Here is a 117,728-nt window from a genome sequence, read left to right as displayed (position 1 = left end):
TCCTGGCTAGGAAACCCAGGACAAGGAAATAAAGATATGTTGTCTCCGTTGTTGGTTATTTCGGTGGAATATGCTCGCTCTTCCTTAGTGTTTGACAAATAGCCGAGTTCTAAAGGCGCCTTGGGCCGTGATTATAATTATACTTGTATGCTTATATCTAAAATACATACTTTACGCTATCCCATGGAAGTACGATCATATCATTCTAAACACTACCACCTCCCCGCCCCCCGTTTCCTTTTAAACGAGGACGATAATATTGATTGCTTTCCTTTTTTGTGAGTGGTGCCCATCACGTTTTATTGCCCTCCCTCCGCCTCAATATATTTTTAGCTGTGCACAGCCTCGTGATAACACTAGCCCTTTTATCAGCAGCAGATTGGAAACACTTGTGTGTTGATGGCTATGTTTCCATTGCTGCGTTTTTCGAGAGAGCTGTCTAACGCCATTCTACGTACGCTGCTGTTTCAGTGTGTGAAACCGTTGCCTTCCCTTCCATGCCACTACATGCCTCCTGCCTAACACCGATGCTTTTCCACTCGTATTTGCCTACCTTTCATTCTTCCTGGGGTTTGAATAGCATGTGACCGCGTGCCATGCATCCCGAAGAAAGCGGGCTCATACGACGTCATCGCTGACGCTCACGTATCGCCGGTTTCTTCACTGAGCCGTGAACTTCGGTGGCGGTAAAGAATGGGCGGACGCGTGATTTGACCGACAATGGTCGGTTTCACGAGTTTCCCGACCGCTCATTATGCGCGACGGCGGCCACCAAGCGCGATAAGGCTCCCAGCCGGCGCTGCCGTAGTCGCTTTCCCTTTACTCTACCGGCGCCAGGGCGTCTAGTCGCGTGCAGAACTACTGACGGTTCGGTACAGGCAACCGGAAATACAAAAAACAGGCAAATCACAACAAGGAACAAAGAAACGTGCCCCACCGCCGGGCCACAAGGCGGCAGTGGTTCGGGAAAAAATGAACACGGTAAATAATTCGGCGACGCAGTACACAAGATAACTGCTATCTTACCCACTGACTCAGAGAAACCGGTTAAGGCTGAATGCCTTGCCTGTCATCCTCTCTGGAGAGCTGGAAATGAAGAAGACCATGTCAGTGTGCCAGGGTATCTTCCATACACGCGGTGAGCGGTTTTCAAAGGCGGCATCGTTAGCAAGCACTAAGCAGGGGCCATTGACCGCAGCGTATGCACGGGCGGAAGAACGTTAATTGCTTGATAGCCATTCCTTAGCCGTATCTTCTTCAGCCCGAGCGTGCAAAGCGTCCGCGACATATACACTGGATCAGTGGGTACTGTATATGTAATCTCGCTCGAGGGTCGTTAGTGGCGAAATATTTAAACAACTTATCGACTTCTTCTTGCCGCGTTGCAGTGAGCTCTTCCAAAGTCACAATCATCAAGAGCACTGGAGCTTGAGTTTAGCATGCACGATGCACAACGGGCAGCAGCTCAGCGCTGAGCTGCCAGGCTTCCTGGCACGAGCATTGCCTCTGCCGCGCCCCTTGAGCTTGAAGTGACAAGACGCGTTTAGCCCCGCAACTTTGTTTACTACAGCAGCAACCAACCTGACGGGTCTGACACCGGCTGATACACTTACTTCTTTGTTTTAAATATTTGCTGGAGTGCAGGCAAGCAAAGCACAAAATCGATTGTGAAAAGGCAAGAATCATCGAAAAAGAGAAACTGACAACATCACGGCTTCATCTCGAGTCCCTGGTGATACAGACGACGGCTCACACGCTTAATCGTAACGAGGGCAATCTTAACCCGATTTACGCGCGATCCTGCCGGCGATTACTATAGCTTTTAAAGACGAACCCTCTTGGTGTGATTCCATTGTGAACAAGGACCCCGTTCTGGGCGCCGAAACGTCATTACAATTTTTCATTTTACTGCTCGGCGTCTCTTTGTTTTGAAATGTATCCCCCCGGCCAGACGGGATTCCATCACACTCTCGACTTCATCAACCTTCGCCAGGCTCATGGCCAAGGAATCATCACCAAGATTCGTCAGTATGTTGGCCTCAACTGCCGTATTGCTTCATTCAAGGCTCACCTGAATTTTACTCTAACATGCAAAGCCCGCGCCTTGGTTCCCCGCTCCTTGCGTCTCAACAGACCGGTGTCGACGCCTTTTGGGCTCAGTGTGGTTGGCAAATCGGAACGTCTGCTCCTGCAAGCAAGAATCTTGGACTGCAAGGGAAAAGGCCGCGCACTGGAGAACGAAGCGTTTTTTGCTCGTTGTCGTCTAGAACACCAATGTCCTAATGAGTTGTGGGAATCTGGCTTTCCGCCGTCGCCTTTGCGCGGCTGTGCCGGCCTACCGCGTCGTTTCTCCTCTTTCCCTTGCTCCCGCCTCAGGCGGTGGAGAGGCGGCTGGGTGACTAATCACTGTCATTTAGCCACAGCTCCGCCCCGGCTCCCCAAGGGCCTTTGCCATTGGCGCCTTTTGGCGGGAATCCAGGACCCGTTTTGGCGGCCGCGCATCCCGCGACCGTCCGAGCGGGGCCCAGAGAGAGAGAGATCCCTCCGAGACAGCGTAAGGTGCGTACGCTACTGTTTGTCCGTGCCGGCTTTGCCGCTCGGACCAGTGCTTACTCGAGCTCGCCCGCACGTGTCCTCTGACCTGCAGCGGCTCGAGCCTGTCACTCGGGGTCCAGCGACCTCAGACAGGCGTACCTTGCGTTGATTGCCCACTCTCTCTCGCAACCGGCCCAACGGTCGACACGAGAGAGAGATCACAGCACTGCCGCGGGGACATTCTCCTGCAGCGGCGTGCTAGCGGTGCGCATTACTCGAGTCGCTTCGTGCGCGCAGCGGAGCCTTGCTCCTCGCGCGCCCCCGGGACGGGGTGACGATTGAGTGTGTGTGTACTGCTGAAGGACGACGTGAATAAACGTCTCCTTTGTGAGATTGGAGGCCTATTTCTTTGCGGCGAATCGCTCTCCTCCCAGCGGAGGCTGAGTGCACTGCATCGGTGTCCCAGTGTGTGTGTGGTGACGGCTGATCGGGGCCCTTGGCTCGCGCGAAGCTCGAACCCGCGGTGGGTGGTGGCCTGTGTCCACGTAGAAACCCACAGAGTTCACCAGCATTCAGTTGCACGCAAATCAGAAGATGGAACGTCAACGCCAGAGAGGTGAGCGTGCTCATGACAATAAGTTAAGCAGGCTCCTATCCGAGCACCAGACAGGGCAGACGATGGTTTCAAAACCCGCTGTGCATAACCTTTCATCGTATAAGCCCAACCGAGGTGAAGAGGCTGTTCTGAATTTGGGGTTGAATTTCAACCTAGGAGCTGCACCGAATAGGAAGAAGTTGGTATGCGCTGTGGAAAATGCGGTCAGCCAAGTTGAAATCACTCGCCGCGAAGAGGCCCGCACACGGGTGGTGGGCGTTCTCAACGCCATTCATCGCGGGCCTTCCCGTTCTGCTTTTTCTCGTGAGGAACATTCCGCTATGAAGAGCCCCCGTGACAACAAAGATATTGTAATTTTGCCAGCAGACAAAGGCAACGCGACAGTTCTTTTGGACAAGTCTGACTATGACCGCAAGATGCTGTCTCTCCTGTAGGACGGTGACACGTATGTCCGCCTCAAGAAGTACCCTACTACAGTGAACTAGATCTAGTTCACTATAGACCCTACACTCAAGTTGGAGAGGGAACTACAGAAACTTCTCGCCGATGTATTTCAGTTCGTCCCGCCGAGCCAAAAACCGCTCTACTACAAGCTCCTATGCCATAATGGTTCCGCGCCAGCATTTTATGGCTTGCCAAAGATACACAAACCAGGAGTTCCAATGCGACCTATCGTGCATTTTACCCGCTCCCCTCTGCACAGCCTCTTCAAATTCTTGCACCGTGTTCCTTCCCCGCTTGTTGGCCATGGGACTTGTCCCGTTCGCAACTCATACGACTTTGTTGAGAAGACCCGCAACACCCTGATCGAAGACAGTGAAGTGATGGTGTCTTCCGACGTGGAGTCCCTGTTCACGAGTGTACCGACTGACTTGGCTGTCGACGTATGCACCGCTGCGCTCAATAGCGATGCCTCTCTACCGGAAAGATCACCAATAGAAGCACGGGACCTGCGCCGGCTCCTTGCTTTCTGCCTGAGCAATACCTACTTTGTTTTTAGGGGAAACTACTGCAAGCAAGTCCATGGGACCCCCATGGGTGCTTCTGTTTCGGTGACGGCCGCTAACCTCACCATGGAGTCATTGGAGCGACGGGCTTTAACCTCCTTTAACCCTGCCCCCAAGATCTTCTTCCGTTACATCGACGACTGCTTTTGCATTCTGCATAAGGAAGCGGTGAGCCAGTTTCTGACACACCTGAACAGCCAGGAAGACGCCATTCAGTTCACGTTGGAAGAAGAGGTGGACGGCAGTCTACCTTTTCTGGACGTCCTCGTCTCAAGGAAAGGCCAGAAGTTGTCGCTCAGCGTATATAGAAAGGCTACACACACAGGCCGCTACCAACATTTCAGTTCCGTCCATCCTGTCAACCCAAAAAGAGCCGTTGTGAGCAGTTTAATGCAGCGAGCCAAGAAGATATGCACTTTTTTTTTATTTTGTCGTTGATGAACGCAAAGCATATGTTCGTTGACGCGGGTTTCAATAAAATCAGCTGTTAGTTGGCGCTCTGTGGTGTTATTCTACGTTTTGTCCTTCTCCGCCGCGCCGAAGCATTTCTTGAAATATGCACTAGCACCACTGACGCCGCTGCGGACGCGTCAAGGGTACGAAAAGTTCTCACTAGCTGTGGTTACCCAAGCCATTTCATCAGGTCAACAGAACGACAGCTATCACGACCTCGTCAACCGGACGCCACTCTTCCGCCCAAAAAACGTGCGGCTATTCCTTATGTGCCGAAAACAAGTGAATGCCTCGCCCGTGTATTACGAGAGTATGACGTGCAAGTTGCCTATGTTCCCGCCAAGAAAATGCGACAACTGATGAATGTCAAAGACCAGTTACCAAAAGAAAAGCTCCCAGGAGTTGTCTACGCCATTCCTTGCGCAGATTGCAACGGTGTTTACATTGGCGAAACTGGAAGTTACAAGACGCGCTTACAGCAACATGCTCGTGATGTGCAGAAAGGAGATACCCGCAATAACGCCTTGGCAGAGCACGCGGTGACGAAAAAGCACAAAATCGATTGGGAAAAGGCAAGAATCATCGAAAAAGAGAAACTGACAACATCACGGCTTCATCTCGAGTCCCTGGTGATATAGACGACGGCTCACACGCTTAATCGTAACGAGGCCAATCTTAACCCGATTTACGCGCGACCCTTAAGGCGATTACTATAGCTTTTAAAGGCGAACCCTCTTGGTGTGATTCCATTGTGAGCAAGGCCCCCGTTCTGGGCGCCGAAACGTCTTTACAATTTTTTCATTTTACTGGTCGGCGTATCTTTGTTTTGAAATGTATCCCCCCGGCCAGACGGGATTCCGTTACACTCTCGACTTCAAGCATTTCCTTCCTTCATAACCTCCTCTTTAGTTTTCGCACTAACATGTGGAGGCCTGCCAAATCTATCCTGAAAGTACTAAGGTGCAAGCCAAAAAGAAGTGCGAAGATTTTGTGAAAGATACCAAGGGTTGTATCTTTACTCGATACGTTGCGTTCCTTCATTCAAAGCTCGTAGCTAAGAGCGAAACATCTGAAGACACACCTCCGTGAAGCCATAGGACCAGCAGTGAGAGTGCTGATGAATATGCCTTTCTCGGGAAGCTCTATGGCGATAATTATTCGTGGCGCACTCTGAAATAGTTGCACGTGACGCATACCAGCTGCTCAGTCATGTGTTTTGACGTGATATAACTCAATGTGGGTCTTGATTCCTCTGCTGCACTCTTTGACACTCATCATTTTTGTTCTCGAGTGCCGGAGCGCAGCTTTTCAAACTTTCATCATGAATAAAGTACACCTAAAAGTTTCAAATCCGCTTATTTAACACGAATGCTCGTCTATTCTACCCGCTTGGTTATTTCAGCCGGAAGTTATTTCTGCTCTAGGCATCAGGACCAAGCTTGAACGTTGCCCGCTGCAAAGTGAATGGACATCGAATAATTTTACACGCAGGTCCATACAAGTCTGCACACGCTGCAAAAAGTGCTCTTGAATCCCTAGAGACACTGCTTAAATGGAGTAAACACTTGAAAGTGTTCCTTTTCCGACATCGCGTAACTACGACGCACCAACGGCGCCGTTGATAGCAAGGGTACAATGCAGCTGGCTTACACAACGCTCAGAAGTGTTGTTGGTACAAGGTCATCAAGGAGGGCAACCTGCGTGGAAATACCGGATACTTTCTACATCTTTATCTCCATTTTTTTCTTATATTGGCCTAATTCATAACTTCGCGATCACCCGCAAAGAGGAATATCCGTATCAGCATCACAACGAGACGAGATACAACTAGAGCGCACCTAGAGAAGCCTCGCTGTTTCCTAAAGGAGAAACGAGCCTAGTATCATTTGGCCAAAATGCGGTCAATGACATTTTCAATTTTTTTCTTTAAACACCACTCAAAGCGGAGCTCGTAAATTCTTTATGTAACAACGATGATCGCGAACAATTCTTAAAAACGGGCCCTTAGTGATAAAATTGCGGAACTTGGCAGGTATGCACGTGTGCAGGAAAGAGAAGGGTGAGACTTTGTATACTATAACATACGCTTGAACGAGTACTGAAGTTTTTCTTGCCTTTTTTTGCGCGTCCAGCTGCTATACACATATCTGAAATTTCCGGCGTCAATAAGCATAAATGCCTCGCACAAATACACCCTGTTATACAGTGGTTAGGCTTTCAGCTGCTGAGCTCGAGGTTGCCGGACCGAACGCAGGCCACCGCACACGTGTTTCGATTACGAATTTACATGCAAAAACTTCCGTGCGCTGCGCGCTCTCAGTCAAGCGAAAGAACCTAAGGGGAGCAAAATTAATCCAGAGACCCCCACTGCGGAGTCGGTATGGGCGATGGCGCAGCTTCGGGACGTCAATCGCCACATGCCAATAAAAATGCACAAGAATAATACGATTGGTCTTCATCGAAAGCAGTGTTATTATGTACAACGGCACGAGCCGATTGAATTTTTCGCGGAAAAACAAACGCAGTTAAAATGTGCCGAAAGTGCGCTGTCACACTTTTATTCTTGTCCCCTTGTGTAGCACGCGCATACTGAAGTCCGTAGATAAGCGTGTCAGTGTTATTAGAAAGCCCGGCTAGGAGTTTAAGCACCTACCAGCCAAACGCGGAAAGCTGCAGGCCGATCCGTCCTCTCGTCGTACTATCGGGTTGCAAACCAGATTCCCTCCTCGCCGCGAAAAAGGTCCCATACTGACTGCGTCGTCTGCTAATAGATGGCGACACCATCACTCCGTTGGTGCCATTAGTAGAGGCCGGATTTTTAGGCAAAACTAAACCACATTTTAGGCGCCTAATAGGCGATTAAAATTGGATTTTAGGCACCTAACAGATAAAAATAGGCGCTATAAGCTTCATCAAAAGTGCACTTCCCATATTCGAACATCCGCGCGCAATATCTGCCGCAAAGTAAGAAAGCAGCCGAAATGATTTGGGACCTTAACCGAGGTGCGAACCTTAGCCCTTTTTTTGATGTTGTTCCTAAACTTTTCATACAATATATATGCGTCAGCGGAGCAAAAGGGATGGTTTGGAAGCCTTTTAAAACGCGTTGGCACACTTGGAAACAAACAATTCTCATGTCGTGTACAACAATAGAAACAATCAACGCCTTTAATTTAGAAACTGATGCAAATATTGTGAATTCCAAGCATCTCAAATGTGTGTTGAGAGCACGGTGTAAGAATGTGGTTCACAGTCACTGCTCATACAGGAATTAACCTTATTTATTGCAGGCATACACGGTGCTTCAACTTAATAGATATGTCTCCATTTGTGTAAACAGTGTTTTATAGTTAGTGGCTTCAAGTGTCTGGAGCCACGCGGCCTTCAAATGGTGCTTGCCATTAGAAGGGTACGGAAACCATAAACGAGAGCAGCATGTTGCAGTCAGCCATTTAATGTGCGTTCGCGCGCAGTAATTTTGGATGTAAGTTAATAAAGATACTTTAAAAACAACGTATGTCTGAGCGTGTAGTGTTAACATTTTCTCAAGTATTCAGACCCGTCCGCGGCCACATTTGTGTTCATTCCATTCATGTTTGCGGATTTGCTGCAGTGGACTTTTGTGTAGGTTCATGTGCGCATAAAAAGCATCGAAATGCACCACCCGAAATGTTCAACGAAGCTTTTATTTTCAATGAAAAGTGGAAGACTCCTTTCCCTCGAAAACAAAACTAAAGTAAAATGTACAGTTACCTTACAAGTCAAAAACATTACGTCTCCGGTATTTACTGTCTACTGTTACGACCGCCAGTCCCTTCTTGTGGTTGAGGTCGGTTAATTTCTTCGTTACGTCTGCAAGCAAAGCCCTCGCAAAATTGCCACTGATGAGATTCACTGTGTACAGTTTGTGGCTGTGGCATATAATGCTTAGGCAATCTAGGAGAGAAGACCGCAAAAAAATGAGAACTGCAGCCTCTAGGTTAGCAGACGCGTTTCTTCTAAGCAAAACATTACCAGCACATTCCAGGTATAGTCATTCGCCATAAGCAGATGAGCAACTGCGTAGTTGATACGTAGCGAAAACCTGCTCTTGAGACGAGGGATGTGAAGTTTCGCTTGCGACCACTGTCGCTGACCAATTTACGCATTTTTTATCGGCCACTACACGAGCAGTCAAGCCAACCATGTACAGAAAGGGGAAAACTAGCGGAAAGGACGCGTTCACAAGCAGGAGAAGTACACAGGACAACGCTGGACAACAGGACAACGCTCCAGCGTTGTCCTGTGTACTTTTTCTGTTTGTGAAGGCGTCCTTTCCGCTGGTTTTTCACTTACCATGCACCGCCTGGCCCAACGAGCTACGCTTCTTCAATGTGCAGGAAGCTGCTGTCACCACTTGTGAGCTGCAGCACACCTGAAAAGAACAGTCGTCTCTATGGGGAATGCAGAAAGGTACGGAACACACAGCCACTTTGGCGCGGCGCCAGCAGTAAGGAATCCAAGCAAGGCACGAGCGTTAAAGAACGAAAAATTCGTGCAAAAGCGTCCCATCAAATTTGCAAGACACAGGTTGTCAAAAACGCAACGTAAGTGCCCGCGATAGACCAGCGACACATCTGAAACGTGACTCATGCGCGACTGGCCACGGGCACTACCTGCCGAGACGACGCGCTGGCGTCTCTTAAAGCATGTCTTGGTAATCGACGCGCGAAGCGGCAGCGTATAGAACACTCTCGGCGTCTATCACTATGCAAATCGTTATCACTGCTCTGGCCGTAAAACGGAAACGCGCTCCAGACCGGCCGTGATTGGACGAAGGAAACGTGCACGCTGAGTGCCCAAGTGAGCGGCCGCCGCTCAGTTCGATGGGCTGCCAACTGATAAAAAAAATAAAAAAACAGAGGCTACCTTGAAATACGCCACTTCATAGCTTTCCCTTCCTTTATTTTCCGCCCCGCCGCAGTGGCTCAGCGGTTACGGCGCTCGGCTGCTGACCCGAAAGACGCGGGTTTGATCCCGGCTGCGGCGGCTCAATTTCGATGGAGGCGAAGTCTTAGTGGCCCTTGTGCTGTGCGATGTCAGTGCACGTTAAAGAACCTCAGGTGGCCGAGATTTCCGGAGCCCTTCACTACGCTATCCCTCATGGCCTTAGTTGCTTTGGGACGTTAAACCCCCATAAACCTTGCTTTATTTTTTCTGTCTATGCTACCGATGGCCTGCCAGCCACTTATCGCAGATCACGGCGCGCCCTTTGGAAAAATGTGTTGACGCAGTTTCGAGACTGAATTGAGAGCTGCGAAGGCTGCTGATTTCGAGATGATGAGCGCGCACGCTTAGTTCACTCAGGACGGGCTTGGCGGCGCAACACTACAGCAGCTCAAGAGCGCAATCACGTTTTTTTTTTTTCATATTTCGCAGACTTTCTCACATACTGTACGAAAAGATCCACTTAGGAGTTACGTCGCTACAAAAAAAAAGGATCGGTTATTTCGTAACCCCCTCTACAACTTCACGAAGGTCACGTGAGCCTACAGCGAATAATAAAATTTTTGCATAATTTTCTAAGCTGATTAACTTATTAAGCGGGGTTCAAATATACTCTCAGGAGCGCCACACGACGGAAAACAATATGTCGTTGGTTTCACCCAGCTCCGATGCACCACTCTTTTTATTGCGAAAACAGTACTGCTCGCAGTTTGAGCCCTTCAGCGTCGTCCCGGCGGTGTAACCACGTTTGACCTTTAGCATGACCTCCGCTGTGACGTCACGCCAGACGGAGAGAGACAGAGCCCCAACTCGTCTCGTCGCGGTCGTCCCAGCGTAACCACTGTGCGCCGAGCAGCAGCTGCCGTGAGGAGGCGCTCGCTGTGATGACGTCACGCCAGACGGAGGTATATAGGGCTCCGACCCGGCTCGTCGCAGTCGTCCAGTAGGAGTGTATCTGTTCTCGCTTCGGCGAGCGCGGCTTCGGCCGCTTATCTGTTTTTCGAGCAGCGTCCGCTCCGGCGGACGCAGTTGTTGCTGCGACGCGCGTCTTTTCTTTCCTGTTTCTCTTTCCTCTGATCTTTTAACTCTCCTCTGTCTGCACGATGGCAGCGGTGGTGGCTCGGCTGGAGCCAGTAGCAGGCCCGTGCAATTTCTTTTTTCATCCTTCTCTCAGTCACAACAACAACAACAACAACAACAGTCGTCCCAAGCTGGATGTAGAATGGTGGCGAAGGCTGGACCCAAGAACGGTTTAGCGCGACTGCAGCACAGCCACTTTGGGCGGCCGAAACACTTGTATAATGAAATTCAAAGGCACAGATAAAAATGCTATAAAACAAGAAAAAGAAATGAATATTTTAATGCCACGTTTTGTAAAATAGGTGAACTATTTCAGCAAAACATTACGCCAAATTTTGTAATTTTTTGCAACGCTCTTGTTGCGCCCTCTGTTGATGAGTGTGCGGCGCATTTGCAGCGCAACTTTACAGGCCTTGTTTCGGTACCGGGCCACCATAGAGCTAATCCCTTGGTCGTCCCGGCGCAACCACGCTGTGCGTTTCAGCCAGGCCCTGTCGTCCGACATGCACAAGGCAAGGCTGCAACGATTCGCTCAAGCTAGGAAACGACGGCGGGCTGAAGAAACGGATGAAGTTGCTTTCGCAATTTCCGGGCTTAACCAAGCTGAGCCTCTGCAAATTTTTTAAATCCTCGGTTCAAGTGCCGGGAAACACTATGTATACGTATATGTGTACAATATGGGTGTATGCCGATAAGGTCACTAATCGGGGCCCCATTACAATTTTTGTTTTCGATTAAATTTTTGTACATAACAGGCAAATTCCCTTGGGTCGTCGACACTAGGGAATAGTGCTTAGTTTTGCAAGAAACGGTGCAATTTTTTTTTCGAAAAATATTGTGTGTCACACATGGTGGAAAACGTCGCTTTTGCGGTTTCGCAAAATCGTTAGTTTGGATCCCGCAGAAAGTAAATTAAAATTTTGTGGGATCGGATTATTTTTTCAACCATTGTATGCAAACTTTTCTGTTGGAAGCGATGAAAAAGTATTTTTTGGCTCCTATAATTTCGCAGCAAAAAAATCCCAAACATTGTTAAAAAGTGACTTCATTCCAATAACGACAGTTTTTAGGACAATAATGGGCCAAGAGGAATAAGAACCAGAGGCTGAAAACGTTTCTCATCATTAGTCTGTCCTTTTTAATATCGTCGGACAATATCTGTACTTCTAAAACATGCAGACGATTTCTAATGAGGCGTCGAATTCGTCTAGAATTGAAAAAAAATTTGAAAAAAGGTAAACTTCGACGGTGGTTTAAAAAAGAACAACCACTCTTATTCTCTTGAAAATTTGCATTAAAGACTTAGTACCTGGTAATTATAGATCAAGAAAAAAATGCTGTGTTATATTGTTTTAAACTATAAAATTGAAAGCCCAACACAAACAATATTTCGTTCAGTTACTAAAAAAAATTAACCTGGTCTTATTCAATTAATTAACAGAAAAAAAAGCATTCCCTGTGCTCCCGGGTTTCTGTGACTGTTGGCTTCCGTCATTCATGGATATTGTTTGTTAACCCCTTAGGGTCAAATAAATAAAAAAAAATTATGTTTCAAAATTGCCAAATTTTTTGTGACGTGAAATTCTTCAATAACGTGTTTAACACGCGAAAATATTGACAGAAACAATTTACGGCAGATAATAATCTTTTATTGGACATTACCTGCCCCCTCGCGTAGTACTCCGTGCCTAACGCCTTTTTGGTGCATTCAGAATTAAAAATATTAATTCCTGAAATTCCAGAGAGTAATAGGTGATTTAGAATTGCCGTACTAAAGATGCACCATTGCTTCTTAGATGTCTTCAAACTAGATGAGACCACTTTCCGTGTTGTAGCGTTCAAAGCATGGCACTGCGCAGAGGGCCTTCTGGCAATGCCTCCACCAGATCCTCGTTTCCTTGCGGATGTTTTTGCCATTTGCGTCTCGCTTCATGTAGCACACTACACAGCGGAGTGTCGGTTCTTCTCTGTTGGCGGGATGTGCGACGGAAAGTGGCGCTCACGAAACCGCTTCATAATCAGGGGACGTACTGGCCGCCCTTTCTTCTTGGTAGTGTTACGCTTCGCCTTCGTCGGGTGGGAAAACCTGCGCGGCTGCAGCGGAATGCCGATGAGTAACTAAAGGCACGCGGGGTCAACTCTCTGATTAGCCAAGGAAGCGGCGACAGTACTCCACCCCGAAAGTAGCCAGCGCAGCTCTGCAGTGCACTCTTATCTGGGTCTAGTCATCAAGTTTGACAGCGGCATCCGCCTTCCAAGAAGAAGTTGACAGCGAGCGTTTTTCGTACCCCGCGTAGACTTGCACGTAGCCTGGGCCATGCCTGGGCCCTGCACGTGCGACCACATGAAAAGCTTGAGTAGATGGCATCTTTCTCTCTCTCTCTCTCTCTCTCTCTCTCTCTCTCTCTCTCAACACTTGACGGGGGCGTGTTCCCTAAGGAAAGAGTGTGGATGGGTGCCACAGTAAACTTTTCAGGACACGCCTTCCTCGGCAGGCCCGGTCCCCATCTAGGAAGCTCAGGGAAAGAAAGCCATATAAAACTCGGCCCCGAGTACGGCCCAGGAGCTCGTCATCGAGACTCTTTTACCGGGACACACTTTCATTTGCTGTTTATACATAATGTAATTGTTGCGTCGTGGACAGACGTCAAGCGTGTGCCCCGATCGAAGAACCACAAGAGTCGGGTGCTGGCATCAAAAGAACGTTTATTGCTATCGAAGCGCATCTTTCATAGCAGCGAAAGGAAAGAGACGGCAGGAGAACGGAAGGAGGGGTATGGATAAACGCGCACTCATGTTGCGTGATGACGACGCGCGACTAGGTTCGGCCAGCTCGGTCGAGAAATGATAAGCACCTGATAACAGTAATTTACTTCTATAAAGTTCTCCTTGTCTTTCTCGCATCCTCGTCTCCGACCTCCCTCATCCCCTCTCCGGCCCGACCATGCTATCTGAGTCGCAACAGTACCGTTGTTACTTGCGTACTTGCTGATGTTCTCCTCAACAAGTTGCAACCGGTACTCCAGATGAGATGCTCTGCCTCCTGCTTTATGATAGAGGACGAATGAATTGTAGGTCGCCTCATCCAATAAATGTTGGAAGATCTTCTTGTATGAAATCTTCTTTCGCTTCCGTGGCACTGAATAGCTGGCCAGCATGTGATCTGCCCTGTTGACTCCTCCTATTGCATGCTTGTAATCCATGATAACTTCTGGTTTCATGGTTTGGCTGCCCATTTTGTCAGTGAATGGCACCATTTCAGCGCTGTGAGCAGTGGATAAAGCCGTTACCAACTTTTTATCAATCCACTGTATAGCCAGACACTTGCCCCGTTGAAAGGCATGCATCTCGCCTTTCTTGAGCTTTACCCTCGCGAAACCAGGAGGAAGGTCTTTGCGAGTCACGCGTGTTGTGCCATAGATATCGGTATATCTCATCAGCAAGAAGTCAACCAATTCTGAAGATGTGTAGAAGTTGTCGGTAGTGATGCAACAGGCCTTGTCTAGAAGGGGCTCCGCAAGCTTCAGTACAACTTTCGTCGCCATTCTGAAGGTTTCTGTCCCTACTGACGTGCTGTCAAGGTTGGTGCATTTCTATATTTATATTACTGAGTTTCAAATATAGCCGCTTTCACACTCACACAACAAGAATGACTTGATGCTAAACCTTGCTCTCTTTAGGGGTATATACTGATTTCAGCTGAGTCGTCCTTTCAACAGCAACAAGCTCTCATATACACTTACATCACGCTCAGGCACGTACAGCACGCGGTATTTCTTCAGAAGCTCCTGACACACTGGCCAAATTTTTCGGAGATGAGATTGAGGGTGTCCTTCCAAGTTCCCAATGGTTGCGTTGTCAACGAAGTGCAACATTCTCATGATGAGTTGAAACTGATTTCTAGGCATTTCCTCACCGAAGACAGGAGTCTCAATCAGCCGGTTTCTTTACCAGTACATCCTTTCATCTGGTTTCAGTATACAATGCCCTGCAGCAACAAGAGGCTAAGAAAAACACGCAATTCTTCTCGCGTAGCTGGAAACCATTTCCGGAAGCGAGAGCGCTTGCACAGCTTACTCGAATTCAACAGCTGAGAGGCGTACAGGTTTGTCTCCACAACAATAACATCAAGCAGCTCATCATCAAAGTAAGCCTCAAAGAGCTCGAATGGTCGAGGCGGATAACCTACTGCGAGCTCCAGTCCTTGAGAACCCTTAAATTCAAACCGCGGAGGTCTAAGTGGGATGTTGTCCACGTCTATCCTGCACCATTCACGGGAGCTGGCCATCGTGTCATAACTGCTGTCTTCCACTTCACACTCGCTGTTGGCAAGAACGTCATCACTATCTTCTTCACTTGAAGAATAAAAATCAACGACATCCTCATCACTTGCGCTATCATCCGACGAAGAATGATCTCTCGCACCAGAGGCCCGCTTGGATAATGCCATGTTTGTAAAAAACGCGGGAAGCGCGACGCAGGCCTTCCGCCGGAGCGGAATGAGTCCAAAAAAGAGGGCGTCAAACCTTGGTCGCGCTTTCCGAGGGACAGGGCAGAACGGAGGGCGTGGAAAGTGGGTAGATTGTTTAAACGAGTCAATTACCTCTTGTTTTCCTGAGGCTTGGTCATGAAGCGTAAAAATTCACTACCATCAGTGGTAACTCGCCAACAAGTTATTCAAATCGTTACTTTGCTGGTATTTCACGTGGTTGCTGCTCTTTGGTTTAGTATGGTATGGAATATGAGCTTTAAAGCCTGCACGTGGGCTATGACAGACTGTAGCGGACGACGGCCGATAAATTTTGGCCGCCAGGGGTTCTGTAACGTGCACTGACGTAGCGCAACACACGGGCGCATTTAGCGCCTCGCCTGCGTTGTCGGGATTCGATCCCACGACTTTGGTCTGCACACCCCATAGCCATTAAGCCACCGCGGTGGGTGCTTCAGTTTAGCAGAGGCCACTCAGCCCAGCTGCATCGAATCGGAGCCAGAAAGGAGACGTTTTTGATTAACGCTGTTTGTTAATTTAGTCCAATGTATCAGCAAGACAAGTGGCCGCTGATATTCTCTGAACTGATTACAAGTTTCTGCGCCTGAACGTCCAAGTTTAAAATGAGCCTTCTACCATCTGCTGTCGTTCACTTGTGCTGCACAAAACCTACTGCAGCCAACAGATCAGGGCACTTACTAAGGATAACGCTTTCGTGACTGTCTGCTGGCTTGAAATCCACTGCTCTTAATTGAGCCAGCTGGTGGATCGTTTCCGTGACCTTGACTAGCACTTTCAGACGAGGGTAAATGAGAAGGCAGGCAGGGCAGTCGCTAGACTTGCAAATGATCATTTACTATAGTATATGAGGCCAAAGTAGATATACTTTTTTTTGCCTCACTGGTGCCACGTGATGAGTATGAAACAAAAAAAGAGTTCATTCGTAACAAGTACGAAATCGATACCACCAGAGTAAAGCGGGTAAAAGCCGCTAAAGTAAATGAGGCAACATCGCGATATAGACGATCGCTCAAAGATACAAATTATGGCGAGAGAACGGCGACAGCAACTTGAACCATAAAAGTCTTGATCCCTCACTGCGATTAAAGTATCTGTGCCAAAAAACCACGCATAAAAAACTAAACATGTAAAAGATCCAAAAAACAAACGAAGGCTCATTCAGCGATGCCTGCCCACTTACAAAGGCAAAAACGTGGCACATGAAAACCGTAGGTTAAAACTGATCAGCTACAAACAAAACCACCGTTAAAAAGTGGCCACATGGGCGAAAGATGCACAAGACGCGATTACGTGGAGCTACAAGCAAGGGAAATGGCTTTCGGAAAATACATGCGCTCGTCTGAAAGTGCATGGAGCGCAAAGACGGTTATAAACGAAAAATATAACGAGGAAAAAAATAGGGGAAATACGTCTAAAACTGGTCAACCGGCCTGGCGAAATAATGATCAGCCAGAAAGAGCAAAATGAGTAAATGAACCTAAAAAGAAGCAGTAATTCCCGAAACCTGTGCGACCTGCCGCAAAAAATCTGCCCTCAAACCCTGGCGCTAGCTATGCTCTGCTTCAGACAGGGACCTGCTCTATTTGTTAGTGTGACCGTAGTACTCCTCACGCACTCTTCTCCTGTACCTTTATTCAAAAAGGCCTGGAGGAATTTCCTGCCACCTCTTGTAGATGCCCTACCTAGTGCTGCCTCTGCCGGTTGAGATCGGAGAGCTCTCGCAAGGCCATTGTGCTGTTGTGTGCACTTTGAAAATTGCTTAGTTCAGTGTCCCATTTGCAGCAACAACAAATTATTGTCACCCAAATCTTAATAGGTTATTTCCGTTCACTGCGGTTTTTATAGATATCGCTAAGAAAAAACCGCAATGCAAAAAAATATAGTTCAGAAAAAAAAGGACGTCCAGATAGTTTGGGTGGAGCACAAAAGTTGGATTCTTTGCAAATGCCTTGGTCTGTTTGCTTCACTCAAGCTAAAACTTACGTCACACGTTTACAGCCTACTTGTGATCGTCCGATATGTAAAAAACTGCATTAAGACCGAGCTGATACCTGTCTGGCTTGTTCAGTTTTGAAATTATCACCCCGCTCGTCACGAACAGATCCAAGCGATACAAGGGAAACATCAAGAACCTAACTGATTTATGCTCGTGTAGTGAACCTGAATACGCGTTAAAAGTTTCCGGAGGAGCATTAAGCAGCGCAGCATTAAGAAATGTAGCAGCAAACGCAGCCTACGAAAAAAAAAAAAAATTCGGGGGCACTTTGTCTAAAGTGCGTAGAGGCGAAAGCTTTTTCCGCACCACTTTGTCTGCCTCTGTGGCGCTGGTGACGTCACCACTGGATGACGTAACACATTATTAATGACTAATTACTAATCAATGGCTGATTACTGACGAATGACTAAATAGTAATTAACTGCTAATTAATTAGCCTAAACTTCGCCTTTAGGAGTGGAACGCGACAGCATGTTGTAGCGCTGCCAGGGAGTCCACGGAACGCCACCACCCGTTCGGCGCGATGTCTTGCCCTTTGAACGCAACGCTTTTTGAGGAAAGGAAATGGCGCAGTAATTCTGTCATCTCGGTGGACACCTGAACCGCACCGTACAGGAAGGTAGGAAGTGGGAGTGAATGAAGAAAGAGAAAGAGAGGACGAAATGAAGAAAATGAGAATTGTATTTGAGGAAAGGAAATTGCGCAGTAACTGTCTCGCAGATCTCGGTGGACACCCATCAAAAGCGTGACACCTCTGCTGACAGCCTTCTGTCGACAACGATGAGGCATTAAATGTTTTCGCTTTAATATGGGCAAGAACACTGTAGCAAGTGTCGGGGAGCGATGGCGAACGCTTTTTATTTCTTGCGGGCCAGATCCATCCAAAATGCGTGGTGAACACGCGAGCACTCACGGAAATAACACGCACACATGACTTTAGCCTGACAGAATCACAAGACCAAAAAAAAGCACGTTCTTACGGGCCCGTTCGGGAACTTGCTTATGTCCTTTTTCCATTCGTCAGAAAGAGTTCGGGATACCAGAGTGACGACATTATTCGGTTTTAGGAGAGTCGCGCTGCTAGGTAGGAAAGACGTTTATTGCTCTAGAAAGGTCTTGTACTAGTAGCAGACGAGAAAGAAGAGGTCCATCTTCCTTCTCACAGGGTCGGTGCCCCTATTCCAGGGCTCCGCTGAGCTTCGCTGCTCGTTGGGCGTGGTGGATCAGACCTTGTTGGCAACCCAGATCGCCGCTGGAGAGCCGGCTGTCCCACTATGTGACGACTCCATGTACCTTGGAAAGCAGTCTTTGTAATAAATAGCAGTATAAAGGCTCGGCCTACTGGGTACAGAAGCATAGCGCTTGTGCACTGTTCTCTCCTATCTCCCCGTGTGCTTGTTGCGCTATGAATGTTAGCACTCGTAATACAGCTCATACAGCTTTCCTCGTGAAAAGATACTGCGCCAAATTCTGACTCTGCTCCACTTAATTTGCCCTAAGCAAGTTATAGCTACAGCCATCGTATTGACACCCATGCATCCTTCAAATCTCAGCCGAAAAATTAAATCTTTGCTGTCCTATGAAAAGCATTGTATTTAGGGAAAGCTTCGATGTTCGTCTCTGCGTGGGTACAGTGTATGCAGCACGTATACCATCCCGTGTATACGTATACGTGCGCATGTCCGCGCGCGCGCGCGCGCGCGTGTGTGTATGTGTGCGCGCGCGCGTGCTGCGTGACTCGTTCCGTCCCCTAGTGCGACCACAGTGCCAAGCTTCAGTATTCTAGATGAATACGACAAGCTGTACAGATATATTGGCTAACAGAGGCCATAAGGGCGCATGGTAGCATAGAACAGCGTCTCTTTTTTTGCTTCGTGCAGAGTGCCAAAAAGTAGAAACTGCCCCTTCCAATTTGTTATGCATGCTTTTTTCTGTTTTATTGTTTGCTTCAAATGCTTGGTAGCTAGCCGATAGCGCACAAGCGCAAATGTATCCTTTCTCAGTTACTGGGACACCGCGGCTTTGTAGTTAGCAGTAGAACCGTCACCATGAATTGGAGGCCAGGGTAATAGCATCGCCCGTTGCTAGAATTGTCACGCAACAATGAGCCCAACTTGCAGCCACGACGGTATGCATTTTCGTACACTGGGTCTCTTCAAGTTTTAGCATTTCAAATCAGAGCCAATTCTGACACAGCACAGGGCAGGTGTACGTTTGAATAGATGCCATCGAACGCAACTGAAAGCTCCATAGCTTTTACGGGGAATTTAGTCTCAGGATTCTACACAGGTAGAAAAACACTAGGGGGCGGGGACAAAACCGGCGTGCGGTCGCACACGTGTGCCCTTCGGGCGCCTCGTGCGCAAAGCTCAGTGCAGGCAAGGTTCACTGACTGCCCTTCGCGCGTGTACGTCGAGGAAAATTGCCATCTGGAAAATTGAGTTCAGGCCAATCAAGCGCGCCACGATATAAACCGTCGATACGAGACGCGATAGCGATTTGAAAGCGTGGCGGGGATTCCTGCACTGAGGAGCACACACGTGGGACGCGGTCCCCACTTGCGACAGCGAGGTGAAATCGTACTGCGTACACTGTGCAACTTGATCTCTATACCGTTCAAGAGCTACAACAGAGTTTCTTGGGATGTGCTTCTTCCTGGTTGGCTGTGGTTTATTAATAAATTTTGCGATCTTTTTTTTTTTTTGACACACAGAAATTTTCCCCTCGCGATTATTTTAATAGGTCGCCTCACAGGCCTTGGCGCTCTATTAAGCTTAATTAGGGCGTTGCAGGAGTACAGAGGAGTGTGCACTAAGGTAAGCTATCCTACACTGAGAAATGGTAAGAAACAAAGAGCAGTATGCCACTGATTTAAGCAATCAAGGAATGGTACTGCCTATAGACAGTGCGGGCTACTCCTTCGACGAATATCAGGAGCAAGCGGACGACAGAGCGCTGTCAAGCGTACTTAATTTCATGAAGGAGCAGGGCTCTCAGCTTTCAGTCCTTGGAACATCTGTTCTGTCATCGATTCGAATGAAGACTTCCCTGTTTTACCTGAGCGCAGAACCAATTTTTGCCAGATATTTAGATGTCTTCTAAGCAGGCTTACGAGATCTTTATGATCTCGGGATTTGAAGTCCCAAAGTGGTCTGGTTTGGTTTTAGGGGTTTTAACATCCCAAATCGACTTAAGCTATGAGGGACGCCGTAGTGGAGGGCTCCGGAAATTTCGAGCCCCTGGAGTTCTTTAACGAGTGCCGTTAAGGCACTGTACACGGGCCTCTAGAATTAAGCCGTCAACGAAATGAGACCGCGATGGAACCCACGTCTTTCGGGTCAGCAGCACCATAACCACTGAGCCACTGCGGTGGCTGTGGCTTGAGAGCTGTGTGGAACGCATTAGGAACTGAAACCTTTATAACCCTTTATATATTTCCACCTTTGCACACCTCAGTATCCTTTACACACTTTAGTAGCTTTGAACCCCTGCATACACCTTAGTAGTTTCTCCTATTTGAACAGATGATAACTCACACCTCGTTGCGTTTTGCTCGCATAAACTTTTGAGAGTCTGTGGCGAAATTATCGTAATCTCACAACTGCTTGCCACAAGGCTGCAAAAATTATAAAAGGCAGAAAAGGGCCTTCGAGGCATTATTTTTATCAGGTTGGTATACGTCATACATCCAAGGCACTGTCCTTTCTTTTGCACTAACGAAAAAAAAAACAGCGCAGCCAGAACCAAAAATTAGAGAATTTCACACCACTACTCGGTTTACTGGGTTTACTGGGTTTAGAGGGCCGGGTCCGGGTTGCTATAGGAAGAGACTGTCTGGCCTTGGCCAATAATAACAGCCCGTGCAGTGCTCTTACTCAAGCCGTCTGGTCACCGCTGTTAAATTCATGCGGGAGGAGATGCATGAGGCATACTATACATTTTTGAAAGATATTTATGGAACGTAGTCAAGGGTTCGACGGCATACCGTCTGGTCAGGAATCATGGCTTGATGAGATTCACTGGTCACTGACCTCTGACCTCTGACCTCTGGTCACTGGCTCATTGTGAACAAGGGAGCCGTAGCGCTCCCGAAACGTCATTATTGTTTTTGTTTGACCATGGTCAGTGACCAGTGAATCTCATCATATTTATGGAACCTTTAACGCTCAAAACACAGTTGATAGACCAAATAACTATTGACTGCCTAATGAATTTTTTAATCACATGGCCTGAATGAACTGTTTCCGTCCAAAACAAAAAAAAAAGGGAGTGCGCGCCCAGCGGCCGTCAGTCATTGATCTCTGCAGCTACGCTGCTGGGCTCGCCGACGCTGTCGTCCGACATGAAGGTCTCGTGGAGTCGCGTGGACGAGGGCCGCTTACGGCGCAGCGGCGACAGCGGCGCGATGGTGATCTGGATCTCGGGGCGCGCCTTGGCCAGGTTCTGGCGTAGCATCGAGTGGCTCATCTTGTCTGCAGGCGCGTCGTCCACGTGTGTCAGCACGTCCCCGGGGAACAGGTTCTGGCCCACTGTCTGCACACGCACGTCCTTGGCGCGCTGCGAAACCACAAGCGCGCATCAGCTCGGCTGCAAGCGCTTGATTGAGGGCCAGCCTACTACATAGTAGCGCCATGTCACAGCATTGCTGCCCATTCGTACCAAAACTAGGAGGTAGGCAGCACGTGTGATCCTGTCACGTGCGCCTGCGTCACACCTGGATGGTCACATGGTCGGCTCACTCTGGCAGCCTGGGAGGCCGAGGTCGTCATGCGCTTGAGATAGCCATCTACTAAGATGCATTCTACAGTTTAACTTCGTTGTAATGAAGTCGAATGGGCCCGAAGATTTCTTCGTTGTATCCGTTGCTTCGTTATATCCATAGATAACCTTGGCCGCGCCTGCCGCATGTCAACAAGGAACCTGTCACCATGTAGACCACGGACAACATAGTTCATGTTTTGTCTGCAGCTGACCTGTGTTGAGAGTCTTCAACACGCGCACGAGTGCCCCCAACAAGACCGAATATACCGGCAGATTTTTTTTAACATTTATAGATTTTAAGTAAAAACAGAGATGCGTCGGTGCGGTCAGTACAGCTGGATTGTAAAGCAAGGTGGCAATTAGTACGTCATGGATCCGAACTGAAAGACGAATAATTAACTAGTTAACAAGGTCAGCAGGCTCTATTGTTAAACTGAAAGCCGTCAACATCGGAGGCGATTCCAGTCTAACGTTCTGAATCGGCATTGTGGTATGAAATATCGAGCGTCAAAAATCCTCTTTTGTAAACTCGTTGAGCTGGTGTTCCCATTCCCACATTGGTCATTTATAAAATGGCGTGGCTTGCATTTCTGTTGCAGCACACACAGGCGCAGTTTTTGTATTTTGTAATTAAAAGAAGAAAACATCATTTCGTCAATGATTCCACGCGAAGTGACACCATTTTGTCAATGTGAAGTGCGGAAAAGCAAACTCAGCAAGCTTACGTATTTTCGGCACTCGATATTTCGAACCGAAATGCCCATTCAGAAAATTAATAAACTGAGCTCATCTTCCACGTTGACGGCTTTCAATTTAGCAACATAACCTTGTGCCCTTGAAACCAAAAATTGAAAACCTCGTTACTTAATTTCAGTTAGTTATCGTCTTTAGTTAGGCTCTGTCCCGTGCATAATGTCTGCCTTGCTGTACGATCCAACTTCACAGACCGCACTGACGTATCTCTCACTGTTTTAGAAAATTCTGTAACCGCTAAAAAAAATTCATCCGGCATAGCCACGATAACATACGCGAGTTTTCTTTTTTTGATGGTGCTATAGGAAACGAGCCTTAAAAAAGCTTGTTTAGCCCCGGTTTCGAGGCGCTGAAGCCGTTACGGACCGCGGTGAAAAAAAGGCACAGAGCGATGATTCCGTCGCGAGTGCCCTTTTGGTTTGCTTCTCCGTGTGACGTATCAGCACGTTGGAAATAACATTTCACCACGCAACAGCAGTGTTTAGTGGAAAATGAGTACGCCAGACTGAAGGCCGCCAGGTAAAGATTTGATTTTTTTTTTTTTGCGCAAGAACATTGGCGGCCAAACCTTGCCAAGGCACAAGGTATTCTCGCCCACTAAAGGCTGGGTTAAACGCCAATTTCCCAAGCAATTCACCCTGAATAAGTCGAGAACCAGGCCAGGCTAAGCCAGACCAGAACCAGGCTTCTACCCGTTGTATCACCGGTGGGTACCCGGCGGCACTGGGGATCGAACCCTGCACCTCCCGTACGTGAAGCGGATGCTAAAACCACTAGGCCACCACTGCGGTGCCAGATAACCATTTGATAAGGCCCCCTCACTTGCTTTCAAGGCAAATCTCAAGCATCATGTTCCTTCCAAACCGTGGGTGGCGGCATTGGAGTCTGCTTTCGTTGCCGAAAACAGCAGATAACGTGCACTGAGCTACGTTGAAGTCCTTCGCTATTTGACACTTCGTACCCGACGCAACGTCTTTGATCATGGCCACGTTCTGACCACGTTCTGCTTGACGAGCGAATAGTTTTGCATGTGTTTTCTGATATGTTCGGCAGAGCCGGTTAAGCGCGTTCAATTTCTACGGAGCTATTGCGCACTGTTCTTAAATCGATATATCTGTACTCATCCCGAGAAGGGCAGACAAGTTCACTTTCGTTTATTATTGCGTAAGTAATATTACGTCAGGTCTCAGTCTCTTAGCGTGGCCACGGGGGTAGGCACGTTTGACCTTTAGAGTGACCGCAAATTGGCCCCCCACTTCCAAGCCGTCGGGTGGTCGTGGCGGTAGGCACGCCGCGCTGCAGCTGCCGTCGCTACCTAGTGGAGGCGCTGTTGCGCTGCTCTCTTGCCAGATGTGAGGAAGAGGGGGAAGAATGGGTATAAAGCGCGTTCGCTCGCTTGCTGGATTCATTCGACAGGCTACCCGGTAAACAGAAAGAGAAGCTACGCCTACTTGCAGCAGCCAGAAAGCAACAGCGGGCCCAAGAGACCCATGAAGAGCGTGAACAGCGGCTTGCTAAACGACGAGCTCAGGATGCTGCTAGACGGGCGCGCTGTGCGCTGTGCTTACGCAACCTACCGGGTTTAACCAAAGCTAAACCTCAGCTAATTTTTTATAACCACGTCGTAGGAAAATTTTGCGTCGGAAGAATTGGATATGACATCCATGGTCTTCTAGGGGAGCTTATTTCGTTACAAACCGTTCCGTTATATTTGAAGCCTGTTACCTCTTAACGTACACCACGTATGCTCTGATTCTGGGAGCCCTGATTTAAAGGCAAGATGTGCAAGTAATCACCAAACAAACTGCTTCAGCGGTGGTTGGCTGGCGCAGGCTGGATGCTTTACGTCATGCTCTCCCTAGTTCTCTTTTTTATTGTTTCGTATATAATATTTCGCGATCCTTGAACAGTTTTAGGCTCACCAACTTTGAAAAGTTTTCTTAGTCTACCTAGATATCTAAAGATATTCTCATAGTCCGCACAAGGAAAGCATCCTTATTATCAGTTTTAGAAAATAAACTCGTGTTTTGGGTATGGGAAAATATATTCAAAATACCGTTTAGCTTTATACCGTTAGATCTTTATTCCAACGCAAACATACGTCTCAATGAAGAGAGTATTTTAAATGAGGAAAGACCTTTCAGATAATAAACTCTACCATGAAGCAAATGAAAGCGGCGCCCCGGGGGACGAGTTTGGCAATTCATTTTGCTTCCATAATGTCCCACATACAATACGCCGGAGCCGGCGGCTGGCACTGCTCGTTCAGCACTCAGTCATGACGGCACGAGTAGCAACCACCAGTGCCGGAAAGAGCAAGAATAAACCGAGAAAACAGTAGCCGCAAAATAGAGCCTTAAGATTTCAACGCTATGGGAGATGGCACTGGAGACCTGAGCATATCAGTGGACTGAGGACGGCTTATTCTTTGTGGGGACTGGAAAGGAAGATATAAAAAACGAGTCGTGTGCTTTATCGCCTTTCATCCTACTGCGGAGCCAAACAGAGCTGTTGATTACAAAACCAAGCTATTGAGAAATAAGAGCTAAGTGCATTAGAAGAGGCATCTTCCTGGTTGAGAGCGATTCTTTTATGAACGTTGATCGAAAAAAATTAACGCTCAAAACAAAGCAAAAACGGGGAACCATACAAAATGAAGTTCCCAGCAGTATGGACGGTTGGCGCATATGGTTTCCGTTTTGGCTATGGTCACGTGATTTCATTTTCTTCGTTAGCGCTTTGATAGTGCACGTTTCGGTCCAATGCGATTGTTGAGACAAAATGTGCACCGCTGCCCAGAGCTAAACAATGTTTAGGCTGACGGATTGAAATTTCGAGTGCATTGTATTGCAGGCTTCCATATCAATATTTGCTACCGACGGTGATATTTTGAAGCTGTCGTTTTCCTTATAAATTCCTCTGCCGTTTTGTCCTCGATTAGCTTCACCTGTCACCCCCGAGCCAGTGACTGACTTTCTAGCTACCAGCTCTGACGTAAAAGGCGGCCGCTAGCACTAGCAAAATAATGCGAAAAGAAAAATCTCTCTCTCTCCCTCTGGCATGTCCCGCAGATATTTCAACAATGCAATGCCGAATCAACGAAAGCGTGGGAGGAGGTATTTTGTCACCAATGGTCTCTGCATTTCATTAATGTAAAAAAAAATTCATATCTATTACAAAAAAAAAAAAAACAGAATTATAGCTTGATTGAAATTAGGGAATTAAGTTGATTTCAGAGCGTCTAAGAGCAGGAAACCTGCACAAACATAATGAAGCACATACAATAAATCAATGTCCCAATCCAAAACTGTTCCACCAACAGCTTCTACTGCAACAGTAGGACCTCAAACTTTGACCTGTATAGCCGTTAAAATTAGTTTTTGCAGTGTGCTATCCCCTGGCAGGCTTCCTGCTTCTCGGGAAGCTGGCACCTTCGACCTTGCTTCCATAAATATGTAGGAAAATGCCTCTACCGTTATAATGCGAGGCATTTATTTGTACCTAGGACCACAGGGGTTAAATGCTCAGTATACAGGGCCTGTGAGGCCTGTGATTAACCTACGCTAGTTAAGTACTGACAGCACACCTTCAACACTCCTCAACAGATCCACATGGATAACATTCTTTTATATCGAGGCTGCAATGTACATCAGAAAATTTTAATGGCACAGGTTTTTCTTGTGTCTAAAAAAAAGGCCCCACGTCTCCTATTTCTAATCAACAAAGGCATTCCTGAAGCGCGAAAATTGCAAAAAGCTCACCATTTTAGCATTCGCACATATAACGTGTCGCAAATGGCTACGCAGTATAAAAGAAGAAAGAGAACATAAAGAAAAAAAAACTCCGCGTCTGCTCTAGTCTTGAAGCCCGTGTCGTTAGTCTTCCCCTCAGGAAGCAGTGACTTTTTTTCTCTCTTGCTTATAGCCATCAAGCTTCGGAGTTGTTGCTAACCGATGCGAAATGGCTATATGGAAACTCCCCTTGCCAAGCGCATCTAAATTGCCCCTTATAAGAAAAATTAACATAAACCCAGTCGTGCCTTCTTCAGAAATTAACAAGCACGTGGAATGGCTCAGGAGCCACTTTGAAATGGAATACGTGCACCATTTCGCGTCTCTCACTCTCGGCAACATAGCGGCGCCGACGCCCATGTTGACTCCTATTAACTGGCACTCTTTGAGGCATCCTTTAAGGAATGCCTCGACAAGACGCATTGACGTCGGCACTGACGTCAACGACAATGCCACTGGCGTCTTTCTCAGAACAGCCCTCATAACCTGCTACTGGATCTAGGCGAGCTCGTGAAGGCATCTCGCGTTTTGTACGACTCGAACTGCAAACGAGCTGAGCCCCCGCAAATCACGCAGTTTTGCATTAACGAAGGATTCGGACAGGCATTTACAGATGCTTGAAAATATAACGCTCTAAGGGCGACTTTTAAAGAATGGAATCTCGGGTGGAGAGTCACCTTTCGATTCACTTTGTAAGGAGCATCGCCAAAATGCGACGCTGACTTTCAGTGTGCATAACTTGCCTAGGCGAAGCCTAATTGCTGCAATTTGCTAGCCGCACGCGTTTCATCTGTCGGCCATATTATGCTTTGGAGCCGCATCTCGGCAATATCGGCTTGCCACATCGCACCCGCACGAAAATCGCTCGAAAGTGCGCAGCAGCTCTTCTGTCTTCTCACTCTCTCCGTTTTCACTGCTTCCCTACCACTCCCTGTGCCGTGCCCCTGGAATACTTGGACCGCTCCATTTTCCGACCTACAAGGGCGTAATGTTTCTCCCGCGTTATTTTTCAACGTTTAGGGAATTCCGGAGCGCATACGGATTAACCCAGCCACACTGGTCGTGGTAGAGGACACGTATTCTCTCGCTTCTGGAAACGAAAAATAAATCGACTGGGACTTTGGTGGCTTCAGAACACTCTTCACATTCACAAGAAGATGACTGAGCAATACTGCATTTTCTGCCTCTGATAAGAGGCCGGTCATCGTCTCGATACAATCCGACAGGGAAAGCCTGTTCTTAATAATAGCTACCAGAAAATTTCAGGGGGCACTTTGACAGTCTAAAGTGCGTAGAGGCGAAAGCGTTTTCCGCACCATTTTCGCTGCTTCTGTGGCACTGGTGGCCTCACATATAATTGAGTACTAATTACTAAGTGATGACAAATCACTAGTTATTGATTACTGATTAATTCCTGAATACTAATTAACTGCTAATTAATGACGCTTAAGCTTCGCCTTTAGGAGTGGAACGCGGCAGCGTGTTGTAGCGCTGCCAGGGAGTGCACGGAACGCCACCACCCGTTCGGAGCGATGCCTTGCCCTTTGAACGCAATGCTTTTTGAGGAAAGGAAATGGGGCAGTAATTCTCTGTCATCTCGGTGGACACCTGAACCGCACCGTAGAGGAAGGGAGGAAGTGGGAGTGAAAGAAGACAAAGGGGGCCCGTAATGAAGGAAATGAAAATTGTATTTGAGGAAAGGCAATTACGCAGTAACTGTCTCACATATCTCGGTGAACACTCGTCAAAATTCAGGGGGCACTTTTTTTACCTAAAGTGGGGTCACTGATGTGTGGTTAAGATGTTAAGCTTCGCCTCTAAGAGTGTAACGCGACAGCATCTTGCAACGCGGCCAGGGAGTCCATAGAACGCCATTGCCCATTAGGTTCTACGCCTCACTCATCGGTAAATTGGTTTTTGAGGAAAGGAAATGTATCTGTCTCTCATATCTCGGTGGACACCTAAACCTCTCCGGAAGGGAAGGGAGGAGGATGGGAGTGAGCGAAGACACCGTATTCACTAGACGCGCCTTTGTTCATTCGAAACCATCGAGCTGGCATGGCGGAGTGGATAGCATGCTCGTCTCGCACGCCGAAGACCGGGGTTCGATTCCCGAGCTCGACCAATTTCCTACTCCATTTTATTTATTTGTATGGCCTGACTAGAAAAGTTAATTAGGCTAATTGGGTAATTAAGCAATTAACTAATCTCAGTCCCACTTACTTGGAGCATCACTATACGATCCCTTCAATTGGTTGCATGGTTACTAGGCAAAGTACAATTGGCCCCGTTTGAAATTCGCGCACTGTGACGTCACGGCCGTTTCGACCAATTGAAAAGCGTGACATTTTCTGTCGACAACTGCTGCTTACAACGATGAGGCATTAAAGGCTTTCGCCTTAAAATTTCAGGTTACTCCTCAATCGCCTTAACCCACCAGCCTGGTCCGGCTGTCCGAAACGACTGAATTATGCTTCTACTCGTAACTGGTATTTCTAAACCAAAAATGGAAAAATTTATTGCTTGCTCAAACTTTCAGTTACGCAGAAGTTAAACTGGTGCATCATTTTTTCATCGCGCAATTTTTTTTTTCCAGACCTCGAAATGTATAACCATAACTACCCATACTTTCTCAAGTTTGTAGGACAGTCTATTGAGACTGGTCTCACTCGGACCGCAGTGTATCTTGTTATTTGCGAGCAGCTGCCGCGACGCACAGTGGTTTCTTATGGCTTCTCCCTTCAGTAGACCAGTCACGGGACGCAGTAATGGCACAATCAAGGCCGCAAGAGGCCTTCACACCAAACTGAATCTTTGAGATAAAAATTTGTCATAAAGATAATTATTTGAGTATTTTGGGCTAAATGAAGGCGATTCCAATAAAGGAAGAAGAGTTGATGATTTTAGTTCATATAGGCCTTTTAACAAAAATTCAGGGGCCACTTTGACGATCTAAAGTGTGCGAGGCGAAAGCCTTTCCAAGCAGCTTCGGCCGCAGGGCTCTTGGCACACACCAGGCAGCTATGGGGCGACTTGGATTCGCTAGTTAGTCATGACTCATGACTAACTAGTTATGATTGGTTAATGATTAACAACTAATGACTAATTAATTTGACTAGTTAGTCATGACTAATTAATCTATGACTAACTAGTCATGATTGGTTAGTGACTAATTATACATGACTGGTTAATGACCAACTACTCATGACTAACCAGTCATGGTTAGTCATGACTGACCAGTCATGAATGGTTAACAACTAGCTAGTCGTGACCTGCGACTAGCTATGACTGCGACTAGTTATGACTTTCACTTCAGATATAACGGACGGACGGACGGACGGACAGAGTCATGGCCGCGAGTATGAGCCATTAAAGGCTTTCGCCTCAAAAATGCGCCACGTTCCACCCCGAGGTGCCCTACAAGCCGACCAACGGCCTTCAGGATCGCTTGCTAGCTCTTTTGCTGGCCGTGCAACTTATGCGCATGGTGCAAGGATAAGTGACTTCCAACTCTTTGAAAGGCATTTAACAAGTCGACGCAGGTTTCTGTCTCTTGTGTAAAGCATACTGCAGAAGAGATAGAGGGCTGCTGTTTTATTTTTTTTTATCTATATAGAGGTATGAGAGCCAATTCCTACAGGTGTGAGAGCCATATGGGAGCGCTTAGCACCGCTCAGCGTTCGGCACATTCTCATGCAGCGCAACCATTGATTCACACGTCAATGTTGCAGCCGGCACAAGGCACAGGAGTAGTTGTTTTACGCGGCGCAGTGTAGTAGCAGTGGTTTTACTACAAAAAAAAATGTAAAGATGGAAGGGATCAGTGCTGGCCACGGCAGCTGCTATCTGTTATCTTTTTCTTTCTACTAGCTATGTGCTCAATTTCATACAAAGCGAACTGGTAGCTTTTTCTGAGAGTAGGCTGCACCTAGCAGTGAATTCTTTGTTTCGGGTGAATTTCGCATCCTTCTCGCAAATAAGCCGTTTTTTTAAGTCGGATAGCGAACGCAGTCAATAGTATTTCGCAACACAGTGAGCGCGGGGTAGCACGTCGTGTGCCATTTTAGCGCCGACCTATTTTGCCACCAGTATTAACATTAACTTTTTCCCTAAATTCAAGCGTAATGTGCACCTTCGAAATAAAAATTATTTCACGATCCATCGGGTGTTTACTGGATAAGTCGCGGAATTTCGATGTCTCGATATTTTCAAGAATTGTGAAATTTTGTGCAACATTTTGGACATCTCTGCAAAAGATCATTCTCCAGTATTTTGCGTTCGAAAACTAATAAATTGTTTTTAGTAAGGGCTCTGTACAATGTATAGGAGGAGAAATATTTCGTTTCAAACGAAACAAAAAAAATGACGTGTGAAAGGGTTAAGCGTACGGTGCAGCGTTTCTCCAATTATCAGCAGAGATTCAAGGATTCGGATTTATGAAGCTTTTATGTCTAATGTTTGTGCTGTCTCTTCAAACGGTGACGTAACCGACTATTCAAGCAGCGAAAATGCGCAGGCTTCTCACAGCATTGTGTTGTGCGGAGAAGCTCCATGATGACGTCATGTTCAGTGAGATTTCAGATTTCTTCTGCCTTCACCCGCGCATTGCTGTCCTCGCCGAATGCCGCCAAGCATCGATCCGCGCACTTTGCCGTCGGTGCCGTTTTGTTTTCTTCTCTCTACCAGGTATTTCTGAGTTGGGAATGGCCCCATCGCGGTGGCTCTGTGGTTACGGCGCTCGGCTGCTGACCCGAAAGACGCGGGTTCGATCCCGGCCGCGGCGGCCAAATTTCGGTGGAGGCGAAATGCTAGAGGCTCGTGTGCTGTGCGATGTCAGTGCACGTTAAAGAACCCCAGGTGGTCGAAATTTCCGGAGCCCTTCACTACGGCGCCTCTCATAGCCTAAGTTGATTTGGGACGTTAAACCCTAACAGACAAACAGACTGAGTTGGGAATGTACCGCCAACCATGATGACGTCAACATGCGCTTCCCTACCCAAAGGTGTGCCATGCAAAGAAGCCTGAACGCCGTCGTACTTCGCGTGCCTCCCCTGCAAATTTCACAAATTCAATTCCCTACAGCTTGTCGAATTCTAAGGTCGCCGCAGTTGCTCCTGAGCTGTGGGCAGCAGAAATAAATGGTACAGGGGAGAAGATAGGGAGGCAAAATGTAGAAAGTGGAAATAATATATACAAGGCAGAGTCACATACATAGTTGCATTAACGCGCGTAATTTACCTAATGCATTATAGCGCTGCCTATGGCACCACAAGCCCTAAATCTTCGCGAGGTGTCACACTTGACCTGAACACCAGCGTGACCAAGAAAACGAATGTTATAAAACTGCCCTCTGGTCAAACTAATAGCTTGCTCCTCATACTTTTGCCTCCAGGTGGCATGCGTAAATCACAATGCATCGTTTAATATCCTACCATTTTCAGCCCACATCCCAATGCTGAATTTTCTCCGCATGCGAGACTGATTTTTTGTTTGGTTTGGTTTGGTTTATTGGGATTTAATGTCCCAAAGCAACTCAGGCTATGAGGGACGCCGTAGTGAAGGGCTCCGGAAATTTCGGCCACCTGGTCGCACAGTACACGGGCCTCTAGAATTTCGCCTTCATCGAAATTCAGCCGCCGCAGCCGGGATCGAACCCGCGTCTTTCGGGTCAGCAGCCGAGCGCCGTAACCACTGAGCCACCGCGGCGGGGCTGATTTTTTGTGACGCATACTTCCATGCGAACCACGACGCTCAGAAGATGCGCCTCCTTAGCTGACAGAGGCAAGGATAACTCCGAGGCCGTATTCTGTAAGTATTCTTTCCCTGTTCGGCTCTCTTGCGTCTGCGCCATTGGCCAGCCCGCCTTTACTGCCAGAGCCGACGAACGATATTGCTTAATAATTATCAACCCTAACATCGCCGCAAAAGGATTAATCGAGGAGTGCATTGTTAGAAGATATGGCGCCCGGTTTGGTTTGGGCTGCAGGCGACATTCTACACGAGGGAAGGCTGACAAGGGCTCACACAGGATGGGCAATGCCCCGTAAGCATCGAGGGTTCAGTCCAGGCTGCGACTGTCTGGATATCTCTACGTACCTGTATGATGTGTACTCGGCTGAACGCCTTCTGGCTCTGGTCCCAGGTTTTTGCCTCGAAGGTGGTAAAACCATACCAGGCCCCTTTGCGGCATCCGGCTCGCACCAGAGACAATGTCAGCGTCAGGCGACCACAGGACTGAAGGATGTTGTTCATGTCCTGCCTGCAAATGAAATTGCGTCGCCTGTGCAGTCTTGTCTTTCGCGAACGGAGGTTTAAGGCACGTTATTCATCTTTTCTGTAGGTGTCGTCTGCAGAAAAGTTATCAGACCACCACACTTGAAGCCGCAATGGGCGGAGGACCGCACGGTGCCGCAGGGGACTGGTGTAATTTGTTTTTTTTGTATTTTTGGGGACAAGATGGTATTTCACTATTTCCCCGAGATTATGCGGACAACTGACGCAAATCTTCCACCAGTCAACGCCTCCTGGATTTTCCAGGCCCACTAAGATCATTCGCTTTCCAATGGGAGCAACGCGGACGCCTCGTTCAACGGTTACCCGCCATGTGGCGTTCTTGGCGGAGCCTCGCATTACGTCACTCCAAGAGATGAGCCGGCAACCCATTTTCTGTAGCCTCGGTGATGTGGCCCAATCCGGCGAGGCATCATACGACCAACCCGAGCCCGGATCAGGCAGCGATCATGCTAGCGAGCGGAAAAGGGTAGGAGACAGGCACCAGAAACAGCTTGATTCACCATTTTCCGCTGATGCCAGAGGGCTTTGTAAAATGCAAGAAGCTTTGCGTCAACATGCGCGTGCGTTCTCGCTCTGATGATGACGTCATGATGACGTCAGTCGTTTTGAAACTTTTGAGATTGCACACTGAACCTTTAATAACCAAAAAGAAAAATTATTATTGCTACATTATGTGAGCCAATGCAAAAATGTTGAAATATTGAGTTCATAAATTTGCTGAGGCTGCCGCAGTTTGAGAAAGCGGTATGCAGATAATTTGCGATGCAACGTATGCAGTCCATTTTGAACAACTAGACTGATTTATACAAAGTCAACTCGTAGAGCTATATTCCCAATGAAAATGACACAACGGGCTTTTTTTAAACAGAGGGGCAGATTCCGTTTATAGCAATGACAATGTATTTGGACATTGTTGTACAGTCGCTTGCATCCTTTTGGCACTCTGATGTTTTGGACGTGTTTGTTCTCACCCATTTCACGCATTCTCTTTCAGTGTAACGAAACACCAAACTCGGTGTCTCCATGGCTTTTGTCACCGCTCTCCTTGTTCTCACTGCCATTGCTGCCTACATAAAATGACTATACTCGGCGACAGCCTTCATTGGCAAAGAAGAGAAGGTACAGGGGCGGAGCGTACCTAACTCTCATTCCACCGAATATTTCGGCCGCATCACGGTACGCGCATCGCCACTTGTCACGTTGAGCTCTTCGCGGTAGCTTCAATATGCCGCTAGTGTAGCTGTCGCCATCTATGGGCGCTTCTTGTAACCGAACATGTCTAGCGAATTCTCTGTAATCGAGAGTGTTTTCCTTGAAACATTCAAATTCGTCAATTATATTAAGAATATGCTTTAATTAACGTGTATAACAATACGCCCTGTTTTCTGAAAAAAAAAAAGCTTCTTACTGCAAGCGGTATCTATACTATATACATTCATCTGCGTAGGAACAGAAGGCGTGTCTAAACTCCGTAGCTTCCGCTCCATTGGGAGAGAGTTGTCGAGTATAATCCCGTTCTGAAACGGACGTGCAATACTGTTCCTCATATTTGCTTCTACTCGCTCAGCAGATCAGGGTCGAATACGGGAAGCAAAAATTCAGGGGGCACTATGACTGTCTAAAGTGCGTAGAGGCGAAAGCGTTTTCCGCACCACTTTCGCTGCTTCTGTGGCACTGGTGGCGTCACATATAATCGAGTACTAATTACTAAGTGATGACAAATTACTAATTAATGCTTAATTACTGATTAATGCCTGAAAACTAGTACACTGCTAATTAATGACGCTGAAGTTTTGCCTTTAAGAGTGGAACGCGAGAACGTGTTGTAGCGCTGCCAGGGAGTCCACGGAACGCCACCACCCGTTCGGCGCGATGCCTTGCCCTTTGAACGCAACGCTTTTTGAGGAAAGGAAATGGCGCAGTAATTCTCTGTCATCTCGTTGGACACCTGAATCGCACCGTAGAGGAAGGGAGGAAGTGGGAGTGAAAGAAGACAAAGAGGGCCCGTAATGAAGAAAATGAAAATTGTATTTGAGGAAAGGAAATTACGCAGTAACTGTCTCGCATATCTCGATGGACAGCCGTCAAAATTCAGGGGAGCACTTTTTTGACCTAAAGTGTGGTCACTGATGTGTGGTTAAGATGTTAAGCTTCGCCTCTGAGTGTGGAACGCGACAGTGTCTTGCAACGCTGCCAGGGAGTCCATGGAACGCCGTCGCCCATTCGGTTCTACGCCTCGCTCGTCGGTAAATTGGTTTTTGAGGAAAGGAAATGTATCTGTCTCTCATACCTCGGTGGACACCTGAACCTCGCCAGAAAGAAAGGGAGGAGGATGGGAGTGAGCGAAGACACCGTATTCACTAGACGCGCCTTTGTTCATTCCAAACCATCGCGCTGGAATGGCGGAGTGGATAGCACGCTCGTCTCGCACGCCGAAGACCGGGGTTCGATTCCCGAGCTCGGCCAATTTCCTACTCGGTTTTATTTATTTATATGGCCTGACTAGAAAAGTTAATTAGGCTAATTAGGTAATTAAGCTATTAACTAAGCTCAGTCCTACTTGGAGTATCACTATACCATCCCTTCAATTGGTTGCATGGCTAGTAGCCAAAGTACAATTGGCCCCGTTTGAAATTCGCGCACTGTGACGTCACGACTGTTTCGACCAACTGAAAAGCGTGACATTTCTGTCGACAACTACAACGATGCGACATTAAAGGCTTTCGCCTTAAAACGGTTCTCGAAGCACAAATTTGGACAACGATGTGCGAGGGTGGGTAGCCGCTACGTCCGCTGACCAACGTTTCGACAAGATGACTTCTTCGTCCGGGCAACTGCGATCATCAAGGCAGAGATTATAGAGGCCCTTGACTCCCAGAGGGAGAAGGTGGGATGAAGGTGAGGGAAAGAGAACGGTACGGTGAAGAGAAAACCTAGAAATCTATCGCATAGTTCCTGCCGCAGATGAGAGACATTCATTAGCCAGCGCACTGAGGCTTCCCACTCCCTGCCATTGCTCAGGTTTGTCTGGTGCGTATTGCTGTCAGCCTATTTTTTGAAGAAATTCGCGTCCTTAGCGTACTGAACTCGGGAACACTTTGTGGTGCTCATTACGAAAATTCCCCAGTGCGGTGAGCTTAAACATACTTTCCTAAACAGAGACTAAATGACGCAGATGCCCATAGCTACGCATTCGCGGCAAGCCAGATATCAGCAAGTGTATCACTAAAAACAGGCCTCTCAGGTGTATCGTAACGGCATTAGCAATCTTTAAAGGCCCATCGAATGCAAGCAAACTTCCACGTCCTTTCATTCCGGAAACCCCTCCCACGTAATGAGCCATGTGGATACCGGTAATAGCGGTTAGGAGACGTATATGCGCGCCACTTTTCCCTTCCCCATGCTTCCTTACACGGGTTTCGCAGATTTTATTTAGCAGTCACTGGCCACTGGACTCCAGAATTTGTGTCTGCGTCCTACGCTAAATTGAGTACACGGCATACATTTGGTGTATCAGAAACTCGCAACACTTGGCGGCGAAAGGTTTGGAAAAAATTACACATGGAATCAAACGTTGGCCAAAATTAAGTTTTTTAATGCCGAGTCGTGCAGCGGATGCGGCAGGTAGGCAGCTTGTAATGTAGTCTGTAGAGGGACAGCAGTGGTATCCGCTCATTTATAGATCCCCAAAGCACCTTCGCGTCCACAGCCACAAGAGTGATCGCGAAACACATTTATTTGTGCGCGTAGTCACATGGCGAGCTGCTTTCGAGCATGCACCCGCACAGCCGAAGCGCAAGCTCGAGTACTGAGACTTGGCTAAAAAAGCCCTCTTAAAAGCGCCTTAACTCAAAACTCTCAACAGCATCATGCGAGCAACTTGTTCACCTGTATTTATCTTTTGGAAAGAATGCAGTTTACGTTTTGCGTGAATGGTCGGCTGGTGGCAGCGGACCAGCATCTGTGGCTTGGCCCTGTACTTTGCACCTTCACGTTCCTGCGATACTTGGCATAAATTAGGTTGGGCATGTGACCTGCATGCAAATGCGCTGTCTGAGAGAAACAGCATGCCTGTGATTGCAAACGTAGCTTGCTGGCGATGTGCGGCATCCGCGCGGGTGGCGCTATTACTTGCAAGCTGTACTACTCGCAGGTAAGTTGTAACTTACCTGCGAGTCGTAACTTACAGGCGTCGTGCCTGCAGTGGCTCACCTGGTGTTCATGATCCTGTACGGGCTCGACGATAGCACAGTGAGCACGAGCTGGTCCCCTGAGGAGTTCATGATCTTCCGAACGATGTTGAGAGGAAGTCCGGCGAGTTTGGTACCGTTGACCGCGACCACTACATCCCCAATCAGAATCTGGGACCTTTGGGCAGGACTGCCTCGCTTCACACTCTGCAAAATCATCGATGGCTTCGTCACCACATGAGGCAAACAACTCCTCGCGTCCGCCTCATGTAGAATTAAAAATCCTCAGCGGCTTCCATCGAAATCTGCCTCCGACCGAGCAGATTTCTTCTCGGCGCCCTGCTCTAAGACCACTATGCGCGGTAGTTGCAAATAGAAACCTGGAAGGAAATGCTGCATTAATATTTCAAGAGGTAGTGCGCTTATATTGAGGCTAGAACAGATCGCCTTAGGACTATAGGCAGTACAGAAGTACGAGCAGGGAGATGAAATTTGTGTAGCATGCGGCTGCAGTGCAGAAAACCTTGAACCTGTTCTGGTAGACAGCAAATCTATACGCCCAGGTATCAGAAGACTTGGTGAGCCTTCCAGAAGCGTTGGGTGTTAGGAATAGTGAAAGCAAAATTAGCACATCAACCGAAGAGACGAAGAAGAAATGATCAGAGTGCGCGCGGCGTAAAAGCAGAGTGGAAAAAGTTGCACGAACCGCCATGGAAATAATAGTAACATAGATCAGAACTTAGAAAATAGCTTCGAATGGGGAAGAAAAACCGAACAGGATTCAAGTAAGAAAGAGAGAGAGGGGGGGGGGGTGAAAAACAATACAAAGACACTTTAATTAGGCAAGGTGACACTCGCCCCATTGCCTCGATTAAGCGATGCTGGCCATAGCATACATATGAATATACATATACACAGCTTGGTCCAATATATTGTGCCATTTACGCTCAAATAAATTTCGTTTTGTCCGTGTGCTCTTATTGCGTCAGCCTCTTTTAAGCTAACTTGTGGACGGCATCAGGTCCGCACACGCTGAAACTCTCAGAAACGGCGGATGCACGAGCTTTATACATCACCTCCGCATTTCGGGTTCCGCTCTCACCTCTACAATGTAGTAATTGGCCCCTCCTTCACCCGTCACGGCTTCCAAGTTGACTCCGAAGCTCCAGAATCTCCCGAAACTTTTCTTCCGGAATAAGATCAGGTCGAGCTTCTCGGTCGCTCTCCGGTTTCGGCTGAACGTGTCCGCTGGGAGATAATTTTTTTGCGCTTTCATGGAGCTAAAGACGACCTCGTAACTAAAAACTCTTGCGCTCAACTTGTGCTACAATAAAATGTTGAGCAGTTGGGTGAAAGACAGAAGAGATGCACATAGGAAAAAGAGCGCATATTTTGTGCACCACCGTTAAGCTTCCGCTTAGTCTCACAGGTGAATTGCGAGGTTCGACTAATTTGCCGCAGCGATGAATGCCTTCTGGAGTAAACCAGAACACAAGGACGGCACGGAACATTCACCAAAGATAGCGCTATATTGCAAGGACTCGCAGTCAGCAAAATAACTCTACCCCATCTCCCCCTCGGGATATGAGTCACGAAAAATCCTGTCTTCTGAGGCGAGCACAGACCTATTCCCTTTATCCTCCATCACAATCTACTACTCCCACAGCCCATGAATCCCGTGCAAATACACTCAGCGAAGCACACACAGCCCTTCATTCTACCGTTTTACCTTCCTCAATGAGTGGCTCGCTCTCCAAATCCAACACAAACTCGTGTACAGCATGTCTCTAGCGCTCTGGGCTAGCGTGGTAGACGGTCACTGTACTGAAAAGCTCCAGACTGACGGATAATGTGCAATAAAATTTGTTCTCTCTCTTTACAGCAAAAAGGCTTTGAAAACTCCACACGAATACACGAAGCGCACGGCTGATTCGAGATTAACTTTCACATCTTGGCTTTCGTATTATTTGCTACACTGTCACTAGTCGGTGACAGTGCCCACCAATCAGGAACTAGTGATGCACCTAAGGCTGTAGACTAAGAGTCCGGCTCGTTGCTGCTCAAATGTACTTGTATACCTTTATTACTTATCGTCTTCCAGTGTAGCCATGGGTCTGAGACACAGCGCACGAATCAGTTACGATAGCCGCCTTGGCTCTCCTCTAGATAGCTATAGTGGCTTCACTGCGCACTAGGATTAGATATTGGCTCAAAAGAAGAACGAACAGTTCCGTGATTTGCCCCTGTGTTGGCTCAGACGTAGGGCACTAAGCCACAGCACTGCCTTCAGGCTACTTTATGGTGAGCATACGAACCGAGAATTGTTTGAAGGCGATGCGCATCGTTTCTACTCGGAAAAAGGGAGTTTTGCGCGATGGTGATTAACTGATGGCGATAACCTGTGAACCTATACCTGCCGTGCTTTTGATTATATTAATTTGCATCATCACACATTCAATGCTAATAACAATGTACAGTGCAATAATATTAATGTTATGCATTATATTTTTTATGTGAATATGAAAGCGTCACCGAGTAGCATATGCTCACTTTTCGAAAAGCCGGTAAATCCGTAGTTCGACTCCGCGTCGGTCGTCTTCTGGTAGTCTATTTCCGACGATGACATGTTGGATTCTCCCATGAAGGACTCGTTCACAGACACAGGATCATCGCTCTCTTTCACCTGAAATTGCGCAGAGCGTTTTCTTGCACGTGAGGTTCTTACTGTGCATCCAACTACATTGCATGGCCTTTAGCGCTTATAGAAGAAGACACGGGGCAAAAATAAAACACAAACATGGGACCGACGCTAGCGTCGGTTTCGTGTGTATGTGCGCTAGAAAATGCGGTCTAGAGTGACCAGTTTCAACTACAGCCCGAATTTCCGCCTTCATCTCTGAAACCAAAGCTTGCGGCAAAAATTCAACTGTTGAGCTCAAGCGGCCCTGTTTCGCTTCTGCGGCAAAATGGTCGGTTAATCTCCCACATTATTTCTTTGTGGTCACAAACGAGCCTCTTGAAATCGCAGACTTCTTAACGGCGCGAAGGCGGTATGCCGTACGCTACGTTTTAAAAAAAGTGAGCTAATTCAGGTATGCCGCCTGACTAGCGCTACCGTACGGTACGGCTTCGTAACTGTGCGTGCGCATAGGACTCTGAGGCTTCCGCGTGCATTTAGACGTGGGCCAGAGGCTGTGACGGCCATTGTGCTAGGCGGAGACTTCCGAGCAGCGAAATTACCTGACAATGGACCGCTGCGACGCTCTACACTCACCATACAGGCGAGTTTCCTGTATCCCGACGAAGCGTATGTGAAAAGCGGCCGATGTAGCGCGCTGTCCATGTCTGTGAGCTCCTCGATCTTGATCAACTTCCTCTTCTTGGTCGAAGTCGTCGCTCCGGGAGCTGCGATTTTCCGAACAGTAAGCAGTAGGCTTTTATTTTTCGTATTTGCATCGTAATCTAGAGAGCTTATCGCTTCATCGCTTTCTCGCGCTTGATGTCAACTCTGCGGCAATGTCTTGAGCTAAAGCCATCGAACATGGCCGAGGCGACGCACTGGTGCGAATTAATAAGCACTCTTGCCACTGCATTTATATATGAGCCGCTTGAATAAAACAACAAGTAGTCACGAGTGGCCTCATGCCAGGTATTTCAGTTTCTCGCTGCTACTATTAGAGCGGCGTTCTCAAAGGCTCTACACGCGTCACACATTTCGACGTCATGTTAAAAGAAAAGCATGCCGGGGGTACCCTACGTACAGAGGTTCAACGTGCTGTGTTCAACCGCGTTGGTGCTGAGGTCTGAGGGCGGCGATATCTGCATCAGCTCGTAAATGGCAGGAACGCTGCAAAGGCTGTTGGTTGTACGGAGCCGGTTCCAGTCGAAGTCGTCGAAGAAGGAATGCGACTGCGTTCAAAGAGCGGGTTGCTTTAACAGCGGTCCAGTAATAAGCCAACAGCTAGCAAAAACGCTGCGTGGAGCGTATAATGGTAATGCTCAAAGTACTACAGCATATCTAAAAGAGCCCCGCTCAGTGCCGGTGCCTGAGTCTTGGAGCGACCGGCAGCAGTCGCAACGCACCTTGATGTCGCGGTACTGCTTGGAGCCGAGCCGTTCGACGGGGTTCTTCTTGAGCAACAAGTAGACCATGTCCTTGGCGGTGGTGGTCGCCGAATGCGGGTGTTCGCTCACCTTCGGCCATTTGAGCGGTGACGCGATGATGCGGTCTCGAAGCAGCTTTTTGGTCTTGCCTCGGAATGGAACACGGCCCGTCATCAGCTTGTAGAACACCACACCCGTGGACCACCAGTCGCACGCGCGGCCTGCGCTTAGAATCATGTTCCCTGAGGCACTGTTGGTGCTCAGCTCTCAACTGTGGAGCGCATATGCGAGTGAGGCACGACCTTTTGACGCCTGCTGAGAGAGATGGCCTCATTCGTGTTTTGGCGCCGCATATGGAGGGCTATTTTTTTAACGTGTGCAGATTTTTATTTTAAACTCTGTTGTGGTCTGTTCAGGTAGACTATACAGCAAGGCTGACATTGAACGTGATAGAGCTCAATAGTTAGATGATTAACTTAAATTAACTAATCAACATCTTCATTTTTTGTTTTCGCAGGCAAGGTTCTATCGTCGCGAAATTGAAGGCTGCGAATATGAATGGTTAGCCCTGCTTTGAAATTTTCTTAATCGGCATTGTGGTTCCAAGCATCGAACTTCAAGAATGCGCCTTTGAGAGCTCGTCGAGTTCGCTTAACCGAAATGCATATCAATAAAATAGCGTCGCTCGCATTTCTAATGCAATAAATACGGACGCCGTTTATGTAGTCGATGATGTACGAGTACCTAGTTACCTTTTCTCGACGACACCATGCGTAGCGACGCCATTTTATAAATATGCAATACGAGAAAGCCAACTAAATGAGCTTTCAAAAGCGTATTTTTGAAGTTTGACGATAAAAAAAAGTGAAACTGGGCTAACCTTCGACGTTGACGGCCTTCAATTTCACAATATGACCTTGTCCCCTAAAAACTAGAATAGAATTTTGTTTAGTTAGTTTTATTTAGTTATTCGTATAAAATTGAGTTCTGTTGCGTACACAATGTTCGCCTTGGTGTACATTTCACCTGCACAGACCGCATCAACGCATCTCAAGCAGTTTTTAAAATAAAAATATGTGAACAATAAAGAAACCCAGCCGGTATATTTTGAGGCTCCAGCTTTCCATGGTTTCGTGATTGTATATCATTTAGATCATTAAACATGGTCTTGTTAAAGCCTGTCTGCAGATCTTTCTCCCTCCGTCCACACTCATTATTTACTGTGAATCCAGGCCAGCGTCAAATTAACAACGCCTTGTAGAAAGGAAGTTTTGCGATGCGTGCTCCGGGCAGTATTATTGCACTCTACTATAGCACATGCCGTTCGATTGCTCCTCGTCGAACCTCTTACAATGCACGATTTGATTTAAGCGCATAAATTGCACACGTTACTAGGCATCATGGTTCACAGCTAAACCAAAAATGTCAGCTTCATCTCACCGTACGGTCTTCGCTTGAGTATTTCGGGAGCCATATAAGGAATGGTTCCGGCGGATTCTCCATCCCTGAATTCGAACGGGGTCCGCCGGAAGTAGCCCCGCATGACACGTTTCGTAACTGCAGAGATAGCAATAAACGTGTCAGAGCTGGCTACGAAAGTAAGTAAGGAAAAGAAATACTTCGCGTCTCGGCAATGCAGTACTCACAGTGTCCAAGGCAAACTTTATTGGTGTCGAAATCTATGAGTTTTACTCTTCCTCCAGGAATCATGAGCATGCTGGAAGAGATGCGAGGAATGAGCCTATTGAGAACGCAGTGAGCTGCGCGTGCAACTCACTTGGACACTTTGATGTCCCGGTGCAGGAAGCCCTTGAGATGAAGGTGCTCCACGGCTAGGACAAGCTGGGCCATGATGACGCGCACCTGGTCTATGGGCAGGAACACGGCGCGCTCAACCACGCGCATCAGGTCCACGCCGCACACGTACTCCATCACTGTCACGTACGCGTCCTGCGCACCAGTACCCGCTCAGTGCCCCCACCTGCGTGGCTCAAGTCGCTCAAGGATACGCCCGAAATAGGCAACGCAAGATTACTGTCAGCATTTTATGAAACATTACAGGCAAGCCCGTTATGCTCAGTGGCACTGGTAAGGACAAATTTAAGTTGTTTTTTTTGTCCTCCCATCATTGTATTTGTCAGCATGAGTACAACCCTAATGTGCCGTTAGGCGGCATTATCTCTTTTTTTTTTTTTTGACCAACCCAACGAATGCTATTAGAACCAGAAGGAGACTGGCTGTATGGAAAGCTTCGTTCCAAGACTATACGCACTCGAACTGAGACTTTCTTCATCGACAATAGGGAAAACAAAGATCCGAAGACTTCTTCCGACTACATTAATTCAATTCGCGTAAAACCTGAGACCAGAGAAAGCGATGTTTCTTTTTGTCATGCCTCGACTTCTAGGCCACTTTTACTTAACAGGTTCCTGATCCTGAGCCACTGTATCTGCTCAGAGCTGCCCTTCCTATAGCTATAATGACACTGGTTGAATTAGCCCCATTGGCCGCTATACGGGGGCCATGCAAGTCGTCGAAAAACCGCGAGCAAATGAAGCCTGCGCTCGCAGTAGAGTTTGCATACCTTTGTGGCGAAGCAGACGTAATACTTGACAAGAAAAGGGCTTCGCACGACAGACGCAACCACCTTGTCAATGCATGCTTGCTTGGGTCGGTTGAATCTGTCCGATGCAATCAGCTTCACCGTGCAGATCAAGTTGGCCGGCTTATATCGTGCCTTGTAGACGGCTCTGGTTTACGAAAAGACAGAGTTCCCAAAGTCAGAATTGATGGTCGATATTCCATGTCCACACCAGCGATGATTTTTAACATTTCTGGAAATTCTACAGAAAACTTATTCTATAACTTGAGCTTGGCGCATGATGGCCTTAGCCGCCTATGTGCCATAAAACCCAACACAACACAACACATCACATGTCAAAGTCGGACTTTTGCCATTAATTTTTACAACCTTAGCGAAAGCTTCACGGGCTTTGTAAAAATCAAGCTTATCAAATGCAGTACTTGGTTTTACGACCTCCATCTTCCCGGTATCTGGGGGGGGGGGGGTTCTGCAAAGTCATCAACTTGTTTTGGCTGAAGTGGGTGACGGAACTACTTCAGTTCCCGTGTTTATTTCTGCTTGACCGCTGTTTACTCACCCGAAACCACCAGCCCCGAGAAGCTTCACCGCCTCGATGTCTCGAGTCCTCGGTATATATTCGGTGAACGGCGGCTGGTCATCAATTCGCATCTGTCGTAAATCAAAAAGAAGGCACAGATGAAAGTTGATTGAAACAGGCCGCCCAAAATCAAATGCCTCACTACGTCGGCCAACCAACTAAAGGCCCAGCCATCGAGAAATTGCTATGCGCGCATGCTTTGGGGGAGACTCATTATTGTGCAGGTTGCATTAGCAGCGCTGCACATTCAATTTCAAGATTTGTCAACTGGCATCTCATAAACAGCAGATACGCTATCGCTTTTGGGTTGTTGACGGCAGCAAACATACCTTCCGTAAATACTGCAGCGCTATGAAATGCTGATGTCCCTAGACAACAGGTACCACAAAACAAACCGCGGTCACCCTCGAGGCCTAGAAGCGGTGACAGACATTGAAATGAGCACTCTAATCTAGGATGTTCGAATATCTGTGAGCAAGTGTGCTTAGGGCAACACGCTAGAGGCAGCGAGAAGTTCAGCTTCTTGGTGCCACCCGTGACCCATAAACATTCGCACCGGGCGAGCAGCGCAATTTTAGCATGAGGCTACCACAGCTATCCACAACGTTTTCTGCAGCAGAGGTGCTTTACTTCTATAATGCAGCAGTGAATGTCCATTGAGCGAGACGTATCCGAAACGAAACTGTCAATATATCTAGCGAAATATATCTGGAGGTTCTGCTTTCCTTGTACTGCCCTGCTGGTAAACTGCTGTCTTTTGCATGCACGTGGGAAATTAGTCACGAGCCGCCTTCAAACAACGAGGCATTTACGAGCTGCACTGGCGCACTCATTCTACAGCTGGGCACAGTTCTGTCCGCAGAATCGGCTGAATAGCATCTGTTTGACGCATCCAGACTTCTGATTCATTCAAACAAGGTTGTATGCTGGCTGCAGCTTAATATATGCAGTATACAGACTGCACTCTGCCCTACGAGCACAGATGGAGGTTTTTCAAATACAACGTTATTGTGCACTATAAGGTTTAAATGACAGGCGTACTGTGCCTCTGTCTTTTCTAATTGCCGTTTACCTTCAAATTACTTTTTTTCCTTTTTTGCTCTTGTTCATTTATTTAGATTGGTTTAAGCTAGTGACGGCTATGTTGGGACAAGCATTCCCTCACATTTAATTTCTCTTTTCTTTTGGCTCCTGCAGAATTACAGAGACAGAAAATAAAGGAAACGAAGTCATTGTGACACTGCTGAATAAGGGAATCTGTGCTTTGTCAGCATAAAAGAGGTACACGGTACCTTCAGTTCCTTGAGTGCAGACTGTACTGAGCCCATAATAATAATCTCTCAAAAGAATGGGCCAATTTGCTGTTACATTTACGTCATGTATGCACGCGGCAGGAATTCAAAAGTTTAATGTTGCTTACACCCAAAGCTGGAGCAATGCGATGCAGCCGGCGCTAGGAGTATGTCTACAAGGTAATGATGATCACTTTTTATGGCGCAAGGGCGTTAGCGGAAAAAGAGCGCCATGGTACAAAATATTTCCGTCCACAGTAAATTTTAACGATGGTTCTTTCCCTTTCTACAGAGGGGGGCTCGGTTCTTTCTAGTCATGGTGATTCGGCAGTGATGAAGCTGCATTTCACATTCAACAGCCTCAGCGATATATAAACAGGAAAAAATTTAAGCCTCGTATTACCTCAGGGCTTCACAGTGGAGACTTAAGGTCTTTGCGCAGACCTCTAGCAGAAAAATGCAAGAATTAAAATAAAAAAGAAAGCACCTTTAAACCATACGAAGTAGCTACTTGAGGCTTGCACATTTAGAACTACAAATTTAGATGTAGGTCATCGCAAAGTTGTCTATTTTAGTTACTTCGAAATATAGAGAGTTTCGCGTGCAATACACGCCACGACCCAGCGTTCGCGTGCGCAGTAAGTGGTGCACAGACCTTGTCGGTGCGCGTCACAACGGCGTCGCCAACGGCCATCCAGTCGGTGACGGGCACCTCGGAGATCTTTTCGAGGGAAGTGGCCAGCTCGCCGACGATAATGGTGAGCTTGCGGATGACCAGGCCGAGGCTGCGTGCCGTGATGGGCGCCCGCTTCAGGCAGAGGCTGTGCAGCCCCATCAGGTTCTCGACCATGTCGCGGATGTCCTGGTACGTGATGAACTGCCGGTGCAGCTTCTGCAGGCAGTCCTGCGCGGCCAGCACCGACTGCTCCTGGCAGAAGTGCGACAGCGGGTCGCGCAGCAGCGACACCTTGTTCTCGCGCTTGATGAAGAACTCCAGCAGCACCGTGGTCACTTTGGGGATCTGCGCCAGCGCAGAAAAACGCTTGCACCGTTCGCCGCACAGGAAAGCACAACCGGCGAGCTGCCCGCAGAATCGCTTTCTGGCAATACTGCTGAACAGGGGACAAACTTCAGAAACATTCAGGCGGAAGATGCCAAATGTCGGCCCGATGGTCCAACTCAAAACGTGGTGAAAGATGACCCAAAAACTTAAGCTATCTTTAAGCTTTGCAGAAAGGTATAGCTGACACCTCGGTCAAGTTTAGAAACTTGACTGAGGTGTCGATAGACATCTATGGGGCAAGCCGTTGTTGCTTCAGTGAAGTAAAATCGCTCTCACCCGAGGAAACAAGGTAACCAAAACCTTCACCGCCGAACACTTCTTCTGCCGCATCATCTCTGCAAAAGAAAATGCAACAAGCTGCCGTTAATTGCCGCGCGTGTAAAGAGCGTTCGCCACCCTTACAACCTTGCAGGCGCAGTAACGGTAAAGCGAAAACGTTCTCTCACGTACCACCTGAGTTCCCAGGCCAAGATATTAGCGGCTGTAGTGAAGTCGCATGCGTGTTTAGGCGAAACTGCTCCGTGAACCAGCTCGTGGGAGCTGAAATGCTCCTCGACTTCTTAATACAGCAGCAGCAAACTCACTGGGTTCACGGGAGCCTTAGCTTGGGAACTTCTTTAGCAGGTGGTACAGAGAGCTCAGACGCGACGCGACCATCTGCTGAACTCTAAAAACTGGCCGCAGGTTATGCCGGTGTTTCGACTTAGAGGTCCGTAACTCGTAGGATTAAAGAACTATGGATGAGGTAACGTGCGTATCGGTTTCCACTCGGTTTCCGGCGTACCTTTTCGCTTCTGAGGAGACAGCGCCGTCCCCTCGGAGCTCGCGCTGCTGGCCTCGTCCTCCTCCGAGCTGCTCGAGCTCGACGTCTGCGGCGAGGACCTGCTCACCGAGCTCGCGCTGCCCGTGTTGGTGGACGCCATCGTCGACGTGCCTCCGCGATGCCGCGTAGACGTCGTCACGTGCATCGTTGTCGCGCCGTCTGCATCGCAAGAACGGTGCTCGGCGTCGCTCATATCGTATGCCATGTGCCACCTGAATTCTCGAGCCGTACGCGCGGAGCTGAACCGGCGCACATATAAGCGTGTTTCATGGCGAGTGAATACTTACCGCCACGGTTTGAAAGCCTTTCGGAGGTCCCTGCAGAAAGAGAATTTTTTTATGTTGGTGCTCAGCGTTATGCTTTCAGAAATCCGCCCCTTTGTTCTCGCACTGTGATGTGAGAACCTAATCTTCATCGTTAAACCGAGACAACGGTCGCTATTGCACTTCAAATGAAACACGTCTTCTAGGAGGCGTAACCAGCTTCAGATGTTTTAAAGCGACAGTTGGGGCTGTGCAGCAAGCTCATCGCGCTGAGCTGACGTCAGTGAAACAAACATGGCACCTCCGGTGCCTCGGCACCTACCTCCGAATTTGTCCGAGATCGGCATCGTGGTGTCAAGGGTGGTGCGGCTTGCCTCAGAGGCTGCGGTTAGCCAGGCGTCCTGCCAGCAGTCGAGATGAACGACGCCCGCAGCACAGGTCTCGTGGGAAGCTTGAGCAGAACATCAGCTGGTGCGCTACCAGCGCGCGCCTCGAGCGTCGCGCGCTCCGTGCAGCGCGGCTGATGATGACAACTGACGCCCCAAGCGGAGTTGCGGCGAACTAACGCTCTTATGTCGTCTGGTTTAGTTGTGCATCAAAACAAGTGTTATTGATCTTTTTTTTATGCTAATAGTGCCGACTTTTTTTAATACTGAATGTTAACCTAAAAACATGTACAGCAATTAGAAGCACGCAAACAGAAAAACCTCCAAAGGAATTCGCGCGCAGACCGTCGACGTTCACGCGACGTTTTCAGAAGTAAAGGAAGTGCGTAGTACTTGCTGCCGCTAGCAGGCGGGCGTTCTTGCCTCACTGTCGCTCTTTCCGCCTAAGTACTTCATCATATACAAATGACCCAAAAAAAGCGACCACACAAAAACACTCCTTCGCCTACCTAGCAGTTTTATATTATTCATGTTCAAAACTCCGAATAAAATTGACGCAAGGTCTTTGTATCGTAGTATGTTTTGGAGGTCATTTATCAAGGGGTAATTTTTTTTTAACGTTTACAAATTTTATTTTGAATGCAGGGAGATGTACAGTCTTTGTCAAAAGTTACCAGGCTGCACGTTTTTCTTCTCAGTTGTATATTAAAGCTATTATGCCAGCCCTCAAGCTCTAAATTTCTGTATGGTAAGAAAAATTCCTCTTCCCACCTTCTAAGAACTTTTTGATCATAAGGGAAGCCGTGAGGGCGCTACTATACGAGTGAGAATAAAACCACGCAGCCTGGTTACTTTTGACAAAGACTACATCGGCGCGGTCAGTGCATATGGATTGTAGTCAGGTGGAAATTGTGTACGTTACAGTGCTCAACTAAAAGACTATTAATTAACTAATTGTTTCATTTTAGGCCACAAGAGTGTACTCAGAAAGCGAGCACAGTTTTTTTATTTTTTATCTTCATTATGATTCGAAATATGAAAATACTTCTTTGAAAGCTCGTTAACTTGGCTTTCCCGTGCTGAAATTTAAGAAATGGTGCCCCACTAATTTCTAATGCAGAGAATAGAGACGCAGTTTAGGTATTTTAGGATGTAGACGTGATTTAGGCGATAACGCCACGCACAACGAAGCCAATTGATCAATGTACAGTCAGGCTGGAACGAAACGCGAACCACGCCGCACACTTTCAGCTGCAGTATACAACTAGTGTGATTAATGTATCAGGGTGAAGGGTCTACCGAAGTATATATTCATGAACCGGTTGTAAAGAAACACCTCTCTTCAAAGTAGAAAGTACTGCACACGCGCGCTCGCGTTTCATTCCGGCCTGACTTAAAAAGCGGGAAAGCAAACTCAACAAGGTTTGAAAAGCGTGTGTTTGGCTCTCGATAGCTTCAACCAAGACGCCGATTCAGAAAATTTAAAAAACAGGGCTCACCATCGATGTTGATGGCCTTCAATTTCGCAATATAATGTTGTGCCTTGAAGCCAGAAATTAGAAAGTTTATTAGTTAATTCTGGTCAATTAATCGTCTTTTAGTTCAGCTCTATCACGTACACCTTGCTGTGCAGTGCACTGGCACAAACTGCACTGACGTGTCACTCTTGGTTTTTAAAATAAAAATCTTTTAAGATTAAAAAATAAAAAAAATCGCAAAGAAGAAAGAAAAGGATCGTGGTGAAAAAAGTAACCGTTTATGTTCTCGTATAGAGAGTGTATCTACAGGCAAGCAGCAAAAAAAAAAAAAAGAAACCTCTCAGAACATCCAAAATGCCCGCTTACTGCAGTCGCTAAAAAGTTCTTTATCTCACTTTGCATCCCCTTGTCCGCATAACTTATGTTCAGAGATGCATTTTACGTACCTCTAAACACATGATTTTAAGAAATCTTTAAAGGTTTCTAAGATGATTCTGGTGTAGGCTAGTAGGTTCATACTTTCTACGAAACAGATTAACACAGTGCAACGGAACGAGGCGCCCGTCCTGTGTTTCCTGTTTCTTTTATCTTGTCCTCGTTCCGTTGCGCTGTGTTAATCTGTTTCGTAGAGTGTAAAGGTTCATTTTCATCCCCCTGTATAGTGCTATTTCGTGGTCCGACTTGCCAAAGCACGGAGCTGAACCTAGGACTCTTTCCTTCTAGCGAAGTATCAGAAGTGATAAAAAGAAATAAGATAACAGAGAACATTTTCTTGCTCCTTGCGCCGTCCTCCGTTCCGAAGCGCCCTCTACATTTCCAGTGCATTAAAAAAAATTATGGAATAACCAAACTGTCATCTGAACGATACTAACGGGACTTAAGCTTTAACCGGTTCTTCTACAAGAAAAAAAAAGTAGCGATGCAATCCGTGCTGCGCCTAGACTACCCCAGTGCAGGAATGCATGCATTCTAACCCACGTTTCGTTGCCATAAAGAAAGAACGGTTTTGAGAAAATGTGCTTTTATTTATGCGTGTGTTTTGTGCAGCCGCCCAGGATGACGAGTAACGGAATGCAATAGCTGAAGTGAGACACGTAATTAACGTAATTAATGCTTGTCTTCTGCTGTAAAAGATCTCTCCTGGCGCTTCCAATCGCGCTGCTGGTCACCTTCCATGGTCAAAGATCCCGCCTGTCGCTTCCGAAGACGATTGCATTCACGGCGATCGGCGGTGGCACTTCTTGAAGGTTCCACGATGTCGACGCCATTGTGTCAGGCCAGAGCAACACACATGGCGAGTCCAATATTCAGAAGCATCTTATTATGGTAGGTCCATGTGACTGCTATAGCAATATTGAACAAAAGCAGTCGAGAAAGCATTTTCAAATGCGCCGCGCATTCCTCCTCCCCCCCTCATGGCAGCTTCAATGTAAAACATTCGTTCTTTCGATAGGCACCACATGGCGCCACCGGTATCAGGTATGCGAAAGCTGAGTGAACCACCAAGTACCGTTCGGTAGTACGAGCCACGTCCCAGTAAGCAGAAGCAGCAGAAATGCTAGCTTCTGCTTACAGGCAAGCTTCAGGCCGTTACGTCATAAAGATACGGCAGCGCTGGCGTCGGAAGTTCGCTGTGTATGCAAAAGGTGGGATCGTCCGCATTCGTTGTGCAGCGCTTGCGTGACTTTGAATGAAATTCTCGACATGCCCGCCAAATTGTGGTACGGTTGGTTCAGCCATAAGGCATAAGAAGGGAAGCGGCATAAGTTTCTACATGTTTATTACGGTCAGATAGAGGCGAAAGCGATGGGCAGCTGCCGTGGAGCGGGACAAGTTCGGTGATGGATCGGCTTCGCGGCAAACATTGCATTTATGAATCGAAATATAATTAGTTATTTCGCGCCTCTTAATAGGCATAGTTGCTCTTTGGTTGTGTGACGAGCAATGCAAGAACCAACACCGCAACTCGCTCACCTTCTGTCGAGCGCGTGTGATCGAAACTAGAAAACATCGGGGCTGTTTTCAGATGCCAATCACCCGGATTACGTGCCGAGCATCTCTTCGCACAAGAAAGACAATACAGCTGCTGCCAGTCGCCTTCAGCTTTCACATCGATGCGCTAAGCACGACGTTTGAAGCTTTACATGACTGGTAGTAGTACGTACTATGCGCACATTTTTTTTACTATTTTCACTTTCACGAGCTTAAACAAGTGCGTTTGTTCACCACCTGTCCTAGAATGCGGTTAAACTTCGCTAAAATCGCAAGAATGTCTCGCAGTATTACTTCCCAGATTATCTAAATTTTCTCAGTGCAGATTAATCAGAACCTGGCGAACACAGCAAATATCACACCAAAAGCCACCCTGATCAAGCAGAAAGCGTGCACTTGAATGCAAATTTTAAAATAAGACGTAGAATTACTTGATATACTGAACTTAATTTGGCTTGAAGTTCGAGGAAAACGCCTCTGTGTGCGCTTGTACAGTTCTCCCAAAGCCAGGAGTGCAAAAATATAACATTCGTGCGGACATTCTCGTGGAGCGAGGCCTCGGCTCCTCCCGCAAATATATGTTTCATCAAATAGTATAAAGCATTTAGGTTCGCTGCACACTAGACAAAGTTCCAAAGAACAGAGAGATCGATTTGCCTTATTCAAAGTAACTGTGTCCAGTCATTTTTCGCGTTCGCAGGAGTGAAGTTGCTGGGTGTAAGCAGGAAACGCATTACAACGTTCGTCATTTGAAACATTAGTGGGACGCACAATCCACATTATGAGGTGACGATGCGTTAGCAATACGGCCCCTTTGATTCTTTATGCTTTCTTCTGATCTCCGGTTGGCTATCCTTTCTGGTTAACATCCCTGCCTTTCCCACCTACCTACCTACCTACCTACCTACCTACCTACCTACCTACCTACCTGCCTGCCTGCCTGCCTGCCTGCCCGCCTGCCTACCTGCCTACCTACCTGCCTACCTGCCTGCCTACCTGTCTACCTACCTACCTACCTACCTACCTACCTACCTACCTACCTACCTACCTACCTACCTACCTACCTACCTACCTACCTACCTACCTACCTACCTACCTACCTACCTACCTACCTACCTACCTATCTATCTATCTATCTATCTATCTATCTATCTATCTATCTATCTATCTATCTATCTATCTATCTATCTATCTATCTATCTATCTATCTATCTATCTATCTATCTATCTATCTATCTATCTATCTATCTATCCATCCATCTATCTATCTATCTATCTATCTATCTATCTATCTATCTATCTATCTATCTATCTATCTATCTATCTATCTATCTATCTATCTATCTATCTATCTATCTATCTATCTATCTCCTGATCTCGTTTTGCATCTGGTATGCATCGTAGTATCCTAGATCCACGCTTCCACAAAGTAGCGAAAAGCTAGACCACTAGTGAAGTCACTTTCGAACCGCTCCGGACGCCTCCCCGACGGAAACTAGCGCAGGTGCTATCCATGGATTTGTGGCACCCTCTGTGCGCAGTTTCACGAACTAGTTCTTGCGGTGTGAGCATCGGTGTTAGCTTGCGAGCAAAGCGTGAGGTTCTGGCAGTTAAGCACAGGCGAAGGCATGGAGGAAGGGCTGCTGTGATGGCTGAGTAATCTGAAGCAGCAACCAGCCAAGCTTATCTGTTCCCGCCGTCGCTGGTTCGAATCCCGCTCGCAGCTGCAATTAGGGGAGGTTTTAGCGCGCGTTAACAGCCCCGTGTTGCAGAAAAATCAGTGTCAGCATTGACTGACGGCGTGGCCAAAAACTTGGAACCACGGTGCTAAGAACTAACCGACCGGTTCGTGACGTCACAACCACATGACCTCTTCCGGGTGATTCAAACACCTCCAAGCAATCACACTCTTTCCTGTATATATAGGTATATGCTGCCCCGTCAACGCCCGGAACCGGCACGGTGAAAGTCATATATTGTTGCTAGTGTGCTTGGTTCGGTCGCAAACGCCCTTAAGTATATCCAAAGTAAAGTAATTGCAGGGAAATGTAATTTGGGCTGAGTTCGGTTGGATTCACGAACCTATCCCCCTTTGATTGCGAGACCGGCACGCTACATGGTCTGTTCTGAAAGTATGTAAGGGATCGTTAGAGTACGCGGGGTCATCGGAACGCGGCTGGGGGCGCTCAAAGCGAAGCGTCTCCGATTTGGAACGCGGCCGCTCGCGAACGCGCCAAGAAGTACGGGTGTCCACCCCGCCCCGCGGTACCGATTCGCGCACGTGCTGGCACGAATGTCTATTTGTGTTTGTTTTTATTTTGTGGTGGAGAGAGTGCTCTACCTTACGGAAGCTAGAGGGCTGGCCATGCCCTGGATGAAGCAATGATGTTAAGGCCGCAACATGATTGGAAGCCACGGAATGTGGGCCGGGCCTTTAGGGCTTTAAAACTGGGCCCCAGAGCCGGAAGCAGGGTTCTGCGCTAAGGTGAGATGCTATGCATCTTCGGCTACGCCGAGTAGGGGCCTTCCCTAGTATTAGCCAGTTCCACCTTTTTGTTGTTGTGTATCTCTTTGCCGTCTCGAGTGCCTAAACTTGTATATGCAATGTAAATAGCTGTACATAAACTTCAAGTATTCGCCTTACCCCTGCGTGTTAACTCATCGTGAGACCGTCTCTGACGGGGCACCCCTGGTGCGAATATCAAGCTTCAGTCTTCGAGTTAAACCAACCGTCTCTGGCGGGGCACCCCTGGTGCAAGGAAGACAGGGAACCTGTGAAATTTACTAAGTAGTAGGACTGATTTTTTTAAACAAAATGTATTCAAGTGAATTGTACAACCGATTACAATTTCTCAAGGTAGCACTCTTCCGCACCTACACGCTGCTGCTAATGAGTTTTACAGTTTTCGTACGCCTCCAGGAACGCCTGGACCGGAATGCTGTTTAGCTCCCTCGTCACGGCCTGTTGAACTACCTCTACCGATCTATGATGTTTCCCCTTGAGCGTCGATTTTATTCTCGGGAATAGAAAAAAGGCTGCCGGGGCCAAGTCGAGACTGTAGTGGGGCTGAGGCAGCGTTGCCGCCTTGTGCTGGGCAAAAAATCGAGTCTTCATTCACACGATGAAGAAGATCCTACCGGTTCGCCGTTTCCTCCTCTGACAACACTCCCGGCACCAACTTCGCGCACGCTTTCCTCATTGATAAGCTTTCTGTCATGATCTCAAAAACTTGGGTTTGAGGAATGCTGAAGTCATCAGCAATCATTCTGATACTCATTATACCATCACTGTTAAGTAAATGTTTCACTCACTACACATTTTCGTTGGTCTTGCTGGTCGAAGGGCGTCTGGAGCGGTCGTCTTCCTCCACTCTATCCTTATCTTCTCGGAACAGCTTGTGCCACTCATAAAACACCTGATCTACCCATGGAAGCGCCACCGTAGGCCTCCTTAATCATGTTGTGAGTCTCTTTGCCCGTTTTACCGAGATTTACTCAAAATTTTATCGCGTATCGCTGACCCAGTAAACGCTCGATGATTCTGCGTGACGAGACGTTTAGACAGGGGTTCACAGTAAAAGCGACCTCCTCTCATCAACGGCTGAGAGCCGACTGCCGATTTTCCCCAGCATTCCCAATATCCCCCTTCAACGATCCTGCACGCTCATACCACCTCTCGTCCGCCCGTTCGCCCAGGAAAAAACTAGTCCTACTACTTTCAGAACAGACCCTGTACATACGAGGTCTGTTAGAAAAGTATCCGACTTTATTTTTTGTTGCTAACACCTGATGAATATGAAACAAGCGCGCTTGCATCAGGTGACCTTGAAACTTCGTGCGCATTTACGAATTTTTTCCCGCCTGCCGATAGGGTCAGTCGCTGGGACACAGCATTTGAGTGAGGCAGTGCGCAGTGCTCTCGTTGGTTTTTTTATTGCAAGGAAAATGGCGGAGCGACAGGAGCAGCGCAATTGCATCAAATTTTGCCAGAAACTGGGCGACAGCTCAGTGGAAACCATTCGGAATATTCAGATGGTTTTCGGTGACGATGCTATGAGCAGCACACAGATTAAGCAGAGGTACAATTGATTTAAAGATGGGCGCACATCGGTGGAGAGCGAGCCACGCTCCGATCGGCCATCAACATGCCGAAATGGCCAGGTTATTGCCGAAGTGAACGCTATGGTGATGCGGGACCGTCGCGTGTCTACCAGAGAAATCGAGGAAGAGGTGGACATGAGCAATTTTTTCGCACGTTCAATTATTACCGAAGATTTGGCTATGGAGAGAGTTGCGGCGAAATTCGTGCCGAAGCTGCTCACGGTGGAGCAAAATCAGCTTCGTGTTAAAGTCTCACAGGACATCCTGGATTCCACAAACAGTGACCCTGACTTCATCAACATCATAATCACTAGTGACGAGTCTTCGGTGTGCGGGTGCGACCCGGAAACCAAATCCCAGTCGTCACAGTGGAAGCACTGCACGTCACCAAGACCAAAAAATGCCCGCCAAGTGCGCAGCAATGTGAAAGTGATGCTGACTGCTTTCTTTGACTCCCTCTGTGTGGCACACCACGAGTACGCACACCACAGGGTCAAACAATGACCAAAGAGTACTACAGGGACGTCCTCCGTTGCCTACGTGATGCTGTGCGGCGCAAGAAACCGGAGTGGAGGTCAACAAGAAAGTGGCGCATCCATCACGACAATGCTGCTGCACATTCCTCGCATTTGATTCTGACTTTTTTGGCGAAAAACCGGACTCCTGTAGTTCAACAGGCTCCTTACTCTCCTGATATGGCCCCCTGCAACTTCTGGCTGTTTCCCAAAATAAAGAGCCCATTGAAAGTGGCGCGATTTCAGACAAGAGAGGACATTATGGCTGCAACGACAGCTGTGCTAAACTCCATTCCGAAAGGGGCCTTTTCGGAATACTTCCCACAACGGCAGCACCGCTGGGAGAAGTGTGTGGAGTCCCAAGTAGACTACTTTGAAGGTGACTAGGTTTGCAAGGCTCCAGTTATGCAAGTTTTTTTTCTTCGGCCAAAGGTCGGATACTTTTCTAACAGACCTCGTATAGGCCACAAACGACCGTCGGTTCAAGCGGCATGGAGGTAAACCTGGTGAATGCGTTGTGGTCTTTAACTTGCTCTGGTATCTAAAGGCTAAAGAACACGTACTGATACGTGCATAGGTAATATGAATATGGATATTAGTGATTTGGTAATTCAACCAGATTAATTCGATTTCGAGGATGGGTTATTGTACTTGAGCGGTTTGATGCGTGTTTACGTGTGATGTATCGATGTGTAAGGTATGATTCGGGCATCACTAATCGAGGAAACAGGGGGAGGTATAAACACGGCGCGATGTCGCTAAGTGTGCCGCCACGTGTAATGCGACACTACTTCGACTTTAGGTCTTCTCTGTCCTGCAAAAATCAGCCATCCGTCGTGGACGCCGCCAAGGGGCGCTGCGATCCCGTTCGTCTGCAGAGAAAGCAGGGCGTCCTCCCTTTCCCGCGGCTGCAGATAGCGGCTGCTGATTAGCGGTGGCGGTCCGATGAAGCTATCGCGTTCTGCGCGTAAAGGTGAAGTTTAAGCGTCCTCCAAGTTTCTTTATCAATTTACTTAAACAAGATCACAACACTGTAAACCCAGCCCCCCACACACCCGTATACCCCCACATACGAACGACACCATACTTTCTTCAGGATGGGGCTTCAGTGCTATCGCATTAAAAGCTGTTTCGCATCATGCTGGCGTCGTCCTACTTCTTGTTTTTGCACTCCCAGTCGGGGATGATGTATCGGCCCACAAGCTGAGAACTGCAGACAACTAGTTGCTCCCTATATCTCGCACTTTCTCGGTTTCATTTAATCAGCCAACGAAATCGCCCGCCATAGGCGCGGTGTTACTTGCTGCCAAATATGAGCGGAGATGGAAGCCGATGAAGTGCTCTGCGTGGTAATTCCGTCTGGCGGGCAGGTTTAAAAACTGGAGAACTGCAATGCAGGCATCAGCAAAATTTGTCTAACCATATGCGTCTAACCACTGCAGCGCCATCGTTGTCTTTAAACATGACGCTTGTCTTCAAGCAACAGCCCCTTTCAGAGTTGCTATTAAAGGGTCCCACGTGTGGCCTTGTACAGTTTCTAGTTTCCATTATTCGAGCGCCATGCTTGAACATATCCACCCAAAGGAAACTGTATACTCAGTGCACTTCTCGTGATAACAGAAGAGCCCCCACGGCTACTTCAGCCGGAAGATCGGCGCCACTGAGTGTCGAACCGTACAAAAGAAGAAACTGTAGAGACATGTTGACGGTTGTTACAGCAGAGCAGGTTCTTTCTGTTTCAGAAAAATTAGCGCAAGTTGTGCAACTGGCATTTATTACCTATTCCTACTCCTGCAATGTCAAAGAAGACGGAGCCGCAAAACGGATGGTATGTGAGGTAAAGCAGGATGCAAATGTAAACGTAATTACAAATCCAACTGAACGTCGCGCAGGGACTAGCGCCCTCGTTCTTAGTTACTGACGTTACCTATCAAGATAGGGCGCTAGTATTGCAGCTTGAACCGCTTGAGCGGCGCGGATGCGCCGATGTGGAACTATACAGACACGGCTGCTCTGGACACGCCGCCGTGCTCTGTCCAGTCGTGGTACCGGGCACGCATAGAAAAAGCTTCTAAAGCACGGCTGTAAAAGCTCTTATACCTCCAGAGCCACGTATTAGAGACGCTAGCGCCAATTCAACCTTCAGTTACGTTCACAGCGGGCGGGAACAGAATAATGGCGTATTAATCTCCATGACAATCATGATGACACTGGTACGAAATCGGGCGCTCTACGGGAGGAGGGCTAATGTATCGCTGTCCGCCTGCTCTGCGCGCGGCCGCGCACCGCGCTTTACTTGGGTTTTCGTGCACCCTTTCTTTGCTCTTGTGTCATATTAAAATTAGCCCCGCTGCGGCTCAACAACGGCAACCGCAGGGCTGGGTCATGTAGGAAGAACAGAGAACATATTCTGAATTTGTTTATTGACACAATCTTCTCGTTAGTTTCTGTCTAAAAGAGATGTTCCTTCTCAAAATACACTATATCTATATGCTAGAGCACTCCGTACAATACAGATAATGTGCGTCGCCGCACTGTAGGTGTTGTTTGTCTCAAACGGCGCAGCTAACAATTTCAGTACATCCTTTAGTACATAATTCACGCAATATATGTACGATCATTCCGTGCTTACTGAGTTCACTCAATACAGAATGATCATTCCGGTTATACTGAGTTCACGCAATACAGAAGGATCATTCCGCAAACAGCGAGTGCACGAAATTTAATGCATGCACGATGTACATTACAATCGTACGCATTTGCAAAAATATTGTTCAGTGTTTATACAAACAATTGAAAACAAACCACTATCAGGCAGTGGCCTCCACTGTGGCCTTCATCAAATGCGACGCCAACAGAATTCAGTTAACATACAGATGCATAATTGGTTCCCACGATGTGACAGCTCTTCTGGGAACCAAACCCCATGACTGCTTCGCCAACACCAGTGACTAAATAGCAGTTCATGATCCACAGCGCCGAAACGAGCGGTGGCTCCCGAGAAAGCGTGCTCAGGCAGCGAGCGGTTCCCGTCGTATCCGTGTGGGTCTCGCAGCGCTCCTCGCAATTTCAAAGGTCACGAGCACAAAACCAAACACCACCTTAGCTGCCGCTGCACCGACATCGCTAACAGATGAAGGAACACTATGCCAAAGTGACCGGCGCCGCAAAGCATGCGACAGCACCTGAGATAACGCGACTGACTGAGTTAACGAAAAACGCTAAGGATGCGAAGCGGTTACAAGGGCTGCGCGGGGTAGAAGTTCGAAAGGGATAGAGGGAGAAATAGAAAAGGAGAATTTTCTCCTTTCAAAACCATCTAGTGGTTCGATATTGTAATTTTGTTATTTATTACAGACGCTAGCGCCAATTCCTCCCCCCCCCCCCCCCCCGGTCTAAGGCGCGGGTGGCGCAAGCACCACCGTATGAGAGCTTGTTGGTGAATCGGGTTCAGGTTTAAGTTCTCTGAGCGCACGGACGCCCAACACACACAGTTTGCGCTTTAAAACAGTTAATGCTACGCACAGCTAAACGCACATAACAGCCAGCGCCGTAAAAAGTCCCCTAACGAAACTCACGAATGAAGACATGCCGAAGAGTGCTAATAGTCCAGCACATCGTTAGAAGGTGCTCGACAAACATTTCAATAGTTTCAATAAAAACTTTATTCATGCGTCAACACGCAACGAAGCGCTTCTCTCGCATGTCATTGCAATTCTCGACTCCGTGAGTTCCAGCTTTGTGTAGGTCACCGCAGGGACCACACATTACCGCGTTAAGGGCCGACGCGTTTGCGTCGACACGGGCGTGGGTAAAAGTTCGACTCACAAGAAGGTGCACAAACATGGAGGCATATTGTTACATTCCGAACACAGGCGCCAGCGCGAACGTGGAAGCCCCTGGCAGCAGTCCCTCGCGGCCTGCATTTCCCCGTGATTTCTGTTCCTCGGCGCATCCAACGACGGTTAAGCGTCCGCCTCTCTGTTCGTGCTGAGCATAAAGAGTATAGACAAGGGTACATTGTGTGAAACGACGTGGCACAATAATAGAAAGAGACAAATAAATGTGATTCGCTCTGGGCGCGTTAGGTACAAGCACTGCTATTGATTTCTTCAGCTTGCACGCAGAACTTGCATTGTGATTGCCGAGTGGTTGGTAGCATGTAAACCTCGCACCCATATAGATATGTGCGCCCTATGCTGAAGCCTCAATATATTCATTTTTCGCTTTGTTGAAACATTTCCAAGAAAGCATAATGGAGTAATGAAAAAATAGAGGCGTCTTTTCAAAAAGTTTGGGGTTATTGCGGTGCCGGATTCGCAAATGTATAGTGGGTGAATAAGCGTTACTGTAGCGCGGCACTGCGCAAGAAGGCACGTTTTCTCTGGGGTCGGCACCGGCTGCTGCATGCTCATGTGTCATAACGATGCTCTGGAAGCAAGCACCACTGTGACCGCTAGGCTGGCAAGGTGAAAAACAATAATGAAATGGGTGAGGCGCTCAATTTTGCCGTTCCTCACTGCGTGCTGCTCCACCGGGAGCCCTTAACATCCGTGGCCATAGAGTAACGCGTGAACTCTGCTTAAGAAGCGGCTTCTCGGGCACTGTACAACGTTCTTACTTTTTTTTTTTCATTTTCGAAGGAATAACGGAACGCTGCATTAGCGTAGCTGCGGAACACTAAAGGCTCTCTCCTTGTGGAGATGACCGTTAAGTGATGGTAACAAACAGTGCAATGGGTGAGAAGAATGTACAGATGACGCGCGGGTGCAAGTTAGTCACTCTGTCTTGCCGTCGTTGACGAAGGCGTCCGAAGAGGGCGTCTCAACGTTGGTGTCTGTCATGACAGTCTCATGGAGGCGTGTGTACGAAGGCCGCCGCTTGCGCAGAGGGGAGATGGCCGCAATGGTCACCTTCACCTCTGCCTTGGATTTCGCCAGCGTCGTCTTCATCATCGTTTGCGTGAGCGACTCCACGGGGATGTCGTCCAGATGCGTGACGATGTCCCCCGGGTAGATGGTCTTGCCCGTCGTGCTCACGTTCAGGTTGCCAACTTTCTGCGCAGCGCAGAGAAGCGTCAAAAACAGAGAGTACCAAATATATCGCTGGTGGTCACAACACCCGACGCACGCGTTTTGAAATGACAGCGTTGCGGGAAAGAATGTAGAGTTTCTGCACACTCTAAACACGAATACGCCTGTGTGGGAGTAGAAAGGGGAGTAAGCTGTCCTCTGGCGCATCTCCCTTTCATGAAAGGGAGTGCGCTAGAGGACAGCTTACTCCCCTTTTTATTCCTTTCTGGTTAGAATGATGCGTAGGGAGTGTTCAGGGTTGGACACAAGGTCCGGTGGTCTGTGACAAAGCTTGACATTGGGCTGGTTGGTTCATCACATCGGAGTAAAATAGCCCTTGGGAAGAGGGCATTAACAAAGAAACGGGACGAAACGGTGCTGCAGCGTTTCCTCCTATCTCTTTCTTTGTCCCGTCCCAGTGATGTCCTTGTAATCAAAGATATGCGTGCCCAGGGCTCAGTGTTCTCAGAATTAATAAGCGGTAAAACAGTTGCCTTGAAAAATGCTATACTCTTTATCCAACAGCAAGTTCTTTTGCACTCGTAAGCGGCCAGCCACTTGGCAAACCATGGCCAGAGTCGTCGAGTGTTCCCCCTTTTTCTTTATTATCTGCGCGTCCTTTAGCCTACAGGCTGTTCCCAACCTTACGAATAATGATTACGGTACTTTTGGCAGCCCATAGGTGGCGTTCTGAGCAGCGGCCGCTACCATAAGAACTGGGTAGCTTTGTCATCACCTCATATTCATTTTTGACCATGGTCAAATACCGGGAGTGTGAAATTACTCGAAGCAGCTTTTTCTTTTGAAATAAAAGATACAACGGGGTGGTTTGTACAAGTGGATTGAACAGGAAGGTCGAGATTGGTTAAGCGATAACGTGCAAAAATTTGACCATTAGTTACTAAAATTAACTAATCAAAGTTCTATTTTTTCCTTTTGGGCAAAGATTTATATTGTAAATTTGAAGGACGTAGACATTTTAAGTAAGGCCACATTTTAAAATTTCCATTTCGCCAAAGTTCCAGATATCGAACGTGAAAAAGATCGAATGTCTTTAAGTTGGCTTTCTCGTGTTACACGTTCACCAAACGGAGTATCTGCATGTGGTGCCGTCATGAAAACAGCGCTAACATTTTCGACGCCATAAAACACACGAACTCCGTAAGTATTTTCTTTATTAATTATTCGGGTGACGCCGTTTGAAAGCAGCGTCAACAGGACTAAAAACTGAAGAAAGAGCACACGACACAAGTACTTCACGATGCTTTTTGTTTTGTTAATTATGAACCTGTACCAACGCGTCAAACTCGCGGGCCATCTTCAGGCTATTCGACCACTGGGCAAGCCAATCTAGCGAGTTTTCAAGCGTGTGCTTTTCACGCTCGATATTTCGAACCACAATGCCCATTCTGAGATTTCAGCAGCTCGGGTAGCGTTCGATGTTGACAGCCTTCAATTTCGCAATGTAGTTTTGCAACCTAAAGGTATGAATTAAAAAGGTGATTAGTCAATCTTAGTTTATTAATCACCTTTTTCTTTTATTGCACCCTGTCATATAAACAACGCCTGCCTTCGGTACTGTGCAGACCCCATCGGCGTACCGTTCGTGGCTTTTAAAAGAAAGAACCCTATCGAATAATTTGAAACACGGTATACATAATACCCCATCGGAGGAGGACTCATAGGCAATCTCACATTTGTCATTATGGAACACGCTTCGGTAGTAGGCATGCTGTTCTGGCATGTTTTCTTTACAGGAGAAGGGGGCTGCATTTTTCTTCTCTACCCTTTTTGTTTTTGTGTGGGTACAGATAATTTTTCCCTTACGCAGGCAAGCCGAAACAGGATGTCTGTATGATTGTGGCGATATATCGAAGCGGAACACATCTCTTGTGGCAGTAGGCCGGGTACTGCTGTTTAATGCCTCCCATAAGAGTGAAAACTTCGCCAAGCACATTTCTAACAGTCTTTCTATCAAACAGCGTACACAGAAAATGATGGAAGTATACGCAAGCTCATCTGCAAGCAATTTTCTGGCCGACAGAAGCTTCTTGCTATATGGTCTCAAGACTGGCTCATCGTACCAGTGAAAAAGATCGGACAAACGCCTCAAGCGGAAAAGTTGTCAGCAAACTTCTGCTTCTTGTTCCCTAAAGCGGCCCTTGTCCCATTTAGAATCACTTTGATTCCGAACACAGTGACCACAAACGTGAATCTTAGAAACTTAAACTTAAACTCAACATTCCAAGTGCCTGCAGAAGTAACAAAATATTCACACAAGCAAATTAGAAAAGTCCTTGAAGAATGCCTACACTGGTCAGGTTTTCGACTAACATTGGGCGAAAAATATCGGCGCTTACATCTTCCATGTGTTATGACAGCGAAGATTTAAAGGCTCTTAGTACCTAAGCCCACAAATGAACAAAAAAACCTCTTAGAAGGGACGTGTAACACATGAAAAGTTTGCAGAAGAATAAGGTGCCGAAATGAATTTTACGACGTAAAATAATTAAAATGCTTGGTTTAGATAACTGAACGCCATAAAAAAACGAATCTATGAAACAGGTAGAGAAAAAAAAAAGACATATGTTGCGCAAAGAGGTCCCAGTTATGAAGTGGCTTTCTTGAATTTCTGAGGTTGAAACGTGGTTGCGGTTGTGGTAGAAAATACGCTTGTCGCAAACAAAGTTTCAGTTCACGAAAGCCGGCTACGCATGTAGATTAGCTGCTCGTGCTTGCTACCACTCAATAAAGCCTTTCCTTTGCACCAAAATCATTTGCGCACGTTACATGATTACGTAGCGAGACGCACGTGTTACCTGGACAATGTGGTACCTGGTGTGGCTCTTCTGCTGCTCGTTGTATGTCTTCACCTCCATCGTCTTGAAGCCGTACCCGTTGCCGCCTCCCGTGCATCCCCCGCGTACCGCTCGAAGCACGATTGTGTCACGGCGACACGAACTGAGGATGGCCTGTATGTCTCTCCTGCGGAAAGCGCGAAGCGCCATGGCAGCAACGATTAGCTTAAACGTGCTTCCTACTTTGTCTTTCGGGATTGTTTTTCTTCAGATATAATTGCCCTCCCGAGGTTAGGTGACCATTCGTGACATGACAAATTTTTTAAACAAGTTCTCACAGAAACTTCCTTTATCTAATACCGCTCAAACATCCACCCGAAAGCGGTTTATGCGGCCCAGGTGGCCAAAAGAAGGCTGGTTCGAGGTCGTTGAGCCACAACTGCAATCTCACAGATTAGTTTTCAGACTAGGACTAGCGTCTTGTCGATCGTGTCATGAGCTGTTCGGTGGCCGCAAGGGCTCGCAGAAATTTTATCTCAGTGGTCCCAGTGCAAGGCGAATGTCGCTCGACGAAGACGATGATGAAGACAACAAAGACGGTGTCATAGCGGAAGGTATGTTGTAAATGTTGGACATATTTTAGCGCCGTAACAGCTTGTCCATACATGTCGAGGCACCGCAGGCGCATGAAGGTGGCTAACTAACGCAGGGCCAGGGCTGGTATAATTCTCTTCGAATAGGTGCATGCTGATGGGGACAGAACACATTTCCGAAACACAGTGTGGAGCCAGACATGAGATGCAGGATGAGGAGGCTTCTTATAATTCATCATCGAATATAAAGGCACTGAAAAAGATAGAAAGTTTTGCCGACCAGGGAATACTATAAGGGTCGGTATAACAGCAAAACGAAAAAACGCCCAGTAGTATACGCTTGGCCAACTCTAGGGAGCCTACATGTTGCGCCGCGGCGCAACATGTAGCCTCCCTTGCAAACTCCAGCTAGCATACACCCCCCCCCCCCTTTTTTTTCTGTTGATATCTTTGATACCAAGTGACACTCAATGGATGCACAAGAGATGACTCCACGTACTGCCCATCAACGAATTGTGCGCAAAATTTATTACACATTACTTTCTGCACGGCAGTCGTATTAAACGTTCCCATACGAAACCCCGCACCTCCTACTCCTTCCCATCTCCTGCCGCAGTAGCGAAAGCAGCAGATAAACGGGTGGCCACAATTTCGGGGCTTCGTCAGGGTTCAATGCAAAGGATTTCGGTTGAGCATGTAGTGGATTGATACAGCAGAGCTTAGTTTGAATATCCTCCTAAGACCAGTCCATGGGAAATGTGTTCGATATATTGGACAACGGAATCACTGGCGTGACAGCCATGCAAAAAAATTTTATCATCATCATCATCACCACATCACCCACGCCTGGCCGTTTATCCGCCACATGCCCGAACTACGACCCATCTCAACTCCAAGACAGCCATCGACTGGAACGATCTTCCCGCAGACGTCATCCTTCACTCTAACCCCAGCCACCTCATATTTGCCATAGAACGACTTTTCTGTTAATTCATGTCTAACCCACCCCTCATGTAAAACACCACCCCATGGGGCCTATGAGGTATTGAAAAAAAAACAAATAAAATTATGGCAATACCCACTGCAAGACAAAGGCATCTCCCATTTCTATCCAATCAACCCAGTCCTGTGCCACCTATGCCCATCTTATCCTCGCAAACCTCTTAATCTCATCCGCCCACCTAACTTCTTGCCACCCCCTGCTGCACCTGCCTTCTCTTAGAATTCAATCCGTTACCCTTAAGGACCAGCGGTTATCTTGGCTTCGCATTACATGCCCTGACCAAGCCATTTCTTCTTCCTGATTAACTCGCGTTTGTTCCCTGACCCATACTGCTCTCTTCCTGTCTCGAAACGTTCAACCTGTCATTTTCCCTCCCAGAGCCCGATGCGTTGTACTGAGTTTAAGCTGAACCATTTTCGTTAGCCTACCCGGGAGACAATTTCTCCGTTGTGATTCACTGCATGTATGCAAGGAGTATTCAGAGCGTTGAGAGAGGAGTTAGGTTGAAAAATAATTGGGAATACCTCAACACCCTTCGATTAGCAGACTATTGTGTTAATCCTCTCAAGCCTAAAAATTAATCTGAGTGCGACTAAAGCTATTTTCAACAGCTGGGTTTTGGAACCATTAGCGACAGGTAGTAATGTGTGCGGATTAATTGAGTACTATTGCGCTGATCAAGGTTGAAAGAGATGTTAGAAGACGAATAAGAGGAAGGTGGAGAACATTTGGCTCTCAGTGTCAAAACAGATTTCACAAGCAGGTGCGTTATGTCACAGCCTTCTCGACACACTCTAGAAAGCGTAGTGCTCCGGCCGACGGCCACGTCGGCGCGCACCATGGTGTACTCTCGACAAGCAGTTCTGATTGCATCGCCACATTCTGCTTCGCTGCATATCTCCTAAGTTTGCGAGACAGGGGGCGATTGGCACCGTGGGCTGTGAGAACGACACCGAGCTGAATTCCCCAGATTTTGCGTTCTCGGGGAAAGAAGGCAACTTCCAAAACGTGCGCGTAGAAGTTGGTCAAAAAGGCAGCTGGCGAAATTGTATTCACCACATTTAGCCATCTTGTACGATGTACTGTGCGATGTCAGTGCAAGTTAAAGAACCCCAGGTGGTCGAAACTTCCGGAGCCCCTCACCCCGGAGCCCCTCATAGCCTGAGCCGCTTTGGGACGTTAAACCCACATAAATCAAACCAATTTACGTTCGAAAAGATTTCATTGGGCATTGAAGAACGCATTGACATTGACGCATTAGTACGCAGTTTCACTCCAAAATAAAACAAGCCTTTCCATGCGTGGTATTATTAGAACCATCAACTATCAACGAGGCTCATTTTCGAAAACAACAGATTTGCATTAGACAATGCATACCGGCGGGGCTCAGAGGCCTGTTATTGGCACAAAAATATCGCACACTTGGGACGACCAGATTTACTTCCAAGAGCAAGATGTTTGCACTGGATAGTGCACAGCACCCGTACTTAGAGACCTCTTATTAGCACAAAAAAATAGCACTCTCGAAAGTCTCTTACAAGCTTCCACGGTAGTGAAATGCTTTCGATTTATTGAAAATTTCGTTGTCTTGCTTGACACCAATGTTTCAGACATTGAAGTAAGGTTGATCAAAAAATTGGCGACGATTACGTCACTTCCTAATGCAAAATTTGATCGCAGTTCATCAGCTGTTTCAGCTTTTCGATAAATTGAGGCAAAGAATTCGAGCAAAACATGTATGTACAATTACAGACAACTTGTTATTTTTCACACATATTCCTTCTTCAAGAAACACTCCACTAACAGTTCTTGATTGTCATGAAGGAAGCTTTGTGGTAGGAGAAATAGATGGATATATGCTCGACTTGCTGCACCAATGCCTGGTCCTCAAAGACGAGGTCAGCGCAAGCATTTCGCGAGGTTGTCACAGCTGTGGGATCCGTTACGAGCGAGAGGAGCTGGATGTTTTTCCGCAAAAGAGGTAAGAAATTTCCGCTTGTCTTTATATCTACATTCAAGTTCCCACTTCGGCGGCGCGAACGGCAAGGTCTTCTCGGCGGCGGCGCTTAGCCTGTGCCTGAGCGACGCGCACTCCTGGATCATCTCGACGGCGGCGACGGGAAGCTTCTGCTTCAGCGGCACGCACCTCTGGATTCTCGCGGCGACGGCGCTGGGCCTCTGCTCTGGCAGCTCGTTTAGCGGCAGCGGCAGAAGGACTCCCACCGGTTGCCTCGCTCATGGCTCACAAAGAACTTGCAGAGAGTAAACTATTTATATAGGCAGGCGGTTCACAGTGACAAACGGCGGCGGCTACGCGTTTCGTCTCGGGCGGTTGTCAGCTAACTTCGCGCACTTGTTGCGTGCGTTCCCAGACACCCTTGGAGCGCGTGGGGGTAGCGGTCTCGGACACAAAGGAGATGCCCTGGACTCAGCGTGGCAAGCTCAGCGGAGACCAGCTACCAAGTGACAAGAGGTTTTTGGTCGTTTGTTGCCCAGCTTTCGCCGGTCGCAAGCCAGAGAATGGGTCGTAGCCGAAGGTTCACAAAACAAAGTTTATACAGCACTGAGACGATACAGAGGATTTCACAGTCACTAGTACAAGCACATACAAAGTGATTAATAAAACCATGCAACCGTGCAAAGTTACACTTGAGAGAGATTACAATACAAAAGATTTATTGCACTTAAAGTGCACTACCACAAGAGAGAGAGAGGCAAACAAACAAAACACAATTTGTTCACTGAATCTTAAACGGCGGCTCGGGCGGTCAACGCCCTTCTTATACAGGCTCGCTCCGCGTCTGTCTGTTCTTCGCGCCAAGGCAGGCGTGCAGATACACACAGTGTCTGCTGTGCAGTCTCCTTCTCGTTCTCGCGCTGGGTGCGACTCCTCATTGGTCAAAGGCCGGGCGTGGCTTCGAGGAGCATCTGGAACGTTCTGTCGTGGCGCCGCCGCCGTCGCGCGAGTGAAGAGGTGGAGGGCATCTCTTAGAGTACGCAAGGCTATGCCCTCTCTGTCAACATCGCGCAGAAACGACTCGCACAGTCTAGAACAATCGACGGCAATATCCCGCGCGCCGCGTCGGCGAGCGGTGGGAGAGGGGGCAGCCACACACACACAAGGCTAGTCGCTCTCCAGGGGTTCGTTCTCCCCCGTTTTACGGCGCGTGCCGGCGAGAACCGTCCGCGCGGCGCTGGTTTTTTTTTTTTGTTTCTTTCTAAGGAGGAGAGGAGGTTGAGTTTTTACCCTCTCCTGGTTACGACGGACAATGGCGACGGCGACGCCGCGAAACGCAGAAACGGGCGCCTAAGAGCTGCGCTCTAAAGGGTAGCTGGCGAAGCTATATTCACTACGTTTAGCCATCTTGTACGATGTACTGTGCGATGTCAGTGCATAATAAAGGACCCCAGGTGGTCGAAATTTCCGGGGACGTTCACTGCGGCTCCCCCATAGCCTGAGAGACTTTGGGACGTTAAACACCTATAAACCTAATTCTAAGCATGACAGTTTCAGCAATCAAACCGAACGCCATAAGCTAACAGCTGCCTGTCGCTGCAGATGAATCAATTTTCGGACATTGGAAGTCGCTAAAGAAAGGCTCAGAAATATAAGAATCGAATTGGCCGCACCTGAGAAGACAAAATGACCAGATAGCTGTTATACCGTACGTTCACAACCTCCCGCACAGAGATATAAAGTTAGGCAATTGAGTCCACATTAATGTCATTTTTGTTCAACTACCGAACGGCTAAGCAAGGCCTGCAGAAACGTAAATATCACCAATGTGGCCCCGTATGAGTAAACGAAAAAAATCAAGGCAGGGTTTAACCACGGTTATGCCCAAAGGTCGAGTGATAGCATTTTGGCAATGGCCCGGGCCAAGTTTGGAGGCCGATGTGGTGTCGCGCATGATCAATAAGGGTGGACGTCGATTTTGTTTCAAATCGGCCGAGGTCCACCTGTCAGTTAGTCAAAGTCAATGTGTTGCCATGCTGTGTTTCTCAAGGTTAAACCAAGCTCAAATCATGCACGGCATAGTGAGCGACGTTTGCGTTCAGTAGAGCTACCGCTCTAAAAGCCAGAGAACCGATTTGTGGCGTGTGAACGAGGCGTTCACTACCATTCCACCATTACACAATCTGGGGTAAGCAGTACTCTGGCCAGGCCCCCAGGAACGTGAGTGTCTAAAATAATATTACTGCATTGAGAACAAGGTAGTGAAGAGACATATTGGTCTCCTATAAAGGCATTATGATTGCAAGGTGTACATCACGGAAAGCAAGGTGATACAAAATGAATAACAGTAAGATAACGCGCGAAATCGTATAAGCAGCTGAAAGTGTGTGGTTAAAAGTCATGTCCATCATCTGCCTTCCTTTGGCACAGTATACAGAACAATTAGTCTTTGCGACATGATTGTGACGTCATAGTTGCTGCTATCAGCTTTTTTGATTCCTGTTGTGATTCGTTGTCTCTTTTTTTCTGCTTGTTGTTTGGAGCCCGGTGCATTTATTCCTGCAATTCAAGTGCTACACATTTAGTCGCAAGTCAGCGGTCGTTGGTGTGCTTCTTTCTTGCGTCCCGTACCCGCTCGCCCTCATCATCACGAAGTAGAAGACGATTACTATGATTAATGCAATTCTTACGTCCAGAGAATTTGCATCATTTTATTTCAAACATAAGGCCCGGCCACTACTTTTTTCTCCAGCATGATCAAGAAATGAAGTTCCCATTAATAAGGTCAGCAGCAAGAAAGTACCAGGTTTATTTAAAGAAACATGCACAACTTTTGTCAAAAGTATAAAGCCCACGAGGATTGTTTCTAGGGTCATGCACTGCGGCTCCTTTTGCATCGCCAGAATTCAAAATCTTTAGAACGCCAGAGGAACTGCCACTTTCACCCCTCCAGCTAAATCCCCTCTCGGTCAACAGCGTCCCTCTACATATACCTGAGAAGGAAATAATCCCGTGGGCCACATACCTTTCACAAAGGCTGTACACGTATCACCCGGTGAGGGCTCGAAACAAATACTTTTTTTCCTTGTGAGTCCAACAGCTGTATTATATACTCTCGACATCTAGAAGCAAAAAGTACGCACAGTATATGCGTAACGAGCAAATGAATTTGACGGGTTAGTAATGGCCTACTCAAAAGAATGCCTGTGGCATGTCGATGTACTCACCATTCCAGATCTTATCCTACTCAAGTAATCTTGGCTAAACTGCTGCATTCTGCTTCTAAGAAAATAATTTTTCCCACAAGGCAGTAAAGCATACTTGCAGTGAAATGAAATATCTGAATACAGAAACTGTGAAAGCGGACCTCGAGAAAAACCTGAGATGAGTGCACTACCATGCTAATAAAAGAGAACAAAGACAGACAAATATACATATTCTTGACAGCACAAAAACAGATCAGAATAAAAGGGAGTCAGTTCATCGTGTCTTCGAGAAAACATACTTCCCTGTATAAAGTCTGACTGATATCTCATTGATAGATTCTGTTGCTTTCTTCTCGATAAAGTGCGTTGCTATAAGTTCTCGTCCTTTTTTGTTATGTAGCTTGCGCAGTAACTTAACTTGTTTTATTAGAGGCTTGGATTTGTATCTCGGGCAATGCGTCGGTAAGTAACGTTGCTAATGGCAACAATATGTATATTTTCTGTTCCTCGAATAGACCTCAAAGAAAAATTTGCCTGTGTCCTCTCGTGTGAACGTTGCATTGCGCAACCCATCTTTCTATTGTTCAAGTTCGTGATGCGGAGCCATCCAGTACGGCTGAACTTTTATTCCACACTGCTTCAGTACGTGAAAAACCTCTATTCAGAATAAAGTTCTCGCCGCGCCTCTGCTGAGGTGTACATTGCTCTAATCTTTTTTTTTTTTCTGACCTGTGCATGCGTGAACATGTTCCTAAGAGTTCAATAATAGCAGCTCTCAGCTCATTGTTGGGACAACGTTCCACGCAACAATACACCAGTTTTCCTCAAACTTCGTGCCGTCACGAAACCCCCGACCCATTCGGAAACTAGTCAGAAAGACGAACCATTCGCTGCGGCATCAGGCGAATACGCATTCATATTAAGCAGGCAAACCCAAAGAATCGAAACATACCAAACATGAAAGTGGTGTGTATTGTTTCGCGAGTTGAAGGCTACATGTCTGGTGGTTTCTGGCAACAGAAAATGGAATTTTATTGCTGGATGGCTTGAGTCCTGGTATCCGTATCTTTTTCAAAGTGCCATTGCATTCGACTGAGCCAAAGCTCAGACTTTTGCGCTTTCAATTTGCTGTGCATTAACGCTGGAAACGCAGTTTCATACGGCAAAGCTGTTGCCAATAGTAGCGATGACTTGCGCCACCACTCGAACACACCGGATACATTTCAATGCATTTGTCCCCAGATATCGGGAAGAGACCACCAAGAAGCACTTGCAGGAAAGCGCCATCGGGGTGCTCTCTTTCAAGGGCAGGAGGTCTACGCACAACATTTATCTTTCGAATAGTTTCATTTCTAAGCGCATAGAGTAAAAATGCGGCCAAAAAGGACAAAGGAAGTGTATTTTTGCTTTCGTTCGACTTTTTGATATCAGTAATCACAAGACACCCATTTTAAAGGGAAGCTAATACAGTGCGCAACTCACTGGACGCCCTCAAGCAAACCTAGGCATCTGCATATTCATTGTGCCATGTCTCACAAAGTATAAGAACGTGGTCGCGGCCGGCTGATTGCAGGGATTTCATTTCAACCAACACCGAAAGAGGGCGAACTGTAGTCTGAGTAGGCAGCTCTCCCTGAACTGTTCGTATACCTTCCCGTTCAGATGTCTGAGTAGGCAGCTCTCCCTGAACTGTTCGTATACCTTCCCGTTTAGATGTTTCAAATACATATTCAGTCTACATTGTCTAATTGACTATTTCGTGGCTTCTTTAAACTTTCGGCCAGCGGTTACACGTAAAGACCTATTGGAAGCGCTGAGCAGTTTGTTGCTGCCTCAGACATGGAACTTAAGTACCTTCTCACATCAAAGGACTCATCTCTCAGGCCTGACTTAACTTATCTCCTTCACCTGCACATTAAGATATGTAACCTCCCTATTCCTTTAGCTGAACGTGGGCCTCCCGGTGATGCCTCAAAGAGCGTGCAGTCAAGTTACCGCGATATGCCTTATCAACATCAAAAGCGTAAGAGCGTGTGCGTCCGAGACTGCGCGCTCACCGTGTGTTGAGGATGCGGAAGGCGCTCGAAGAGAGCACCGTGATGATGACCTGGTCGCCGGAGGTGTTGAGGAGCTTCTTGACCTGGGGCAGGGGCATCTTGCTGATTGACGTCCCGTTCACGGCCACCACCACGTCGCCCTGGAGCAGCTGCGACCGCTGGGCGGGACTGCCGCGCTTCACACTCTGCGCTTGCACGGAGAAGGACGCGCCCACAGTCTCAATCCCGGCGCCGCGTTACCCTCTTGCCAAATCTACGAGTCTTGTGGTAAATTTCACGCAGCGCAAAAAAAAAAAAACGCGAACAGAAGTCTTGCCTTCACGGCATATACTGTCCAAGATTACGAGCGTACTGCATGCGCAGCCGCTGCACACAAAATCTGTTATATACAAATGGCCCGTAGCTGTTTCTAGCGAAGCAGACATTTGGGCTAGTTGGTGTGAATTCATGGTGGAAAAAACAGCGCAAACTGTTCTGTTCTTTCTAATAAACCTTAGTTGCGAGTCAGCGCTTGTAGTGTCTCCCCTCTTTTCTGTGTTTCCTGTCTTAGTTTGCGCCGTTTTTTCCACCTGTTTCTAGCGCTCTATCGATGATTGGCGAGGTTGTCGAGGGGAGCTTGACGCTGGTGTGAATATGCTTTAAAGTTGTCGCAGGTAGCCTGCTTTTCAGAAGAGTTTAACTTGCGCGAAAGCGCCATTCGTGTCGGGAAAACTTGTCCAGACCAATATGACTGTTTATGACTTGTTTTGTTCGTCTGGGTGCCGCCGACATTTTCTTCGCTCCTGTTGCCTACAGCTACCAACATCGGGATACGGTTTCTGTGAGCTTAACGTTTTGGGGAAGACCACGCTCGCTCCTGTCGAACGTGTTGCTATTTTTGAGCTATTTTGCGTTCTCTTATCAGCTATCCGACAAGCCTGTGCTTTCGAAGCCAGTATTCTGAAATTTTCAAAAAAAATCTTGGGTCAAGTTTGACATGTCAGGTGTAGTTTGCACTTGATCCTAAAGCACTTGAAGGTAAACAATGATGGCGCAGCAGTGTGCGATTTGTGTACAGCCTTGTTTTGGCTATACCTGTTGCGCCAAGTAGCAGCCAAACGTCCATGGCGATAACTTTGGCAGCGCCGTTCTCCTTAGCTCTATGACTTATTCAGATGAGGCAGATACAACAATGGCAAACATTTCCCATCTACCCCATTGCCGTCAACAAGAAGCTGTCACTCGCCGTTCTCTTTAGATGACGTCAAAGAGAGAGAGAGATTGTACGCTTTGCGTTCTTGGCCCCAAAATTCCGCTCATCACTGAGCAGTTCTTACCTCGACCATGTAGTAGAACTTGTCCCCTTCGCCTTTTACTCTCTCCAGGTTAACACCAAAGCTCCAGAACTTCCCAAGGCTCCTTCTCCTAAACAGAATGACGTCGAGCTTCTCGGATGACCGCGCCGTTTGTGTTTCACTCATCCCTGACCAGTAACAAGAAATAGGGCCAAATATGAGTACTTAGGAAAGGTTACAATTACAAATACATGTCTTTAAAGGCATTTAATGGGATGATGAAGAGCAGAGTTATATTGAGGAGGTCTCCCTGTGGGCCACTGTGCACACGACTGCGGCACAGGCGACGTTCAGGCGCCCGCAAGTTATTTCCAAGTCACCAGGATACAATCAGAGACACCGCAAGTGTTTAGCGGCCGCCAGCACCGGGCTTCCAAAACAGACGACTGCATGATGCGGGACACTGGACAACATAGTTCAAGGAACAGGCAGCAACTTCCCCCCCCTGGCCTTCTTTTGAGGCGATCTACACAAAGAACGCTGATTTCGCAGTTCCTGGAACCAAATCGACGGCTAAGTGAGGCGGTGAGATGAGGGGATGGATTTAGCATTGTCTGAACTCTCAACTGCTTGGACGGGCACATTTAGAAGGTCTCGACAGCCGCATTTTCAAAATCACACTAAGAACATCTCACGATGTAGTTAATGAGATTGAGAACATTAAATAAAAAAGAAAACAAAGAACATGTCTAAAGAAACAGGGAACGGCGACCAAAGTTTGTTGTCGGTGTTCCGTGTTTCTTTTGACACGGACCTACTACCCTACCAGAAGAGTTGTCGTTAAACCTTAAATTTCGAAAACAAAGGACTAGGGGAGGTTGACATGAGTATTACTCCGCTTAGAGCACAATATGGTCGATTTTGGGGTGAATGCGAGCAGAGGCCTTGAAAGAGGGGGTAAGAGCGGAAACACAACGACGTGTAAAAAAGACGGAGGTGCTTTAGACACACGGACGGACGCTGGACTTTCAATTGCGCTTTACTGAAACATACATTGCCGCACAAAACACCCGACGCATGCGCAACTTCAACTTCTACTATGACCCGTGAATTGATGCCAGCTTGATCACGCTTATATCTAGGCATATTTCATTGTTCGTTAAAAACAAGGACGTATCCTTCAATTTTCCTTCCGATTGTTGATGTGGAAAGCTTCTAAGATTTCCCGCCAATATCTGGTTCTTCCCCTCCCCAATATCGATCGAACACCGGCGCGGTTTGTTTTATTTTTTGTTTTTTTGCACTCTTTGCAGCTGCGGCAGTGAACTGCGAGTATCCTTCCTCTAGGTGCGATATGGATTCTTATGCTCACAGAGACGCCCGTTCACGCGCCACGTGCGTCTTCCCAGAACTTATTGAAACATAACACAGCACACCCACAGCGTAGGGTTGCAGCGGACGATATGCTTTGTCTTGCATCCCATGGATCTAGACATCCGTTGTTTCAATCTTGCTTTACATGCGATGGCAAATTTAACTCCGCCTTCGCAGAGCAGACAATAACAAGTCGCTGCAATATCTACAAGCTACTTTCATAATGCCATAAGGCACCTTGACAATATATAAGATGCCAGCCGGCTGTTCAGTGAATTTTGGCGCCTATCTGTCACGTGGAAGAGTTCCTGACACGTGGCCAAGTTAGTAATACGTGGTAGAGTCGATGCTGGTACGTGGAAGATTCTGGTTTCTAATTTCTAGAATGTGACAGAGTGGAAGAGCGCTTCATTAACTCGGAGTAACGTAATGATTAGTCAAAATGTCGTTTTGTTCACTGGTGATACAAGCTCCAGCAAACACATGCCAGCTGAAACCTGAGTTTTAATTAGAACCAAAAAGTGCAGCTTAAGATCCACCGATAAGTCAAAAGTGGAGTTCGCTCCTTGGGACGCTCCTTAAACGCCATCACAATGTCGACTACATCCATGGGAAAGGACAAAATCAAATAATAACTGTCATAACCAAATTGGTAGCCCTCTCATTTAAGGTGGAGATGAGCAGTAGCTAGTAAAATATCGCTCAGCATAGGCGCTACCCGAGAGACAATGCTGACACCAGATCTTTTTAAATGAAGGCCATCAGGTCATCCTGCTAAGTTCGAAGACGACTAAAAAGGTGGCTGTGGCTAAACTCAGTTGAGCCAGGATAAACACAGCGAAAGCTCTGTTAAACATGGTTAGACACGGTTTAGCTTTGGTGCATCTTTATTGTTTCAAGACTTAAGCGAGAGCAAATTGTTTCAGCGACAGCAAATCGCGTGATGTATCATGGCCCACAAGTGCAAGAGCGAGCGTCCAGAGCAGCGGTCGGCGCAGCGGCGGACGTGACTGCCAAGCGCAAGAGCGAATCACAATTGGAAAGGAGCAGCGGCCGAACAGCAGCCAGCGCAGCGGCGGACGTGACTGCCAAGCGCGCAGCTGCGGCGACGAAGGCGAAGATGAAGATGATGATCGAGGCACCTGCCACGCACGATGTGGCAAATGCGGCGCGCCTCCCGTTAGAGGTGCAATCTAAGAGTCAGATGACCTTCAGGCTCAGCATGGGAGGTGTAGAGCTTTTCGCTCAAAAAGAAAGGAATTCTTCGAGGGGATAAAGCGATAACGTTAATGGCTGCCTTCAGCAGCTTCTCTTGACACACAGTTCCTTGTTCACATTCACATATTTATCACAACACAGTATGCACGTCCTTTTCCTTGAACTCTTCCACACCACATTCTACGCACATAATGTTCTTTCTACGAGGTCGGTTAGAAAAGTATCCGACTTTATTTTTTTTTTTGTTTTGCGAACACCTGATGGATATGAAACAAGAGCGCTTGAATCAGCCGACCTTGAACCTTCGTGCGCATGTACGAATTTTTTCCCGCCTCCCGATAGCGTCAGTCGCTGGGATGTAGCGTTTGAGTGAGGTAGTGCGCTATGCTCTCGTCGGTTTTTTATTGCAAGGAAAATGGCGGAGTGACATGAGCGGCGCTACTGCATCAAATTTTGCCAGAAACTGGGCGACAGCCTAATGGAAACCGTTCGGAATATTCAGACGGCTTTCGGTGACGATGCTATGAGCAGCACTGAGATTAAGCAGTGGTACAACTGGTTTAAAGACGGCCGCACATAGGTGGAGAGCGAGCCACGCTCCGGTAGGCCATCAACATGACGAAATGACCAGGTCATTGCCGAAGTGAACGCTGTGGTGATGGGAGACCGTCGTGTGACTATCCGAGAAATTGCGGAAGAGGTGGACATCAGCAATTTTTCTGCACATTCCATTGTCACCGAAGATTTGGCCATGGAGAGAGTTAGGGCGAAATTCGTGCCGAAGCTGCTCACGGTGGAGCAAAAGCAGCTTCGGGTTGAAGTCTCACAGGACATGCTGGATTCCACAAACAGTGATCCCGACTTCATCGACACCATAATCACTGGTGACGAGTCTTGGGTGTACGGGTACGACCCGGAAATCAAATCCCAGTCGTCACAGTGGAAGCATTCCACGTCACCAAGACCAAAGAAGGCCCGCCAAGTGCGCAGCAATCTCAAAGTGATGCTGACTGCTTTCTTTGACTCCCTCTGTGTGGCACACCACGAGTACGCACCCCACAGGATCAAAGAATGACCAAAGAGTACTACAGGGATGTCCTCCGTCGCCTACGTGGTGTTGTGCGGCGCAAGAAACCGGAGTGGAGGTCAACAAGAAAGTGGCGCATCCATCACGACAATGCTGCTGCACATTCCTCGCACTCGATTCTGATTTTTTGGCGAAAAACCAGACTCCTGTAGTTCAACAGACTCCTTACTCTGCTAATATGCCCCCTGCGACTTCTGGCTGTTTTCAAAAAGCAAGAGGCCATTGAAAGGAGCGCGATTTCAGACAAGAGAGGACATTATGGCTGCAACGACGGCTGAGCTAAACTCCATTCAGAAAGGGGCCTTTTCGGAATACTTCCAACAATGGCATCACCGCTGGGAGAAGTGTGCGGAGTGCCAAGGAGACTCCTTTGAAGGTTATTAGGTTTGTAACGCTCCAGCTATGCCAGTTTTTTTTCTTCGGCCAAAGGTCGGATACTTTTCTAGCAGACCTCGTATATACACACATGCATTGATCAGTACTCACTGCACTACATACACAGTCACGTGGCCACAAACGGGTGTTCCACGCGGACGCAGGTTCCGCATGGGGAAAACTTTATACTGCCCGCGCCACCTGCTGGGGCAGCGGTGTACACCAGATCGTGGGAGTTTTCGTGTGGCCGCCGCATGTCTGGCGCCACTGTCACTTCGAGCAAAGAGGATATAAGACGCAAAAATGAACTTTTCTACTCGCTTAATTATTATTCACGTAATTAGAATCTTTCTAATTACATACTCATTAGCATAGACTCGTAGGATAAAACTTTACGTAAAAGACCACACCACATACATATAAAAACCCCGCTTCCTCAGCCGTACAAGCCTGCCTACGTGACGTAGTCATTTCCGAAGGCGCACGATAAGGCCGAGTTCCGTATTGTCTTCAGTAATGTGGTAAAGGTTAAAGCAAATCTTCAACCTCTCCATTAACCGTTCTGCAGACGGCTGATCGGAAAGGCAAGAGCACGTGCTGAGATATCTTGTTGCATCCAAGGGTCTCTGACGGTGAGGCATTAATTAGATGCTGTTACAGGAATCTAGAAACATATTTGAGGTATCGCTTTCCAAAATGATCCCTCTAAACAGCAGATCTTTTTTATGAATTTTTACTGAAAAGCAACATCAATGCAGACATCCCAACAAATTCTTTAGCAGCACTAGAAAGCCATTTGGCGGCGTAGCTATCGAAGAACTTCCTGGCTTGCTCTTTTGTCCTTGAGCTTTCAATGGAGTCGTTTGCAAAGTCTTTGTTCACAGCCGCAGAAGTATTCACGAAGGACACGCCTTTCAGGGTTCCTTTAAGCAAAAACGAAGCGAAACATCTTGCCAGACTATAACTTTTCCACAAGTGTTTCTGATAAACATGAATACTGCAAAAAAAAATAGCTGTTTTTTTCTCTGACCATCACAATAAACAAATAAATACTACAACTCACCAGACATTGCCCCTGCTCCAATCATACTGTCGCCAACCGAAACTTTTCTGTAATCGATTTCTGACGATTCTACGCCTGACGTGTTCATAAAGTTGTCATCCAGTTCGATGCTCTTTTTCGCCTTTAACTGCAAGATAAAGAAAAAACACGTGCGAAGTGCTTGAAGCCCTTATATATGCACATGAAGCCGTTATAAGGAAGATCATGCCCCAGTAAGCAAGCCTTATAAAAACTTCGTAGCGCATGGCAACAGCCCGATGTCAAATAAGCCGTACTATTAAAATTAGAATCTAGTGAAACACTGAATCTTTCACTCTTTATCCACGCTTTGTGATTGTGACAACCGCGCAGTTCCAAATGTCGAAAAACAAATGATATAAATACCTTGAATACTGCCGTCTAACACCCCTGTCAACACTGCATTCATAAAAAACCTTCCACCAAAGGCACCTCTTGTCACCAAAGGAGCAAAAGCTCAAAGGAGCAGCGGCACAGCTACACGTTGCAGCCCAAAGATGAAACAGTCGTTGAGGCTTAGCGCCCGTTGCTGTGCCTGAGGGGGCTGAATTGTGAGTTTTAAAATTAAGGAGGGGTATTCTATTCATTCGTCGAGCTAAGACAATTTTTTTATTCTTGTTGCTTCTTTAAAACAACTGCAACAGCTGCTGTCATGAGAAGCAGCAGGATTTGTGTATTGCCTTGGCCACCAGGGGCACTCTCTGTTGCTGCAAGACTTTTGCTGTCTTCAAATCTAAGCATAAAATATAAGCACTCATCCAAAAAGCAAAACCATCAAAACATTTCGCATATTTATAACATGTTTTCGAACATCGTTAGCTGCATAGATTTTTTTCTTTGTTTTTACTTTTTGACGCTGGACGGCACTGCGGTCGCAGGTTCTCGAAGGCTGCGCCTTGGGCTCAATACTCTCAGACAGGCGCCTTCGCCTCCAAGGCATGGAGGAAGGAAAACTAAGGAGAGGCCCTTCGTATTCCCAATGCATTGACGAAAATGTGGCGGAAGTGACGTCAAAATTTAGGCTTAAAAAGTCGGGCCACTAGCAACGTTGTCGTTGTTGCTAAGAAAACTCGGGCCACTAGCAACGGCGTACGGCGTCGTTAGCGTCGTTGTTGCTAGGGGCCCGAGTGTTTCTCGGTGGCGATGGACGGGCTTTCGGCACGGTGTGTGCGGCCTTGCGTGTTAAAGTCTACATGCCTGCCGTCGTGACGTTACGCATGCATCTAAGATTGCGTTTAAATGCAGCAAATAACCGCTCATTTGATATTTTGTTCATCAAACTTGGTGTCGTTACGCGGAGCGATCGATGCATTGAAATGAATCTCGCGAAAAGGTGGCACTCCGGAACCGCGCTTCGACACGCAAAGAAGCGTTGATTGTTTTGATCAGCGAACTTTCGCACCTCACCAAACAGCACAGAAACATGAAGCCGCTCTCGGCGATGCTGAGCTGCGTTTCGAAGGCCACACGGCGGGTGTACGGTAGCCCGAGGAGGATGGTGAGCTGAGCTATAACCGGCGCGCAACGTCGTCTTTCTTCGCCTGGCGTCGGAAAAAGTTCACCGCACCTGTGCTCCGGTCTGTGTCTAGGTGCGTGTTTGCTGGGAGGGAGGTGTAGGAGTGTAGCGGCGAGCGGCGCGGTTTTTTTTATACCTTTCTTTTACGAAGCGCTTGCGAGCCGCGCGCGAACCCCGCCCCGTAGCTCGGTGGAGAAAGAAGATAGTGAGGAGAGCCGAGCCAACTTCCGGTTGCGGGGCGGCTTCACAAAAAGTGACGTCAGGGCCTCTCCTTAGTTCTTTCCTTCCTCCATGCCTCCAAGGCCATTAGAGGCAAAGCCGCAACATTTATGCTGTGCAGCTTCTCACTCCTTACCCCTTTGAACATAAGGACCTGACCCTCAAAGGGTTTTGCGGTGCCCGTGTGGCAGCGGTATGAAACATGCCATTCATGACCAGAGCAAAGACCTCCTCAGTAGGCTCCGTTTGTAGACCATGGCTGCAGTGCCATCGCAGCAGTGAACGCCCCCCCCCCCCCCCCCCCCCCCTCCGTTCACTATCGTGCGGTGCAAAATAGTCCCGAAGACCATATTTCTGAAGGCCACCGAGTACACGTGGCTACTAAAAGCGGCGCTTCCAGCTCCTTTCTAGACTCTGTTAGAACTAAAAGCGTTAGAACTAAACGGTGCCTGTAGTTTTTTTTCTCTCTCCAAAACTGAAGCGCTCAAAACGACGACACGGGAAGACAGCGCTGGTCCTTGTTATCATGCGCGTCATAGTATGAACGTTTATCAACTCGCCGAACTTTGTACCTCACTTTCTAAATGTTCTTATCTGCAACGGATGCGTAAAATGTTGTGTCAGGTGCCCTTCTTGCAAAGATGAGTGCGCGCTCCCCACTAAGGAAGTCTTTCTTTTTTTTTCTCATTTCATAAAAGTATGACAGCGCTTTAGTTTTTTAAAAATGGAGGACGCTTATGCTCCGCCTTTAAGAGTAGAACGCGCCAGGGTTGTCGGGTCCCGTTCGCATCACCTGTTCAGTTACCTAATTCCTAATTAGTATACTCATCATTACTTATGTATGCATCAGTACATGTCTCTAAGGAGCTGTAGCTAATGAGTTTTCGTGGCCTAAGGGTAGCGTGCCCATCGCACTGTCGCTTTGGGTTCGATTCCCACCCGAACTCAACCTAATTTTCTTTTCATGTAAACTTTGTTAATTATTTGCTTCCATCGCGATTTTTCGCTCGCGGCCAGCTACACCGACAAATCGGCATTCGTGCGACACGTGACCTTTTACGCTATCGCGTTAAAAACATTCATTGATGTTCAATTTGAATAGCAGTGTGATGTGATCCAACCGTGCAGAGCAACCGGGACAAGGCAGAGATGGAAGGGGCACCACGAGTGCTGGCTACCTTGAGCCACGCACGTCACCAAGTGCCAACAAGCCCAGCCCGCTTTGACTTGACCGCGACAGCAGTGCCGTGCGTACGCGAACAGAGGTGAAAGCACCTGGAAGGCATGCCTAGTGAATTCAGCCTGTAGTGAAACTGACCGTGAGGACGAGCTTTTTGAAGCTGGATGTGGCGTACGTGTAGAGTGGCTTCTGCAGGTCGGGTTCCATGTCGATCATGTCTTCGATCTTTTGTAGCTTCCGCTTTTTTGTGTTTGTTGTGGCACCGGCAGCTGCACATGCGCCCATAATGCAGGGGTTAGTTTGTTCTCACCAGTCGGTGAGAAGTGAAGCAGCGTATGCCCAATAGAATCAAGTTTTGAATGCTAAGTCAAGCCTTGTAACAGATTTGGAGTCGAATGTTTCCACCAGCATTGCGAAGTATACAGGGTCAAGTTAACTCCTTCTATATCATCAAATACTCCAACTCCGCCTGTATTTGTTGCATTAAGAAGTGAGAGAGACGCCCTTTTTATAAATTTGCGATGTGGGAAAGCAACTCACTGAGCTTACAATTGCCTATTTTTGGCGCTAGATATATCGAAACGCATTGCCTTTTAAGAACTTTTAAAAACACATCTCACCTTCGATGTGAGATGTTACCGCACTGAAGTATCTCTCAAAATTTTTTAAATAAAAAAACTATCAAGGTCTTAAAAAATCTACATGTGTATTGTTGCGAATTATGTTCCACTACTTACCTCTTTGATCAACTCTAAATTACACCAACAAAAGCTACTTTGCGCGCAACATGGTATGGCATATCAATACAGAAAGTGGACTGCGAAGAACTGAGAACATCAACGCTAGTGATACGCTTAAGGATGTCGACACACACAATTGGACACCATTTGCGTTGTTGCCTTTAAGTACAGCACTAACGTCCAAGCTTACAGCTATTCGCAGCACGCCTTCCTCGTCGATGTGCTCTAATCGCTAAAGCCGTAGTGGCGATTTTCACGAACTCGACGCCACTTTGCGGCGGCGCCGCGGAACAGTCCAAGAAAGATCGGCGCGCTCGGAACTGCGGTGTTTGCTCCGTTGCCTGTGTTGTTCAGCGGTCCAAACAGAAGTTGTTGCCTGAGTTTAGGTGCAAAAATATATCTCGGCAGCGCTGTTAAACGAATTTTTGCACGCTAACGAGAAGAAGAGCCTCTAAGTGTCATTCCGTGAGTTTTATAGTGCCAGCAATAACGAGAGAGCATGGGAACCGGAAGTTTCCACGATGCAGTAGAACGCTTGGAGGTACAGAACAGTGCATTTGTTGTCAGGCACGTATCCTGTATTTCTAAAACATGATTTGCCTGTACTACACGGGCGTATGTTAATACGAGCAACCGTTTTGTTAGGAAACGTCAATGAGCTCACTGATTAACAGACACGTCAAGCGCGAAATGTTTCATGCATGACTATCTTTATCCTGCAGGCCTTATTATAGCATGCGTTGCATGTACGGTGACATGACGCTTAGTTATCCAAGGAGATGGGGAAGAGCCTGATATTATGATTAAATTCGCATTATATTTAATTTTCATTCTTTTTGCACTTCGATTGCCTCATACCTTCGCTGCCGCTGGAATAAGACAAATGGGATGGGAAAGAATTTTGTTGCAGCAGCGTTACATTCTTTGCATACATTCCAACCGCTATTTTCTTGCGAACAAACTGAGAGCAGAAGCTGTAGGAGAAAGCTCTTTGGGGCTAGTTGGTCCATTTCAACCATGACCCGTGTTGACGTTTTGGTTTCTGTGTCCTGTTCAGTGCGATTCCCGCCGTCCTGCACCTTTTATTGATCGCACAGGGCGAGGTTAATTGATCCTAGTAGCAGTTCACGAAAACGGCGACCTCAGTGGTAGACATGATTAAAAATCTATACTCGCATTCAAAGTAGCGCACGGGTCATACAAATCACGAAAAAAGGGCAAAACGGCAGAGATTTATTAGTTCGAACTCAAGGGACAGCTCCTGGCAAACTCTCCAAGATTTTTTTCTGAAAAGCTGCATGACAAATTGGCCATCGCTTGGTCTCGCTCACCTTTAGTGCTTGGTAATTGCAAAAAAAAAAAAAAAAGATGCGCTTCTACTTTTGTCATTCATCCGTTGTACAAAAGCATTCATCTTCTATGTCATTTATTTTAAATTTTCTGCAAAGTGCGCGTCCACCGTCAACCACTCCACTTTCACACCGGCCGTTTTGTAACGCCACAAAGCCACATATTCCTTGTTTCACGTTTGCACCTTCACACGCTCTAGAAAAGACTGTCTGGCTCACACGAGGTTGTCACCATCCACAAACAAAAGCTAGTTTAGCGTTTGAAGGAAGTCAACAGCCACCGAAACCAAGGAAAGCACAGGGGAATGTGCGTGTTTTTTCTAAGAGTGACAGTTCTACTTCACGACCATACCTGGAAAAACCGATTCACCGTGAAAGCCTCGGCCTCGACCTTGAATAAATAAATGAAATAAACATTGCCGCGACTGGGATTTGAACCCACGCTCTAAAGCACTATGCTATCGCCGCAGCCTATCACGGCTCGTATTTAACTGCAACACACTCTCGCTCGGTGCATTGCAGAAGGGCGATTTCAACTTCCATCTCCGGCGCGAACAGATCAGATCAGCGCAACCTCGATCAGTGCCTAATTTGAATATAATATCGTCGCCAGACGTGCCGACGACCCAGCATAGCAAAGCCACGAGCCGGCTAATCAGACTAAACACATGCTTCCGCACGTCTACTTGGTTTAACTACGTAAAACCATACCGTTTTTTTTTATTTGTGGTGTTGATCAATCAGAAATAAGTAGTCTTGTATTTTTTTTACCTGAACGATAATTGATTAGAAAGCGGAAGAGAAAACCACATGCCACCAGTGGGGTCCGAACTCACGACATCCGAAAGTCGCGTACTAAGCTATGGCGCCGGTTGTCCAACCTTCTACTACCGAGTATATTCCTGTTGCGTGTAACCTAATCTTGAGAGCTTTCACCAGCGCCGTTTTCGTCCATAGCAGCAGATGTAGAACATCCTTTAATACCGCAAGTGCTGTATGTCCAACACTGCTAGAAAAAAATTTCGAACATTGGAAAATTTTACGGTATTGTTACGGAAATATTGAAGGTAATGGTCCATTATTCCGATGCGTAGCGAAATCTTTCTTTTAAAGTTTTCCCATCGCTCGCATGGAACAGTTAAGGCTGCTATAGAAAAAACAAAGGAGAACGCTTTTGACGATTGCAAAAACGTTAATTGCAAAACAAAATGCAAGCCTGTTGACGGTAGATCTGCAGATAAATTGATTGTAATAGTGCAACCTTACAATATATGAAAAAAATGCGTGCATAAACTTTTTCCCATTCAGAAATGTTTTTGTCCAGAATTGCTGGGTATGGGAGTGTGTGCGGCAGCGCTATGAGAACTCTATGATATCAAGACTGCCAGAACCGAGGCCCTCATTGAGCTTCGCTTTCACCGTTCGACCAAGTTCCGCGTTGTATTTGCAGTGTTATAGGACGTTCTACGCCCACAGCTATGGAAGGAAATGGCGCTGGTGAACGCTCTCGAGGTTAGGTTACACGCAACAGGAATATACTCGGAAGTAGAAGGGTGGACAGCCGCTGCCATAGCTCAGTCGTTAGAGCCCATACGAGACATTCGGATGTCGTGGGTTCGGATCCCACTGGTGGCATGTGGTTGTTTTCTCTTGCTCTTCGTAATCAATTGTCTTTCACGCAAAAATTACTACACAACTGATTTCTCATTGATCAGCACTACAAATAAAAAAACACACACATTCACCTATGTTTTCCTTTATTTCAATAACTTGGCATAATTCAAATGCATGTCATACCGAGCCCCTTGCCTGCCAGCTTAACGTGAAACTTTATAACAATCACGATTCTTCCCAGGCTGAACCGTGAAGCAGTCCTCCGTAACGCCGCTATGCTAGATCAACTGAGGTTCCCTCTAGGCCGTTAAAATCGCCAATACGGCTGGGTGAATCTTCTGATGCAGTCCTCCTAATTTGTGTCATGCTGAGAAAAAGCGTATTTGCTCCTTTTTGAGGCCTGTAAATCCCGACGTCGTGTTCGTAGTTTTTGAGCGAAAAAAGCACGTAGTGGCCTGACGTCTATGGTCCGCGTTCTGGAGCGCCCCTGGACTGAAGCAACAATTAAAGAAAATGACATGCCCCTACGCTGCATACGTTGTGTGATGAATGCGGCTGTATAAAATCCTTTTACCTCTGAAAAATAATTTTGAGAGGTAATAAAACAGTTTTTGGAGGAAACAGACGAATAACTCAGTGCACTGTTAGATACGCAGTATAATCGCTACCAGAAAGCTAAAGAAACTTAGCTCGCTGGCAGCGTTGCACATATTTTCATCGGCAATGAATGCGAACTCATGGTGGCAACACAAAGCGACTTAGTGTCGTGGAACCGTATCTGATCACTCTCGGCAAGAAAACGCTGTGCTTTTGGCATCGTTATGCTTCAAGCGTAAGCTATAAAATGCTATCAATTTCGTGCTATGGGTGTCATGTTGCACCACTAGAACCTTTGTTCGCTCGGTCGTTTCACATCGTTCTCAGCAACTCACACAATTGCTCCTCCTTCTTTAACTCGAGCGGCGACTCCCCTCTCGAAGGCGGCTTGGATGACTTGGGCTTTTTGGAGCCCTCGCGAACCGGCGCCTCGTCAATGGTAGACACCGCCATGCCTCCGCCCATGGCTTCCGCGATGGCAGTGATCTCGCACAGGAACTTGCTCGCGCTCAGCGCCTTCCAGTTGAAACCGCTGAAGAAGGGGTGGTTCTTCAGGTCTTGGTAGTGCCGAGACGCGAGTCGTTCGATAGGGTTTTTTCGCAGAAGCTTGAATACCATGTCTTTTGCTTCTGGCGTGGCCGAGTGAGGGTGTTCTTCAGTTTTAGGCCACTTCAACGGTGCTGTAACAGAGAAATTGCCGAAGTCAGAGTGAAGGAATGATTTCTATTTATTCCTGTTTTTGTACCCCTAATTCAGGTTTTCTGTATAATTAATTCGGGGCGTAGTGTAGTCCCATGTAGTTTCCGTTGTACTCGTGGGGGATTTCTATCGCTATGTCTGCGCTAAAGAGTTTTCAATTCTATATAAGGTCCACATGACTGAGTCTGCTACTTAAAGGTTGTGCAAAGCTTGCATGATAGTCGCGTCTTGCGGTTCCTGTTGGGAATGCAGGCGCTGGGCTCCGTCACCTCCGATGATGCGGTCCCGTAGTAGCTGCTTCGTCCTTCCTCTGAAGGGCACTCTGCCGGTCATCAGCTTGTAAAAGACGATGCCTGAAGACCACCAGTCGCACGCCCTACCTGCGCCCGTAGGGAGCGAAGCGGTGAGCACATTTCCTTCAACGGTAGCCAGGTGGAATTCTTACCATATGGCCGCCGTTTAAGGATCTCGGGAGCCATGTACGGGATCGTTCCCGCGGACTCCCCGTCGTGGAATTCGAACGCTGTCCTGGCGAAGTATCCCTTCACCAGTCGTTTTGAAACTGTCAAAGAGAGCTTGTTATTGCACAGGTGCCGAGAGTGAATTTCAACATCTCTAACTCACGGAAGTGCGCACTGTGAGCAGGCACACGCTAGGACAGCCGCTATGATTTTGCTCGTCAATCCTTACCAGTCAACAGCTTAAAAGAGAGCTTGTGTTTAATTCACCTAAAGTGTCAAAATTCTGTTCGCAGTAAGCTCGAACATGTCGCCCCTCAGTAAGCAGATTTAGTGAGGAGCCAAGATCCCAGAAGATGGATTTCAGTAAATTAATGGATTTTTGCGTGCGAAATTTGAACTGTACCTACGAAGTACGCGCAGCGCATTGAGGACCTCGTATTAGTTACGATCACCTGGCGTTCCTCGATCCGCCCCAAAAACCCATGCACCCTAGTGTTTTACATTTCACGTCCACATTAACATGCTGATAGGCTACAAACAAAGCCGTAAACTCGAGCTTGGCAGCAGAGAACCCTAGCCGCTGAGCTGCCACGGTGACCTTAAATGCGTACAAAACTTTTCGGAATCCCTCCAGCGAATTCCATGCTTTGCTGCTATCGCAAAGACCTTGCCGCCACAATTCGGAAACATGTGAAGGCATTCCCGCGAGATAGTTTGCTTGGACCACTCTATAGACCGTTCCAACCTACGCGTCGCCATATTGTTCTCTAGACTGCTGTGTACACCTGGCGCTACCACTTTCACCGTCATTGCGCCAGGTGCACACAGCAGCCCAGAGAGCAGTATGGTGACGCACAGGTTAGGTTAGACCGCATTTACAAACATAGGGGGCGCTCGTGGACGCCAGAGGTGGCCGAGGGCATGGGCTGCGCCGTTGTCAACTACTGTGCGTGGTACGCTTATGTCGTGTGGCACCTGTCTTCCGTATACAGCTGTATAGTCTGTCTAGTTTTGGCGACTAATTGCGAGGAAATTTAGCGCGCATGGAGGCATGTCGGACAAACGAGAAGCTTGTCAAATTCGGAAAAACCGAGCTGATTTAGCGTCTAGATGTTGTGGCGGTATGTCAGTCTTCCCAACACACATTTGTCATGACGTTTTAAAAAATATCAGCTTCAAAATAGCATTGCATACTTCTTCATCCTTTTCTTGAAAATAACTGCCAGCTGTTCTGTGGCAGCTGTAACGAACGACCGGCCTCACAGGTGCAGTGCGAAAGGTAATAATTATTTTCGAAAATTTTTCGTACATCCGTTTCTACGGGCCGCTCTCCTGACCAGCACCAATACATGTGCTCTGAAACGACACTTTACATTTTCAAATTCTTCTTTGGTGTGTATTAGGCTTTTCTTAAAGAAGGGTCGACTATATAGGTGCACTGTGAAATCAGAAAATTCTTGAGAGAACTTTTCTTTTCGCGCATTTCTAAGGGCTGTACCCCCAAATGACCCTCACACGGCGGCAGGCGCGCCACTGAATCTTGCTTGCGTCATACTGCTCGCTGGGCTGTTGTGTGCACCAAGAGCTAGCGCGGTGGAAGCGGCAGTGGAAGTGGTTTTCAACCGCCCAGAAAAGGGCCGTTTCGACATCTTTCCATCGGGCGAAGTAGGCGTCGGAACGCCTCCTCTCTGGGCTGTTGCAAACCTGTTACGCTGCTGCTTCCACCGCGCTAGCATCAGGTGCACACAACAGCCCAACAAGAATATTGCAATGCCTAAGGAGCCCTTATTGGAGAGGCCTCTGAGCTTCTTATTGATGTGGTCCTCCTATGCCTTGAGAGCGGCTTATGCTTTAGCGCTTCGGCGCTTGGGTTCTGCACTATTATGGGGCTCAAGCGCACTCACAATGGCCGAGGCAGACCTTGTTGGTGTCGAAGTCGATCAGCTTGACCCGGCCGCCAGGAACGATGAGCATGCTGCAAAGCTTTTCATTAAGACGTGCCTCGACAGCTCCCGGGGCTGCGGTGAGTGGACTTACTTGGAGACCTTCACGTCGCGGTGCAGGAAGCCTCGCAAGTGGAGGTGCTCCAACGCCAGGATCAGCTGCGCCATGACGATCTGTACGTGCTCAATATTTAGGTATGTCGCCTTGGTCACCACGCGCATCAGGTCCACGCCAGAGATGTACTCCATCATGGTCACGTACGAGTCCTGCATGGGAGAAAGGGACACTGTGTAAAGAGCAGCACCACTCGTTATCCGGATCCGCAGTAAGAAAACATGATGTCTTTCACGTTTCTTTCAAAGGCGGTCAAGCGATTCTCAAAACACTTTGTGCACCCTTTGGAAAACAACCGACTTTTGAAGCACGTTGTTGACGAGTTCCGCGACGAAGCTAAAGGCAGCAAAGAGGAAGTAGACGACAATGTTGTGCGACAGATTTGTACTTAAAAACAAATATTAACAGTGTAAAAGTAAAACGCGGAAACAAAGCACCCATCACGTGATATTTTTGCACGCTCTGCCAGTAGCGCTCTGCACGAAACAAAATAAGAAGAGCGTAGGGATACTGCGGCATCACTCCAAATTTTGCAATTAATCTTTTGTGAGTGGTACACTGCTCATCAGCCTGCGAACACAAGTGGTGGGCAGGAAAACGAGCGTCACGCTTTTGGAGTCAGGTGCAGATAGGGCATGCAGGACGGACTTGCCTTGGCGCAGAAGCAGCAGTAGTACTTCACCAGGAACGGGCTGCGTATGACCGAAGCGACCACTTTGTCTATACAGGCCTGTTTGTGGCGCGTAAAGCGGTCCATGGCAACCAGCTTCACGGTGCAGATGTAGCCGGCCGGCACGTACATGGCTTTGTACACAGCCCTGCAGTTAAACGGCAGCTTAAATTAGAACTACCGACAAGGCTTACTGCCCATTTGTACGCCCGCAGAAGTGTTTTCTGACACTTCAAGTGGATTGCCTATTAGAATAAAAGCTGGGAAAACCACACTGGAAAATGAAATATGCAAAACAACATGTTGGCACGGAAGTAAATTGTGTACGCAATGCTCGAACAGTTGTGGGGACTCTCCGTGTTTTTTTGTGTCAGCCAGAGTGTCGTTCCTTTGCTTCTATCACAGCAAGGCCCGCCGTGGTCGGCGCGCGCTCGGTAGCGCTCGCGACCACGAGGTGGCGTCGGCGATCTGACGCTTATTTTGGTGCCTGCTCTTGAAACATTCGACGACTGTCTGTTCGGTTCAAGGAATGCTCTTTTTCCGGACCTGGCAAGTGGCAGTCCTACCGTGAATTTTGATCGCTAGGACCTGCGTAATGCTTTCTTGAGAGCGAGGTGGATTGGCTTAATCACGTTTGAACTTTTCCACATGCTTAGCACATTTTTAGAACGACAGCTATATTTAATATAGAAAGTCGAGTTTCAGTCGGTATGTAGATTCGACATTGAAGTGATCAAGTTTTGCCTTTGTCATTACCAACATTGCCCCACCCTGCTCCCCAAATTTGGCCCACCTCCAACCCCGAAATTTGACCTTCTCGGATTTGGACCAAAATCGATATCCACGCTAAGTTATGTGCCTAATACGATGGTAGCCTACAAATCTGACCCGGATCATTCACAAAATTTGGCCCAACACACCCCCGAAATATGACTTCTTATTTAGACCAAAATCGATGTTTAGGCTAATTTGAATGTGCTTGATACGATGGTGACTCCCAACTTTGTCCTTGGGAGTGATCCCAGCAAAGATTACCATATTCGAACTGCAAACCATAATCAACTACTTCACAGGCCACAAGACGGTGTTTTCTAAGGGTAGGTGATAATCAAGAAGCATAACTTATCCACATGCTTAAAACTGGCAAACCCATTACTTAATCCGAGTACACACAGCAGCCGCAAGCAAAAAGTTAAGCCAAGAGATAAGAAACAGCAAAATCATAGTAGAAGCAAGAGTAGCTATCGCTCGACCATTCGGTGCAGTAGCAGTAGCAGAAGTAATAGTAGTAGTAGTAGTAGAAGTAGTAGTCGTTGTTGTTGTTGTTGTTGTTGTTGTTGTTGTTGTTGTTGTAAAAACATTTATTTGGCAAGAGAAAAGTTAGGGCATAGCGGTGGGTGTAGCAGAGTTAAACCGCTGTCATTTTTTTTCCTTTTTGTTCAAGTTTTCCTCGGAGTTTGTTCAGCACGAGAACCACGTGGTCCGCATCGAGGGAGCGCGAGGACTAGCGCCCGCAGAGTTGCCAACCCCGAAGCGAGTGAATACGGAAGCCGCGTGTGTGGTCCGAGCTTTCTGTATATATTTTCTCAATAGTCTCTACTTCGACTCTGGGAGTCGAGTGGCCTGGAGCCACGGGTGCCGTTACGAGCTCGCTGGTTTTGCAGCTCGGCACCAGGCGCTCCGACACCGTGCGATACGGTGGGCGCCGACCGCTCAGAAGCTGCTTCGTGCAATGAGCGGGGTAGGACCACCCCACACAGCTGACGCCTCCTTGCGGCTGCGCGCACGTAACCCTTCCCGAGTCTGTCTTTGTTTTGCTACAGGTTGGTGTCAGAGTAGTAGTCAGGCCTAAGGCTTTTCACAGCTGCCTAAACCACGAAAGAACAGACACGACAACCGGACCGCGATGCTAAGAGGGGGCGCAGATTGCTGCTCGCCTGTTTTGTAACCTCGCACGAACGGAGTATTCTCATTCAACTCAAGAAAGGGCATTGCTCACTCGAACTTTGCATTTTCACAGCCCCCGACACGTACTGCTATAGTTAAACATTATGCCACAAGGTCCTTGCTGACGCCATTTCCCCTCCCGTCATCTGCATTAAAGGCAAGCGGAGCGTATTGGCTGTCAGCTATCATGCAGATCCAGTGGAGCCACCCAGGCTTCTTGTCCTGTGCACATCGTCTCGCTGCTGTCTGCTGCGACGAAGCTGCCTGTATCCTGTTCGGCGCTTCCGTCCAGGACAGCCGTGACGAGACCAGTCAGCAGTCACCTCCGGCTGCTGTTACCTTGGTGAATACTGCAGTATCCGGGCCTGCAGTTTTCAACCGGCCTTCTCTTCGCGGGCATGCGGACACAGAGTCCACGGGCCATGCGAGTCGTCGTCCCAGCGCAGACCTTCACGCCTCCTTCGGAACACCGCGGAAGTCTGCGTGGACGCCATCGGCGCGACCTCCGCTGCAAGACCTTCCTCAAGTTCACGAAGACCAGGAGACTCTTCCATAGCATGTACTTGCAAGCGCGTGGGTCTATTTAAGGTGGGGGGATGTGCGGACTCGCCTCGCTCCTTTCCTTTTGGTTTGCTTCTCCGCGGTGTCATTTCTAGTTACCTTAATGAACAAGGGAGGGTGCCAGATTAGCAGCGGCACGAGCTCCACGGACGGCGTGATTGCTGCGCGCGCGAGGGAAACAGCTCTTTCTGTTGAGATCAGGAACTCGACGTGCACTGACGTTCCGGCGCCCCGCTTTCTCCACCAGCGAGACGAGGCCTCGTGGAAACATTTTCCCGCCAGCTCGTCCTGTCCAGCCTCGGAACTTTACCTTAGCCTTAGCGCGGGCGAACTTCCGCTCGTAACCTTGCTGGTGAGTCGGACGATCTTGAGTCTTTAGCGTATTTTGTTGATAGCCGGCGTTATTAATGCTGCAGCTATAAATGCATGCCTTTTTTTGCGTCAGCCAGTGTCGTTCCTTTATTTCCATCAGAGTAAGGCCCGCCGTGGTCAGCGTGCGCGCGATAAAAGGCTGGGGTCTGCCGATTTTGAACTGTCAGTCGCGGTTGAGCGGGGAAAATGTATTTACCTCCCCCCCCCCATTCCAACCCCACACAGTGTAGACCCCAAATTCGATAAGCCATCTTGATTCCGCGAGAAAAAAAAAGCCAAAAAACACTCGTGTGCTGTAACATGCAGTCTCTAAAGCATGTTGCTTGCGTTTCAGGCTTTTAATTCCTTTTTCCTTCACCTAAGAAGCGCTATACGATTCGCAAAATTTCTCTCATGAATGTTCGGCTCGCGGTAGGTCGGTGCCTTGTGCGTTGGCTAATGTCCTAAGCTGTCGTCTCGTCAGCTCGATGGTGCTAAAAAAAAACATGATTATGCGGCAAAAAATGTGGTCCTTTGTAAATAGCTTAAAAGAAAAAACTCAGTTTTTTCCAACCTAATATAGAACTTATTTTCACAAGTGGCACGATGCTTTTATATGTGCACTCGTTTACTTAATCCAACATGTTGTTCATACAGCTCTAACCTCTGACAACAAAGTTTGTTAATTTACAGCTGAAGCTGGCTCATTTCTCAGACATATTTGCTGACCCCACTTCTTCATCTATCGAAGAAGTAGCAACATTGATGATCCGAGAGCGCATTCTTCACAGCAACTAAGAGCGCGCCACCATTGAGTGCCTTTCACGAAGCAGAATTCGCCAAAAAGGAAGGATTAACTCACAAATGTTTCTATCCCGCATAATTGTTTTTATTTCTATAACCTGGTAGAATACTACAACCAGCGTCAGTCTGAGGTCAATATTAGATGCATGAGTACAAGAAGGCTTTCATACGTGCGGATATCCGCACGTGGTCATCCAGTAGTCGCTATCTGCTGTGAGCGCTATTTTTGAGGCCGAGAAGCGTTTCGGTTAGGTAAAATTTCACCCTCTGGAACGCTTTCAACGTTCTGCACCACATGCAAAAATACCAGCAGCGCGGCATGGAGACCTGATGACCTTTCGTGACCACGCGACTAGCAGACAGGGGTTTTACGTACAAAATGCCTTTAGCTGCCATCCTCAACAATCTTAGCCGAACATCTTATGGAGATTACAGTAAAACTGACGCCAAAACTGACGCGAATTTTTGTTCTAAAGATAGTCATTTACCAGAAAAAAAAAAAGATGAAATTTAAGCGCGCGAGTTGCATCCGGACTAACGCCGGCAAGAATCAGGCCGATTGCTCGGCTGACTAGGTAGGGTCCCGCTTAAAATTTGGCTGGTTATCCCAAGGCCGCGGGATCGAATCTCAACCGCTAGGGCTGCATTTTGATAGGGGCTAAATGCTGAAATGCCCTTGTGCTAGCAGCGCGACATAAGTGCGCTTTAAATAACACCGGCCTCCGGCAGCCTACGTGCAGCTTCGAGACGTTTAACCTCGCACACCTACACAGATAGTCGTGTTCAAAATACTGAGAAATCTCGTCAGGTTCTAACTCCATATGGCCGCCGCGGTGGCTGAGTGGTTATGGTGCTCGGCTGCTGGCCAAAAAGACGCGGGTTCGATCCCGGCCGCGGCGGTTGAATTTCTTTGGAGGAGAAATTCTAGAGGCCCGTGTACTGTGCGATGTCAGTGCACGTTAAAGAACCCCAGGTGGTCGAAATTTCCGGAGCCCTCCACTACGGCGTCTCTCATAGCCTTAGTCGCTTTGAGACGTTAAACCCCATAAACCAAACCAAACCAAACCAAACCTAACTCCATATGTTCTGTGACTACAAAATGCATTTCAATTCTATTGACCAGAGTAGGCAACCTCCGGCGTTTGGGTATGTGTTCTCTTCGAATGTATACTAAATACAGTTTAGTACACTGCTTTTAGGTACTGGAGGTTGGATTCTGCACTATCCTATGCGCGTTCAGATTCAGTTCCTTCACAAGAACTGCATCTAACGTACCTGACGGCCAAATAAACTTTGATTTGATTTGATTTCAAAGTAAGTGCAGCTACTCTTGCCACTTCGAAGTCTGGAGTAGTTGTTCGTAGGGTAGCACAGCAAGAATAAATTGGTAAACATTGCCAAAGGAGCCCTACAGGAAGACCTTCATGTCTGAATGCACATGATTTATCCAGACACCGCACAATTATTCATCTAGTTCTCTGGCTCGTCGAAAGAAATGAACATATATCCAACTACGGCCAGTGAAGCGCTTTTGAGGAAGCGGTCGGGAAAGCCGGACCGGAGCAGGAGCATACTGTTCAGTTGTACTCTCCACATGCGAATGTCGATAACGCTTTCAAAGTTGCCTAGACGGTGTCTAGATGTTGTGTAATTGTCGAGAGGTTAGCAGTGAGAGGCACTCACCTCTCGTATAGCAAGCAGCTTTATGAATTGCGAGCCCTTTTCATCAACAAGAAACTTTTAACATGAAAGTGGCAGCCAGTTGCGCCATTCGAAAGGGTAGTTATGCACGAATACACATGGTGATAGGAATCCTTTCAGCAATTGTTCCTTCACCTTCGTGCAGAGCCATATCAAGGCGTGCGGAAGCCGTTAAGTGTTTTGCCGCTAAGCTTTGCATTTCTTCGAAGGAACTGACATAAGGCCTGCTTATCACAAGAAAAGGAATATATTGCTTGCACCGGCCAACCACGTTAGTATGCTTAGCGTAAGAGAGTTGCAGAGTATAGCGGCATACGTAAACAAGAACGCACAGTGATTTTGGTGCAATCTTTACCCAAATCCGCCGGCACCAAGAAGCTTCAGGGGCTTAAACTCCTTCATCTTCGGTATGAAGGCTGTGTAGGGCGGAATGGTGTCCAGATTAAGCTGCAAAATAAGAACAAAGAGTGCACGAAACGGGCATCCCGAATGTCCCAACTCTGCATACTGTATACGTCAAATAACATCACTGCTTCTTTCAAATGCGCTTTACTTCGAAAGGCTAATCATCTACAGTAGCCAGCAGAAGTTTATGGAATTCGCATGCTCGGGAAAAATTCAATGTAGCGATTCCTCGCCCAGTCATGCTTGCTTCCATTTAAACCAACTAGCTTGCGTTATTGTAATGCGATATTTTTTTTTACACATTCTCATCTCGTAAACGTTTGTAGCTGACTGTATGTCAGCGCGATGCTTTAATTTTTCAATTCAAGGGACCGGTGTCCGCGTGACACACTTTGCGACCCCCTTAAGACACAAAGGCACGGACCCGCACCTCTGTAACCAGAGGTGACATCTTTCTCTTTTTGATGTGCTTGAAAGTGCGCGTATTAATTGGCGCGCTTAAGATACGGGAAGATATCACGTAACCACTGAATACAAAATTCGTCGTAACGGTGATTTCTCTTCCTTTTTTTTTTTTTTTTTTGCTGCGAGCGCGCTGTCTAATTGTGCACTCGCGTGATCCTCGCCGCGAAGCCTAGTCTACCTCCTTCCTTGTTTCCATGGGGTTAGACGACGCCGTTATATTCTGCGTCCTACTACGAGCAACTAACTACGTGCGATAACTGGTCCGTGCGCACCTTATCCGTTTTGCTGACAACGCTGTCGCCGATGGCCATCCAGTCCGTGACGCTCACTTCGCAAATCTTTTCGAGCGAAGTGGCCAGCTCGCCGATGATGATGGTCAGCTTGCGTATCGTGGTGCCCAGTTCTTTTGCCGTCTCCGGTGCCCGTTTCATGCACTGCGAACGAGCGGCCGAAGTGTATACTCACGTCAAGGCAGCAACTTTCTCTCCACTCGACAGGTCGAGACGCCGAGCAAAAGAGAACGGGAGAAATTGAATGCGTATATATGCACGTGTTGGCGGTTGTGTCCGACTGTGCTCTGCTCGTTTTCTCTTCGCTCTGCCCATCGGACAGTGCAGGGCGTGAACCAGGGAGCAAATTATGAGTCAGCAAACAGCATACTTAATGGAAATAAATAGCGCACAAGAGCAGACGGGACAAGCGAGGAGACAGACAAGCGCTAACTTCAGCATTGGCAGCTCGTGCCACAATGGCACAGGGGTCAGAAAGAGGAAAACATCACTGATTGCACAAAAAAAAGTAGTGTATATTTACTTCCGGACAGTATTTTAACAAGGCTAGTCATCTTATTACACTTCCCGATATCATAAATGTATCTGGTACACCGGCACACTTCCTAATATTTGTGCGCATGCGTATAGATTGTCCGGCCGTTCATTTTATATAGAACTTTAATTCAAGGTTAACACTTTCATTTGCCTAGCGACCGCCTTTTCGTGTTACTTTGGCTATACTGGCTCGTTCCAACCGAAACGACACCTTTGAAAATAGCATTACTCAGCCCTTTTTAACTCTTGAAAAACTTCTCTGTGCAGGTAGGCTCACCATTTACCTTCTGAGGGCTCCTATGTAAAAGTTCAGCACCCCTTACACAAACGCTCTCTTGAAGAATATTGTTACCATGTGCGTCTGCACAGTTTGATATTCTCGCCTGCTGATGCTACAGTACATAAAAACATCCACAATGGCGCTGTCATTACAGCAACCCCCCTCTCATCACCTCCCACGCCCCAAGTATGCAAATAATCGGAGGCTGCGCGCCCACCACACGGATCCAGGATATTGCAGCTAGCTGTTTCGCCAGGTAGCATTAATCAAAGCCATATCTTAGGTGTGCGCGAATAGCACTTTTTAGAAACCGAATCGAATACTAATAGTGTTGCTTCGGTACGGCATCGAATAGTAATTTTGTAGTTAAAAGCAGAATCGAATACGAATAGAATAATCTTATGATTTTTTGCTACTAGTGCGTATATTGGTACAAAGTTAGTATTTATGCGAAACACCTAAGCGATGGCAGCGCCGCTATAACTCACGGAGTTAAAATTTCAGCTGACGAAAGAAGCAGCAGTGATCTTCACAAATAGAACGAAGTAAGTATATTAGCTCTGTAGCCGTCATGCCCTGTACATAGGAAAATTACGTTTGGCTACTGACGACGATGGCGAGCAAACTAGGTGCCACATCTCAGTTCATGAGAGAAATGACCGATGGCCTCCGATATTGGCATGAAGGCTGTGTTTGCTGAACCTCGCTGAACCATACAGCGTCCCCCAGTCTTGAAGGTCGTTTGTTGGAGCACCATGAACACCGCCACACGGATGGACCGCGTGGCGGCGCTGAACGCGCATGTCAATCGCGCCAGCATGATGTGCGGCGTCGGAGTGGAAGCTGTTTTAGGAACGGCCGTCGAAGAAAAGTGCGGTGCGGCCGATGCGAATTTGTTGTGAGTTACTCGAAAACTATTCCCAAACTTTAGACCGTATTTGATTCGCTTCGAATTATTCTGAGTATGCACAATTGGATCCGTTCAGCGCATTGAAAAAATCCGATTCAGCGTTCGAAAATTTCAAATATTCGCTCTTCTCTAAGCATCTTTGTTCCTGACCCCTTATCAATAGAGTCGCTGCCTGAGCGGACCATACACACTTATAGGTAAGTATTTTCTTCTTCCCTAGAAGGCTTTTAACCTCACTTTAAAAGAAGCTCTTAGTGCAAGAGACTAGAGCTACAGAATGTTGTCCAATATCCTTGGTCTTTGAGTCGTCAGATAGCCCCTGACTACACACCCGTTGCCCATTTCGTGAACCTCAAACGCATATTATGTGAGCGTTTTCTAGCAGATCTACTTGTTCGCACTCCTTCATGTCATCCTTACTACATCCTTCTTCTCTGCAACGCCCAAAGAAGAAGTTTACTTGCCATATGTTGCTGTGCCCGTTGTCGAAGAATAACTGCTGCTTGTTTTTCTGACACCCTGGTATCGAACGCTAAAATTCGGTATGAAGGAACAAAAGGCAATAGGTAGGCGCCTGGCAGATTCCTCTCAGTTGCAGGCGAGCATCTATAGTCCACTTGAACACTTCCCTACAGCACTGTGGAAGCTACAGACGTCCTTAACCATGAAAAGTGTGGTTATTTGGGTCGGTTGGTGCATGGTGCGCGCGCATTTTTGTCTTCCTTCCGCTGCCTTGTTTTTCGCGCCATTTCTTGCTCCTTAACCACACAGATCCGTGCCACGCCATCTGCTTATATTCTGCGCGCGGCGTGTGCAGAGATGCCGCAAGTAGGCGCGTCTCTCCAAACGACACGTGTGCGCAAACGCCGCTATTGCAAAAAGGGATAACACAATGTTCGCCAAGAGCCATATGAAACCACCCTAACAGCATTAGCGCAACAGTTGCAATTTTCTATCAAGAGCATGTATACCAACACTGAGCAACTATTACGCAGCGGAAGTTATAATTCCGTGTCGGTACGAAACCAGCAGTGTGGAAGCCGGAACGCTATGGTCGTGTTTGTCGCTAAACATTGGAGTTTTGTGCCTTGATACAGCTCCTAAGAACCGAAGTGGACAACTAACGCGTTACAACTGCCGCACTAGACGAGTCCGATCAGCTTCTACGTTAAAGCAACAATGGTAGCGTTTTTTGTGAAAGCCGTGGAACTGCCCTCCCCGAATTACCTACTCTGCTGCGGGCATTTGCTGTCATTTTCATTGATATTTGCCACTAATTACGTTCTGATTTATAAACACTAAGGTAAATTTACGTATCAAACGATGCATTTTTATAGAGTTGTTTACTAGGACATACGGAAGATAGAGAACTACTTTTGATGTCACTGCTCTTCAACGAAAAATTATCTTGAAAAATTATTTTCGCGTATTGTATAACACCTAGTATCCTTTGGACACGCAGGTGTCTACCAACGCCAGTACACTATGTTACTCGCACATTTCTTCAAACTGCAATCCAGGAGGAGACTCTTATACTAGCCCTACAAGCCGCAGCGAAGAACTTCGACTCTGCTCGCTTCACAGCTTTGGCAGGGCTGCAAAGAACTAGTGAGAATAACTACAGCCTCGCCACAGCGCCACTCCATTTGAAGCGTCCCGTCGCCAATCCGTTCCAACTCACGCTATTCTACGCACCAAGCTGTGGAGTCCGATGAGGTTCTCGATCATGTCGCGGATGTCCTGGAAGGTTATGACCTGTCGGTTAAGCTTTTGCAGGCAGTCTTGCGCGGCCAAAACCACCTGCTCCTGGCAGAAGTGTGACAGGGGATCGCGGAACAGGGACACCTTGCTCTCTCGCTTGATGAAGAACTCCAGCAGCACCGTGGTCACCTTCGGGATCTGCGCAGCGGCGCCGGTAGAACAGTTGCCGACCGCAGCGGCACCAGTAGATGGTTGCCGAAAAGTGGTCGGGGACATATAGAATAACGCAGCACCACTTTCCAGCTAATTAAAAATGCACATGAAGTGCATAGAGCATATGGGCAGCGCTTCGTCTTTAAGTCCTGTTTCGACTTTTCAAGCTTTTCGTATTGCAACGATGTTCTAGCTGCCTCATCAGTCGGAACTCTACCCAGTTCGGTCTTAGCCTCCAGCCGCAAGGTGACGTGGCGAAAGAATGGCAAATTATGTTTTGCGCCGCCCCGGAAAGCCAGAATATGCGAGAAAGTTGAAAAGCAAACCTGCTCCAAAAAAGATGACTTAACGGTTCTACATACCTAATATGCGCTAAGAACGTTTTTGCAGGTTCAGAAAAAAAAAATTACAACTAGAAAAGCGCAGCAGTATTCTTTTTAAGGCAGTGTGACAGAAGTGTGTCTTGTTTGTCGCATAATTCACGTACCGAGAAGAAAACGGAACACTCATACTGTCGGGAATTTCCCTTCAAGTGTCCAGTTGTTTCCGTTTTACCTTGTTGCCACAATTTGCGACATCTCATGTACAACAAAGAACACAAAATTATTTGTTTTAGCAGAATTTTGGGTCGGATGTTTCAGTTTTGATTTTCAAGGGGAGGGATATGCACATTACGTTCTCGTGGGCGTGCGACCGTGAAGACAAGACACGTCAAACAACAAAGCTTCGGCAAGACGCCCTTTTCGTGCGCTGCAGTTAAACAATCGGGCAACATCCTCCTATTTTGGCGTTTAAATTGCAGTAAATTCGACATGTTCAGCAGTGCGTCTAGCTCAGGCTCACTAATTCACGAAAGCATGCATTTTAGCTTCTTGCCCTTGGTAATTCTCCTTGAACAGGTCGTGTAGACTCTACCAACATATCAAATCATTCACTGGTGTTTTGCTGGCGCTCCCAACATCTTTAGAATTTCAATGTTTCTTGATTGATTTATTTATTTATTTATTGATTGATTTATTGATTTATCGATCGATCGATCGATTGATTGATTGATTGATTGATTGATTGATTGATTGATTGATTGATTGATTGATTGATTGATTGATTGATTGATTGATTGATTGATTGATTGATTGATTGATTGATTGGAAACAAAGTATGCGACACAACAAATTCCCAGACATGATAGTTTGAGTCTTAAATTGTTTAATGTTCTTGGTGCTAATATGAGTGAGTACCAGCAAAATACTCATCGCAGCGCCTCAGCGCAACGAACACGAAGTACAGCGAATAACTACATGGTCTGTTCTGAAAGTAGTAGGACTCATTTTTTTAAACAAAATTTATTCAAGAGAATAGTACAGACGATTACAATTTTTCAAGGTAGCACCCTTCCGCACCTACACGCTGCTGCCAATGAGTTTCACAGTTTTCGTACGCCTCCAGGAACGCCTGGACCGGAGTGCTGTTTAACTCCCTCGTCACGGCCTGTTGAACCACCTCTACCGATCCGTAATGTTTCCCCTTGAGCGTCGATTTTATTCTCGGGAATAGAAAAAAGTCTGCCGGGGCCAAGTCGAGACTGTAGGGGGGCTGAGGCAGCGTTGCCGCCTTGTGCTGGCCAAAAAATCGGGGTCCTCATTCACATGATGAAGAAATTCCACCGGTCGGCCTTTTTCTCCTCTGACAACACTCCCGGCACCAACTTCGCGCACGCTTTCCTCATGGATAAGTTTTCTGTCACGATCTCAAAAACTTGGGTTTGAGGAATGCTCAAGTCGTCAGCAATCATTCTGATACTCATTCTACGATCACTGTTAAGTAAATGTTTCACTCGCTACACATTTTCGTTGGTCTTGCTGGTCGAAGGGCGTCTGGAGCGGTCGTCTTCCTCCACTCTTTCCTTACCTTCTCGGAACAGCTTGTGCCATCAATAAACATCTGATCTACCCATGGAAGCGTCACCGTAGGCCTCCTTAATCATTTTGTGAGTCTATTTGCCCGTTTTACCAAGACTTACTCAAAATTTGATCGCGTATCGCTGATACAGTAAACGCTCGATGATTCTGCGTGACGAGACGTTTCGACAGGGGTTCACAGTACAAGCGACCTCCTCTCTTCAACGGCCGAGAGCAGACTGCCGATTTTCCCCAGCATTCCCAATATCCCCCTTCAACGATCCTGCACGCGCAGACCACCTTTCGTCCGCCCGTTCGCCCAGGAAAAAACCAGTCCTACTACTTTCAGAACAGACCGTGTATATCCACCATGCTTCGGGAATCTAGGGCAGAAATGTTACTTAGCCCTTTTAACGAAATTATGCTGCATTTCTAGATTGTAGCGAATGCAGTTTAGAATACAGTTACTGAGTTCTCGAGAAATCATCCCTCATCAGTGTTTTATACGAGGCAGTAGTGTTTTAGATTCCGGTGATTAAAATTATTCAAGAGTATTTTCAATAACATTACCAGCGAATGATAAACGTGGCAAGGCAAATACAAAAAAACCTTTGACAAAGGGCCACAATTCTAGACAGCATATTGCCAGTAGCACAGCAGCAAGGTGCGCAAAACATTTTTTTTTTAAGAAAAGACGAAACAAAAAATACAACCGGCCAACATTTAATTTTGCTATACCCATCGACATAGTAAGAATAGAAATCCTGGAATAAAAAGGGTCAGCAGTCACGCACAAAAATAAGAGCCATCAAGACAAAAATAGAACTTCCTATAGGGCTCACCACAGTGTGTATTGGAGATAATTCCAAACTTGTTTTTTGCCCTCAAGGTAACGCGCCAAGGCATTGCATTCTAACGAGGTGACCGATATATTACCTTGCGTGTGGTGGCAGCGCCAAGCTCTCGCCACAAGCAGCGCCAACCAACGTCAAGTCGGAAAGCTGCCGTAATTGAAGAGTGTAACACGAATGCTTCATAGGAAAAAAGTAGTGGTATTGAAGAGGTCTGCATTCGGTAGCCCAAACGAAGGAGTGCGTGGATATACATCACATCGCTGCAGTAAGCACACTGGCTTAATGTGAGCTGTTAAAATGATAGACCTTGGGTGAGGCATCCGTAATCACAGAGAGCCGGAAGAGGAGTTGTGGGTGACAGCTGTGGTAGTGGAAACTATGCAACTCCTCGAAAGCGACTAGCATGTTGACTTCAGTGGTGACGCGTAGATAGTTATTGCATTTCAGAGGCAGGAAAAAAATCATGCAGGAATTAGGAAATATGTTAGGTAAGACACGGATCTAGTATCAGCAGCATTGTAGGAAGCGACGCTCCAGTTGAAGCAGAGACTTGTCGTTCGTGTAACAACTTGTGCCGCGTACGGGGTAAACACTTTACCTTCCACACATGAATCATCATGTCGAGAGTTACTGAAGAGGAGCGTTAAATATAGACTTGAAAGAAATTGTCTGAGAGTTTATTGTCTGTCTGTCTGTCTGTCTGTCTGTGTGTCTGTCTGTCTGTCTGTCTGTCTGTCTGTCTGTCTGTCTGTCCGTCTGTCCGTCTGTCCGTCTGTCCGTCTGTCCGTCCGTCCGTCCGTCTGTCTGTCTGTCTGTCTGTCTGTCTGTCTGTCTGTCTGTCTGTCTGTCTGTCTGTCTGTCTGTCTGTCTGTCTGTCTGTCTGTCTGTCTGTCTGTCTGTCTGTCTGTCTGTCTGTCTGTCTGTCTGTCTGTCTGTCTGTCTGTCTGTCTGTCTGTCTGTCTGTCTGTCTGTCTGTCTGTCTGTCTGTCTGTCTGTCTGTCTGTCTGTCTGTCTGTCTGTCTGTCTGTCTGTCTGTCTGTCTGTCTGTCTGTCTGTCTGTCTGTCTGTCTGTCTGTCTGTCTGTCTGTCTGTCTGTCTGTCTGTCTGTCTGTCTGTCTGTCTGTCTGTCTGTCTGTCTGTCTGTCTGTCTGTCTGTCTGTCTGTCTGTCTGTCTGTCTGTCTGTCTGTCTGTCTAAGTACGCGACTGTAAGATACGACCTCAGCGCACCTTAGAACCATAACTATCATGTGCAACTATTCTGGCCGCAAACTTGAATAAAACTCCATTATGAATATGTGGGCGCGACTAATAGGCTCGAGATAATATAACAGGTCTGTTCTGATTCATTTTTTTTTCGCCCACCGTCAGAGGTTTAACCCATGCAACGCACGGCGTTCGCTTTTGTGACTGGGTCACGCATCGCTACACCCGGAAAAGGGCTTCACGTTGTTTGAGCCAGTGGCGATTCAAAAAAGTGTGTATATAGAATGAAATTGAATGAACTGTTATAACACTCCGGCCCAATTCCATCAACGCGCTTTCGTTTAATGTAACCGTATTATAACTGCCACCGCCAGTGCCGCAACTGCAATCTGAGTATTGAGCTGACGGTAGCACGCAGCGAAAGTACAGTCGCCTGCACGAATGTCTAGAGCGGTGTGCGGCGGAACAAACTGAAATCTTCACTCAGCTCATCTATTACTAACAGAACAAACTGTGTGTCTATGCTGCTCTGCTCCAGAGCAGGCATTGTCTCCAGAACAGTAAACCTTTCCTTTGTGCGACAGGAGCGCCCTAGATAGGCGTGCTGAGGACTGTACAGTCGCGATCAGAATGACCTGCAACGTTCTGGCGGCCACCTTCTCCTGGTTTGCGTTTGACAGAAACTGAATACGTTGTGCTGCGCAGTACCAGGCACGCGGGCATATTGCTCGGTATCTATATACAGAACTTTGCAGCAGCGCCCGACTCTCATTGCTTCGTGACATCAGCTCTAACCACCTGATGCGTGTTGCAAACCATACTGCGCGCTTTGGTATGCGTAGTACGTCGAGTTGAAAGTTTGTACAGCTCTACCCTTAAGGCTCAAGCGCACCGTGGCCGACACGGGGTGAAGTGTGATCGCATATTATTTCCAGAACGCGGACGCAGGCAGCTTTGCTAGCCCTGTTCGCTTACAGTTTGTAAGCGCGTTCAGGAAACACGATGCTCGTACATAATCCTAGCACTAAAAAAAAACATAAAATATCAGGCGCGAAGAGAATGGGGACCACACACACAGTGGTATCTTCCAACACTTCCAACAAAGCTGTGTGTACGTTCTTTCCATCCATGGAGCTGCGTATCTTATGTTCACTATGCGCCAACACACCCAAGTATATACTCTTGTTAAGAATTGTACCGTTACGGATATGCTCACTCAAAGATCTGAAATTTGTTTCTTGGCTCTTGCAGGCTCGGTCGGACTGTCATCCCTAGCAAGCTCCTCCTGGAACAGCATTTTCCCACGACTACTTACCCCATCTTTTTGTCATTGCTCAGCCGTGCCCACGGTACCGGAGCAGGCGAACTATACTGATTGCTAGTCATCAACCGTGGCGTCACGGGGGGCAGCTGCCAGTCCAATTCCAGCTTTCTTGGACAAAAATTTCGAATATTGGAATATTGTTGAGTAGTGTTATGAAAATACTGAAGGTCATGATCCATTCTTTCGATGCGTACAAAATCTTTCTTTTAAAGTTTTTCCATCGCTCGCATCAAGTAGTTAAGACTGCATTAGAAAACCAATGGGAGACGTTTCTGACGATAGCAAAAACGTTGAGCAAAAAACTGCAAGCCTGTAGAGGAGAGTACGTGCAAGATATATTGTTTGTCGTAGTGGAATTTTAAACACATAAAATATTGCATTCATAAACTCTTTCACATTGAAAAACTCTCTTGCTTAGAATTGCTCGGTGTGGTAAAGAAAGAAAAGGAATGAACCGGGAAATGAGCAGTCACAAAATGCTGCCGCCGGCGTCTTTTCGCGCTTATCGTACATTGACTGGGTGTGCCGCACTCACAATGCGCATTGGACGCCTCCATCCTCCATTATGCAGTAGCTTACCCTTGGGAACAGACTAGTGAGAACCTTTGCTGAGGACTTCTTTTTCTGTTCTGAAACGAGAGGTGCGCGTGCTTGTCAGTTCTTTTTGTATCCACTGCAAAGCGAGACGAACTTACTGTCTTGGCTCCCTGCATGTGTTGTTGGCCCAAGGCAAAGGCGGAAGGTTGCACGAAAAGAAAGAAACAAGAAAGCGTTTTTAACACACTTTATCCGCGATTTTTTATTTACGATAAGTGTGCGGACGTTTTTTTTTTTCTCAGTTCAAGCCTTGATCAATCCGCCATGAAGCAATATCGCAGCTTTCTTTGCTAGAATGGCACCAAAATGCGTAGGCCTGAGGCAGTATAGATATAAGCCGTTTTGTACTTAACGCTGCTAAATCTCTGCCGTTAGCAACACTGTAAAAGCAGGCCCCGGAGAAATTTCGACCTTTTCAGTTGCTTTAATGTCGACTGAAATCGTAGTTCACGGTAGCGTCTGCAATCCGCATTTGCCGAAATGCAGACGACAGGGCAATGAAACGAACCCGCGCCCTCGTGTTCAGCAGTTGAACGTTGTAGCTTTTGAGCACCCGCGGCAGCTCCCAGATGATGAGTGCAGTAGAAAAATGGAAGGCAAATGCAAATCTAGCGTTCGCTTAGGAACATGCTGCCGAACTCTAATACAAATCATGAATCCGCTGCAAGTCTGAGATCGAGTAACTTGTCGTTGACCAGAAGCAGGACACGAATACAATGTTTACACGCACATTAAATTAAAGACATGGCGATGATTGTTCACGAAAATCCCTAAATGTAGTAGGGGTAGCAGCAGTAATAAAATTTATTAAGTACAATGAAACTTTCTTTTTTGCTAAGTGCGTCGTAACTGCAAGCAACGCCTCCATGACGCTATTATAAAGTTAGCTTCAGCTTGAAATAGAAACGCTCCAGTGAACACCAGTGAACCGGGAAAGCCCCACATGCAGAAAAAGCTACAAAAAAGCGCGTCACCAGGAGGACCAACGCACATTAGGTATTTAAGTCACTGTCGCAGAAAAGGTGCAATTACGCCGCACTAACCACTCACAACACCAAACCAGATTCCTACTAGTCATTGAGCACCTTTGCTACTTTCAGCGGCACAGTTAGTTCGCACACGTGGACATGTGTTGACGATAGTGCAGTCACATGTATACTTGGTTTGTATTGACATCAATGCGGCTGTTATTACTCGGTTGCCAGAAGCACGTTCTGAGGTACGAACCTTCTTGGTTTCCTATGCCAAAACATTGCGACTAAACCTGGGTGCTCTACCCAGCAACGGTCATGACTGCAACGTTTCAACGTTATCATCATGCAGCTTTCCGATCTTCCACCACACTGACAAGCTAAGCATGGTGCTTAGCTTCGTGTATTTTCCTCGCAAATCACCTAATTGTGTTTTTAGAGCGAGACTACATCGCGAAAGCGCTGCAAGGTACAAAACAAGCATCGCTGAGCACTTCTTGCCACGAGGTAAACAGCACTACCAAACAGGAACATAAAAAAAGAACGAGCGCTTACCGGGTGAGACGTCTCCCATGCTTGAAAATTAAGCCACACAAAACCAAATTAGCGCCGAAACACTGAAACCGCTTCAGTGTGAGCGACCGGTAAACGTTCTTCTTCGTCCATTGATTGCTATCCAGCGCCCTTTATTCTCGTGATTTCTCCGCGCGCTTCACTTTAGAGTTTCTTCTTTTTCCTTGTCGCCGTACAAATAAACTGGGCACTGGAGTTTCGCCGCTACGTTTTCGGATGCGTAGTGGCGCCCTGATCAGTTACACTGCGATAACACTAAAGACGCTCACGTTTCGTACGGTATTATGAATTCTCACCGGGTGTCGGCTATCTCCTTGATCGCGGCAAGTGGTAGCTTCGTCTTTGTCCATAGAGTTATGTCTTTGTCAGTGGTTTCCATAATTGTCGGCATCGCTGCCTCGGGAATCCTTTAGGGGAATCTTGTGAATCGGATCCTAGTATGGGTTGCTTCAAAAGCTATACCATCAGCTGTTCGTCTCTACAAGCCTTTTCAAGCCTGGAAGTCCCAAAATATGAGCACCATATTTGAAATCGGGATCGTTTTCAGAGGCACCGAGGCAACGAAGAAAGAAAGCGAAGACTGGCAAATCAGACGAAGTAGTCGCACATAATATACAAGCCAAAGAAACGCAAGGAATAAGGCAGGAGACGCGCACTCGCAGTGCAGGAGATTCTCAGAACGACGCCAGAGCATAGTGTTCGTCCAGACTACCGTCTTCTAGTTCTAAATGTTGTTTTATTTGTTGCTACAGCTGTGAAATTATCAGCCAGCATCTAGATAGAGGACCTTGGCTGAAGCCGCATTATTAGAGCTCGCCCTTGACAAATGGAAGCGCATTTTTGCTGACCGTTTGATTTTATTGCTTACACAAAGTTTTAACAATGAAATTAGGCGAAAAAGATTTTAATTTTGGTTAAAGTTGGATAACGTCACTGAAGAACCGTAAGGTGTCACTTTTCGAAGTTCTGATCTCGGAGGCCAAGGTTTGCTGCGGCCGCGAAGTGGCAGCGACAGCAGCGCCCTCCACCGTCACGATTCAAAGGAGACGCTCCTATCATCTATCCACTCATCCATCTAAGCGAAGAGCAATAAATGCTCGCCCGCGTCTGCTCAGGGAACAGCCAACACCACCTAAACTTGTTCTAGATGGGGTCTCAAGAGAGTGCTCTGAAGTCCTTCAAAGTGCTGATGAGCATGCCCTCAAGGCCTTCACAGTTATTCAGAGTGCCCGATCAACTCAGATCACAAGGCTACAAGGTTTCTTCCCCGTCGATGTCCGTCCGCCATAACTGGGAGTCAGAGAGACTTAGCAAAGCACGATCCGCATCCATGCACTGTCAGTGCGCACGCGCCGATTTGTCCCGACCGTCCAGACGCAGCAGGCGTGTGCGCATGGATGGATGGATGGAAGATAGGAGCATGCGCTTTGAAACGGGGTGGTGGCAGCTGCCACCATGTTCGGCCTTTTTTCTTTATTTTTGCTTAACTATGTTGTAAATTCGTCTTAAGATTGCCATGTTTTCTTAAAAAACGTTTTCAGCCTATACACTTCTAACTCATGTCACCTATCTGCTGTGGAGCCACTAATCTTCCAATCGCGTTTTGCTAACTTCCACCACAGATTTATTTACGTGACCACTGTTATCTCTACACTCTAGGGCCACAAGAAGAGTGACTGTGCCTGCATCGATATCCGGATGGATACCATCAGATTTGTGTGTGAGGTGTACAGTATGAGTGGCTACCCGCAACTGGCCGGCACCTAGTGCCATCTGGCGACCCAAGGGAGGTATGCGCATGCGCAGTAGCTTCCCGCTGAAGCGGATCGCGGTAGTAACCGCGGATCACGCTATGGTAACTCTCTATTAGCGGCATCTCGTGGTTAAGGAGCATAACGTTGCCGAAGCAATAGCGACTGCAGCTTCAAAGACGGAGAAGAGGTCGACAGAACGTGCTCTAAGATCCATTTCCAAGCTGTTTTCTAAAGCTTCTCAACAGGCTCTCGTTAGTGAGAAGCCCGTACAGTCAGTGTTGATCGCTTACGAAGCACGCTATCTGCATAAATCCTCGTGAATTTTCCTTAAAGGGACCCTGAAAAGCTCTTTGTCAAGGTTAGCAAAAGCCCACGAGAGATCGGTATTTCATCACTTGTCGCCGCACCGCAAAAATTGTTAAGCGAACTCCATCAACACCGAAGATATCGCCGATTAAAAATGATGTTCCTCCTCTCCCCCACATACCACCCTCAACTCATACACGCGGGGCTCGCTCCGAAAAAAAAAAGAAAAGACGGGCCGATGCTCCGCCCATGCATACGTCAAGCAAAGGCGCTCTGCTTGTTTACTTCCGGTGGTCGTAGACATGTGCGAAAGTGAGTGCGATTCACTGCGGTGCGCTGTTGCGAACGGCGTCGCAACGTCCGATCGCAGCTCGTCGCCTGCGTGCAATTTGCTAGATGTCAACGACGAGCCGCGCGCGGCAGACGCAACGACGGGAAGCGGGAGCCAAAGCGAGCACGGAGAGCGGCAGCGTCGTGATGACGTACAGCGCGCTCCTCAGGGCGCTCGGGGCCGAGCCACGCCGGGCCGGCCTGCCAGCCTTGATACCGGCCGCCGGCGAGTGAAAAAAGCGCTAGTATTGTTTGTTCACGTTTATAGCAAGCCCTGGGATAGATGCATGTCAAAAATGCATCACTTCTGACGGTCGTTGGCCACTACCGAGCTGATCGTAAAAGCGTGTGCGATACTAGCAAATTTCATCCCATAGCCGCTTTGGCGCTGCTGCGGCGCTTCGCCTGCCGCCTGCTAGCTCCTTTGCTGAAGGCGTCGTGGAAATCGAATATATATTCTATTATGGGACGAGTTCGCAGTAAAGCGATGTGAAGAGTAGGCCTTTTGATATAGCGCAAGCGACTTCCGAAGCGCCGTCAGCGATGCGAAACCATTAGGCCCAGCGACGACTAGGGCAGCCTGGGACCAGCGCGCAGTTCGTCGCCCGGCGTTGCCGCAGTCGGTGTCGTTGCTGAAAGATCCACTTTTGAACAGACATGTTGTTGCTCGAATCTAGGAAGCATCATCTATGGTAGAATGGCTGTTTTGTATTTCCTTGTGTGAACGTCAAGTACGCCGAGCATGCCGGCCGGCCGACCGGCCTGGATCAGGTCTGCCGGCGTCATAAAAAATGAGCTAAAGAGTGTTCTTGACGTAAATAATAAACCCTAGGCCAAGAAATGTGAAAAGTGTGTCATTTTTGAGGATCGCTGACCAATACTGAGCTGCTGGTAAAGGTAACAACTGTGATACGAGCAAATTTCTGGCCACAACCGCCTTGCAGCTGCCGCTGGCCTGACGTTGGGGTCCGGCTCGCCTGGCGCCCGCTCGCTTCGCGGCTGAAGGCGTCGCGGAAAGTGACCATACTATTACTTTATTGTGAGATGATGCTGTTGACTGTAAAGAGATCCTTTTATTATAGCTCAGGCGACTTCCGAAGCGCCGGCCGCTGCGGCTTCGACGCCAAACGAGCTATAGGCCTAGCGACGACCACGACAGCCGCCAGGCAGCAGCAGAGCTCGTCGCTCGGAGAGCCCGCGAGCGGTGCCGTTGCCGAAAGCTCCCAACATAAGCAGGCATGCTTTGTTGCTGCTCGAGTATAGCTGGCAGTCTTTCTGATGACGATCGGTGCGGCGCGCCGTCCAAGTTTTCGCACATCTGTCTCCTGATTGCTGCTCGAACAGCATGGATCCGGAGCTCGAAGCGCGGCTGCGTGCAGCCACCGCTGAGATGGGCTTCGAGCCTTTTGGTACACGCCATTCCGAGACCCACAGGGCGACGACAGCAGCGATATATATAATTCTAGTACACTATAGCAGCGACTCGTCGGCGCAGCTAGGAAACTCGCAAAGGCGGTCGCCAAGATTTGACGAGAACACATGCTTTTGTGAGCAGACGGATTTCCTTCTTTACCGGAAGTACCACATTAATTTCAAGAAATGCGCTGGATCCTTACCTCTGTATACGTATGTTTTAAAAATAATAAGCAATCAATAAAATAGTATTTCAAGGAGCATCGGTGCTCAGTTTCAAATGAAATATTGCAAAAATTGCGCGTGACGTCATATGGCAGAGCCAATAAGAAGGGTCGCCCAGTCCATGGCCAAGGCTGCCCAGTTTACGTCAAGTGGTAGGGGCGGGTAAAAACGCGCGGTGAGGTGTCGCCCTAATCGGCTGTGAGCGGCAAGTTTGAAAAATTGTTTGTAAATTATTGGTTCTACGCGCAGCTTTCTGAATCAGACTAGAATACTCGCAGAGACCACCTCTACAGAGTTGTTGCAATAAAATATGATTGAAGAAACCATTTCAGGGTCCCTTTAAAGGAGTACAGACACCTAACTTTTGGGTGCGTGTTTTCTTCTTTGTAATGAGGCGTAATGCACTATCATACACGGATTACCAGGTGGTATCCTCCTAGGACTAGTAAATAATTTTTCATCGAATTTTTGCTCGTGCCGTTTTGGTTTCGGCTTCAACAGCCGAACGATGGCTGTGACGTCAAAGAGGTTATAGGTCACGTGAGGCGTGAAAAACTTCAATATGATCGGTGCTTCTACATACGTTGTCATTCCGGCTCTTATGCAAGGCTGGCTTCAGCGCTATAGTCAATTAAAACGATGAAGCAGCGATTATATCGCATTTTTTCTATGCCTCACGTGACCTATAACCTCTCTTTGACATCACAGCCATCGTTCGGCTTTTGAAACCGAAACCGAAACAGCATGACAGAAAAAATCGATTATAAATTATTTAGCGGTCGTAGGCCAATACCGCGTGGTGATTCATGCATAGTAGTGTCATCCGAAGTCATTGTAGAGAAGAAAGCATGCCACCAAAATTAGGTGTCTGTACTCCTTTAAGGCCACCATATGCAGCAACCTCGCGAACAAAGTCAACTTCAGGGGGCACTGCGAAATCTTGAAATGTGGTGCGAGTGGAGCTCCACGCTTAGCTCATCGCTTGTAAATGTATGGGCGTTCATTGCACGTGCCGAAATTAGTGATGTTTTGTGGGGTCTAATCGCGTCCTTGACGCTCAGAACTTAATTTTGGCATTCTCTAAGGGCACCAGAGACTATCAGACAGAATTTGTGGCGATGGCGTGGTTGTCGATCCTCGCAAAATCCTGCTAAAAGACGAACGTCTCTACGGAATCTACCGCAGAGAAGGCGAAGTGTTCCTGTGTCACCGATGTATTTGACAAACGGAAACGTGCTGGCACTGTGCGTATCCATACTACAGGTAAAGACCTTGGCGACTTTTCCATTATTTAGCGAGAAAGCAGCGCCACGCTCCCCGGAGGTGCCTCCAGTAGTCGCGCTTTTTAATGCCCGTTTGTTGCCCCTAACTTCTTGGTAGCAATCAGAAATGAACACGTCGAGTCGGCGACATGTTGTGCTCTCAGTTTAGACTATACTGCTATCTGTGGCGAGAAGTTGCAGCAAAATAAGTCGGGATTTCAATGTGTGCAACGCGATCACACAAAAATAAATGTGCTTTCCAAAAGTTTCGGCCTTTACTGTGCATTTTCGCAGTCCGACAAATTTATCGTGTGATCGATCGTGTTGGTTGCCTTTGTCTGTGTCGTGAGTTTGCCTGTGCTAACGCGAAAGCCATAATGGCAAGCCTTCAGAGAAAGTTGACAAAGCGTATTTGGCGGAGGTGATTCTAGATCATGTGCGTTGGCGCGTATCATAACACGAACGTGATAGGTGATGCTCGCCAAAAGTCCGCGTGCAGCGTAGGCTTTTTTTTTGCATGTGTATCAATCACAGCTGTCGCACACAGCAAACTCGTTCCCGAGCGAGCGCCTCAAGAGCTATCGCTTCCGCAGGGGTTCTGCTCAGAAGCCTACCAGTAAGCAGGTATTCAAATACGACTCGAGCGACCTACGTCGAAACACATGATGACAGAAACTTGGAGAAGCAGAAGTCTATTGTCTTCATCGTGGAACTGCGGGGACATAGTCTGCTATTTTACTATTCAAAAACTTCCCGTATTTTTGGTGATCAAAAAGAAATAACGTTTTTTTTGCCGATTTCGCTTGCCAACCCCTTTGTGCAGCTATTGAATCTGCTTGCGCTTTTGATTTTTATTCGCCATGAAAGCAGACAGCCATGAAAATACCTTGGCCATGAAAATACCTTGATTATTTGCCGAGGCTTTCTTCACCCATAATTTTATTTTTATGCAATTTCTGCAAACTCTATAGAGCTAATTGATTCACAGCTAACAATTTTCACTGTTCTGATTGTTTTTTTTTTCAACAATGCAGCTTAAAAGGACTATCATCCATGCCTCACTACTTCGCTGGACATGCCTAGGCACCAGGCTAAAGAGCTCATGCAGAAGGCTGAAAGGCATTCTGAGGCATGTGTGCCAACTATATAGCACACACGGAGTGGCAAGAGACAACTCGAGTCTGTGACACGGAACATTCTCAGAGTGGCTCAGGTACCAAAAGGGCCCCTTCACTGCAATTATTGCACATACATCTATACAATACGATATTTATTTAACATCATCAGGATGTTCGGTGCGCCGACGGACCCTACAGAGGCTTGGCAGTGGCACACATGAATAAATAAATGAAAACAGCATGAGATGACATTCAGAGAATAGACTTGAAAAACAACGAGATGACGCAGTTAACATATAGTTATACATCTAAAGGGATTCCTTATTTGATAAATGCGGGAGAGTAAAAGATGTAAAAGCGGTATTTGTAAAAGATGTGGTACCTCAAACCAAAAAGCAATAATTACTAACAAAAGAAAAGAATTCATTATAGAGCATTCACTTTATGCGCTTCGGCATGAAGTATCTCAGTCGACACAAAGTATCAACAACCTTAAACAGTTTGTTCACCACCATTTAGACGTGATCATTCTATGATAAATTCTCATTAAAAATGACTTCTAGACTTTTGACAGCTGGAACTGTTTATCAGCCTTTTGCTTCAAGCAGACGCAGTAGCAAAAATTCTGCCGAACATACCCGCACGCCCGTGCGCCTTCCAAAGCAGAACAGGTTCGCTGCTACCGGAGTGGCGCCATTGTCCTAGGTGGTAGAAAAAAAAGTGGCTGTTGTTTAGCTCTGGTTAAACCTGGTAGAGTAGCGAGAGGCACATACCCCTGGCTACGCAGAGGTTTCGCTTGAAAGTAAGACACACGATCTACGTAGCGGCTTGAACTTTATTGTTCATACCAATGAAGACGCTCCGGTGGTCAGTAAAGCAGTGAGACTTGCGCACAACTGACGAGGTGGGCGGTGTCTGCTCCGGTATGCGCACAGCTTGCGGAGCGGTGGTGCCGTGGCTCAGCGCGCAGCCACGCTGACCTCGCGAAGCGGCTGGCGTAGTGTAGCTCTCGCTACAATAGCTTCGACCACCAGGGTATCTTTAACGTGCGCTGACATCGCACAGCATGCAGACGCAAAAGGCGTCCGGGTGCTCGTCAGTGCACGTTCGAGGTCGCCGGGTGGTCGAAATTATTGCGGAGTTCTCCACTACGGCACCTCTTTCTCCCTGTCTTCTTTAGCTCCCCCTTCCTTCCCTCACGTCACGGCTAAGCTCCACCGAGAAGCGAGACATTCACTGCGCCCGTTCCTTTCCTCAAGGGTCAAAGAAACGAGTACGACACCACTGGCGCAAACTTCCAACCGAGCGAAAGCACAGCCATTAGAAGCAGAGAACCCGAAACACGTAACCACTTTGTCGCTCGCACATGAATAGATAATCAGCAGCACACTGCTTTCTCAAAAAAAATCACACAATGGCAAACAAAATCATAATAAAATTCATTTATTTGTAAACGCCTTTAGCCTGACTCATTGTTAGTTTACATTCTGCCAACTACATACTTGCTTTTGTTCCTTCTATTGGCATGCAGCTCTTAGTGGTGTAATACCAAGTTTCCACTGTTGATTGATGTGGCCTCCAGCAGTGATACGTCACTGGTCTAATTTTGGCTTTGTTTGCCCTATATGTGTTTTTTTTTTGTCTTTGAAAGCTTTGTTTTTTGTTTTGTTTATAGACTATCTGTTCATGCGCAAGTGACAAAGGTGGATGCATGTTTTGAGTACCTTGCTTACAATCCGCTCAGATAATTAAACAGGTGGAAGTGTGTGCCCGCGTCGTGTCCCATTCGTTTCTTTGCCTTTTGTATTCGTCCTATTCGCGTAGCCGCGTACCTCCAATGGTGCACGTACTTCGCCCCGTGCCTGCCTTTTTTATTGTCAGTTCTGATGCCGCACTGATATGAAGCAAGATTCTGGTACAGAGGCAGACGCATTGGCGTCTGCAGCGAATTCACGCATGTGCGCTCAGGCCCTTCTCTGATTTCGTTTGAACGCTGAGCAAATTCCACAGCGTCGTTTACCCTGGCCTATCACAGTTTTCAACGATGAATAAAGTTTTGCTCTGTGGAAATACCACACTGAAGAACGGCAGCCCCCATATATGCTAGCACGGCACAGCTGACACCTGCGACGTCCCATTTCCTCGTGAAAAAAAAAAATCACTGAAATGCCTTTGGGTGTACTATTCCCTGGAACAGATCAGAATACTGGTGGTTTGCGAAGCGCTTACGCGCTTACACTTGCTTGACCGTCGAAGCACGTGATAGCGCAGATAACGCAAAACGGGAAAGCAAAGAACATGAGCGGGAGTGTGTAACGTACACAGAGATCAGTTTGGCTTGGTTTATGGTGTCTCCCGTCCCAAAGCGACTCAAGCTAAGAGGGGCGCCATGGTGGAGGGCTCTGGATAATTTCGACCTCCTGGAGTTCTTAACGTGCACTGACATCGCTCAGCACAGAGGGCAGAATGCTTGCCTAGAACACGTTCTGGGCGTGTTTCGGGCTGAACACGCGATACCCAACGATAATATTTGGTTAAAAATTGTCTGGATCTAAGCATGTGCAGTTAAACTCGTAGTATTTCATTGTAATTATTTGCCTTCCTATTTCCAGCGGCTTTGGGAATTGTGGAACATACAGTTTGGTCGTTCTAGACATGTGTTTTGCGCTGTGTACACGGGCCTCTAGCATTTCGCCTCCATCTAAATGCGACCGCCGCGGCCGGTATCGAACCTCCGTCCTTCTGGTTAGCAGCCGAGCACCATAACCATTGCGCCACCGCGGCGGCTCGAGAGGTCAGTTTCCATTCCACCTGCTCCTTATATATATATGTCTTCATCACTGTGAACAAAATCGTTGTACATTTTTTTTAATTCATTAAATTTGTCCATGTGACCTCGTCTTGTGTGCCCATATATTATTCAGCAAACTGTTTCGCAATCTTTCTTGCACGCCTTTCACATCATTCAAGATGTCATTATAGCATTATAAAAGGACAGCGTCAGTTTGGCTTTCTTCCTTAAATATCCAGGAGGTAAAACCCAAGAGGGTTCAATAACCCTCTCACTATGTCCGCTTGACAAGCAAACTACCCACTGTGCTGCTGCCAGCGAGCGTGTTCATGCCATGTTAAGGGAGCACCAGCGTTCTCTGTCCGCGTCGGCGCAAGCGGCCTCAGCGCCCAGCCATCCCTCGATCCACAACCTAGTACAATATACCTGAAGTACCGTGAACTAGAAACAGACTGTAAACGAACTTTAACGCTCATTGAAGAAGTGATTAATTTTGCCTTTTTTTTTTGTGCTAGCATTTGAACAGTAGCGCCATGACTGTGCCCCAGAAGATTAGCACGGCTTTCTCTCCGAG

The 117,728-nt window shown here is 47.4% G+C and overlaps 2 protein-coding genes across 3 annotated transcripts; both read right to left on the bottom strand.

Moving 5' to 3' along the window:
• Window positions 1-21,470: 21,470 nt before the first annotated feature.
• Window positions 21,471-48,046, bottom strand: LOC149353633 (uncharacterized). Its single transcript, XM_089577379.1, has 18 exons — window positions 48,022-48,046; window positions 47,724-47,753; window positions 47,398-47,595; window positions 46,890-46,948; window positions 46,206-46,571; window positions 44,238-44,329; window positions 43,661-43,826; window positions 42,854-43,026; window positions 42,723-42,793; window positions 42,517-42,633; window positions 41,056-41,297; window positions 40,734-40,881; window positions 40,247-40,377; window positions 39,523-39,655; window positions 38,075-38,220; window positions 36,995-37,179; window positions 32,585-32,747; window positions 21,471-21,740 (listed from the first exon to the last, which is right to left on the bottom strand). The coding sequence occupies exons 1-18, from the start codon at window positions 48,044-48,046 to the stop codon at window positions 21,471-21,473; spliced, it is 2,715 nt and encodes a 904-aa protein (XP_089433505.1).
• Window positions 48,047-60,949: 12,903 nt separating this feature from the next.
• LOC149353632 (microtubule-associated serine/threonine-protein kinase 3-like) lies at window positions 60,950-106,444 on the bottom strand. Of its 2 annotated transcripts, XM_089577378.1 has the most exons (17): window positions 106,394-106,444; window positions 100,316-100,519; window positions 96,876-97,037; window positions 96,089-96,180; window positions 90,352-90,517; window positions 89,679-89,851; window positions 89,546-89,616; window positions 87,626-87,742; window positions 87,450-87,560; window positions 86,929-87,161; window positions 86,817-86,838; window positions 82,320-82,450; window positions 79,246-79,369; window positions 74,174-74,322; window positions 72,858-73,042; window positions 64,063-64,228; window positions 60,950-61,228 (listed from the first exon to the last, which is right to left on the bottom strand). In XM_089577378.1, exons 2-17 carry the CDS (start codon window positions 100,346-100,348, stop codon window positions 60,950-60,952), a joined length of 2,214 nt encoding a protein of 737 aa, XP_089433504.1. In that variant the 5' UTR covers window positions 100,349-100,519; window positions 106,394-106,444. The 2 variants fall into 2 exon arrangements, with proteins under 2 accessions (XP_089433504.1, XP_089433503.1); XM_089577377.1 differs by having other exon boundaries at window positions 74,174-74,319; window positions 79,249-79,375; window positions 86,817-87,161.
• Between the last annotated feature and the right edge of the window lie 11,284 nt (window positions 106,445-117,728).

The sequence above is a fragment of the Amblyomma mixtum genome, chromosome 3 (genome assembly GCF_055824585.1).
Source record: "Amblyomma mixtum isolate Tamu chromosome 3, ASM5582458v1, whole genome shotgun sequence".
Classification (NCBI taxonomy): domain Eukaryota; kingdom Metazoa; phylum Arthropoda; class Arachnida; order Ixodida; family Ixodidae; genus Amblyomma; species Amblyomma mixtum.
The sequence above is the reverse complement of the archived record's forward strand: the minus strand, read 5'-3'. Positions and strand labels throughout refer to the sequence as shown.

Bases quoted from the DNA above. Each gene is read 5' to 3' on its own strand.
- LOC149353633 (XM_089577379.1), bottom strand. From the start codon at position 48,046: ATGCCGATCTCGGACAAATTCGGAG. The intron at 42,794-42,853 runs GTGAGTTGCACG...CATCTCTTCCAG, and splicing joins CGGGACATCAAAGTGTCCAA to CATGCTCATGATTCCTGGAG. The intron at 32,748-36,994 runs GTGAGCCACTGC...TTTCATTTGCAG, and splicing joins TACAGGATCATGAACACCAG to GCAGGACATGAACAACATCC.
- LOC149353632 (XM_089577377.1), bottom strand. From the start codon at position 100,348: ATGATCGAGAACCTCATCGGACTCCACAGCTTG. The intron at 89,852-90,351 runs GCAAGTCCGTCC...TCTCCCATGCAG, and splicing joins ACTGCTGCTTCTGCGCCAAG to GACTCGTACGTGACCATGAT. The intron at 73,043-74,173 runs GTAAGAACTGCT...GTGCAAGCGCAG, and splicing joins AGTTCTACTACATGGTCGAG to AGTGTGAAGCGCGGCAGTCC.